General features: G+C 42.9%; 3 protein-coding genes across 3 annotated transcripts; 2 read left to right on the forward strand and 1 right to left on the reverse strand.

Annotated features, from left to right (window-relative positions):
- The first annotated feature begins 23,822 nt into the window (after nucleotides 1–23,822).
- Nucleotides 23,823–62,653, forward strand: LOC133044312 (uncharacterized). The gene is made up of 22 exons (XM_061125705.1): nucleotides 23,823–23,916; nucleotides 26,100–26,183; nucleotides 27,252–27,323; nucleotides 28,530–28,625; nucleotides 29,138–29,221; nucleotides 30,307–30,378; nucleotides 31,589–31,687; nucleotides 32,221–32,304; nucleotides 33,392–33,463; nucleotides 34,669–34,767; nucleotides 35,263–35,346; nucleotides 36,438–36,509; nucleotides 37,717–37,815; nucleotides 38,292–38,375; nucleotides 39,462–39,533; nucleotides 40,747–40,845; nucleotides 41,341–41,424; nucleotides 42,674–42,745; nucleotides 43,952–44,050; nucleotides 45,271–45,466; nucleotides 47,646–47,732; nucleotides 62,407–62,653. The coding sequence occupies exons 1-22, from the start codon at nucleotides 23,823–23,825 to the stop codon at nucleotides 62,651–62,653; spliced, it is 2,151 nt and encodes a 716-aa protein (XP_060981688.1).
- Nucleotides 62,654–64,049: 1,396 nt separating this feature from the next.
- On the forward strand, nucleotides 64,050–75,502 carry LOC133044313 (trophoblast Kunitz domain protein 1-like). The gene is made up of 6 exons (XM_061125706.1): nucleotides 64,050–64,143; nucleotides 66,546–66,629; nucleotides 67,834–67,893; nucleotides 69,263–69,346; nucleotides 71,551–71,746; nucleotides 75,322–75,502. The coding sequence occupies exons 1-6, from the start codon at nucleotides 64,050–64,052 to the stop codon at nucleotides 75,500–75,502; spliced, it is 699 nt and encodes a 232-aa protein (XP_060981689.1).
- A 27,232-nt stretch (nucleotides 75,503–102,734) lies between these two features.
- Nucleotides 102,735–111,236, reverse strand: LOC133044314 (trophoblast Kunitz domain protein 1-like). Its single transcript, XM_061125707.1, has 5 exons — nucleotides 111,143–111,236; nucleotides 109,040–109,123; nucleotides 107,852–107,911; nucleotides 106,543–106,617; nucleotides 102,735–102,934 (listed from the first exon to the last, which is right to left on the reverse strand). The coding sequence occupies exons 1-5, from the start codon at nucleotides 111,234–111,236 to the stop codon at nucleotides 102,735–102,737; spliced, it is 513 nt and encodes a 170-aa protein (XP_060981690.1).
- Nucleotides 111,237–144,179: the final 32,943 nt, after the last annotated feature.

A 144,179-nucleotide genomic window follows, 5' to 3' on the forward strand; every position in this document is an offset into this window, starting at 1 on the left:
TGTCCAAGACTTTGGGACCCCATGGACTGCAGCACGCCAGGCCTCCCTGTCCATCACCACCTCCTGGAGCTTGCTCAAACTCATCACCATTGAGTCGGTGATGCCATCCAACCATCTTATCTTCTGTTGTCCCCTTCACCTCCCACATTCAATTTTTCCCAGCATCAGGGTTTTTTCCAAGGAGTTAGTTCTTCACATCAGGTGGCCAAAGTATTGGAGTTTCAGTTTCAGCACCTGTACTTCCAATGAACACCCAGGACTGATTTCATTTAGGATTGACTGATTGGATCTCCTTGCAGTCCAAGGGACTCTCAAGAGTCTTCTCCAACACCACAGTTCAAAAGCACCAATTCTTCGGTGTGCAACTTTCTTTATACTCCAACTCTCAAATCCATACATGACTAGTGAGAAAACCATAGCTTTGACTAGGTGGACCTTTGTTGGCAAAGTAATGTTTGTGCTTTTCAGTATGCTGTCTCTGTTGGTCATAGCTTTTCTTCCAAGGAGCAAGCCACTTTTAATTTCATGACTGCCATCACCATCTGCAGTGTTTTGGAGCCCCCCAAAATAAAGCCTCTCACTGTTTCCATTGTTTCCCCATCTACTTGACATGAAGTGATGTGACTGGATGCCATGATCTTAGTTTTCTGAATGTTGAGTTTTAAGGCAACTTTTTCACTCTCCTCTTTCACTTTCATCAAGAGGCTCTTTAGTTCTTCTGTTGTTCCATGTCCAGTTCTAACCGTTGCTTCTTGACCTGCACACAGATTTCTCAGGAGGCAGGTCATGTGGTCTGCTATTCCCATATCTTGAAGAATTTTCCACAGTTTGCTGTGATCCACACAGTCAAAGGCTTTGATGTAGTCAATAATGCATATGTAGATGTTTTTCTGGTACACTCTTGCTTTTTTGATGATCCAATGAATGTTGGCCATTTGATCTATGGTTCCTCTGCCTTTTCTAAATCCAGTTTGAATATCTGGAAGTTCACGGTTCACTGTTGAAGCCTGTCTTGGAGAATATTGAGCATTACTTTGCTAGTTTGTGAGATGAGTGCAATAGTGCCCTAGTTTGAACATTCTTTGGCATTGCCCTTCTTTGGGATTTGAATGAAAGCTGATCTTTTCCAGTCGTGTGGCCCCTGCTGAGTTTTCCAAATTGGCTGCTATCTTGAGTGCAGCACTTTCACAGCATTATATTTTAGGATTTGAACTAACTCAACTGGAATTCCATTTAACTTTTTTTCATAGTAATGCTTCCTAAGGCCCACTTGACTTCTCATTCCAAGATGTTGACTCTAATCCAGTGATCACACCCTTGTGGTTATCTTGGTCTTGAAAATCTTTTTTTGTATAATTCTGCAGTGTATTGTTGCCACCACTTCTTAATATCTTCTGCTTCTGTTAGGTCCATACCATTTCTGACCTTTATTCTGCCCATCTTTGCATGAAATATTCCCTTGGGATTTCAGATCTTCTTGAAGAGATCTCTAGTCTTTCCCTTTCTATTGTTTTCCTCTATTTCTTTGCATTGATCCCTGAGAAAGGCTTTCTTATCTCTCCTTGCTGTTCTTTGGAACTCTGCATTCAAATGGGTATATTTTTCCTTTTCTCCTTTGCCTTTAGCTTCTCTTTTCTCAGCTATTTGTAAGGCCTCCTCAGACAACCATTTTGCCTCTTTGCATTTCTTTTTCTTGGGGATGATCTTGATCCCTGCCTCCTCTACAATGCCACGAATCTCTGTCCATAGTTCTTCAGGCACTCTTGTATCACATCTAATCCCTTGAATCTATTTCTCACTTCCACTGTATAATCATAAGGGATTTGATTTAGGTCATACCTGAATGGTCTAGTGGTTTTCCCTACTTTCTTCAATTTAAGTCTGAATTTTACAATAGTCTTTAGACTCCAGAAAAAGCTTGAAGGAAAAAAATTATCTCTTTAAGAATTCGTGCCCTAAGGAAATAACTCCACCTATACCTTTAAACCAGAGCTCTCTGAATCACTTATCTAGACCATCTCTGATTCCTGAAACCAAAAGGGAAGTAAAAAGGGAACAAAGCCTTTTAAAATCTTATTCTGTCATTGTTTACAACTAGTGAGTTTTGTATTGTGGTATTTGATTCATAACTAAGTTTGGAAAACAAAGCAATAGGATCTCTTGTGCCTGTTTGGATATATGTATGTTTGTGTGTCTCTGTTTTTGGATACTGTTTGGATTGCTGAGATCAGTATACAAATGAGCTCAATCTAATTGTCCTTTATAAGCACTTCCAAGCCAAATAGTTCTAAATAGAAGAGAAATTAACCTAAAACAACTTCAGGTTCATGTGAACTGAATTCAGTATTAAATATCTGATATTAATGTCTGTTGATCTAGCTAATATAGACATGTCTTAGAGTAATTAACATTAAGTAGAATATTTTCATTGTATCTAGGTTTAATATTAGTTCAATATTATTATATCTGTTACAAGTTTGTCAACAAGGATATTACCTCAAGTGAAGAAACGTCAAAAAAATATAAATGAGATATGAGCTTTTAGATAAAGTCTATTAAGAATCATTATGCTTTAGGAAAGTCTGTCTCAAATAATCTCTCCAGACTGGGGTAACTTGAATTTCTAAGTGTTGTGCTAAACTAAGGGTTGAAAGTCTCCTGAATAGCTAGGTCATTTCCAAATAAAATAAGATTTTAGAACATTTATAACTGAACACTAATCTCCTCTTAGAGAGAAATAAAGAGAATTGGGACTAAAAATGAATGATATTTGGTGCCATCCTAAAATGTACTCTCTAAGAAAGCAAAGGTTTTAAAAATTATCACTGGTATTTATGCTCACTAATCTATAAAACATTCAGAAAACTAAGATCATGGCATCTGGTCCCATCATTTCATGGGAAATAGATGGGGAAACAGTGGAAACAGTGTCAGACTTTATTTTTTGAGCTCCAAAATCACTGCAAATGGTGACTGCAGCCATGAAATTAAAAGATGCTTACTCCTTGGAAGGAAAGTTATGACCAACATAGATAGTATATTGAAAAGCAGAGACATTATTTTGCCAACAAAGGTCCGTCTAGTCAAGGCTATGGTTTTTCCAGTAGTCATGTGTGGATGTGAGAGTTGGACTGTGAAGAAAGCTGAGTGTCGAAAAATTGATGCTTTTGAACTGTGGTGTTGGAGAAGAGTCTTGAGAGTCCCTTGGACTGCAGGGAGATCCAACCAGTCCATCCTCAAGGAGTTCAGTCCTGGGTGTTCATTGGAAGGACTGATGCTGAAGCTGAAACTCCAGTACTTTGGCCACCTCATGCGAAGAGTTGACTTATTGGAAAAGACCCTGATGCTGGGAGGGATTGGAGGCAGGAGGAGAAGGGGACGACAGAGGATAAGATGGCTGGATGGCATCACCGACTCTATGGACATGAGTTTGGGTAAACTCTGGGAGCTGGTGATGGACAGGGAGACCTGGCGTGCTGCGATTCATGGGGTCACAAAGAGTCGGACATGACTGAGCGACTGAAATGAACTGAACTGAACTGAATCTATAAAATGTTGCCGGGCCTGCTGGCAAAATGAACAGGTCGAGGACGCAATCACCAGAGCACCTGAGAAATAAAAGACTAGGAAAGATGGGGTTGAGAGGGACGGAGTCAGCTTGTGACTGATTCCGACGACTTTATTGAGGGGTAACATACATATATATACTAACAGGATTCACCAAATTTTAGATCAAAGACTTGTATACGTGCAGAACTGCAGACACTAGTTTTAGCTCAGGAGTTTTATCTTAACTCCAGCAGAGCATGGCACCAGCGTCTTACAATCAGGTAAAGACTACCTAGACATAAGCCATTCACAGGAGCCCGATAATCTTATCAGAGTCAGGAAAATGGGCAAATGGTGGCTGCAGCGATTTCCTTGAGGGAGGTGAGAAAGGCCAATTTGCACTTTAACAAATCAGGGGTGGCGGGACAGAGAGGGACCTCTTGATCTCTCTCAGGGCCGAGAAGGGGCCTGAGCAGTCAGGCCGGCTCCCCGCAAAATGTTAATATAAAAGTCAGATAATCGTATCTGACTGAGTGTTCTAAAGCTTTTTGATATTTGTTGAAAAAACGTCCTAAATTATCCTAATAATGACCTTGATGCCTAGCTAACTTTAGGATGATTCAGAGGGCCCCCGAAATATCCGAGAGATATTACATTAATTAGGTTCATTTTGTTACAGAGTGACATGGGAATTATTGTCAAGTGAGTAATAAGTCTCATGTTATACTGTATGGTAAATGTTACTAATATAGGTATCCTAAAAACTGTATGGAGTTCTTAAAATTCTGATATGATTGGGTAAAATATTATTAGGCATAATTCTAGTTACTATCTCAAAATATTGTTATAGTACTAACTTTCACAAAAATGCTTCCTCTTCAAGAAGATGTATAGAAAGGACTTTTGGATAAATAACAGTTTCTGAACTGAGTAAGAATTCTAATGGAAAACCTGATGGCTTCACAAAGGTTAACAAAAGAACTGAATGAACTGGTGATATGCTTATAACTTTTATGGTTTTTATTCTGAAAAATAACTGATTTGAATCTGTGTTTTCCAGGTGTAAGGTAAAAACCTTCCCTTCAAACTAATTCTGAGAGTAATTTGGTAAAATTATATTTTATAAACAAATTGAAACATTTATCTTCTCTATCTGAGCCCTACAGAGATTGGAAGCTGTTTGTTTCTAGTAGTTTTATTAGATAAGTTAGGAAGGTTATCTCACTCACAGGTGCAGACATCTCAAGGAATTCTGGAGACCTTGAGAAGGGAGGAATTCACTCAGATCTGTTAGGCAAAATATGTGATAAGCCTTTGGTGAGACTTTCCTAGCCCTGAGAGGTTTTATTTTAAAAGTTCAGTCTTAAAAAAAAAAGTAAAAGTTCAGTCTTAGACTCTATAAAAATTTCAGCAAAGCAAAAAGTCTGTCTTAATTATGGTTATATAAATTACCAGACCAAGTCTATTGAGGCCAGATGTATATCACAAACAAGTCTTAATTTGGTTCGATTTGGTAATAATGGTGATGATTTTAGGGAGAAAAAGATGTTTCAATGAATGTTAAATCCCAGTTTGTTAATGGAGGTCTGTGTCTACTAAAACTCATTTCCTGGACAATTCTTAGCTATTATTAATGCAAAATTTAATTGAATTATTAAAAAACACTGTAGGTTTGTTTCTGAAGCTTATCTCAATAATCTTCCTTTGGATGAAGATCAGATGCCTCATGCATGACCTTCCACCAAGACTGGAAAAAGATAGAATTTAAGAAACTGTCTCCAACCTGGATGGCAGGACCTTTCTATCAGGTACTCTTAACTAGCTCATGCCCAGTGAAATTGAAGGGATATTGACTCTTGGGTTATATCCCACTTCCAAAGACCCCCAAGCTGGACTGGTCTATAAAGAGGCCTGCTGACCTCAAACTCACCTTAAAACAATCCACAAACAGAGGAAACTGTACTACACTAGGATGAGAAGACGAGATCAAATGTAGACAGCTTGCCCAAGATGCTGGACCTGATTCGTGTGATAAATTATAATGTTTTCTTGATTCCTTGGACCTGTGCCTATCAATCAAATGTTTTCTATTATGGACACGATTCTATGCTAGTTTAAAACTCATTGCAGTGTTGGGTTGTGACCAATTACCTGTGTCTAGTATTTCTGGGTTACCATGGTGGATTTCTGTCCTTTGGGGTCTGACTGGGTACCCCTAGGAAATTTATTTTAGATAAGTGTTCAGTCCTGTTCTGTCTATTCATGATATTACTAGTTGGGATCCTCTTACCTGGTCAATTAATAATACCTGTTCTGATGCTGGCCATAGATTCAAGTTTTCTTTTAGGATCGTTCAAACTCATTCAGAGCGACAAGCTAGCTCTCAATTAAAAAACAAAACCTAACCTCTCATCTTTAAAAGGAAAACCCCCACAGTTATGTGATGGATCTATATGGCTAACACCAGACTATGGTCATTTAGGAGAAGGCAATGGCAACCCACTCCAGTACTCTTGCCTGGAAAATCTCATGGACGGAGGAACCTGGTAGGCTGCAGTCCATGGGGTGGCTGAGCGACTTCACTTTCACTTTTACTTTCATGCATTGGAGAAGGAAATGGCAACCCACTCCAGTGTTCTTGCCTGGAGAATCCCAGGGATGGTGGAGCCTGGTGGACTGCCATCTATGGGGTCGCACAGAGTCGGACATGACTGAAGCGACTTAGCAGCAGCAGCAGCAGCATGGTCATTTAAGTTTAAAAGCTCCTCTATGTTGGGGTCAATTAAATCATAGTAAAAATGATCAACCTCATAATATTATGAGACAAGGTTCGGTGCTTTATGAACTATGCCTATTATTACCCTTAGAAAGAGTGATTGGTATGGAACTCAGTGGATTTGTGGCACTAATTTATGGACTTGACATCTACAGGGATGGATACAAATGTGTAGCCTGGATTTCCATGAATTTAAGGTCATACATATTAACAAATTAGAGGTCATTGCAACCAATCTACCATTGGTATGATCCCAATGGGCCAAAGATCTGTGTTCTACCGGTATGACCATTTAGCAGCTTGTGTGTGTGTACATGCCTTCAATGGGGTTGGAGGACGTAACTGGCCATATTGAGCCTTAGCAACTTTCATAAGCATTAAATGACAGTAACCAGGCTATTAGCCTACTGAATTCTGAAATCTCTGTGATGAGAAAGGCAGTGCTACACAACTGCGAAGTCTTTGACACCTTACAGAATCTCAAGGAGATATCTGTGTTCTGATTCAAAGTGAATGCTCTATTTTCATGCCTGATAAATCCTTAAATGTAATACATTTGATGAACCACATGAAAAATCAGATTTCTGCTTTAAATGACCCATTACCTAGTCTTGATGACCTTTAAGAAAAAAAAAAACTGGTTTGGTGTGGGAGGCACATGGCTAAAATATTTACTTTTAATTCCACTAGTGTTATTAACTATACTCCTTGTATTTTGCCTGTTTCAAAGATCACTGCTTCTTGTATTGCCAAGGGTATGACAGCCTCCAACGAAAATAATGATGACTAGACTTAAAGCAGTTGATCAAAGGTATATCTTGCTAAATGATTAATGATTGTGATAGTGTAACTCTAAATATGGGAAGTTGCAACGAAGGAAATACTTTTCTGGGCCATAAGAGAAGACAGGTGTCCAGAGATCTTTGACTATGAAGACCTACTCCAGCAATAGCACATTGAGTGGCCTATCAGCAAAAACCTTCCTCATAACTGAACGAGACTTCCCAGCAACACGAGACAAAATGGTCATGAAGTGCCCCCCAAAGTATGGTCGGATTGATGACCAGAGAGGGGCTGTGCCAACTACAAATTGGCACTTACCAAGGGCATTGGCAATAAGTGAACAACAAAGGCATTTGCCATACACCTCTACTGAGATTGAGCCCCATGCTGCTTGCTATAACTGTTCACCTTCAACAAACCCAGAGGGAGTTCAGGGTGGAGTGAGGCACACTTGGGCTCCAAAATCACTGCAGATGGTGACTGCAGCCATGAAGTGAAAGGACACTTGCTCCTTGGAAGAAAAGCTATGACTGACCTAGACAGCATATTAAAAAGCAGAGACATTACTTTGCCAACAAAGGCCCATCTAGTCAAAGCTATGGTTTTTCCAGTAGTCATGTATGGATGTGAGAGTTGGACCATAAAGAAAGCTGAGCACTGAAGAATTGATGGTTTTGAACTGTGGTGTTGGAGAATACTTTTGAGAATGTCTTGGACTACAAGGAGATCAAACCAGTCAATCTTAAAAGAAATCAGTCCTGAATATTCACTGGAAGGTCTGATTTTGAAGCTGAAACTCCAATAGTTTGGCCACCTGATGCGAAGAACTGACTCCTTGGAAAAGACCCTGATGCTGGGAAAGATTGAAGGTGAGAGGAGAAGGGGATGACAGACGATGAGAAGGACTGATGGCATCACTGACTCAATGGAGATGAGTTTGAGCAAGCTCCGGGAGTTGGTGATAGACAGGGAAGCCTGGCATGCTGCAGTCCAAGGGGTTGCAAAGAGTCAGACAGGACAGTGACTGAAGGGAACTGAACTGAAGCACTCTGTGCTCCAGGGAATCTGGTGAGACAGGTCTTTAGATAGCTGGGTGTTTTTAGGAACAGAATTCATGATCTCAATCCTTACATCTCCTCATATCTAGAGCACTAAATCCCTTCATCAGATCCTCATGACTAACAAAAAACCATTTTGTAAAATGAGCACTTTATGGTATTGAACTCCTCCTTCACTAAAACCTTATATATAGACCTTCCTCCACTGTCGCTTTGGAGCAGTCTCTCAGAACTATCTGAGATGCTGCCTCCCAGGCTGCAGTCTTTGTTTTGCCCCAAATAAAACTTAATTCACAACTCTCAAGTTATAGATCTTTTATAGGCGACAGCAGCAAGCAGAGCATAGGGACAGGGGGAGGGGCTGGGGAAAGAGCTGGAGCTCAGATGTGTACACATTCCTCAAAACTGTCCAAAGTGACTGTTTTCCTCGCTGCTTCTCAGGGGAAATGACTGCAATATCCTTGGGAACTGTGGATTCAGCATGTCTTCCAGGAGCCAACTTGATGAAAGGTCAGCCCTAGAAGCACCATCCTGGTAATCTGAGCTTACTCTCATGCTCCCCTTTCTTAGATGGTAAGAGTAAGTCAGCACCCCACAGAGCAGGTTGGTAGTGCTACTGAGTCCCCCACCTTGACTTCAAAAATTCGCTTCCATTGTGATCGTGAGAGCACTGTGGTTGCTCGTTTCTAGGAAGGTCTAGGTCCTGTCCAAATATACAGTGTCCAGGAGTGGGGCTTCAGAGATTCAGTCAGCAAGTTCCTCTCCTTTTGCAGAGGCCATGGGAACTGGGCTCCCCCGAGAAACTGAAGTCCAAGGGGAACCCAGTCAGGGCTGAGCTCTGGCTGCTTGTGATAATATTCAGCCTTTCCCTCTTGCTTCTCAACCCTACCTTCCTCAGCAGAAATATGCCTGTCTCCTCTCTCCCATACGACTACTTGCTTTACTTCTGTCTCATCCAGATGGCTGTAAGCACCATGAGAGCAAGACTTCCCTTTTATCTAGAACTATTCACAGTTCCAGGCACATAGGTTACAGTCCATAAATATTGATGTAAGGATGGAAACAATGCAGGAGAAAATCTTCTCATGACTGCAGTGAGAGTAGAGCCTGGGATGTGAATTCCTGATTCTTGCCTCAGTCTACCTTGTCTCTGCATCCCAATCTTCATCCTCCACCCCACTAGCACTTCGAAAGCCTTTGGAATTTGGCCGCCTGGATGCTGCCAGAGATTCTGGGACCACCTCCTATTCTTGTGAATATGATGTGACACTCATGATGTCATGTCCAAAATCTTTGATGCTTCTTCTGTGTTAATATAAAATAGATTTGCCTTACTCAAAACAGTAAAGGAAGTGTTTTCCTAAGTTTGGTCATCAGTAACACTCAGTTATTGAACATGGAAATGGGGTCATTTACTCCCCATTTTATCCATTTGGTCACAGGTAAAAGTTAGTGAAGACCACGTGGCTGGCATAAATTGAGGACAGTCTTGAGTGCTCAACCTGTGGGATCTGCCCCAACTACATGGATTTCTTATCAGTCATCAATTGACTGGGGGACGCACAGTGGGTGTCTGGGAAATTGATTGAATATCATAGAGACACCACATATTTGTGTTTGGATAAACCCAGGCTCACTCTGCCCTGTGAATTGGGGGCTTAGGTTGCCTTGGGTACAAGGTAGTAATGAAAGTAGGACACTGGCTCCAGAAACACTTGCAAGTAAGTTGTATTTTCCGAATTCCTGGTAGAATCAGATATTGTATCAGATGTGTTTTGACATCATAGGAACCTGTCCTGGCTCTACCACACACATGCTCTGTTTCCTGGGGAAAGTTATCTGCAATTTCCTCATCTGAAGAGGGGAAAAATGTTCCTTGCATTGTTTGAACAGAGTACCAGTCATGAATATAAAGAATGTATGCCCTGCCACCATACGGTCTACAGCATTTGGGAGTTCATCTCCCTGACAAGGTATTGAAACTACGACTCCTTCATTGGAAGGAGATTCTTAACCACTGGATGATCTCAGAAATCTGGCAGATATTTTAAGGCTTATCTATGGCATTATACCAATCTTTCTTAAAAAGCTTTATGAGGAGATACACATTTGTACATGAGTACTATATCATGTAATCCCTAGCAACATTCATAATTCTGTCCCAGAAAGGAGGTTTTCAAATGGTCTTTCCAACCTGACCATCCTTCACAATTCTATCATTCTCTACTGCAAATAAACTGGTGGTTCTCATTGTTGTCCTTGTTCGGAGCTGTGATGACAATCGTCATAACTGATCCATAGCCCCTCTCATTCCAGCAGCTTCTAAGCCTGCCTTCTGCCTGGAGCCAAAATTAACAGGTGGCTGCAATACCATGATGACCAGGTACTCCTACAACACCCAGACTGGACTGTGCAAGCAGTTTGTGTATGGTGGCTGCGAAGGGAATGAAAGTAACTTTGAAAAGTTAGAGGACTGCATAAAGACCTGCTCTCAAGAGGCAGGGTCCCTGTGGTAAGACAGGGGGCAGGGCACCGTGGGAGGGGAAGGGCTGGGGAAAGAGGTGGAGCTCAGGGGGCCACACGCCATTCACCCTGCACGGTGTCCTCCCCCTCGCTGCTGCCAGGAGGGGAGGCTGCAGTATCCTGTGAAACCCACACTGAGCGAGGTCTCCAGGGAGAGGATGGCAGAAGGTCAGCCCCTGATGCTTCTTTGTGATCATCTCAGCCTGATCACATGTTCCCCTTTCTCAAGTGGAACACTGATCAGCCATGGTACAAGGCAGGTCTGCAGTGCTCCTGAGCACCACACCTAGGCTTGGAAAAATCACTTCTTTCTTGTTGGCCATTCGAGTCATGGGGACTACAGTTCCATAGTTTTTTGAAAACACAATATCTGTCAAGATGACGGGTGTCCAGGTCTGGGGCTACGATGATGTCACTCAACAAGTTCCTTTCTTTTTGCAGAGGACATGTGAAGAGTGGCTCCTGGAAACTCTGAAGTCTGATGAGGACTCTCGCAGGGCTGGGCTGTGGCTGAGTCTGAACCTCTTCAGTCTCCTCACAGTCCTTCTCTCACTTACCCTCCTCAGCAGAGCCTGCCTATTTCCTTTCCTCTATTGGCCAGCATGTCTAATTCTGTCTTATCCAGCTGGCTGTCAGCACCAGGACAGCATGTCTTCCATTTACCCCTAGCACTTTGCACAGCTTCTAGATGAATGAGATAGTTTATAATTACTTGAGGAAGGAAGGAAGGAATGTAGGAGCACATTCCTCAGGACCAGATTAACTACCAGGCTGCAGTGTAACACAGGGTTTTTGTTTTAACTCCCATCATCACGGCATCCTCACCTTTATCACCCTTCCAAACTCCTCTACTTTCCTTGTGGGTGTCCAAGGTGGAATTTCCAGCATCCAGTTCTCAGCATCAGTCATGAGAGAAGAGATTTTTTTACAAAAGCTCCTTGACTGCACAATGATGTTGCAAGTTTCATTTCTGTAGCTTCGAACTCTTTGGGTTATATTTAAATAAATGTATATTAAAAATTCAACTGACTTGAGTAGAGTCTGTTGTTTGTAATTACAAACCTTAATCAACAGGATCCTTGGAAATGGTGGCCCTTCTCATTGTGCTGCAGACAGTGGGTCCCTCCCCTTTCCCTTTCCAGAGACTGTACCCTACTGGGTATAGGAAGCAAACCCATTATATCATCATGGACTGCTTAATAGCAACACAAGTTACACAGAAACCTGGGATCTACACACATCAACATGGCAGTTTTCTTCCTTACTTCTAAGTTCAGTCAAACACGGGGGCAGGTTACACTCCAGACTCAGGGAAGAATGGGTTGGAGACACAGTTGTCCACTCTTCTAAGAAATCCGATTCCCTGAAGTCATAGGTAGGGAGGGGGCTATTTACTTCAGTTAAAAAATTACAACTACCATTGAGTATCCCCGGCTCTTTGTTAGCGTTTTGCCTACATTTTCGGATTAATCATACTAAGAATCCTTCAAGGGAGGAAATGGAGGCATAGAAATGGCACTTAGCTGCTTTATTCATTGCCTGACATGGCAGGTCCTCGCTCTCCCAAGCAGAGGGACTTTGATGAGGCTTTCCTGCTCTGCTTCTGGGAAGATTTAGAATGGAGGCAAATTTGGAAACAGACAGGATCTGTTTCACCCCTGATTAAAGTTTGGCATGGAGACCACAAAAGTATTAGTATTTGATTAAATGAGAACAGACAGGATGTTGGTGCTCTGTTTCATATCTTTCCAGTCTTGGGAAAATTCTCAACATCTCTGAGATTTTTTTTTTTCTTTAGTATAAAATAAGAATAAGGCTTGTACTTGTTCATATTTCCAGCCAGAAACTACTAAAATATTCCACTTTACCTCCTTGCTTTCCTTTTCTTTGGAATAGTTTTGTTTTCTGCCTTCCATACAATATTACAGACCTCCATGCAAAGGTCTTCCGGCACACTGTTTACAAGTTCTAATCCCTTGATTCTATTTGTTACCTTTACTACATATTCACAGTGGATTGGCTTTATGTCATAGCTGGTTGACCTAGTAGTTCCCACCATTCTTTAGTTTAAGCCTGAATTTTGCTATGAGAACCTGATGATCTAAGCCACAGTTAGCTCCCGGTCTTGTTTTTACTGACTCTACACAGTTTTTCCATCTCTGCTACAAAGAATGCAACCAATATGATTTAGGTATTGACCATTTGGTGAGGTTCATGTGAAAGTCGTCTTTTGTGTTGTTGATAAAGGGTATTTGCTATGATCAGTACATTCTTGGCCGAATTCAGTGTGACTTTGCCTAGCTTTGTTTTGTTCTCCAAGGCCAAACTTGCCAGTTACTCCAGGTATCTCTTGACTTCCTACTTTTGTATTCCAATATTCAATGATGAGTAGAACATATTTTTTTGGTGTTCTAGGAGGTCTTCTAGGTCTTCACAGAAATGATCAACATCCTCTTCTTCAGCATCGGTAGTAGGGGGATAAACTTGAATTACTGTGATGTTGAATGGCTTGCCATGGAAACAAACTGAGAATATGCTGTCATTTTTGAGGTTGCTACTAAGTACTTCATTTCAGACTGTTTTCTTGATTATGAGGGTTACTCCATTTCTTCGATGGGATTCTTGCCCACAGTAAGTTCAGTTCAGTTCAGTTCATTCTCTCAGTCATGTCTGACTCTTTGCGACCCCATGAATCACAGCACTCCAGGCCTCCCTGTCCATCACCAACTCCTGGAGTTTACTCAAACTCATGCCCATCGAGTCGGTGATGCCATCCAGCCATCTCATCCTCTGTTGTCCCCTTCTCCTCCTGCCCCCAATCCCTCCCAGCATCAGGGTCTTTTCCATTGAGTCAACTCTTCGCATGAGGTGGCCAGAGTACTGGAGTTTCAGCTTCAGCATCAGTCCTTCCAATGAACACCCAGGACTGATCTCCTTTAGAATGGACTGGTTGGATCTCCCTGCAGTCCAAGGGACTCTCAAGAGTCTTCTCCAACACCACAGTTCAAAAGCATCAATTTTTCGGTGCTCAGCTTTCTTCACAGTCCAACTCTCACATCCATACATGACTACTGGAAAAACCATAACCTTGACCAGATGGACCTTTGTTGGCAAAGTAATGTCTCTGCTTTTTAATATGCTATCTAGGTTGGTCATAACTTTCTTTCCAAGGAGTAAGCATCTTTTAATTTCATGGCTGCAGTCACCATTTGCAGTGATTTTGGAGCCCAGAAAAATACAGTCTGACAGTAGTAGATCATCTGAATTAAATTCACCCATTCCCGCCCATTTATGTTCACTGATTCCTAAGATGCTGATGTTTATTGTTACCAATCCTGCTATGCCACGCGTGAGATAAGTGCAATTGTATGCTAGTTTGAACATTCTTTGGCATTGCCTGTCTTTGGGAATGGAATGAAAACTGACCTTTTCCAGACGTGTGGCCACTGCCATGTTTTCCAAATTGGCTGGCATATTGAGTGTAGCACTTTCACAGCATCATCTTTTAGGATTTGAAATAGCTTAACTGGAATTCCATTGTCTCCACTAGCTTTATTCATAGTGATGCTTCCTAAGGCCCACTTGACCTCACATTATAGGATGTCTGTTCTAGGTGAGTGATCATACCATTGTGGTTCTCTGGGTCATGAAGATCTTTGTTGTACAGTTCTTCTGTGTATTCTTGCCACTTCTTCTTAATATCTTCTGCTTCTGTTAGGTCCATACCATTTCTGGCCTTTAATGTGCCCATCTTTGCATGAAATGGCCCCTTGGTATTTCTAATTTTCTTGAAGAGATCTCTAGTCTTTCCCATTCTATTGTTTTCCTCTATTTCTTTGCACTGATCACCAAGGAAGTCTTTCTTGTCATTCCTTGCTATTCTTTGAAACTCTGCATTCAAATGGGTAAATCTTTCATTTCTCCTTTCTCTTCACTTCTCTCCTTTTTTCAACTATTTGTAAGGCCTCCTCAGAAAACCATTTTGCCTTTTTCAATTTCATTTTTTGGGGATGGTCTTGATCACTCCCTCCTGTACAATAGCTCTTCAGGCATTCTATCAGATTTAATCCCTTGAATCTATTTGTCACTTCCACTATATAATTGTTAGGGCTTTGGTTTAGATCATACCTGAATGGTCTAGTGCTTTCCCTACTTTCTTCAATTGAAGTCAGAATTTGGCAATAAGGAGTTCATGAACTGAGCCACAGTCCTGGTCTTGTTTTTGCTGACTGTGTAGAGTTTCTTCAACTTTGGCTGCAAATAACATAATCAATCTGATTTTGGTATTTACCATCTGGTGATGTCTATGTGTAGTGTCTTCTCTTGTGCTGCCACAGAGGGTGTTTGTGACCACCATAACACCAAAGCTCATTTAAGTGTCAGTTATCTTATTATTTCAAAGGACTTTGAGTTTGCAGCGATAAGAATATATGTCTATGGCCTCTAACGATTCAGAACAGCCACAGGACATGAGCAACATGATATGTTACAAGTGAAGAAGCGGGTAACTTCCCACCCCAGATCACATAGTTAGGAAACGGCAGAACTGAGACTCAGACTGAGTTCCTCTTTTCCAAAAAACCACTAGGTGAGTGTCCAGAGTTGTGCTGGGGGTATATGGGTGGTAGGTAGTCTGCAAAGTCTCTGATCCACTCTAGCCCCTGAGGTCCCCTCTGGCAGGTAGCTCTCCTCTTGGTGAAACCAGGTGAGGGGCAGTGTGTGGTCACGCTCTAGAGATGTGTTTATGTCTCTACTTCCATTCTGCTCACTCCCTTTACTTTATTTCTACCCAGAATATCAGGGTTTGTACCACATATGAGCTGCTCTTCCCCAGCTCAACATCTCTTTGAACCAGTGCCAGAAAAGAGCTTGTGTGTTTCAGTAGAGATGCTGCAACAGTGGTTGCAGGAAGCTTACCTGTGTCATACCTGTCTTCTGAAGTAGGTGGAGCTAATGTGAGAGGGGGAGCATTGACAGGTAGATATGAAGTCTCCTCATGAGAGTGTAAAGGAGGACCTGGGCTAACACACTGCTGGTCACCTAGCAGTCTTTGATCAGCTCTCATCAACTCATGGACCATCCATCATGTGCCATGCACTGCTCTAGGTGCTGGAATGCCCCTTGAGTGACTATACTGGACAAAATTCCACACATAGAATCAAATTCTGCTTTCTCACAAGACCACAGACAGAGTGAAGCTTGAAAATCATACTTCCTGGGCATCCTTGCCAAAACAGACAGAAGCAGGAGAGAGGAGCCTGGTGGTCTACAGTGCATGGGGTCTCAAAGAGTCAGATCAGACTGAGTAACTGAGCAGACACACACATACAGGCAGAAGCAGGACAATGGAAGGTGATGAGATTATACATTGCTCATGGATGACCCCAAATCCTCCATTTCCACACTGCCCTCTTCTCCTTTGTTCTTACACTCCAGCTATGCATAAACAGATCTGTAGGTATCCTTCTTTCCAAAGATGTCATACTTCAAGTCCAAAAACATGAGCCTGCTCTGACTTTCTGCAGCCCTTCTCTTCCTCCCGGGGACACTTCTGGTCGGCATTCTGGGAGGTGAAGCCAGCAACTGAGTCTGGGGTATGTCCCAGCTCACCTCTCCTCTGAAGACTGGAGAGAAAGGAGGTGAGTGAATGGAAGGGGCAGGAAGAGGGGTATGGAGGATGATGCCAGCCCTCTCTGGATTTCTTCTGGGAAGTGAGCAGTTGAACTCCAGGGACATTCCTTGATTCTCCAAAAGTATCAATATGTGTTCTGCTTTTAATAAAATTATTCCACCTCATTTTACAAAATGATGAACTTCATCTCTGAGACTGTCTATTCCTGGTCTCTTTCTTGTCCCTAAACCCCACTATAAAACAGTAAAAAGATCCATATTTGATCCTCATCCTGGTTCATGCCCCAGGACTCCGGAAACTCTTGGAATTTATTGTCTTACTTTGAGCACTGAAGTATCAGAACTTAGATAGTATCTATGTGCAGCTGGACTCCAGAAATGCTGTCAGATGATTAGGGGGTTAGAATTTTCAGTCCCCGTGGGGAGAAGAGAACAGATTATAAGTTCCAACAATGGCCAAAGATTCAATCAAACTGAACACATCAAACCATCAATTAAAATCTATGAACCCTGGATTCAGAAAGCTTCAGAGGGTTGATAACATCAAGGGTTTGTAAGGGAGGAGTGTCTGGAGATGGTGTAGATGCTTGGCAGTTCCTACTCCCTCTTTGCTTTATGCTTCTCCTCTCTTCTGCTCTCTCAGAGTTTCATGGTTTATAATAACTGGGGACCAGAAGTAAAGGGTCCCCAGTTCTGTGAGTGGTTCTGATAACTTGTTCAACATGGGAATTGGGTCAAGAAATTTCTGAGTTGACAGCCAGTTGGTCACATGTGTAAATGACCCCAAGACCTGTGATCAAAACTTGAAGGGTGGGCTATGCTCAAGAATGGAATCCTTACCCTATATGGTCTGGATCACTTCTGCACACTTAGTGTCAGAAGTGAATTTACTCCTGAATGCCCAGTGGTTGTGGAGGAACTGGTTGTTGTTGGCACAGACCCCACATTTTTGGTGAAAGGGACAATACCCAGACTTACTCTTTTCCTCTGTTTGTATCTAGGGATGAGGCTCAGGGACAGGGGACTATATTATGTTGAACAGAGCACTCAGAACCCCTCAGTAGTTTTCTGCATTTTCAGAATTCCTAGCAGAATCAGGGACTTGATAAAATGGGTTGTGACAGATTGTGTCTTGTCCTCATCCTACCACCTACATGCTCGGTGTCCTGGGATAGTCCCACCTACAGCTTTTTCATGAGAGCAGGGTCACCATGTTTCTAGAGATTTTTCAAAGGATTACTAGTCATGAGGACAAAGAATTTACACCTCTGTGGCCAGTGGCTTCATTTTCCCCCAAAGCATTTTCATGTGAAAGACTTGTTGACCTACCTACATTTATTTCTCCATGACATGTGCAAAAGAACATATGTGTCAAATAATGATCATTTCTTTGTGAGGAAATTCATCAGAGACTTGAGTGACAGCAGGGGGTTTTCAGTTCAGAGGCAACTGTAGGCAGAGCAAGAAATGAAGTACATTGTTGAGTTTGCTCTTGGGGCAGAGACTGCTTTTCCCAGGCTGGTATGATCTTAGTAAAGACTCAATGCCCCTCTCTATGCTCACCTATCAGACTATATTTTATTTTCCTATAATGATATAGATGACAGGTGCATTCATAATTATATAAATAGGCCTCATCATCATAGAGACTAATAGGAATTTTACTCTGTTAACTCTCTACAATGATGGTGCACTTTGCATGAGAATGAAATAGAAGAGTCATTTACTTGATAATTATTTATCAAAATATATCCTTTTGACTCTGAGAGCATAGTTTTTTGAGTAGGGAAACAGCTCTAAACAAAATACAGTAAATAATATATACATTAAGGAGGGAAACATACAATGAAGACTGGGGAATACCCTATGACAGATATGATGAGTGTTGAGAAGAAGGGGTGTAGGGAATTAGGAGGGTGGTAAGGGTCAGGGAAATACTCTGTGATAAGGAAGCTTTGGGCAGAGCCAAGCAAAAAAGTACCTGAGTGTTAGAGCAGCAGTCAGGACCAGGGTAGCTGAGGCTGAGAGGGTTGAGGGGAAGGGGAGTGGAAGGGATGAGTCCCGAGGCCCTGGGGACAAGTCAGGAAGAGGCTTGTAGAATTTTAAGAATCAGAATTTGATTCTCAGAAAGCTAGGTGGTCACTGAGGGACTGGTCATGGGAGCCATGGGATATGATTCACTTTGAAACAGGATTCTTGTGGCTGTAGCGTGGAGAGTGGCCTTTAAGGGGTAAAGGGCAGAGACAGAGGCCCCTGGGCAGGCTGCTGCATTTTCCAGGTGAGCCATGATGAAGTGTGTATCCATATTGTTGCCTGGATTGATCTCAGTTCATTAGAATAACATGAATAATTTGCTGTATTGAGACTTCTATGGAGGCTTCATCACAGATCAGGATTCATTAAATCTTTAGCCATTTGTGATGTATTCACCCTTGAAACTCTCAACTCTCCATGAGTTTTGGGGTCAGGGAAAAGCAGAAGGTGAGAATTAAAATATACCTATCACTGACTTATGTTGATGTTTGACAGAGAATAACAAAATTCTGTAAAGCAATTATCCTACAAATAAAAAAATGTATAAATTAAAAGAAAATAAGCAAAAAACTCAACAAGCAAATCAGGTGTTAGTTACCCAGGCAACAAACCTCCATTCTAAGGTTAGATATAGGTTTTGCTAGTGACATCCCTCACATCATGAAAGACTCCTTTGTGTTCTGTCATTTCCTAGGAAATCCAATCATTTTAGAAGCTCTTTTCCAGGAATGGTTAAAAGACGAATTAATACTTCTTATATAAGTCAAAGTATCAGTATACCCACAATATTCCTTGATTCGAGTGCCCATGATATGAACAGTGTGGGAGATTTGCTTCCATGCCTTCCTCCATTAAATCATGATGCCTTCACACTTTCTTCTTTATACTGGAAGCTTTCAGCTATATACATGTACAGATGTTAGTATTATAAACTCATGGACCATTGTCTAGCTCCAGTCATGATCAACACTTGGAGAATATTCTTAATATGTTTCTTTTGTTTTTGCTCTATTAGCAGCTAATCAGTGGCAACATGCCAATTCATGTGTAAATATCAGTAATGATATGCAATTATTTACACTATTACCCTGTTGATTAGAAGCCTAAAACCAAGAATAATAATATCTTACAAAACAGGATATGAAACGGCCTTTTCACATGCACCACAACCAGTCTCTAATGCATACAAACTGGTATTTTCTGTATTTACCTTTTAAACCCAGCTGTGATAACCATCCTCCTATTTCACTGAGATCCTCCCACCCCTACAGCCCTGTGGGCTGACATGTGCCTGGAGCCTCCATACACAGGTCCCTGCAAGGCCAAACTAACCAGACACAGCTACAATGCCAAGTCCAGTTTCTGGGATTTTTGTATATGGTGGCTAAAATGTTAAGAAAAAAGATTACAAAGGGGGCCAGGTTGTGTTAAGACCCCTGTGAACCAAAAAAAAAAAAAAAAAAGACCCCTGTGGGTGCTATCCTATCCTGGATAAGATAGCAGGTATAGAATGGGGAGAGGGGAAGGACTGTGAAAAGAGGTGGAGTTCAGGAGGATACACACTCCTCAAAATAGCCCACAGTGACTATTTTCCTTGCTGTCTCCCGGGAGAAGTGGCTGTAGTATCCTTAGAAACCATGGGCTGAGCATGTCCTCCAGGGGCCAACTTGGCAAAAAGTCAGCCCTAGAAGCACCATCCTGATAATGTGAGCTTTCTCTCATGCTCCCCTTTCTGAGGTGGGGAGAGTGATTCAGCCAGGCCACAGGACAGGTCTGTAGTTCTACCCCCACCTCAGCTCAAAAATTCACTTCCTTTTTGGTGGTCATTGTGATATTGAGAGCACTGTGGTTACTCATTTCCAGGATGCTTTAAGGTCGTGTCCAGGTACACAGTGTCCAGGTCTGAGGCTTCAGAGATTCAGTCAGCAAGTTCCTCTCCTTTTGCAGAGGCCATGGGAACTGGGTTCCCCTGAGAAGCTGAAGTCCAAGGAGGACACAGTCAGGGCTGCTTGTGTTAATATTCAACCTTTCCCTCTTGCTTCTCAACCCTACATCCTCAGCACAAATCTGCCTCTTTCCTCTCTCCCGTACTTGACTACTTGCTTTACACCTGCCTCATCCAGTTGGCTCTAAGCACCATGAGAGTAGGACTTTCCAAAGAACTTTGCACAGCTCCAGGCACATAGGAGAGTCCAAAAATATTTAAATGAGGATGCAAACAATGCAGAAGAAAAGCTGCTCATGACTGTAGTGAAAGTAGAGTCTGGGATGTGAATTCATGATTCTTGCTGTGATCGTCTTCCTCACTGCATCCTCAACTTCATCCACAACCCCACCAGTGCTTCGAGAGCCTTGGAATGTGGCTGCCTGAATGCCCCTAGAGAGGCTGGCATAACCTCCTATTCTTGTAAATACGATGTGACTCTCATGAAGTTACATCCAGGATATTTGATGCATCATCTGTGTTAATATCAAATAGATATGAATGGGTTGTGTTCATTTGCTTGTGTATTAATGAAATTGAAATATCTGGAAACACAGGAAAAACAGGCAAGTGTCTTCCTCCTGATTTTCCTCTGTTTGTCTTCCTGAAAGTCACTTTTCCATAGCTGAGGTTCAGTATCTTCATCTCTAAAAAAGGAATAATGATACTTAATTCCTAAGATTGTTAAAGAAGAGCAAGGTATCTTTTTATCAACACTTACTGTGAGACCACATCACAGGTAACAATTTTAAATGCCCTCCTGGACAGGTGAGTAATGTAAATGGAAGTATTCCAAGTGGGTGTGGAGGCAGGTGGACAATTAGGAATGGCAGGGATTATGGAAGCTGGAAAGAATGGTCCATTCCTAAGAAAAGCTCTTCTTAGCTTAGTTCATGGTTTTCAAAGTGTGGTCCCTTGAGTAGAACCCTCAGCGCCTTGGGAACATTGTTGATGCAGCTAGTCAGGTCCCAACCTGTGCTACTGAATCAAAAATCTGCAGATGAAGATCTGAAATCTGTGGTTGACCAAAGACTAAGGGATTCTGATGCTCACTCGCATTTGAGACCCTTGGTCCTTGTTAAATACCAGGACTGTGGGGCCAGTTTGTTTCCTTGTCCTGCATTGGTAGAAAAATTTTATATGAAATGTCCCACTGTGAAATCTTATAAATGCCTAAAATTGTAAAATGAACTCTAGTTAACGACACATATATTTTAGCCAGAGGTGCATCCTAAGGATACATCCCTTTTAATCTTGAACATAATCTGGAAAAACATACTACAGTGTTCAAAACATCAGGTGCTCTTTTATCATGTAGCAAGAAAGTAATCACCTATTATGCAGATATGAAAATACCTTTCCAACGGCACAGCATCTCAAATATCTAAACATCTTCTGTCTGCCCCAGGTGCATTCCATCCATTTGAAGATGTGGCCTTATTACCATGGAATTGAAGATTCACATCATTCAGATGGAGATACTGAGGAACAGAAGCAGAGATATGACCTGAGGTCCCAGAGGGTTGGCATTGCTTGTCTTCCTCCAGTATACAGCGACTATTTGTTCCTGTTCTTCAGTTTCTCTGAAGAGGCCTGCAGGGACCAGGGAGGTTTCTAAATAATGACAACTCATCCATAAGCAGGGAGGGGGGAACTGGAGTGAGAACTGGCCCATTATGAGGCTTGTGGACCCGGGGGACCTCAAATTAGGATCAGAGTGAGGAAGACCAGGAGAGGAGGGCTTTGGGAGAGAAAGACAGACTGACGAGAGACAAGAAGGGATAAAAGAGAAGTTTTTTGAGGGGAGGATCTCAGCTACTCCCTGGTCTCAGATGCAGAGATTGACTCAGAAAGAAGGGCAGGGCCAGAGCACCTCCTGAATGTGAATCCTTATTTTACCTTCTGCAGGTTGTGTGACCTGAGCAAGTGGCGTTACCTCTGCGCCTCTGCTTTCTACTTGACACAATGGGATGAGAATCCCAGATGTTGTAGGATTGAAATGAGGCTAAAGGAAACCATGCATGTGGAAAGTCTCAGAGAGAGTAGGCCCTCGACACACAGTGGCTTGTTTTGTGAGTCACCCTGCTGCACATGTGTATAAGCCAGCTTGGTATTGAGAGCTCCCACCATTCTCAACGGTGCTCTATGTTTGTAACCACAAGTGATAAACAAGAGTGAGTGACGGGATGGTGGGTGTGACATGTGCTCTCTAATTTACAGCTGCAATGCAGCAGAGGGCATGCGCACAGACTCTGATTCAGATTGCTGGGTCCAAATCCTCTCTCTACAAGTTATGGTCTAAGCAAATTACTTTATTTCTTTACATCTCAGGTCCCTCCTCAGTAACATGAGGCTATGTTAACAGTTTCTGCCCCTTTCTTTAAAGACTTTTTAGGAATAGATGAACTACATATTTCACGTGTCTAGGATAATGCCTGTTACAATAAAGAATTGAAGTTTTGCCTGGAGAAATTACTCATTACTCTTTTTATTACTACTAGAAAGGACTTTGCCTTCTAGGGAGAAGGAATATATGCCTGTTGCATCCATTGCTTCCATGGCAACCACATGGGTGCACAGCACGTGTTTCATGTGACTCCTGAAGACACAGGGTTCTGAGAGATTTAAATCCTCAGGCAAAAGGGAGGAAAATGAAGAGCTGGTACCCAAACTGAAGTCCTATGGCCCCATTGACAGAGAGAGAGAGGGCAGGAGGAATTGGGTGGCTAAGGTGGTCTTCTGAGGTTGCCTGATGTTCACTCAAGGAGACCGCTCTCCTGCTGGTGAAACCAGGTGATGATGATTGTTGGTCATGCTGTGGAGGCAGATTCAGCTCCCTGTTTCCCCTCAGCCGCCCCTCCCACTTACTCGTTTTTTGATGCATAAACAGGGTTATAGCCCAGGACAACATCACCTTCACCAGCTAAGTCCCTTGCGGGCCAATGTCTGCTAAAGTGCAAGTGTCCATCCACCAGAGAAGCTGTGGCAATGGTTGTAGGAAGGTGACCTGTGTCACACTTGTCGTCTGAGGTGGGGGAGGGGGGTCAGGGCATTGGGGTCCAGGTGAGATGACACCTGCAGGTGGCTGAAGTGGAGGACCTGTTTAACACAACGCTGTTCACTTATCTGTTCTCTGATCTATTCTCATCCACCTACTTATCATTCATCACATGCCAGGCACTGCTGTAGGGGCTGGGATGCTCCCTGACTGTCCATACAGGACACACTGCATCTCTCTGATCACAATCTGTGTTTACATGAGACCCACAGGCATGAAGTGAGAAGTGGTGTTACTGGGCACTTGAGCCCTGCAGACAGAAGCAGGAGGCATGGTTAGGTAGGGAGATTATGCAATAAACAGGACTGACCCAGCTCCTCCCCTTACCCACTCCCCTCCTCATCACCTGATCCCACCCCTCAGCCAGGATATTAAAGCTCAGTGCATCCCCAGCATCCTCAGGAGCCCTCCTGCAAGGCCACCAAGATGAGACGGCTCTGCCTCTCTGCAGCCCTTCTCTTCCTCCTGGTTATCCTGGTGGACAGCACCCCGCTGAATATACACCATATCCAGGATGAAGGTAGGTCCAGCCTCACCTCTCTTCTACATCTTCTGGGAAAATGATAGAAGTCCATGGAAGGGGACGGGGCAGGTGAGGAGTGGGTATTGCCAAGCATCTCTGGATTTCTGCTGTCATGTTGGTCAGGATTACTGTCTGTTTCTTTGGTTTTGAAAGCATTGGTCTTCCTCCCTATGGAAGGGTATTCTCTAGTTCTGCAGTCTACTCTCTGGTGTGGTGTGTGGGCCTCTTCTGGAAGTGGCTCCTTTGTTGCAGGGCAAGGGCTCTAGGAATTGGGCTCATAAGTTGCAGTTTACATTCTTAGTTCCCGCAAGGCATGTGGCATCTTCCCAATCTGGGAAAGAACCCATGTCCCCTGCAGTAGCATGTGCATTCTTATCTAGTGGACCATCAGGGAAGACTTAAGTTGCCAAGGTTTAACTCCACTGATATCTTGACTCTCATGAAGATATATATTACAATTTTATTATATATATATATAACTCTACCAGATCAGGGTCCCCGTTTTGGAGACTCTCTATTCCTGTTCTCTGCCATGTCCCTGAACCTAACTGTAGTGTAGTAATAAAAGTAAATAAAGTGAAAGTTGCTCAGTTGGGTGCAGCTATTTGCGACTCCATGAACTGTATAGTCCATGGAATTCTCCAGGCTGGAATCCTGGAATGGGATCCCTTTGCCTTCTCCAGGGATCTTCCCAACACAGATATTGAATCTACAATGCAGGAGCATTGCAGGTGGTTTCTTTACCAGCTGAGCCACCAGGAAACCCCTACATAGTAATAGAAAACTTCAAATTTGTACCGACTCTTAGTTAATCGCCTAGATCTCCTAAAACTGTTGGGGTTTCCTACCGTTAGATGTTATGAGATGAGTCAGAAGAGGCAACTCAAGGTAACCTCAAGATGTGGTTGATATCCAAAAATCACAAGCATGCCTTTACTGTTTACAATTTTCAACAACTGTCATTCCAGCACCTCTGAGGAGAAGGGAGGGAACTGAAAGTGAGATCAATCACCAGTGGCTGATAATACAACCAATATGCCTGTTTAGTGAACCCTAGGAAGAAATACATAAGAACTGGGCTCAGAGAGCTTGTGGGTTGGTGAATACAGGAAGCTGTTGTGAGGGCGCTGTGCTCACTAAGGCACAGAGGCTGGGCACACCTCCCTCCTTCTTTGCCTGCATATCTCTTCCATTTTTCTGCCTTCAGTTCTATTTTGGGAATGTAACCAATGGTTTCCAAAGTTCACCCCCCAGTTCTATTGAGTTGTTGAATTTGAAGATGGGGTCATGGACCCACAATCCCCCCTTTTACTTATTTGGTCACAAGGATGATTGACTCAGGACCTCATGGCTGCCATCTGAACTGAATAGTCTTGAGCCCTCAACCTGCAGAATCTGCAGTAGCTCCATTGAGGACTTGTTGCACACCCAGTGGGTGTCTGGGGAATTGGGTGCTGTTGGTAGAGACACCACACATTTGGTATCAGAGAAAAACCCAGGACCACTCTCCCCTGTGATTTGGGGCTCAGGTGATGCTCCAAAAAGGGAGAGCAATGAAAGTACACATTGCAACCAGAAACTGATCTCAGTTGTCTGTATTTTCAGAGTTCTTGGGAGAATCAGGGAGTGTATCAAATGGATTGTAACATGCTAGTATCTTGTCCTGGCCCTATGACCCCCTGGAACAAGTCATCTGCAATTTTCTCATCAGAACAGGGGATACATGTTACATGGGTTTTTTTTAACAGATTACCATTCATATATATGAGGAAGTGAATCACATTTCATGCTGAATTTCCTGCATTTTACACCAATATGTGTTAATCTAAAATAAATCTGAAAAAATTTCCTTTACTACTTCTTTTGGGCAAGAAAGAATATTAACATGTCAAATAGTGAGTGTTCTTCTATCATGAAAAATAATCAGAAAGACCTGGAATAAATGTGCTGCAGGGAATGTAAGAAAAAGACCTGTGTATGTTGAGCACTGGGACCAAGGCTGAGACAATATTATGAAAGTGTCCAGGCCCTTGCCCATGTCCCCTTTTGACTATTGTTTATTATCCACATTTGTTCTTTACCTTGTCCAGTGTTGACTACTATTTTATTTGCATATTTGATCCTTACTTGGTTCATGTCCCAGGCTTCCTGAAAATGTTGGAATTTACTGTTGTTCATAGGTGTGGAGACAAGCCATGGAAGGGGACCTGAGAAGCGTTCAGTAATAGATGTGGTTACAAGCATCATCGACGGTGTGGCTACAGGTGAGAACTTTCTGTAGCTCTGGGGAGGGAAGAGGGCACTGAGATTGAGAACAGGCACCACTGGCCAATGATTCGATCACAATGCCTATTTAATGAAACCTCAATAAGAATCCATAAATATGCATTTCAGGGAGCATTTGGGGTGGTAATACATGATGTGATGTGAGGGTCCTATGTTTTCTAGGGCGTGGAGGATCCCCACACCTCCACTTCCACTTTGCCCTGCACATCTCACTCATTTCGCTGTGCCTAGATTTATCCTTTATGATAATGTGATATCCCTATGTGAGTGGCCTTACTGAGTATGGTCATCAGTTTTACTGAGTTATTGAACATGAAGTGGGGTAATGGAACTTCCCACTTTTAGACACTTTGTCAAATCAGGAGTGACTTGGGATAATGTGGCTGGCATCTGAACTGAGGACAGTTTTGAACCCTCAACTTACATCATCTATACTAACTCCCTGGATTTGCTGTCAGAGTTAAATTGCCTTGTTGGACACTCAGTGGGTGTTTGGAGGAATTGCATGTTGTTTCTAGAGACACCACAGACTTGGTGTCAGGGAAACCCAGACTCAGTCTTCCTGTTCTTTGGGAGCTCAGGTGAGTCCTGGGGACAGGGGAGTAATGAGAGTAGGTCACTGCACCAAGAAGCACTCAGCATTAATCGGCATTTTCAGAGTTCCAGGCAGAAGAAGATAGTACATCAAGTGTTGTGACAGGGAAGTATCTTGTTCAGACTCTATCACCCTCATGATGTCTCAGTCAGGCCATCTATAGTCCTCATCTAAACAGCAGATAAGTGGTAAATGAGTTCTTTTAACATTACCAGTCATAAAACTAAACAGCTTTTCACATTTCACGACCAAGTTTGGTCATTTTCCGCCAGAGTATATTCATGAAAAGATTTCTCTACCTGCTCCCTTGGGACCAAGGCTGGCACAATATTAAAATTCTCCTGGCCTTTTCCTTTGTCCACTTTTGCCTATGATTTTATTTTCCATATTTGAAACTTGTCCGGGTTCATGGTTCAATATTTCTGAAAATTTGAAATCTTTTCTTTCATAGGTACCAAGATTGTCGAAAAGGGAGCCAGTATACTCACGGGATTGGCTGAAATAATCAATAGAGCAATTAAAGGTTTGAACTTCCTGCACCTCTGGGGAGGGAGGAGGGCATAGAGATGGAGATCAGTCACCTCTGGCTGGCAATACAATAGTTATGCCTATTGAGTGAAACCTCAATAAAAACCCATTAATATTGGTTCAGAGAGGTTATAAGGGGGGAACAAATGGTCCTGAGGTGAGGGTGCTCTGCTCAGGAAGGCATGGATGCCCCACCTTCCTCCACTCCTCCCATGCCCTAGAGATCTCCTCCTTTTCACTGTTTCTGAGTTTTTTCCTGGACATTAATTTGAGAACAGTGATTAAGAGTTTTCCTGAAATTGATCACTTGTTCCATTGAGTTTTTGAGCATGGAGGTGAAGAAATGGAAATTTCGAGTTTTGGTCACTTAGTCAGAAGCATGATAATGCGAGAGCACATGGCTGGCATCTGAAGTCAGGACAGTCTTGATACCTGAACCTATGGCGTTGGCACTAACTCCACAGATATGGTATCAGAACTGAATGGACAGTGCGTGGCCTGTTGAGTGTTGGGAATTGGATGGTTGGTAGAAAAAATGTATTTGGCATTAAGAGAAAATGCAGACTCACCCTCTCCTTTGATTTGTGGTCTCAGGTGAGGCTTGGGGAGATGTGAGTAGTGAAAGTAAGCACCTGGACCAGGAAAATGTCACCAATTCTCTATATTGTTAAGTTCCTAGTCAATCAATAGTGTATCAAATGGAATGTGACATGAGAATACCATATCCTGACCAGTCCACCCACATGATTGTGTCCTGGTGCAAGTCATCTGCAGTTTCCTCATCTGAGCAGGGGGAAACATGTACATGAGTTCTTAGAACAGATGATGAGTTATGAACAGAAGGACTTTACTCATGTCTCAGGACCAGATTTGTCCATTTTCTACCACAAAGTGTTGATCTGAAAAAAATTCTCTACCTGCATGCTTTGGCCAAGTAAAAATATTTCTTTATCAAATAATATTTATTCCTATATTATTGAGAGTTATCCAAAGATATCCAGAGGAGGACAATTGCAGGGAAAGCAAGAAACATGATCCTTGTGGCATATTCTGTGGGAGCAAGGCTGATACAATATAACGAAAGTCTCCAGGCCCTTTCCCTTGTTGTCTTTTCACTATCATTATCTTATCCATGTTTGATCCTTTTCCTGTTTCATGGACCAGGCCTCCTGAAACTCTTCAAATTTCCTCTCTTTCATAGGTCAGGTGATGATTTCCAGAATACAATTCGATAACCATACACTAGAGGAATTGCCAACACTCAACGTTGAATACTCAACACTCACTGAGAATAAAGGTTTGTAGTTTTTGCACCTCGGGGAAGACGGAAGGGCACTGAGATTCTGATCAATGACCAGTGATTCAATCAATAAGCCTATTTCTTAATTTATGCACCTATTTATGCACCTCACAGTGCATAAATATTTCATGGTAAATTTTGTGCATGTTCCGCCAAGATGTGTTAATCTAAATAATTTTTTAACTATTTACTTTAGGCAGGAAAGAATATTTAGGTGTCAAGTAATGACTATTCTTCTTTCATGAACACTAATTAGAAAAACCCGTGATGAATGTTCTCGAGGGAATGTAAGAAAAAGCCCTATGTAGGATGACTCCTGATACCAAAACTGAGACATTATTAGGGAAGTTTCCTGGCCCTTTCCGATGTCCTCTTGTGACTAGTATTTCTTGACCATATTTGTTCCCTCCCTTGCCTAGTGTTGACTACTATTTTATTTGCATATTTGATCCTTACTTGGTTCATGTCCCAGGCTTCCTGAAAATGTTGGAATTTACTGTCTTTCATAGGTGTGGAGACAAGCCATAGAAGGGGACCTGAGAAGCGTTCAGTAATAGATGTGGTTACAAGTATCATCGATGGTGTGGCTACAGGTGTGAACTTTCTGCTACTCTGGGGAGGAAAGAGGGCACTGAGATTGAGAACAGGCACCACTGGCCAATGATTCAATCAAAATGCCTGTTTAGTGAAACCTCAATAAGAATCCCTAAATATGTGATTCAGAGAGCATTTTGGGTGGTAACATACATAGGTGATGTGAGGGTCCTATGTTTTCTAGGGCGTGGAGGATCCCCACCCTCCACTTCCACTTTGCCCTGCATTTTTAACTCATTTTGCTGTGTCTAGATTTATACTTTATGATAACATGATATCCCTATGTGAGTGGTCTTACTGAGTATGGTCATCATTTACTGAGTTATTGAACAAGGAGTGGGGTAATGGAACTTCCCAGTTATAAACACTTTGAAAATCAGGAGTGACTCGGGATAACATAGCTGGCATCTGAACTGAGGACAGTTCTGAACCCTCAACTTACATAATCTATACTAACTCCCTGGATTTGCTCTCAGAATTAAATTGACCTGTTAGACACCCAGTGGGTGTTTGGAGGAATTGCATGTTGTTTCAAGAGACACCACTGGTTTGGTGTCAGGGAAACCCAGACTCACTCTCCCTGTGCTTTGGGAGCTCAGGTGAGTCCCGGGGACAGGGGAATAATGAAAGTAGGACACTGCACCCGGACACTCTCAGCATTTATAGATATGTTCAGAGTTCCTGACAGAAGAGGATAGTATATCCAGTGGGTTTTGACAGGGAAGTATCTTGTTCGGTCCATATCACCCTCATGCTATATGACCTCAGGCTAGTCATCTATAGACCTCATCTGAACAGTAAAGAAGTGCTAAATGAGTTCCGTGAATGTTTACCAGTCATAAAACTAAACAGCTTATTCTCATTTCATGGCAAAGTTTGGTCATTTTCCACCAGGGTATATTCATGAAAAAATTTCTCTACTTGTTTCCTTGGGCTCTTGGGACCAAGGCTGTTATAATAATAGCAAATTCTCCGTGTCTTTTTTTTTGTCCACTTTTGCCTATGATTTTATTTTTCATATTTGAAACTTGTCCTGGTTCATGGTCTAATATTTCTGAAAATTTTGAAATCTTTTCTTTCATAGGTACCAAGATTGTCAAAAAGGGAGCCAGTATACTAACAGGATTGGCTGAAATAATCAGTAAAGCAATTAAAGGTTTGAACTTTCTGCACCTATGGGGAGAGGAGGGCACTGAGACAGAGATCAGTCACCTCTAGCTGACAATTCAATACTTATGCCTATTGAGTGAAACCTCAGTAAAAATCCATAAATATTGGCTCAGAGAGCTTGTGAGGGAGGCGCAAATGGTCCTGAGGTGAGGGTGTTTTGCTCAGGAGGGCATGGAAGCCCCCCTCACCTCCACTCCTCCTGTGTCCTAAAGATCTCCTCCATTTCACTGTTTCTGATTTTATCCTGTACCTTAATGTGAGGAGAGTGAGTAAGAGGTTTCCTTAGTTTGGCAGCTGGTTTGATTGAGTATTTGAGCATGGAGTTGGGGTCATGGAAAGCTCAACTTTCAGTCTCTTGGTCAGAAGCATGAAACACTAGACCACATGGCTGGCATCTGAAGTCAGGACAGTCTTGATAACTCAACCTGTGGCATCGGCACTAACTCCACAGATATGGTATCAGATGTCATTTTTCAGTGGTCTGCCCCTTGGCTGTTGGGCATTGGATAGTTGTTGGAAAAACCAGGCATTTGGTATCAGGAAAAAATCCAGACTCACCCTCCCCTGTGATTTGAGGGCTCACGTGCGGCGTGGGGAGAGGTGAGTAGAAAAAGTGAGACTGAGGACCTGGAAACTCTCACCAGTTTTCTTTATTTTCGAGTTCCTAGACAATCAATAGTGTATCAAATGTGTTGTGACATGGCAGTATCTAGTCCTGACCAGGACACACAGGTCTGTATCCTGGGGCAAGTCATCTGCAGTTTCCCCATTAGAACAGGGAAACATGCTCCATGAGTTCTTCGAATAGATAAAGAGTTATGAATGGAAAGGCTTTATTCACGTGTCACAACCAGATTTGTCCATTTTCCACCACAATGTGTTGATCTGAAAAAAATTTCTCTACGTACCTACTTGCTTTGGCCAAGTTAAAATATTTATTTATCATATATTGTTTATTCCTGTATTACTAAAATAATAAAAAGAGATTAAACCACGCAGGGGCACAAAGCAGAGAAACAAGAAAGGCTAGCCCTTGTGGGGTAGCCTGTGGGAGCAAGGCTGATGCAGTATAACGAAAGTCTCCAGGCCCTTTCCCTTGTTGTATTTTGACTGCTATTATCTTATCCATGTTTGATCCTTTTCCTGTTTCATGGATCAGGCCTCCTGAAACTCTTCAAATTTCCTCTCTTTCATAGGTCAGGTGATGATTTCCAGAATACAATTCGATAACCATACACTGGAGGAATTGCCAAAACTCAGTATTGAATACTCAACAATCAGTGAGGATAATACAGGTTTGTAGTTTCTGTACCTTGGGAAAGAGGGAAGGACACTGAGATCTGATCAATGACCATTCATTCAATCAATAAGCCTATTTCTTGAAACCTCAACATTGCTTAAATATTTCATGGTGAATTTTGTGCATGTCTGCCAAGATGTGTTAATCTAAAAACATGTCTTAAAATAAATAAATAAAAAATAAAATAAAAACACGCCTTTAACCTCTCACTTTGGGTAAGAAAGAATATTTAGATGTCAAATAAGGAGGATTCCTCTTTCATGAAAAGTAATTAGAAAAATGTGGGTTAAATGTTCTGCAGGGAATGTAAGAAAGAGTCCTGTGTAGGATGACTCCTGATACCAAAGCTAAGACATTATTAGGAAAGTTTCCAGGCCCTTTCCCATGTCCTTTTTTGACTATTATTTATTATACATATTTGTCCCTTCCCTTGTCCAGTGTTGGCTACTATTTTATTTGCATATTTGATCCTTACTTGGTTCATGTCCCAGGCTTCCTGAAACTGTTGGAATTTACTGTCTTTCATAGGTGTGGAGACAAGCCATAGAAGGGGACTTGAAAAACGTTCAGTAATAGATGTGGTTACAAGTATCATCGACGGTGTGGCTACAGGTGAGAACTTTCTGCAGCTCTGGGGAGGGAAGAGGGCACTGAGATTGAGAACAGGCACCACTGGCCTATGATTCAATCAAATGCCTATTTAATGAAACCTTAATAAGAATCCATGAATGTGGGCATTCAGGGAGCATTTGGGATGGTAACAAAAGCGGTGATGTGAGGGTCCTGTGTTCTCTAGGGCATGGAGGATTCCCCACACCTCCACTTCCACTTTGCCCTGCAGTCTCACTAATTTCGCTGTGCCTAGATTTATCCTTCATGAAAACATGACGTCCGTATGGGAGTGGTCTTCCTGAGTATGGTCATTAGATTCACTGAGTTATTGAACATGGAGTGGGGTAATGGAACTTCCCAGTTTTAGACACTTTGCCAAATCAGAAGTGACTCGGGATAACATGGCTGGCGTCTGAACTGAGGACAGTTCTGAACCCTCAACTTACATAATCTATACTAACTCCCTGGATTTCCTGTCAGAATTAAATTGCCTTGTTGGGCACTCAGTGGGTGTTTGGAGGAATTGCATGTTGTTTCTAGAGACACCACAGATTTGGTGTCAGGGAAACCCAGACTCAATCTCCCTGAGCTTTAGGAGCTCAGGTGAGTCCTGGGGACAGGGGAGTAATGAAAGTAGGACACTGCACCCAGAAGCTCTCAGCAGTTATTGATATTTTCAGAGTTCCTGACAGAAGAGGATAGTATATCCAGTGGGTTTTGACAGGAAATACCCTGTTTGGAACCTGTCACCCTCATGCTATGTGTCCTCAGGCAAGTCATCTATAGTCCTCATCTGAACCGTAGAGAAGTGCTAAATGAGTTCTTTGAAAATTTAGCAATCATAAAACTAAACAGTTTATTCTCATTTCATGGCAAAGTTTGGTCATTTTCGACCAGGGTATAATCATGAAAAGATTTCTCTACCTGCTCCCTTGGGCTCTTGGGACTAAGGCTGTTATAATATTAGCAAAGTTTCCAGGTTTTTTCTTTTGTCCACTTTTGCCTGTTGTTTTATTTTCTATATTTGAAACTAGTCCTGGTTCATTGTCAAATATTCCTGAAAATTTTGAAATCTTTTCTTTCCTAGGTACCAAGATTGTCAAAAAGGGAGTCAGTATACTAACAGGATTGGCTGAAATAATCAATAAAGCAATTAAAGGTTTGAATTTTCTGCACCTATGGGGAGAGAGGAGGGCACTGAGACTGAGATCAGTATGCCTATTGAGTGAATGCTTATGCCTATTGAGTGAAAACTCTGTAAAAATCCATAAATAATGGCTCAGAGAGTTTATGAGGGGGGGAACAAATGGTCCTGAGGTGAGGGTGCTCTGCTCAGGAGGGCATGGACGCTCCACCTTCCTCCACTCCTCCCGTGCCCTAGAGATCCTCCATTTCACTGTTTCTGATTTTATCCTGTACCGTCATGTGAGGACAGTGAGTAAGAGGTCTCCTGAGTTTGGTTGCTGGTTCGATTGAATGTTTGAGCATGAAGTTGGGGTCATGGAAAGTTCAACTTCCAGTCTCTTGATCAGAAGCATGATAACGCAAGACCACATGGCTGGCATCTGAAGTTAGGGCAGTCTTGATAACTCAACCTGTGGCATCGGCACTAACTCCACAGATATGGTCTCAGATGTCAACTGACAGTGGTCTGCCCCTTGGCTGTTGGGCATTGGATGGTTGGTGAAAATCCATGTATTTGATGTCAGGAAAAACCCAGATTCTCCCATCCCTGTGATTTGAGGCCTCACGTGAGGCCTGGGGAGAGGTGAGTATAGAAAATGAGATCCAGGACCTGGAAACTCTCAGCAGTTTTCTGTATTTTTGAGTTCCTAGCCAATCAATAGTGTATCAAATGGGTTGTGACATGGCAGTATCTAGTAGTGACCAGGCCAAACACAGGCTTGTACGTGGGGGAAAGTCATTTGCAGTTTCCTCATCTGAACAGGGGAAACATGTTCCATGAGTTCTTGGAATAGATGATGAGTCATGAGTAGAAAGACTCTATTCACCTGTCATGATGAGATTTGTCCATTTTCCACCACAATGTGTTAATCTGAGAATATTTCTGTACTTACCTTTTTCCTTTGCCCAAGTGAAAATATTTATTTATCAAATAATGTTTATTCGTGTATTACTAAAATAATCAAAAGATGTAGAACCACGCAGAAGTGCAAAGAGGGGAACAAGAAACACAGCCCTTGTGGGGTAGCCTGTGGGAGCAAGGCTGATACAGTTTAAGGAAAGTCTCCAGGCCCTTTCCCTTGTTGTCTTTTGACTGTCATTTTCTTATCCATGTTTGATCCTTTTCCTGTTTCATGGACCAGGCCTCCTGAAACTCTTGAAATTTATTCTCTTTCATAGGTCAGGTGATGATTTCCAGAATACAATTCGATAATCATACACTAGAGGAATTGCCAAAACTCAATATTGAATATTCAACACTCAGTGAGGACAATACAGGTTTGTATTTTCTGCATCTCAGGAAAGAGGGAATGGCACTAAGATTCTGATCAATGACCAATGATTCAATCAATAAGCCTATTTCTTGAAACCTCAACAGGGCATAAATATTTCATTGTGAATTTTGTGCATGTTCCCCCAAGATGTGCTAATCTAAAAACATGTCTTTAACCTCTTACTTTGTGCAAGAAAGAATATTTAGGTGTCAAATAATGAGGATTCCTCTTTCATGAAAAATAATTAAAAAATGTGGGTTGATGTTCTGCCGGGAATGTAGCAAAGAGCCCTTATAGAGTGACTCTTGATTCCAGAGCTAAGACATTATTAGGAAAGTTTCCATGTCCTTGCCCATGTCCCCTTTTGACTATCATTTTATTATCTGTATTTCTTCCTTCCCTTTTTCGGTGTTGACTACTATTTTATTTGCATATCTGATCCTTACTTAGTTCGTGTCCCAGGCTTCCTGAAAATGTTGGAATTTACTGTTGTTCATAGGTGTGGAGACAAGCCATAGAAGAGGACTTGAGAAGCGTTCAGTAATAGATGTGGTTACAAGTATCATCGATGGTGTGGCTACAGGTGTGAACTTTCTGCAATTCTGGGGCGAGGAGAGGGCACTGAGATTGATAAACAGGCACCACTGGGCTATGATTCAATCACAATCCCTGTTTAATGAAACCTTAGTAAGAATCCATGAATGTGGGCATTCAGAGAGCATTTGGGGTGGTAACACATGGCCGTGATGTGAGGGTCCTGTGTTCTCCAGGGCATGGAGGCTCCCCACACCTCCACTTCCCCTTTGCCCTGCACATCTAACATTTCACTGTGTCTAGCTTTATCCTTATTGATAACGTGACATCTCCATGTTAGTGGTCTTCCTGAGATCATCATCAGATTTACTGAGGTATCGAACATGGAGTGGGGTAATTGGACTTCTCATTTTTAGAATTTGTCAAATCAGGAGTGACTTGGGTTAACATGGCTGGTATCTGAACTGAGGACAGTTATGAGCCCTCAACTTGTGCAATCTATACTAACCCCCTGGATTTGCTGTAAGAATTAAATTGCCTTGTTAGACACCCAGGGGGTATTTGGAGGAATTGCATGTTGTTTCTAGAGACACCACAGATGTGGTGTCAGGGAAACCCAGACTCACTCTTCCTGAGCTTTGGGAGCTCAGGTGAGTCCTGGGGAAAGGGGAGTAATGAAAGTAGGACACTGCACCCGGACGCTCTCAGCATTTATCGATATTTTCAGAGTTTTTGACAGGCGAGGATCGTATATCAAGTGGGTTTTGACAGGGAAGTATTTTGTTCAGACTCTATCACCCTCGTGCCATGTGTCCTCAGACAAGGCATCTATAGTCCTCATCTGAACAGTAGATCAGTGCTAAATGAGTTCTTTAAACATTTAGCAGTCACAAAACTAAACAGCTTATTCTCATTTTGTGGCCAAATTTGCTCATTTTCCACCAGGGTATATTAATGAAAAGTTTTTTTCTACCTGCTTCCTTGGGCTCCTGGGATGAAGGCTGGGACAACATTATCAAATTCTCCAAGCCTTTTCCTTGGCCCACTTTTGCCTATGATCTTATTTTCCATATTTGTAACTTGTACTGGTTCATGGTCCAATATACCTGAAAATTTGAAATCTTTTCTTTTCCTTCATAGGTACCAAGATTGTCCAAAAGGGAGCCAGTATACTAACAGGATTGGCTGAAATAATCAGTAAAGCAATTAAAGGTTTGAATTTTCTGCACCTATGGGGAGAGAGGAGGGCACTGAGACTGAGATCAGTCACCACTGGTTGACAATTCAATGCTTCTGCCTATTGAGTGAAAGCTCAGTAAAAATCTGTAAATATTGGCTCAGAGAGTTTGTGAGGGGGGAGCAAATGTTCCTGAGGTGAAGGTGCTCTGCTCAGGAGGGCATGGACATTCTGCCTATCTTCACTCCTCCCATGCCCTAAAGATCTCCTCCATTTCACTGTTTCTGATTTTATCCTGTACCTTAATGTGAGGAGAGGTTTCCTTAATTTGGTCACTGGTTCAATTGAGTTTTTGAGCATGGAGTTGGGGTCATGGAAAGTTCAACTTTCAGTCTCTTGGTCAGAAGCATGATAACGTGAGACCACATGGCTGGCATCTGAAGTTAGGGCAGTCTTGATAACTCAACCTGTGGCATCGGCACTAACTCCACAAATATGGTATCAGATGTGAACTGACAGTGGTCTGCCCCTTGGCTGTTAGGCATTGTATGGTTGGTGAAAAAAGCATGTATTTGGTATCAGGAAAAAAACCCAGATTCACCCTTCCCTGTGACTTGAAGCCTCATGTGAGGCCTTGGGAGAAGTGAGTAGAGAAAGTGAGACCCAGGAACTGGAAACTCTAACCAGTTTTCTGTATTTTCGAGTTTCTAGCCAATCAATAGTGTATTAAATGGGTTGTGACATGGCAGTATCTAGTTCTGACAAGGCCACGCAGGCCTGTATCCTGGGGCAAGTTATCTGCAGTTTCCTCGTCTGAACAGGGGAAACACGTTCCATGAGTTCTTCAAATAGATGACGAGTTATGAATGGAAAAACTTTGTTCATGAATCATGGCCAGATTTGTCCATTTTCCACCACAAAGTGTTGATCTGAAAAAATTTCTCTACTTACATACTTGCTGTGGCCATGTTAAAATATTTCTTTATCAAATAATCTTTATTCCTGTATTATTAAAATAATTTAAAAAAAGAGGTTGAACCACGCTGGAGTGCAAGGCAGGGAAACAAGAAACACGGCTTTTGTGGGGTAGCCTGTGGGAGCAAGGCTGATACAGTATAACAAAAGTCTCCAGGCCCTTTCCCTTGTTGTCTTTTGACTGCTATTATCTTATCCATGTTTGATCCTTTTCCTGTTTCATGGACCAGGCCTCCTGAAACTCTTGAAATTTCCTCTCTTTCATAGGTCAGGTGATGATTTCCAGAATACAGTTCGATAACCATACACTAGAGGAATTGCCAAAACTCAGTATTGAATACTCAACACTCAGTGAGGATAATACAGGTTTGTAGATTATGCACCTCGGGAATCACGGAAGGGCACTGAGATTCTGATCAATGACCAATGATTCAATCAATAAGCCTATTTTTTGAAACTTCAACAGGGCATAAATATTTCATTGTGAATTTTGTGCATGTTCCCCCAAGATGTGTTAATCTAAAAACATGTCTTTAACCTCTTTCTTTGGGCAAGAAAGAATATTTAGGTGTCAAGTAATGAGATTCCTCTTTCATGAAAAATAATTAGAAAATTTGGGTTGAATGTTCTGCCCTGTCTTGGATGACTCCTGATACCAAAGCTGAGACATTATTAGGAACGTTTCCAGGCCCTTTCCCATGTCCCCTTTTGACTATTGTTTATTATCCATATTTGTTTCCTCCCTTGTCCAGTGTTGACTACTATTTTATTTGCATATTTGATCCTTACTTGGTTCATGTCCCAGGCTTCCTGAAACTGTTGGAATTTACTGTTGTTCATAGGTGTGGAGACAAGCCATAGAAGGGGACCTGAGAAGCGTTCAGTAATAGATGTGGTTACAAGTATCATCGATGGTGTGGCTACAGGTGTGAACTTTCTGCTAATCTGGGGAGGGAAGAGGGCCCTGAGATTGAGAACAGGCACCACTGGATAATGATTCAATCAAAATGCCTATTTAACGAAGCCTCAGTAAGAATCCATGAGTGTGCGCATTCAGGGAGCATTTGCGGTGGTAACGCACGGCTATGATGTGAGGAATCCATGTTCTCTAGGGCATGGAGGCTCCTCACACCTCAGCTTCCACTTTGCCCTGAACATCTCACTCATTTCGCTGTGCCCAGATATATCCTTTTTGATAATGTGACATTCCGATCTGAATAGTCTTCTTGAGTACGGTCGTCGGATTTACTGAGCTATAGAACATGGAGTGGGGTAATGTGACTTCCCAGTTTTAAACACTTTGTCAAATCAGGGGTGCCTCGGAATAGCATGGTTGGCATCTGAACTGAGGACAGTTCTGAGCCCTCAACTTACACAATCTATAATAACTCCCTGGATTTGCTGTCAGAATTAAATTGCCATGTTGGGCACTCGGTGGCTGTTTGGAGGAATGGCATGTTGTTTCTAGAGACCACAGATTTGGTGTCAGGGAAACCCAGACTCACTCTCCCTGAGCTTTGGGAGCTCAGGTGAGTCCTGGGGACAGGGGAGTAATGAAAGTAGGACACTGCACCAAGAAGCTCTCAGCACTTATCGATATGTTCAGAGTTCCTGACAGAAGAGGATAGTACATCAAGAGGGTTTTGGCAGGGAAATATCTTGTTGGACCCTGTCATCCTCATGCCATGTGTCCTCAGGCAAGTCATCTATAGTCCTCACCTTAACAGTAGATCAGTGCTAAATGAGTTCTTTGAAAATTTGGCAGCAATAAAACTAAACCGATTTTTCTCATTTCATGACCAAGTTTGCTCATTTTCCACCAGGATAGATTCATGAAAAGATTTCTCTACCTGCTTCCTTGGGCTCCTGGGACCAAGTCCAGTACAATATTAGCCAATTCTCCAAGCCTTTTCCTTTGTCCACTTTTGTCTATAATTTATTTTCTATATTTGAAACCTGCCTTGGTTCATGGTCTAATATTCCTGAATATTTTGAAATCTTTTCTTTCATAGGTACCAAGATTGTCAAAAAGGGAGTCAGTATACTAACAGGATTGGCTGAAATAATCAATAAAGCAATTAAAGGTTTGAATTTTCTGCACCTATGGGGAGAGAGGAGAGCACTGAGACTAAGATCAGTAACCACTGGCTGACAATTCAATGCTTATGCGTGTTGAGTGAAAGCTCAGTAAAAATCCATAAATATTGGCTCAGAGAGTTTATGAGGGGGGAATAAATGGTCCTGAGGTGAGGGTGCTCTGTTCAGGAGGGCATGGAAGCCCCGCTCACCTCCACTCCTCCTGTGCCCTAAAGATCTCCTCCATTTCACTGTTTCTGATTTTATCCTGTACCTTAATGTGAGGAGAGTGAGTAAGAGGTTTCCTTAGTTTGGTCGCTGGTTCGATTGAGTTTTTGAGCATGGAGTTGGGGTCATGGAAAGTTCAACTTTCAGTGTCTTGGTCAGAATCATGATAATGCAGACCACATGGCTGGCATCTGAAGTCAGGGCAGTCTTGATATCTCAACCTGTGGCATCAGCATTAACTCCACAAATATGGTATCAGATGTCAATTGACCTTGGTCTGCCCCTTGGCTGTTGGGCATTGTATGTTTGGTGAAAAAAGCATGTATTTGGTGTCAGGAAAAAAACCCAGACTCACCCATCCCTGTGATTTGAGGCCTCATGTAAGGCCAGGGGAGAGGTGAGTATAGAAAATGAAACCAAGGACCTGGAAACTCTCACCAGTTTTCTGTATTTTTGAGTTTCTAGCCAATCAATAGTGTACCCAATGGGTTGTGACATGGTAGTATCTACTTCTGACCAGGCTACACACAGGCCTGTATCCTAGGGCAAGTCATCTGCAGTTCCCTCATCTGAACAGGGGAAACATATTCCATGAGTTCTTTGACTAGATGAAGAGTTATGAATGGAAAGACTTTGTTCACGAATCATGGCCAGGTTTGTCCATTTTCCACCACAAACTGTTGATCTGAAAAAATTTCTCTACTTACCTACTTACTTTGGCCCAGTTAAAATATTTCTTTATCAAATAATGTTTATTCCTGTGTTACTAAAACCATCAAAAGACACTGAACCACACAGAAGTGAAAGCAGGGAAACAAGAAACACAGCCCTTGTGGGGTGGCCTGTGAGAGCAAGGCTCATACAGTATAACAAAAGTCTCCAGGCCCTTTCCCTTGTTGTCTTTTGACTGTCATTTTCTTATCCATGTTTGATCCTTTTCCTGTTTCATGGACCAGGCCTCCTGAAACTCTTGAAATTTCCTCTCTTTCATAGGTCAGGTGATGATTTCCAGAATACAGTTCGATAACCATACACTAGAGGAATTGCCAAAACTCAGTATTGAATACTCAACACTCAGTGAGGATAATACAGGTTTGTAGATTATGCACCTCGGGAATCACGGAAGGGCACTGAGATTCTGATCAATGACCAATGATTCAATCAATAAGCCTATTTTTTGAAACTTCAACAGGGCATAAGTATTTCAATGTGAATTTTGTGCATGTTCCCCCAAGATGTGTTAATCCAAAAACATGTCTTTAACCTCTTTCTTTGGGCAAGAAAGAATATTTAGGTGTCAAATAATGAGGATTGCTCTTTCATGAAAAATAATTTAAAAACATGGGTTGATGTTCTGCCGGGAATGTAACAAAGAGCCCTTATAGAATGACTCTTGATTCCGAAGCTGAGACACTATTAGGAAAGTTTCCATGTCCTTGCCCATGTCCCCTTTTGACTATCATTTTATTATCCATATTTCTTCCTTCCCTTTTTCAGTGTTGACTACTATTTTATTTGCATATCTGATCCTTACTTGGTTCATGTCCCAGGCTTCCTGAAACTGTTGGAATTTACTGTTGTTCATAGGTGTGGAGACAAGCCATAGAAGGGGACTTGAGAAGCGTTCAGTAATAGATGTGGTTACAAGTATCATCGATGGTGTGGCTACAGGTATGAACTTTCTGCAACTCTGGGGAGAGGAGAGAGCACTGAGATTGAGAAAAGGAACCACTGGCCTATGATTCAATCATAATGCCTGTTTAATGAAACCTCAATAAGAATCCATGAATGTGGGCATTCAGAGAGCGTTTGGTGTGGTAACACATGGCTGTGATGTGAGGTCCTGTGTTCTCTAGGGCATGGAGGCTCCCCACACATCCACTTCCACTTTGCCCTGCACCTCTCACTCATTTTACTCTGCTTAGATTTATCCTTCATGAAACATGACATCCCTATTGTGAGTGGTATTCCTGAGTATGGTCATCAGATTTACTGAGTTATTGAACATGGAGTGGGGTAATGGAACTTGCCAGTTTTAGACACTTTGTCAAATCCAGAGTGACTCAGGATAACATGACTGGCTTCTGAACTGAGGACAGTTCTGAGCCCTCAACTTACACAATCTGTACTAACTCCCTGGATTTGCTGTCAAGAGTTAAATTGCCATGTTGGACAGCCAGTGGGTGTTTGGAGGAAGGCATGCTGTTTATGCTGCTGCTGCTAAGTCGCTTCAGTCGTGTCTGGCACGTGTGACCCCATAGATGGCAGCCCACCGGGCTCCTCTGTACCTGGGATTCTCCAGGCAAGAACACTGGAGTGGGTTGCCGTTTCCTTCTCCAAATGGCGTGCTGTTTCTAGAGACCACATATTGGTGTCAGAGAAACCCAGAGTCACTCTCCCTGTGCTTTGGGAGCTCAAGTGAGTCCTGGAGGCAGGGGAGTAATGAAAGCAGGACACTGTACCCAGAAGCTCTCAGCATTTATCGATATTTTCAGAGTTCCTGACAGAAGGGAAGAGTATATCAAGTGGGTTTTGACAGGGAAGTATCTTGTTCAAACTCTATCACCCTCATGCCATGTGTCCTCAGGCAAGTCATCTGTAGTCCTCATCTGAACAGTAGATCAGTGCTAAATGAGTTCTTTGAAAATCTAGCAATCAAAAAACTAAACAGCTTATTCTCATTTCATGGCCAAATTTGCTCATTTTCCACCAGGGTATATTCATGAACTGAACTGATATTCATGAAAAGATTTCTTTACCTGCTTCCTTGGGCTCCTGGGACCAAGGCTTGTACAATATTAATGAATTCTCCCAGCCTTTTCCTTTGTCCACTTTTGCCTATGATTTTACTTTCCATATTTGAAACTTGTCCTGGTTCATGGTCCAATACTCCTGAAAATTTTGATATCTTTTCTTATAGGTACCAAGATCGTCAAAAAGGGAGCCAGTATACTAACAGGATTGGCTGAAATAATCAGTAAAGCAATTAAAGGTTTGAATTTTCTGCACCTATGGGGAGATAGGAGGGCACTGAGACTGAGATTAGTCACCACTGGTTGACAATTCAATACGTATGCCTACTGAGTGAAAGTTCAGTAAAAATCCATAAATAATGGCTCAGAGAGCTTGTGAAGGGAGAGCAAATGGTCCTGAGGTGAGGGTGCTGGGCTCAACATAGGATGGAAGCCCCGCTCACCTCCACTCCTCTTGTGCCCTAAAGATCTCCTCCATTTCACTGTTTCTGATTTTATCCTGACCTTAAAGTGAGGATGGTGAGTAAGAGAATTCCTGAGTTTGGCGGCTGGTTCGATTGAGTTTTTGAGCATGGAGTTGGGGTCATGGGAAGTACAATTTTCAGACTCTTGGTCAGAAGTATAATAAGGCAAGACCACATGGCTGGCATCTGAAGTCAGGGCAGTGTTGATAACTCAACCTGTGGCATCGGCACTAACTCCACAGATATGGTATCAGAAGTCAATTGACAGTGTTCTGCCCCTTGGCTGTGATTTGGATGGTTGGTGGAAAAACCATGTGTTTGGTGTCAGGAGAATCCCAGACCCACCCTCCCCTGTGATTTGAGGGCTCACGCAAGGCTTGGGGAGAGGTGAATAGAGGAAGTAAGACCCTGGACCTGGAAGCTCTCACCAGTTCTGTTTTTTCAAGTTCCTAGCCAATCAATAGTGTATCAAATGGGTTGTGACATGGCTGTGTCTTGTCCTGACTAGGCCACCCACAGGCTTGTATGATGGGGCAAGTCATCTGCACTTTCGTCTGAACAGGGGAAACATATTCCCTGAGTTCTTCAAATAGATGATGAGTTATGAATGGAAAGACTTTGTTCACATGTCATGGCCAGATTTGTCCGTTTTCTACCATAATGTGTTCCTCTGAAAAAATGTTCTCTACCTACCTACTTGCTTTGGCCAAGTAAAAATATTTCTTTATCAAATAATGTTTATTCTGTATTATTAAAGTTAATCAAAAGACTTTGAGCCACGGAACAGGGAAACTTCAGGGAAACCAGAAACAGAGCCCTTGTGTGGTAGGATGTGGGACCATGGCTGAGACAATTTTACAAAAGTCTCCAGGCCCTTTCCCTTGTTGTCTTTCGACTATTTCTATCTTGTCCATGTTTGATCTATTTCTTATTTCATGAAGCAGGCCTCCTAAAACTCTTGAAATGTACTCTCTTTCATAGGTCAGGTGATGATTTCTGGAATACAATTTGATAACCATACACTAGAGGAATACCAAACACTCAAGATTGAATACTCAACACTCAATGAGGAGAATAAAGGTTTGTAGTTTCTGCACCTTGGGGAAGAGTGAAGGACACAGAGATTCAGATCAGTCACCAATGACCAATGATTCAATCAGTATGCCTATTTCTTGAAACCTCAACAGTGCATAAACACATAGGTTCAGAGAGTTTTCAGGGTGGTGAATAAGATTGTGAGGGTGCCGTGCTCACAAGGGAATGGAAGCTCCACGCACACAGTCCCTCCTCTTTGCCCTACACGTCTCCTCCATTTCACTGTTTGTGAATGTTTCATGTATATTCATCTGAGAACAACAAGTAAGTGTTTTCCTCAGTTTGGTCAGTTATTGAACATGGAGGTGAGGTCATGGACTTCCCCATTTTATCCACTTGGTCACAAGCAAAAGTAAGTGGGAACCATGTGTCTGGCACTAAACTGAGGACAGTCCTGTGTGCTCAGCCTGTGGGGTCTGCACTAATTGCTTGAATTTCATATCAGATGTCAATTGAATGGGGGACGCCCAGTGGGTGTTGGGGAATTGGTTGATGGTAGAGACATCACAGGTTTGTGTGAGGAGAAACCCAGGCTTACTCTGACCCGTGACTGGGGGCTATTGTTACCTTGGGTACAAGGAAGTGATGAACGTAGGACACTGACTCCAGATACTCTTACAAGTGAACTGTATTTTCCGAATTCCTGGTAGAATCAGGTATTGTATCAGATGAGTTGTGACATCATAGCAATTTGTCCTGACTCTACCACCCACATGTTCTGTTCCTGGGGAAAGTTATCTGCAGTTTCTTCATCTGCAGAGGGGAAATATGTTACATGGATTCTTTGAACAGGTTACCAATCATGAATATAAAGAATTTATGCCCTGCTACCTTAGTGTTTACAGCATTTGAGAGTATAGTTTCCTGACAAGGGATTGAACCTATGACTCCAATATTGGAAGCCAAATTCTTAACCACTGGACAACCTCGGAAGTCTTACAGCTATTCAAAGGCATTATACCAAACTTCCTTAAAAGACTTCATGAGAAGATATATGTTTGTACATGATTACAATATCAGGTCACCCCTAGCAACATTCATAATTCTGTCCCAGAAAGGAGGTTTTCAAATGGTCTTTTCAATCTTGCATTCCTCCACAGCCTTAACATTCTCTATGGCAAACAAACTGGGGGTTCTCGTTGTTGTCCTTGTATGGAGCTGTGATGAGCATCCTCATAACTGGGCCATTGCCCCTCTCATTCCAGCAGCTTCTATGCCTGCCTTCTGCCTGGAGCCTAAAGTAACAGGTAGCTGCAATACCATGATGACCAGGTACTTCTACAATGCCCAGACTGGCCTCTGTGAGCAGTTTGTGTATGGAGGCTGTGAAGGAAATGCAAACAACTTCGAAAAATTAGAGGACTGCATAAAGACCTGCTCTCAAGAGGCAGGGTCCCTATGGTAAGACAGGGGGCAGGGCACAGGAGGAGGGGAAGGACTGGGGAAAGAGGCGGAGCTCAGGGGGCCGCACACCATTCACCCTGCACAGTGTCCTCCCCCTCGCTGCTGCCAGGAGGGGAGGCTGCAGTGTCCTGTGAAACCCACACTGAGCGAGGTCTCCAGGGAGAGGATGGCAGAAGGTCAGCCCCTGATGCCTCTTTGTGGTCCTCTCAGCCTGATCACATGCTCCCCTTTCTCAGTTGGGAACAGCGATTCAGCCACCCTCCAGGGCAGGTCTGCAGTGCTTCTGGGTGCCCTACGTAGTCTTGGAAAATTCACTTCCTTCTTGTTCATGATTCAGGAATGTGGTTCCAAATTTTTTTGAAAATATGGATTCTATTAAGTTGACCATTGTCCATGTCTGGGGCTACACTGAAGGCACTCAACAAGTTCCTTTCTTTTTGCAGAGGACACGCGAAGAGTGGATTCAGGAACTCTGAAGTCTGAGGAGGACCCCTGCCGGGCTGGGCTGTGGCTGCATCTGAACCTCTTCAGTCTCCTCACAGTCCTTCTCAGCCCTACCCTCCTTTACAGAGTCTGCCCATTTCCTTTCCTCTGTTGGTCAACATGTCTAATTCTGTCTCTACCAGCTGGTTCTCAGCACCATGAGAGCATGTCTTCCCTTTACCCCTAGCACTTCCCACAGTTCCTGATACCAATGAGACAGTTTATAGTTATTTGAGGAAAGAAGGAAGGAAAGAAGGCACGCTCCTCATGACCAGAGTAACTGCAGAGCCTGCTGTGTAACACATGATTTTTGTTTTCACCTCCATCCTCAAGGCATCCTCACCGTCATCCCCCTGCCCACCATCACTGCTCTCCTTGTACGTGGCCAAGGTGGAATTTCCAGCATCCAGTTCTCAACATCAGTAATGAGAGAAGAGTTTGGTTTAAAAAAGCCCCCTTTCCACACAGTGATGTTGCAATTTTCATTTCTGTAGCTTCAAACACTATGGTTTATATTTCAGTAAATGTATATTCAAAATTAAACTGACTGCAGTGGAGTCTGTTGTTTATAATTACAAACCTTAACAAATAGTGTCCATGGAAATGGTGGTCCTCCTAACTGTTCTGTAGACAGTGGGCACCTCCCAATCCCCTTTCCAGACACTGTGCCCTATCGGGTATAGGAAGCAAACCCATTATACCATCATCAACTCCCTAATAGCATCGCAAGTACAGATAACCCTGTGAGATACACACATCAACTTGACAACCTTTCCTTGTTACTTTTAATCTCAGTCAAACTGGGGAGCCAGTTGTCCTCCTGACTCTCAGAAGGAGAATGGGTATGAGACTGAGTTGTCCACTTCTCTAAGAAATCTGATTCCCTGAGGTCACATGTGGGGAGGAGGCGTCATACTTCAGCTAAAGAAAGGTCAACTACTGTTTAGTATCCCTGGCTCTGTGTTAGCATTTTGCCTACATTTTCCCATTAATCATGCTAAGAATCCATCAAGGGAGGAAATGGAGGTGTAGAGATGGCACTTAGCTGCTGAATGCAGTCCCTAACATGACAGGTCCTTGCTCTCCCAAGCAGAGGGACTTTGATGATGCTTTCCTGCTCTGCTTCTGGGAAGATTTAGAATGAAGGCAACTTTGGAAACAGACAGGATCTGTTTCACCACAGATTAGTAAAGTTTGTCATGGAGACCTCCGCAAGTAGTAGTATTAGTGTTTGAATAAATGAGAACCCACAGGGTGTTGGTGCTGTTTTTCATATCTCTCCAGTCTTGGGCAAATTCTCAACATCTCTGAGCTTTGCTTTCTTTAGTATAAATAATGATAAGACTGGTATTTTTCAATGTTTCCAGCCTGGGACCACTGAAATACTCCGCTTTGTCTTCCTGCTTTTCTTTTTCTTTGGAATAGTTTTGTTTGTTGTCTCCTGTACAGTATTACAGACCTCTGAACATACATCTTCAGGCACACTGTTTACAAGTTCTAATCCCTTGAATCTATTTGTTGCCTCTACTATATATTCACAGTGGATTGGATTTAAGTCATACTTGGTTGGCCTAGTAGTTTTCTGGCTTTCTTTAGTTTAAGCCTAAATTTTGTTAGAAGATTCTGATGATCGGAGCCACAGTCAGTTTCAGGTCTTGTTTTTACTAACTCTACACAGTTTCTCCATCTTCAGCTACAAAGAACGAAACCAGTTTGATTTCAGTGCTGACCATTTGTTGATGTCCATGTGTAAAATTGTCTCTAGTGTTGTTGAAAAAGGGTATTGGCTATGACCATGCATTCTCTTGGCAGAATTCAGTTAGTTGCCTTGTTTCATTTTGTTCTCCAAGGCTAAGCTTTCCTGTTACTCCAAGTATCTCTTGACTTCCTACTTTTGAATTCCAATCTCCAATGATGAATAGAACATTTTTGTTGTTGTTGTTAGTTGTCAGAGTTCTTCTATGTCTTCACAGAACTGATCAATTTCAGTTTCTTCAGCATCAGTGGTAGGGGGATAGACTTGAATTACTGTGATGTTGAATGGCTTGCCTTGGAAACAAACCGAGAACATGCTGTCATTTTTGAAGTTGTACTCAAGTACTGCATTTCAGACTCTTGCTGATTATGAGGGCCACTCCCTCCAAAGTTAACTGCAGGCAGAGCAAAATGCAGTATTTCCTTGAGTTTGCTTGGGGGGTCAAGACTGCTTTTTCCATGCTGGTACAATGTTAGTCAAGACTCAATGCTCTTTCTCTTGTGCCCCTATCAGACTATATTTTATTTCCCTATAATGATATCGATGACAGTTACATGCATAATTATATAGACAGGGCTCATCATCATAGAGACTCACAGGAATTTTACTTCATCCACTCTCTTCAATGATGGGGCACTTAGCATGAGTATTAAATAAGAGAGTCATTTACTTAGAAATATTTATCAAAATTTATCCTTTTGGTTCTGAGAGCATAGTTTCTTGAGTAGGGAAACAGCTGTAAACAAAATACAGTAAAAAAAATATATATATATATCCTTCTAGAAGGGAGACAGACAATAAAAATGGGAAAATCCTATGCCAGGTCTTGATGAGAGTTGTGAAGAAAGGGAGTGATGGGGATTCAGAAGGTAGTAGAGGGTCAGGGAAACTCTCTGTGATAAAGAGGCATTGAGCAGAGTCTGTCAAAAAATGTGCTTAGTGTGTTTGAGAGACAGACAGGACCAGGGTGACTGGAGCCAAGTGGACTGAAGAGGGGTAAAGTGGAAGGGGACCAGACAGAGCGGCTATGGGGACAGATCATGGAGAGCCTTTTAGAACTTTAAGAATCAGGATCTGACTCTCAGAAAACCAGAGTCACTGAGGGATTGGTCATGGGGGCCATAGGCTAGGATTCACTTTGAAACAGGATCCTGCAGCTGCAGCTGAAGAATGGCCTCTAAGAGGCAAAAGGCAGAGACAGAGGCCCCTGGGCAGGCTGCTGCAGTGGTCCAGTGAGCCACGATGGAGTGTGTACCCATATTGTTCCCTGGGCCGATCTCAGTTTACTAGAAAAGCATGAATAATTTACTCTGTTGAGGTTTCAGTGGAGGCTTCATCACAATCATGATTCATTAAATCTTTAGCCATTTGTGATGGACTCGCTCTCCAAACCCTCTCCTTTCTTTGAGGTGTGGGGGCAGGGAAAAGTAGAAGATAGGACTCAAAACTCCTTCCTTAAATAATTAAAAATTACTTCCTTCTTGGTGGTCATTGTGATCCTGAGAGCACTGTGGTTGCTCATTTCCAGGACGGTTTAGGTCCTGTCCAGGTACATAGTGTCCAGGTCTGGGGCTTCAGAGATTCAATCAGCAAGTTCCTCTCCTTTTGCAGAGGCCATGGGAACTAGGCTCCCTGAGAGGTTGAAGTCCAAGGAGTACCCAATCAGGGCTGAGCTCTGGCTGCTTCTGATAGTATTCAGCCTTTCCCTCTTGCTTCTCAACACTACCTTCCTCAGCAGAAATCTGCCTCTTTCCTCTCTCCCATACGACTCCTTGCTTTACTCCTGTCTCATCCAGTTGGCTCTAAGCACCATGAGAGCAAGACTTCCCTTTATCCCTAGAGCCATGCACAGTTCCAGGCACAAAGGTTACAGTCCATAAATATAGAAGTAAGTATGGGAACAATGCAGGAGAAAAGCGTCTCATGACTGCAGTGAAAGTAGAGCCTGGGATGTGAATTCACGATTCTTGCAAATCTTCTTTGTCTCTACATCCCAACCTTCATCCTCCACCCACCAGCACTTCGAGAGCCTTGGGAACGTGGCTGCCTGGATGCTGCCAGAAAGGCTGGGACCCCCTCATATTCTCGTAAATGTGATTGACATTCATGAAGTCATGTCCAAAATCTTTGATGCATCATCTGTGTTAACATCAAATAGATTTGCATGGGTGGTGTTTGTATGCTTGTGTATTAGTGACGTTGACTAACAGGAGACACTTGACTAACAGGCAAGTGTCTTCCTCCTGATTTTCAGCAGTTTGTCTTTCCAGCAAGTCACTTTTCCGTCCCTGTAGTTCGGCATCCTCATCTCAAAAAAGAATACTACTACTTAGGTGATAAGATTGTTAAAGAAGAATAAGCTATGTCTTTTTCAATACTTACTGTGAGCTCACATGACAGGTCACAATTTTAAATGCACTCCAGGCCATGTGAGTAATATAAATGGAAGCATGGGAACCATAAAGAATGGTGGTGATTATGGAAACTGGAGAGAATGCTCCCCTCCTGAGAATAGAACCGCTCTCTTCGGTTTACTGTATGGTTTTCAAAGTGTGGTCCTTTGAGCAGCACCCTCAGCACCTGGGGAACCTCGTTAAGGCAGCTACTCAGGCCCCACTCTATGCTCCTGAACCAAAACTCTGGGGATGAAGATCTAAAATCTGTGTCTGACCAAATGGCTAAGGGATTCTGATGCTTATGCAAGTATTAGACCTTTGGCCCTTGTTAAATTACAGGACTGTGATGCCAGTAAGTTAACTTTTTCCAGCATTCATATAAATTTTTTATATGAAATTTCCCATTGTGAAATTGTATAAATGTTTAAAATGGTAAAATAATACTCTGTGGGTTCACCATACATATATTCCAGCCAGTTTTGCAATCTCTGGTTTATGCTTTTCTGTTTAATCCTGATGATAATCTTTAAGAAACATACTATGTGGTCCAAACATTGAGGTGCTGTTTTATCATGTCGTGAGAAAATGGTCACTTATTACTTGAATATGAATGTACCTCTCAGAGGGCACAGCACCTCAAATATCTAAATATCTTCTGTCTTCCCCAAGATCATTCCATCCATTTGAAGATGCAGCCTTAGATAGCATGGAATCCTAGATTGTCTTTTTTTCAGAAGGAGAAACCGAGAAAAAAAGAAACACAGATATGATCTGGGATTCCAGAGGTTTAGATCACTTGTCTGCATCCAGAAGTCAGCTATAGTTTTGTTCCTGTCCTGTAATTTCTGTAAAGAAGCCTGCAGGGGCCAGGAATGTTTCTAATTAGAGACCACACTTCCAAGAGCAGGGAGGGGCAAGGGGGAGGGAGAACTGGCCCATCAGGGGGCTCATGGATCTTGAGGTCTCTAACTTGGACCAAAGTGAAGAGGGGAACATGAGAGGGGGACACTGAGAGAAAAAGACAGATGAGAGAGGAGGGGGAGAAAAGAGGAGTTTCTGATATTAAGGGGAGTCTCTGCTACTCCTTGGTCTCAGATGCATAGACTGAGGCAGGAAGAGGAGAAGCACAAGAGGGCCTTCTGAACTAGAATCCTTGTACCATCTGCAGGTTTGTGTCCTGGGCAAGTGGCTTTACCTCTGAGCCTGTGCTTTCTCCTTGACACAATGGGATGAGTATCCTAGATATTGTAGGATGGACATGAGGCTAAATGAAATCATGCATGTGAAATGTCTCAAGAGACAGCAGATCCTCCACTCACAGTGGCTTGTTTGGTGAGTTACAGGCTATTGATGCCCGACTGTCCTGGGGCAGCTCGGTATTGAGAGCTCCTGCCCTTCTCCAGGGAAAGGGTGTCTGTGCAGGAACGCAGCCCCCCGTGTCCTCTCAGCTCATCACCCAGCTCTGAGCCTGCTTGACATTTGGCTGGACTTGCTCCTGGGGCTTCTGGGCACTGAGCCCAGCTCCCTCCTCCTTGATCCTGGAGTGGAGCACAGGGTGTGTGTGTGTGTGTGTGTCTGTGTCTGTGTCTGTGTGCACGCGCGTGTGTGCACATGAGTGGAAAATGCTTGTCTGAGTGCAGATGAGTTGGAGGGAGGCTAGGGCTATGTGATTGTAACTGGGAGTGAATATACAGGACTGAGTGAAGGGACTGTGGGTGTGTCACCCCTCACACCTCCCCTGTAGATAACAGCTATCAATGCATCAGAGTGCATATGCACAAACTCTGCAGCCAGATCCCTGGGTTAAAAACCTCTCTCTCCACTCGATGACTGTAACCAACTTACTTTATTTTGTGTAGCTCAGGTTCCTCCTCTGTAACATGAGGACTTATCAATACTTCCTCATCCCCTCATTTAGGGTTTTTGAGAATTAAATCTGTAAATATGTGTCAAGTGCTAGGATAATGACTGATATATAAAAGAAATTACCTTTTATCTGTTGTGATTACTCATTATTATTATTAATACTACAAAGGACTCTGACTTCTCAGGGAGAAGGAACATGTCTGTTGTGTCCATTGCTTCCATAGCAACCCGGTGATGTGGGCAGTGCTGACCTCACCCGACACCTGAAGACAGGAGGACTCTGGGAGATTTCCATCTGCAGACACAAAGATAGGAAAAGGCAGAGCTGGTCATAAAAAGGAGGCCATGTGACCCCAAAACCACTGCGGGAGAGAGGAGGAGGAAGTGGGCGGTTGTGGGCAATCTTCCAAGGTCCCCTGAAGTCCACTCAGGCAGACAGCTCTCCTGTTTGTGAAACCAGGTGAAGAACGGCAGATGGTCAGGCTGTGGAGACGTGTGCAGCTCCCTCCTACCCCTCTGCCCCCTTCCCTTACTCCTTATTTGAAACAGAAAACAGGGTTACTGCCCCAGCAGGACATCACTTTCCTAGGTAAGTTCCTGCAGGGAACAGCCAGGTAAAGAGCAAGTCTCCATCCAGTAGAGACGCTGTAGCAATGGATGCAGGAAGGTGTCTGTTTCACACTGGTCTTCTGAGCGAGGTGAGGGTGGTGGGGGCAGAGGGTGGTGGTAATTCATGCCCAGACGTGATGACCCCAACAAGGGACTAAAAAGGAGGACCTGAGCTCATACACTGCTGTTCACTTATTCGACCTGTGGTTTGCTCTTTTGCCCTCACTGATTGTCCATCACTTGCCATGCACTGGTCTAGGTGCTAGGATCCTCCCTGAGTGACCATATTGGACAAAGTTCCACCTGTACAACTACAAAACATGTTTCCATGAGACCCACAGCAAAGTCAAGTTTAAGAAGCATTGATACTGGACACTTTACCCCAGCAGGCTGAAGCAGGACAATGGATAGTGAGGTGGGCACACACTGTGCAATACTGACCCCAGGCCCTTCTCTTCCTCACTCCCCTCCTTGTGTCTCTTCCAGGCACTGAACTGGGGTGTGAGAAGCTCAGTCAGCTGCCATCTTTCCTCAGGAGCCCTCCTGCAAGGTCATGACGATAAGCCAGCTCTGCTTTTTGGCAACCCTTCTCACCCTCCTGGGCACCCCTACGGCCGGTATACCAGGGTGTGAAACTAGCAACCAAGCCCAGGGCAAGCCCAGGTTCATCTCTCCTCTCTGGAGGTGGGGGATGACGGGAGTCCATGGAAGGGGTTGGATTGTTTGGGTGGGGTGAGTGCTGCCAACCATCTCTGGATTTCTCCTGGGAAGTGGACAGTTTAACTCCATGAACAGTTTTTTACTCTTAAAAGATATTATTATGTGTTCTGTTTTTTAAACAAAAGTATCCCATCTAACTCTAGCAGATGAGGGACCCCATCACTGAAACTCTTCCTTCCTGGACACAACCTTCTTTTTTTTTTAATTTTTTTTCCCTTTATTTATTTATTTTTTCAGTGGGTTTTGTCATACATTGATATGAATCAGCCATAGATTTACACGTATTCCCCATCCCGATCCCCCCTTCCACCTCCCTCTCCACCCGATTCCTCTGGGTCTTCCCAGTGCACCAGGCCCGAGCACTTGTCTCATGCATCCCACCTGGGCTGGTGATCTGTTTCACCATAGATAATATACATGCTGTTCTTTCGAAACATCCCACCCTCACCTTCTCCCACAGAGTTCAAAATTCTGTTCTGTACTTCTGTGTCTCTTTTTCTGTTTTGCATATAGGGTTGTCGTTACCATCTTTCTAAATTCCATATATATGTGTTAGTATGCTGTAATGGTCTTTATCTTTCTGGCTTACTTCACTCTGTATAATGGGCTCCAGTTTCATCCATCTCATTAGAACTGGTTCAAATGAATTCTTTTTAATGGCTGAGTAATATTCCATGGTGTATATGTACCACAGCTTCCTTATCCATTCGTCTGCTGATGGGTGGACACAACCTTCTGTGTACACACTCAGTGTAGTGTAATCACAAGATCCACTTTTGTTCTCTGTCCTCTTTCATGCCCAGGCTTCCTGAGACTCTTGGAAATTACTGTCTCTCTGTAAGTCATGAAATAAGTCTAGGAAGGAAACCTAGATAGCGTCTGGATGGGACTGGACTCTAGAACATGCCATCAGGTGCTTAGAGGGTTAGAACTATCAACTTCCAGCCCCTCTGGGAAGAGGAGAGGATACTGATACTGACTGCAGTCACCAATGGCCAATGATTCTGTCAACTTGTCTACCTCCAACCCTCAATTAAAACCCTGAATACTGGGTTCAGAGAGCCTCAGGGGAAGCAAACATTTCAAGAGATTGCAAGAGGGAAAAGTCCTGAGAGGGCTTGGAAGTTCGGCACCCCCAAGTCCCCATTTGCCCTACACATCTACATTTCTTTATGCTTTATTATAACTGGGGACAGTAAGTAAAGGGCTTTCCTGAGTTCTCTGAGTGATTCTAATAAGTTATTGAATGTGGAAAGTGGGTCATGTCACCTCTGAGTTTATAGCTCACTGGTCATTTGTGTAAACAACCACAGAAATGGAGCCCTCACCCTGTGTGGTCTGGGTCGCCTCTAGGGGTTTAGTGTCAGAAGTGACTTGACTCCTGGAATTTCAGTGGGTATTGTGGAACTGGTTGCTGTTGTCAGAGACCCTGCATATTTCGAGTCTGGGAAAAAATCCCAGACTCACTCTTCTCTCCCATTTGTGTCTGGTGTGAGGGTCAGGGGCTCTGGGACTATATTATGTGGGGCAGAGCACTCAGAACCCCTTTCCAGTTCTCTGCATTATCAGAATTCCTGGCAGAATCAGGTACTTGATTAAGTGGATTGTGACAGAACAGTGTCTTGTCCTGATCCTGCCACTCACATGCTGTGTGTTGTGGGGCAAGTCATCTATCATTACCTCATCTGAACAGGGAGACCAGGTTATGTGAGTTTTTTTGAAAGGATTACCAGTCGTGAGTATAAAAGTTTGCAAATTCATGGACAATGATGTCCATTTTCCACCAAAATGTTTTAGTCTCAAACACTTGTCTATCTACATTTTCTCACCACCCATTCAAAAGAAATTTATGTGTCAAATTATTATCATTTCTCTGTTATGAAATTAATCAAAACTTTGAGAGACAGTTGAACTTCATCCCTCCAGAGGCAACTGCAGTAAGAGCAAGAAATGCAGTACTTCCTAGAGTTTGCTCAAGGTGCAAAGACTGTTCTTTCCAGGTTGGTACAATATTAATCAACGCAAGGTGCTTCACCCTGCTGTCCTGTCAGACTACTATTTCATTATCCTATCAGGCTATAGGATGTTAGAGGAGACTCAAAATTATATAGACAAGCCTCATTATCAAATAGACTAACAGAAATTTTATTATATCCCGTCTCTTTAATAACTATGCACTTGACTTGAGTGTGAAATGGAAGATTCATTTACTTGAAAAATATTTATCAAGTATTTGTGCTTTTTTCCCTAGAAGGCATATTTATTGATGTAGGGAACCAGCTGTAAACAAAATAAAGTAAAATAATATGCCTTCTAAGAGGCTGACAGTGAAGACAGGGGAAAATCCTATGGCAGATGGTGATGAATGCCATGAAGTAAGAGCGTGATGGGATATCAGGAGGTTTAGAGGGTCAGGGATACACTCTGTAGTAAGAAGGCCTTGAGCAGAGGCTGCCAAGAATGAGCCTGGTGTGTTTTCCCAGCAGCCCAGACCAGGGTGGCTGGAGCTGAGTGGGTGAGGGAAGGGGAGTGGAAGGGGATGAGGCAGAGATGCCATGGGGGCAGGTCATGAGGAGCCTTGTAAGACTTTATAAAAATCCAAATTTGACTCCGAGAGATCTGGGGAGTCACTGAGGGATTGGTCATGGAAGCCATGTGATAGGACTCAAGTTTTAAGAGGATCCCTGAGTCTGCAGAGTGGAGAGTGGCTCCTCGGAAATAAGAGCAGAGACAGAGGCCCCCGGGCAGGCTGCTGCAGTGGTCCAGTGAGCCATGGTGGAGTGTGTACCTGTGTGGTTCCTAGGGTAGATCGCAGTTCTTTAGAACATGAATGATTTGCCCTGTTAAGGTTTCTGTGGAGTCTTCATCAAAAATCATGAATCATTAAATCTTTAGGCATTTGTGTTGGATTCACCCCCCACCCCTCTCCCCTCTCTGAGTTGTGGGCGCAGGGAAGGGGAAAGGTGGAAATGAAAATCCCCACTCCCTAATCAAGTGTTGGTTATCCAGGCAACCAACCTCCTTTTGGGGTTAGGTTGAGTTTTTCCTAGTCACCTCCCTCACATGATAAAAGACTCCCTGTCGCTGTCATCTCTCAGGAAATTGTAATGGTTTTAAGAGCTCTGTGCCATGAATGGGAAACAGAGCAAATTAGTATTTCTTATATAGTCGTAGTATCAATATTCTTTCAATATTCCATTATTCCAGTGCCCATGATGTAATCAAAATGAATTCTCTGGTGGCTTTTCTTCCACGCATTTTTTTCCCAGTACAGCATGATGCTGTCAGACTTTTTTTAAAAAACTCTTTATTTTTTATTGGAGTATAGTTGATTAACAATATCGTGATAGTTTCAGGTGGACAGCAAAGAGACTCAGCCATATATACATGTATCCATTTTTCTCCAAACTCCCCTCCCACCCAGACTGCCACATAGCACTGTGCAGAGTTCTATGAATAACCAACAAGGACCTTCTATACAGTAGGTCCTTGTTGGTTATTCACCTTCACACTTTCTTTTTTTAATGGTGAAAAGTTTGAACCACACACATGTACAGAAAATAGTATTGCAAACCCACAGACCATTGTCCAGCTCTAATCATTATCAACACGTGGAGAATATTCTTGATGCACATCCTCCATGTTTGTTCTTTTGGAGCTACTCAGTGGCATTTATGCCAATTAATCTATATATATTCCCCAATGATATGTAATTACCTACAGTACTACCCTGTCAGTGTGACACCTAATAACACTGGTAATAATGCCCTGGACAGAGAACATCAAATGGCCTTTTCACATTCACACCCATGCACCCCTACCATCTTTACTGGAAACAAACTGGTGTCTCAGCTGTTCACTTTGTAGACTGAACTGTGATGGCCGTCCTCCTTATTTGACTGAGATCCTCCCATCCCTGCAGCCCTGTGGTTGCAGCAGTACCTTCTGGAACCTGGGTCCCTGACTGTTGCCACTCCTTCTGTAGCCTAAACTGCTGGAATATTCCTCCTTTTCTTGATCAATATGATTTACCACACATGAAGTCATGTCCAGCATTCAATTCATCATCTGTGTTAGCATTGGGTTGCTTTGCTTGAGTTTTGTTTTTGTGTTAGTAATACTGAAAGAATTGGATCCTATGACTAACACTTTATGTAAATGTCTTCCTTCTGATTTTCAGCAGTTTCGCTTCCAGCAAGAAACTTTTCCTTAGGTGAATTTCATTTCTTCGTCTCTAAAATAGGAATGTGTGTGTGTGCTCAGTTGCTAGGAGATGTGTGACTCTGCTACCTCATGGACTGTAGCCAGCCAGGTTCCTCTGTTCATGGGATTTTCCAGGCAAGAATACTGGTGTGGGTTGCCATTTCCTCCTCCAGGGAGTCTTTTGGACACATGGATCAAACCAGAGTCTTCTGTGTCTCCTGCATTGGCTGGTGGATTCTTTACCACTGAGCCACTTGGGAAGCCCCAAAATAGGAATAATGATACTTAACTCATAAGGTTGATAAATAAGAACAAGTTACCTTTTCTTGGAGTGTGAATTCAAGTGGCTCTTAGGAAGCATTACTATGAACTAAGCTAGTGGAGGTGATGGAATTCCGGCTAAACTGTTTAAATCCTAAAAGATTATGCTATTAAAGAGCTACACTCAATATGTCAGCAAATTTGGAAAACTCTACAGTGGCCACAGAACTGGAAAAGGTCAATTTGCATCCCAACCACAAAGAAGGGAAATGCCAAAGAACATTCAAATGACCATACATTGTGCTCATTTCACATGCTAGCAAGGTAACGCTCAAAATCTTTCAAACTTGGCTTTAGCAATACGTGAACTGAGAACTTCCTGATGTACAAGTTGGATTTAGAAAAGGAAGAGGAACCAGAGATCAAATTACAAATATCCTTTGGATTATATAAAAAGCAAGAGATTTCCAGAAAAACATCTATCTACTACCGCTTCCTTGACAATGCTAAAGTCTTCAACTGTATGGATCACAGGAAACTGTGGAAAACACTTCACATATCTCTTGAGACACCTGTATGCAAGAAGCTGCAGTAAGAACCAGACATTGACTAACAGACTGGTGCAAAATTGGGAAAGACTGTATATTGTCACTCTCCTTACTTAACTTACATGCAGAGTACATCATGCGAAATGCTGGGCTGAATGAATCACAAGCTGGAATTAAGATTCCTCAGAGAAATATCAACAACCTCAGATATGCAGATGATACCACTCTAAGGCAGAAAACGAAGAGGAACCAATGAGCCTCTTGATGAGGGTGAAAGAGGAATATGAAAAATCTGGCTTAAAACTCAACATTCAGAGAACTAAGACGATGACATCTGGTCCCATCACTTCATGGCAAATAAATGGGGAAAAAATGGAAACAGTAATAGACTTTATTCTCTTGAGCTCCAAAATCAATGCAGACAGTGACTGCAGCCATGGAATTAAAAGACACTTGCTCCTTGGAAGAAAATCTATGGCAAACCAAGAAAGCATATTAAAAACCAGAGACATCACTTTGCCAACAATGGTCATATAGTCAAAGCTATGACTATTTTTTCCAGTAGTCCTGTATGGATGTGAGAGTTGGACCATAAAGAAGGCTGAGTGCCAAAGAATTGAGGCTTTCGAGTTGCGGTGCTGGAGAAGACTCTTCAGAGTCCCTTGAACAGCAAGGAAATCAAACCAGTCAATGATAAAGGAAATCGACCCTGAATACACATTGGAAGGACTAATGCTGAAGCTGAAATTACAATACTTTGGCCACCTGATTCGAAGAGCTGACTCATTGGAAAAGACCCTGATGCTGGGAAAGATTGAGGGCAGGAGAAGATGGGGGCGACAGAGGATGAGATGGTTGGATGGCGTCATTGTTTCAATGAACATGAGTTTGAGCAAATTCCTGGAGACAGAGAAGGACAGGGAAGCCTGGAATGCTGCAGTCCATGGGGTCCCAAAGAGTGGAACATGACTTAGCAACTGAACAACAGCAAACTTCTCCTGAGGGCATCTGTGGTGGCTCAGGGGTGAAGGCCTGCCTGCCAGTGCAGAAGAGCAGGTTAGATCCCTGGATTGGGGAGATCTCCTGGAGAAGGAAATGGCAATCCACTGCAGTATTCTTGCCTGGGAAATCCCACAGACAGAGGAGCCTGGATGCCTACAGTCCATGGGGTCACAAAGAGTCAGACAGGACTTAGGGGCTAAACAGCAACAACAATGGGATAATGGCTTGGTATTATTGAAAAGAGATTTGCTTAAGTGACTCGCTATGCTGCTGTGTGGTCTTTGGCAAGTCATTTCATCTCCTGGAAACACAGATTCTTTTTTTGTAAAAGAGGATGATGGTGTCCGCATTAAGAAATCCCCAGACTGGGTTACTTTTGAGAATCATGTTGATTACTCACTAGTGTGCTTTGAACACCACAGAACAAGGCAAATTGTCTAGAATCAAGTAGAGTTTTAGTCTCCTTGGCTCCTGCTGCTCTTTAAATGTGCTGTCAACTATAGTAAATAAAGGAACAAACAGGATTGAAGTTCACCATCAGGAAGTTCCCCGAGTGTCATAGCGGTCACGGAATCTCTTCCAAACAGGTCTCCTTCTTTCTTAGGGGTAACTGAAAGCCTTCTTGCTTCAGTGAGTAAACTTACCCCGGTCCAGCCCTTTTTCCACCCCACCTTGCCATTATTTGACTCTGATCAAAAGAGTTAAGTGCTAACTGTCATCATTACCCATTATTATTATTATTATTTCAAAGGATTTTGACTTTGCTGGGAAAAGAATATATGTCTATGGAGGCCATAGACACTGCTTTCAAAACAGCCCCACAGTGTCAGCAGAATGATCTCATGTAACAAATGAAGATGAGGGAAATTTCAGGCCACAGATCACATAGTTAGGAAAAGGCAGAACTGGGACACAAACCTAGTCCTCTGACCCAAAAACCACAGGTGTCTAGACCAGAGTTGTGGGGGAGAAGGGTTTCAGATGGCTGCAGCAAAACCTCTCTGGATTTCTTCTGGTAAATTAGGCATTTTTAATGCAGGGACATTTCTTGATCTCAAAAGGTATAATTATGTGTTTAGTGTAAAAAAAAAAAACAAACAAACTATGAAATCCTACCTGACTCTATCAAATCAGGGACCTCATAACTGAGATCCTATTCCTTGTACCTACTCTAGCATCATAACATGTTGCAAATTTGATCCCTGTCTCCATTCATGCCCTGGGATCCCTGAAACACTTGGAATTTTCTGTATATTCAAAATCATGAGATGAGTGAAGGACGGGACCTGAGATAGTGTCTGGATGGGACTGGACTCCAGAACACACCATCAGGTAATTAGAAGGTTGAAACTATTAACCCCCATTCCCTCTGGGAATAGGAGAGGGGACTGATACTGAGTTTAGTCACCAGTGGCCAAAGATTCAATCAACTTTCCTACCTCCAACCCTCAATTAAAATACATGAACCTTTGGTTCAGAGAGCTTCAGAAGAGGTGATCCCATCAAGAGATTGAGGACAGGGAGAAACCTAAGAGGGCCTGGAGGCTGAGCATCTCCAACTCTCCATTTATCCTACACTTCTCCTCCATTTGGCTTTCTCTGAGTTTTATGCTTTATAATAACGTGGGGCAGTAAGTAAAGGGCTTTTCTGAGTTCTGTGAGGGTTTCTAATAAATAATTAAATATGGCAGATGGGTCATGGAACCTCTGAATTTATAACCAGTTGGTCACACATGTAAGTGATGGCAGGACTTTTATCAACACTTGAAAGTATGGCAGTCCTCAGGGACCAAGCCCTCCCTTGTGAGATCTGGGTCACCTCTGTGGATTTAGTGTCAGAAGTGAATTAACTCCTAGATGCCCAGTGGGTTTGGGAGAACTGGGTACTGTTGGTGGAGACCCTGCATGTTTGGAATCAGGGACAAATCTCAAACTGACTCTTTTCTACCATTTCTGTCTACTATGAGGGTCAGGGCTCTGTAATTATATTATGTGGGGCAGAGCACTCAGAACCCCTTCCCAGTTCTCTGCATTGTCAGAATAATTGGCAGAATAAGGTATTGATTAAACAGGTTGTGATTTATCCTGATCCTAACACTCAAATGCTTTGTGTCCTGGGGCAAGTCATCTGCAGTTTCCTCACCTGAACATGGGGACTCAGTTACATGAGTTTTTTGGAAAGGATCACCATTCATGAGTACAAAGAGTTTACACATTTGTGGTCAATGGTGTCCATTTTCCACCAGAATGTTTTACTCCAAAAGACTTGTATACCTACATCTCTTCACCCCTCTAAAAAAACTTATATGTCAAATCATGATCATTTCTGTTATGAAATTCATCAGAACACTGAGTGGCAAATGAGCTTCTGCCCTGCAGAGGCAAGTGCAGGGAGAGCAGAAAATTTCTGATATAAGTCACAGTGTCAATATTGCCTCAATATTCCATTATTCCAGCGCCCATGATGTAACTAAAGTGAACACACTGGTGGCTCTTCTTCCATGTGTTTCTCTAGTACAGCATAATGCCTTCCCACTTTTTCTTTTAATTGTTTATTTTGCGTTGGAGTATAGTTGATTAACAATATCGTGATAGTTTCAGGAGGTCAGCAAAGGGACTCGGCCATACATATACATGTATCCATTCTCCCCAAAGCTCTCCTACCATCCAGGATGCCACACAGCACTGAGAGGCTTTGCATGTGCTATACAATAGGTCTTGTTGGTTATCCACCTTCACACTTTATTTTGTAATGGTGAAAAGTTTCTACCACACACATCCAGAAAATAGTATCATAAACCCACAGGCCATTGTCCAGCTCTAATCATTATCAACATGTGGAGAATAGTCCTAATACGCATCCTCCATTTTTGTTTTTTGGAGCTAGTCAGTGGCATTATGCCAATTAGTCTATAGATATTCAGCAACAATATGTAATTATTTGCAGCATTATCCTGTCTCTGTGATGCCTAACAACATTGGTAATAATGCCCTGGACAGGAGGATATCAAAGGGCCTTTTCACATTCACACCCCTGCACCCCTACCACCTCTATTGCAAACAAACTGGTGGTTTCATTTGTTCACTTTATAGACCAAACAGTGATGACCATCCTCTATTTGACCAAGATCCTCCCACCTTTACAGCCCTGTGGCCTGACTTCTGCCTGCAGTCTCCACACACAGATCCCTGCAAGGCTAAAATAAGCAGATACATCTATCACACCAAGTATGGGATCTTCGAGGCCTTTGTATTTGGCAGCTTCAAAGCAAAGAAGAACAATGTCAAGATGGAGGAAGACCATCCTGACCCACAGTGGTGCTATCAGGGCCTGGCCTAAGACAGGAGGCAGCACCATAGAGGGGGAGAGGATGGGCTGCAGTCCATGGGGTCTCAGAGAGTGGGACATGACTGAGCAACTAAACACCAGCACCACCCCTCACACGTGCGCCGTACTTTACAGCTTGCAATGCAGCAGAGTGCCTGTGCAGACTCTTAAAGTCAGACCTTTGGGTCCAATCCTCTCTCTACAAGTTATGAGCTAAGGAAATTACTTTATTTCTTGTTATCTCAGGTACTTCGTAGGTAACATGAGGACATATCAACAGTTTCTCCCCTTTTCTTTAAAGATTTTTGAGGATTGGATGAATTATATGTGTCAGGTGCTTAGCATAATGCCGGCCACAATGAAGAATTTAAGTTTTACCTGGAGTAATTACTCATTACTGTTATTACTAACACTGCAAAGGACATTGACTTCTCAAAGAGAAGGAATATATGCCTGTTGCATCCATCGATTCCACAGCAACCACATGATGTGGGCAGCACGGATCTCACGTGATACCTGAAGACACGGGATTCTAGGAGATTTAAATCCTCAGGGACAAAGTTAGGAAAATGCAGAGATGGCCCCCACACTGAGGTTATGTGATCCCAAAACCACTGAGGGAGAGAACAGGAGTAAGGGGGTGACTCCAAGTGATCATCCAAGGTCCCCTGAGGTCCACTTAGGCAGGCAGCTTTCCTGTTTGTGAAACTACGTGAGGGGCAGCTATTGGTTATGCTGTGGAGACATGTTCAGCTCACCGATTCCCCTCCGCCCCCTCCCCCTATTGCCTTTTCAATGCATAAACAGGCTTATACGCCAGAGCGAAATCACCTTCTCCAGCTAAGTTCCTGCCCGGACCAATGCCTGGTGAAGGGCAAATGTCCATCCAGTGGAGAAGCTGGGGCAGTGGTTGTAGGAAGGTGACCTGTGTCACACCTGTCATCTGAGGTAGGTAAGGGGGGTCAGGGCATTGAGGCCCAGATGTGATGACACCTGCATGAGGCTGAAAAGGAGGACCTGGGCTAACATACTACTTTTCACTCATATGTCTTGTGATTTGCTCTCATCCACCCACTGACCATACACTGTGTGCCATGCACTATTGTAGGTGCTGGGATGCTCCCTGAGGGATCATATTGGACAAAACTGCATCTGTCTGATCACTATCTGTATTTACATGAGACCATAGCCATAGTCAGATCTGAGAACTGCTGTTACTGGACATTTGGCCCCTGCAGACAGAAGCAGGAGGCATGCCTTGGAGGGAGATTTTGCAATAAACAAGACTGACCCAGCTCCTCCCCTTTCCCACTCCCCTCGTCATTGCCTGATCCCACCCCTCAGCCAGGATATTAAAAGCTCAGTCCATCCCCAGCATCCTCAGGAGCCCTCCTGCAAGGCCACAAAGATGAGCCAGATCTGCCTCTCCACAGCCCTACTCTTCCTCCTGGTTATCCTGGTGGACAGCACCGCGGTGTATGAACACCATACCCAAGATCAAGGTAGGTCCGGACTCACCTCTCCTCTACAGGTTCTGGGGAAATGATGGTGTTATGCCCAATGTCCGAATCCCCGAGCGGGAAGAGAGAAGGCCTCCAAGACAATGCAACTCGCAGGAAGGGAAGTTTATTACTGACTCGAACCAGGACTCTCCGCCTGCAACCAACGCAGTGGTGCGGGTCAGAGAGCCTCGAGCCCAAGCTGTTACACAAATTTATAGGGTGAGAAGCGGATTGGTTACACGTTTGCAAAGCAATTTCATTGGTCAATACTTTCCCGCGCGCGCGACTTTCCTGGGGGTTTCCGCCCCGTTCCTAATTTCCTAATTGGCAAACATCGGTGAAAGCTAATTGGTCCTAATTGGCAAACAGTGGTCATTGTTAAGGAAAGCTACCTGATAGTAGGAAGGCCTACTCCTAATCTAAGTTGCGTTGCTTCTGCTCGCCTCACAATGGAAGTCCATGGAAGGGGGAGGGCAGGTGTGAGGTGGGTGCTGCCAACCCTCTCTGGATTTCTCCTGTCACATTGGCCAGGAATTTTGTTTGTCTGGTTGGTTTTGGCAGCATTGACCTTCCTCCCTATGCGAGAATATTCTGTAGTTACAGGGTTACTTTCTCATTACGGTGTGTGGGCTTCTCATCATGGTGGTTTCTCTTGTTGCAGATCAGGGGCTCTAGGCATCTGGGCTCAGTAGTTGCAGTTCACCTGCTTAGTTGCCCCCAAGGCATGTGGAATCTTCCCAAATCAGGAATCAAACTCATGTCCCCTGAATTGGTAGACCAATTCTTATCTCCTGGACCACCAGGGAAGTCTGAATTTGCAAACTTTTATCTCCATTGACATCACAAGTCTCATGAGGATATATATTAAAATCTTATATTAAATATGCATATATACCACCCAAGTCTACCAGATCAGGGACCCCATTTCTAAGACTCTCTATTCCTTGTCCCTGCCTTGTCCCTGAACCTCACTGTGGTGTAGTATTAAAAAGCTGCATAATTTATCCTTCTCTTGGTTAATGGTCCAGGTCTCCTAAAACTCTTGGAATTTACTGACTTTATAGGCAGAGTAAAAAATGTGACTCAAGGTAACCTCAAGATGCAGCTGATCTCCAAGAAACCTCAAATATCCATTTTGAGGTTACAGTTTTCACCACCTCTCTCATGCTAGCACCTCTGAGCACAGGGGAGGGAACCGAGAGTGACATCAATCACCAATGGCAGATGATTCAACCAATACGCCTGTTTAGTGAACCCTAGAAAGAAATACATAATTACTGGTCTCAGAGGGCTTGTGGATTGGTGAATACAGGTAGATGACATGAGGGTGCTCTGCTCACTAGAGCACAGAGTCTGGGCACACCGCCCTCCCTCTTTGCCATATACATTTCCTCCATTCTACTTGCTTGAGTTATATTTTGTATATTAATTTGGGGATAGTTAGCAAGGCACTTTCCAAAATTTAGCAGGCAGTTCTATGGCACTGTTGAATTTGAAAGTGAGGTCATGGATACCCCGATTTTACCTATTTGATCACAAGCATGAGTGACTCTGAACCTCTTGGCTGGCATCTGAACTGAGGATGGTCTTGAGCCCTCAACCTGCAGAATCTGCAGTAACTCCACAGATTTCAAATTAGAAGTAACTGATTTGCTGGACACCCAGTGGGTGTTTGGGAAACTGGTTGCTGTAGGTTAAGATACCACATATTTGTTGTCAGAGAAAAACCCTGATTCACTGTGATTTGAGGATTCAGGTGATGTTCTGAAAGCAGGAGTAATGAAAGTAGGACATTGCACCCAGAAACTCTTCTCGGTTATCTGAATTTTCAAAATTCCTAGTAGAATCAGGTAGTGTATCAAATGGGTTGCAACATGATAGTATCTTGTTCTGGCCCTACCACCCACATGCCATGTGGGTAAGTCATCTGCAATTTTCTCATTTGAAGAGGGGTACATGTTGTATGGGGTTTTGAACAGATTACCAGTTATGAATATAAAGAGCTGATTCACATTTCATGGTGAATTTTGTGCATTTTCCACCAAGATGTGTTCATCTGGTGGAATCTCTACCTACTTGCTCTGGGCAAGAAAGATATTTAGGTTCAAATAATGGTTATTCCTCTATTATGAAAAACAACCAGAAGGCCTGGTGAATAAGCAGAGTCACTGCGTAGAAAACAAGAAACACAGCCCCGTGTCGGTTTGCCCCTAGGACCAAGGCTGATACAATGTTAGTAAAGTCTCCAGGACCTTGCCTTTGTCCTCTTTTGACTATTATTTCATTATACATATTTGTCCTATCCCTTGTTCACTTCTATTATTTTATTATGCATATCTGATCCTTATCCTAGTGCATGGACCAGGCCTCCTGAAACTCCTGGAATTTACTGTCTTTCATAGGTCTGGAGACAAGCCATAGAAGGAGACTTGAGAAGCGTTCACTGATAGATTTGGTTTCAGTTTTCATCGATGCTGTGGCTACAGGTTTGAACTTTTTGAACCTCTGGGGAGAGGAGAGGGCACTGAGATTGAGAACAGTCGCCACTGGCCAATGATTCAGTCACTATATCTGTTTAGTGAAACCTCAATACAAATCCATGAATATGGGCATTCAGGGAGCTTTTTGGGTGGCAACACACGGTGGTGATTTGAGGGCCCTGTGTTCTCTAGGGTGTGGAGACTCCCCACACCTACACTTCCACTTTGCCTTGCACATCTCACTCATTTTGCTGTGCCTAGATTTATCCTTTATAATAATGTGAGATCTTTGTTTGAGTGGCCTTCCTGAATTTGGTCATCAGATTTACTGAGTTATTGAACATGGAGTTGGGTAATGAAACTTCTGTGTTTTAGATACTTTATCAAATCACTACCACTTCGTTGTCATCTGGACTGAGGAAAGCTTTGAGCCCTCAACACGCAGAATCTGTGCTAACTCCTTCAGTTCATATCAGAAGTAAATTGACTTGTTGTACACTTAGTGGGTGTTTGGGGTATTGGATTTCTTTCTGGAGACACCACATATTTGGTGTCAGAGTAACCCAGACTCACTCTCCCTGTGCTTTGGGAGTTGGTAAGAGTCTTGGGAAGGGGAGTAATGAAAATAGCATACTGCACCCAGAAACTCTCACAAATTATTGATATTTTCAGAGTTCCTGGCAGAATAGTGTAGTATATCAAATGAGTTGAGACAGGGAAATTTCTTGTGCCAACCCTGCCACCCATATGCTGTGTGTTCTGGGACAAGTCATCTACAGTGTCCTCATCTGAATAGCAGGTACATGCTACATGGATTCTTTGACCATATTACCAGACATAAATATAAAGAGTTTATTTGCATGCCATGGCCAATTTGGTCATTTTCCATCACAATATGTACATTTGAAAAAATTCCTCTACCTACTTCCCTGGGACCAGAAAGTATATTTATGTGTCAAATAATGATTATCCCTCTATTATAAAAATTAATCAGAAAGACCTGGGACCCCTGAGCAGAGTAACTGCAGGGAGAGCATGAAACATAGCCCTTGCGTAACTGGTTCATGAGACCAATGTTGATACAATATTAGCAAAATCTCCAGGCCTTTTCCCTTGTCCACTTTTGACTATCATTTCATATCCATGTTTGATCCTTTCCTGGTTCATGATCCAAGACTCCTGAAAATGTTGCAATTTTTGTCTTTTATAGTTGCCGAGCTTTTTAAAGGAATGGGATTCGATGAAATAAAAGGATTGGCTCAAACAATGAGTAAAGGTTTGAACTTTCTTTACCTGTGGGGATAAGGGAGGGCACTGAGATTGAGATTGGTCACCACTGGCCAATGATTTAATAAATATGTCTGTTTAGTGAAACCTCAATAAAAAATCCTTCAATATACCTGTGGCGGATTCATGTCAATGTATGGCAAAACCAATACAATACTGTAAAGTAATTAGCCTCCAATTAAAATAAATAAATTTATATTAAAAAATAAATAAAATAAAAATATATAACATAAACGAAAAAACAAAACAAAACAAAGATCCATCAATATAGGCTCAGAGAGCTTATGAGGTAGAAGCCAGTGGTGATGTGAGGTTGTTGTGCTCACCAGGTTGTGGAGGCTCCGCCCACCTCCTCTCCTCCTTTGCCCTAAACATCTCCTCCATTTCATGGTTCCTGAGTTTTATCCCGTACATTAACCTTAGAACAGTAAGAGTCTTCCTGAGTTCGTTTGCCTGTTCTGTTGTTATTGAGCATTGAGGTGAGGTCATGGAAACTCCCACTTTTAGTCACTTGGTCAAGAGCATGAGTGACTCGAGAACATACGGCTGACATCTGAAGTCAGGACAATATTGATGCCCCAACCTGTGGCGTCAGCACTAACTCCACAGATACGGTATCAAAAGTCAGGTGACTGTGGTTCACCCACTGGGTATTGGGAATCAGATGGTGTTTGTGGAGAAACCACGTATTTCTTGTAAGGAAAAAAACAGACTCACCCTCCCCTGTGATTTGACGGCTCACATGAGGCTTGGGGAGAGGTGAGTAGTGAAAGTGGGACACTACTCCCAGAAACTCTTACCAGTTATCTGTATTTTCAAGTTCCTAGCAAATCAGTAGCGTATCAAATGGGTTGTAACCTGACCGTGTCTTGTCCTGATGAGTCCACCCACATGCTTGTGTGCTGGGGCAAGTCATTTGCAGTTTCCTCATCTGAACAGGGAAAACATGTTACATGAGTTCTTTGAACAGATGACGAGTCATGAATACAAAGTTTATTCTCTTTTGATGGCCAGATTTTTCCATTTTCCACCACAATATGTTGATCTGAAAAGCATTTCTCTACCTACTTGCTTTGGGCAAATAAAAATATTCACTTATCAAGCAATGATATTCCTCTATTATTAAAAACTAATTAAAAGATGTGGAACCATGGAGGAAAGCAACTTCAGGGAGAGCAAGAAACAGCCCTTGTATAGTGGGCTGTGGGACCAAAGCTGGTACAATATCACAAAAGTCTCCAGGCCCTTTCCCTTGTCCTTTTTTGACTGTTATTTTCTTATCCATGTTGATCCTTTCCCTGTTTCATGGACCAGGCCTCCTGGAAACTCTTGTAATTTACTCTCTTTCATAGGTCAGATGATGATTTCTGGAAGGCAACTGGAGAACCATACAGTAGAGGTGTTCCCAACACAAGTGCTCAAAGAAGAGAATAAAGGTTTGTAGTTTCTGCACCTCTGGGGAAAGGAAAGGTCACTGAGAGTGACAGCAATCGCCAATGGCTAATGATCCAACCACTATGCATGTTTAGTGAAATCTAGAAAGAAATACATAAATGCTGGGGTCAGGAAGCTTGTGGGTTGGTGAATACTGGAAGATAATGGAAGGGTGTCCTGCTTACTAGGGGACAGAGGCTGGGCACACATCCACCCCCACTTATCCTACACATCTCCTCCACTTTACTGCCTTGAATTATATTTTGTATATCAATCTGGGAAGAGTAAGCAAGGTTTTCCTAAGTTTAGCTGCAGATTCTATTTAGTTGTTGAATTTGAAGGTGGGACATGGATTCCCCGACTTTAGCCATTTGGTCACAAGCATGAGTGACTCGGGACCTCGTGGCTAGCATCTGAACTGAGGACAGTCTTGAGCCCGTAACCTGCAGAATCTGCAGTAACTCCACGAATTTCAAATCAGAAGTAAATGGACTAGCTGGACACCCAATGAGTGTTCGGGAAATTGGTTTGTGTTTGTAGGGACAGCACATATTTGTTGTCTGGGAAAAACCCAGACTCATTCTCCCTTGTGATTCAGGGGCTCAGAGATGCTCTAAAAAGGGGGAGCAATGACAGTAGGACATTGCATCCAGAAACTGTTCTCAGTTATCTATTTTTCCAGATTTCCTGGCAGAATCAGGTAGCGTATCAGATGAGTTGTAATTTGAGAGTATCTTGTCCTGGCCCTGCCACTCACATGCCATGTCCTGGGGCAAGACGTCTGCAGTTTTCTCATCTGAACAGGGGATGCATGTTACATGGGTTTTTGAAGAGATTACCAGTCATGAATGTAAAGATTTGAATCACATTTCATGGTGAATTTTGGGCATTTTCCACCAAGAAGTTTAATCTGGAAACAATTTCTCTAGCTACTTGTTTTGAGTAAAAAAGTATATTTAGGTGCCATATAATGATTATTGATACTTCCCAGGTGGCATTAGTGGTAAAGAACACACCTGCCAATGAGGGAGACCTGGGTTCAATCCCTGGGTCAGGAAGATCCCCTGGAGAAGGGCACGGAAACCCACTCCAGCATTCTTGCCTGGAGAATCCCATGGATAGGGGAGCCTGGTAGGCTACAGTCCACGGAGTCGCAAAGAGTAGGAAATGGCTGAGTGAATTCACTTTCAGTTTTCACTTTTCTGGGCTCATGAGGGTCTTCCAAACTCATCAATTTCACATGCCAAAAGACACTTTTATTGTTTTCATCACATCACAAATACTAAGATTTTTAGGAACAGTGTCAGGAAAAAGATGAAAAAACAAATACGTACATTTCTTCTTACAATCACAGTATCAATAGTATCAATATTCAATTTATAGAATCCCTGTGAGGTAACCAGAGTAAACACAGAGGTATGTTTTCTTCATGCCTTTTTCCATTATAGCACAATTCCTTCAAAGTTTTTATTAGTGATTAATTTTATTAATGATTTTATTAAAATTTTATTAATAACCATACAGATAAGTGCAGAGAATATTAATAGTATTATAAAACTCAGGCATCCAGACCCAGTAATTATTGACACGTAAGGAATATTTCTTACCTGTGACCTGTTTATGTTGTAGAGTTGTGGGGTGTTTTTTTTTTTTTTTTTTTTTTAGCATTTCTGTATTTATTGGGGTGAGTTAGTTAGTGGCAGACCCCAGGTTCAGTAGTTATGGCATACCAACTTAGTGCCTACAGTATTTGGGGTTTAATTTTCTGACAATGGATTGAACCCAGAATTCCTTTCTTGGAAGGCAGATTCTCAACCACTGGACCACCAGGGAAGCCTTATAGAAGTTTTAAGGCTAATCAAAGGCATTATCCCAATTTTGCTTGGTACTTCATGAGAAAGTATACATTTGTACATGAATACTGTATCCAGGAGATGGTGAAGGATAGGGAAGCCTGGCTTCAGTCCATGGGGCCGCAAAGAGTCCAACACAACTGAGCGAATGAACAACTGCAACTGTATCATGTCACGCTTAGCAACAGTCATAATTATGTTCCAGAAAGAGGTTTTCAAATGGGCTTTTCAATTTGACCATCCCCCACAACCCTAACATTCTCTATTCCAAACAAACTGGTGGTTCTAGTTGTTGACCTCTTAAAAAGCTGTGATGACCATCCTCATAACTGATGATTCCCCTCTCATTCCAGCAGATTCTAAGCCTGCCTTCTGCCTGGAGCCTAAATTAACAGGTCACGGCAAGGCCTCGAGGCCCAGGTACTTCTACAATGCTGAGACTGGTCACTGTGAGCCGTTTACATATGGCGACCTCGGAGGGAACAAAAACAACTTTGTAACAGAAGAGGAGTGCATGAAGACCTGCGGTCAGGAGGCAGGGTCCCTGTGGTAAGACAGGGGGCAGGGCACCGTGGGAGGGGAAGGGCTGGGGAAAGAGGTGGAGCTCAGGGGGCCACACACCATTCACCCTGCACAGTGTCCTCCTCCTCGCTGCTGCCAGGAAAAGAGGCTGCAGTGTCCTGTGAAACCCACACTGAGCAAGGTCTCCAGGGAGAGAATGGCAGAAGGTCAACCCCAGATGCCTCTTTGTGGTCATCTCAGCCTGATCACATGCTCCCCTTTCTCAGTTGGGAACACTGACTCAGCCACCCTTCAGGGCAGGTCTGCAGTGGTCCTGAGCACCCCACCCAGGCTTGGAAAATCCACTTCCATCTTGTTCGTGATTCGGGTAGTGGGACCATAGTTCCGTATTTTTTGGAAAGTATAGGATCTGTCAAGATGACAGGCTTCCACGTCTGGGCCTACAATGCTGGCACTCAGCAAGTTCTTTTTTTCTGTTTTTTTTTTTTTTTTTTGCAGAGAACATGCAAAAAGGTCCCCAGGAACCCTGAAGTCTGAGGAGGACCCCTGCAGGGCTGGGTTTTGGCTGCTTCTGAAACTGCTCAGTCTCCTCGCAGTTCTCTCTTCTACCCTCATCAGCCAGACATGTCCATTTCATTTCCTCCATGGGTCTACATATCTTAATTCTGTCTCATCCAGTTGGCTGTCAGCACCATGAGAACATGTCTTCCCTTTATCCCTAGCACTTAGCACGGTTCCTGGCTAAGGAGACAGTTCATAATTATTTGAGGAAGGAAGGAAGGGATGCAGAAACACATTTCCCATGACCAGAGTAACTACAGAGCCAGCGGTTTTATGATAGGATTTTTGTTTTAATGCCCCTCCTCACAGCATCCTCACCTTCAACCCCCTCCCCACCATCATTGCTCTCCTTGTGCGTGGCCAATGTGGAATTTCCAGCCTCCAGTTTTCAGCATCAGTCATGAAAGAAGAGTTTGGGATAAAGAGGCTCCTTGACCCCACAATGCTGCTGCATATTCTTTTCTGTGGCTTCATCCACTGTGGCTTATATTTCAATAAATGCATATTCAAAATTAAACTGACTGAAGTTTGCAACTACAAACCTTAACCAATAGAGTCCATGGAAATGGTGGTCCTTCTCACTGTTGTGCAGAGTAGTGGGCACCTCCTGTTTCCCAGTCCACAGACTGTGCACTACTAGGTATAGGAAGCAAATCCATCATAGAATCATCGACCTCTCAGTAGGCCCCCCAAGCTACACAAAACCTGGGAGACAAACACCTCTACATGACAGCTTTTATTCCTTTCTTCTAAGTTCAGTCAAATTTGGGGGCAAGTTGTCCTACGGGGCTCCCAGAAGAAGAATGGGCTTTAGGCTCTATTGTCCACTTTTCTAAGGAATCTGATACCCCGAGGTGACTTGTGGGGAGGAGGCTTCTTAGTTCAGTTAAAGAAGAGCAACTACCCTTTAGTGCCCCAGGCTCTGCGTTAGCTGCATTTTGACTGCATTATTCTATTAACCATCCTAAGAGTTCTTCAAGAGAGGAAATGGAGGCATAGCGATGCCACTTAGCTGCTGCATTCGTTTCCTAACATGGCAACTTCCCCCGCTCAAGTAGAGGCACGTTGATGATGTTTTTCTTCTCTGTGTCAGAGAAGATGTAGGACTGAGGCACTTTGGGAAAACAGAGTATCTGTTTCATGACAGATGAGTAAAGTGAGCCATGGAGACCACAGTAGGCACAGTATCGCAGTAAACAAGAACACAGATGGTGTTGATGCTGTTACTCCCATGTAGTCTTGGGCAATTTCTCAGCATCTCTGAGCTCTCTTTTCTTTAGTTATAAATAAGGATATAAGGATAGATAACAATCTTACTTGCTAATATTTCTAGCCAGAGACCAGTAGAAACACCACATTCCTAGTTTAACGCCCATTCCTAGTTGAACTCTGTTGGGTTTATTACTCACAGCAGCAAGGAACAGGAATCATCTTGGAACAATACGCTGTATTCAGACAACGTTAGAAAGAGCTTACAGGATGTGGGCTGTGTTAGGTGATTTGGGGGAATTTGGTTTCAGGAATTTGGCTTTGCTCTGGATGTTGGAAATGCTCCCAAAACTGTGTCGCAGGAGTAGAACAGACAATCAAAAATGGCTCGGCAAGGTAGTCTTGACTTCTACAGAAGGGCACGCTATAGAGGAAGGTCTGGGAGCTAGCACACAAAGCTGGAAGTCCCTTCAGTTTTTATTCCTAAAACACAGGTTCCCTCCTCCGACTCCTCATAGGCTGAGAGTCACAGAGTTACAATCTTTCTCGATGTTGCCTAAATTTTTGATTGGACGACTTATAGTAACTATTTCCCTCACCCTTTTAGTTCTTTGCGCATGTCCAGGCTAAAGCCCGCAAAATTAGTGTGCCAGGACAAAGCCTGCGGAATTAGCCCGCCAAAACGTTCTTGTGAGGACGGAGAGTCAGGAAGTGAAAAGAACAAAGGATTGCCAACTAGCCACCATTTTAGGCTATATACCTTTCTGTTCAACTATTCTAAGAATGAATCGCTTCTTTATTTCTTATAAATTCTCCTTTGATAGGAAAAATCATATCTTTCTTACATGGATGAAGGCTGTGAAGAAGTGGGACAGATCTCTAAATGGTTATCTTGATTTTAACTCTAATAAGGGGAGACTCGATAGAGGTGAGAGCTGTACTTGATCAAGAAGTAGCAATCATTCAAGATAGGAAGGTGCTTGGTCATACTGGTGCTTTGTGTAATTTAGCTCCTTTTGTCAGTGCTCAAACATGGTAATGAAAATCTTATTTTAGTCTAGATCTTTCACAAACGCAGAATGGCCTCATCTGGTGTTGAAATTTTGTGAAATATTTATGTTGAGCAGAAGAACATAGGACCATTGTGGTACCAGCTCAGGTCTTGACACTCAGAGGTTGCTTTTATCTTTCTCTATCAATCTCATAATGTCTGATAAGAATAAAAAAGTTGTATTTGTTAAATTCTTTGTCCACATCCTGGCAGAATAACCATTTAATGACTGTCAGAGTTGATAGAAGTAATGGTAATACTATAAATATATGATAATTTTTATTAATAGCTATTAGTTTATAGCAGCTTCATGAAATGACTTGGTATTAATGACAGATTAGCTTCAGTAACTCGCTATGTTGTTGTGTGATCTTGGGCAAGTCACTTCACCTCTCTGAGTCATAGATTCTTTCTTTGTGAAACAGAATGATGGCGTTTGTCTTAAGCACTAAACAGGTTTGGGTACTTTTGAGAACCATGTTGACTTCACTGCTAAAGTGCAAACCCCTGGACTGTAGCCCTCCAGGCTCCTCTGCCCGTGGAATTTTCCAGGCAACAATACTGGAGTGGGTTGCCATTTCTGTCTCCAGGGGATCTTCCTGATTTCTGTCTTGAGTTTTAAAAGGCTTTGAGGCTAAGAAAGCCTTGAAAACCCTCACCTCTGAGATTGGCCCTGTGCGGTCAGAGAGAGGGGATGGGGTGGGGTGGGTTGAGATGAGGGGAAGCAGCCGGTCCCGCCTTACTGTCCCCTCCTGATGCCCAGCTTCTGAGTCTCCCACAGCTCGAGCTATTTCGTGAGGCTCTATTTGGAGTCCCTGCTGGTGAGCCTGCCCACGCCGGACTTCAGTATACCCTACAACGTCATCTGCCTCACATGCATGGTGGTGGTCTTGTGCCATGGCTCTTCCTACAACCTATTCTCCCACACCTTCCATATCAGAGAGCTGAGAAAGGTGGCCTGACCAAGTGGCTGGCCAACCTCATCCAACAAACCTGAAGCATCTCCCCTCCCCCTATCCCTGAGACTTAGAGCTGTGCTGTTCAGGACAGTAGTCATGAGTCTGACATGACATTTGAATTTAAATTAATTTAAACTGAAAGTGCATTTCCTCAGGTGTACTCACCACATTTCAAGTGCTCAGTAGCCATACGTGATTAGTGGCTACTATACTGGGCATCATGGGGACAAATGTTCCCACCACTGCAGAAAGTTCTGTTGGAGAGCACTGGCCTGGGTAAGAGGATTTGCTAAAATATTCGTACCACTGTGTGGTAGATGGAGATTACTGGTTGTGGAATAAAAAGTATCTAATTCCTTGATTCTTTATCTCCTGTCCTTGAGGCCTGGGGAGAGTTGGGGCCTAGGGAGAGTTTGGCAGGTACCTGAACTGGATCTCCTACCTGATCCCCTCCCCCACCAAAAAAACAACCAACCAGTCAACCAAAGGTCCCTGCTTCCTCCCACCCCTGCCAGAAATTCCTTCTCATCTCCTGCTTCCCTCCTCCCCCAGCAACCTCCTCTGACTGGTTCCCAGAACTCCCTGGGTTTGACAAGGAGTGTTTATGTCAACATCTCCACGGCCATGAAAGTGAATCATCCTGTGCCTTTTAGGAGCCCCTGAGAGCCAGTCCCCTATCACCAGGGGTCGCTCTGGAGAGATGCTGGAGACACAGAAGAACTTTGGGTGAGCATTTTCCAACCAGATGCTGCATTGCAGCCATTTGGGGCTCTTGTGAAATAATGCAGGTTCCTGGGATCCAGACTCTGTGAATTCAGTCAGTTTGGGTGGAGCCAGGCCTTTCAGTTTTTATGTTTTTATCTGACTCTTTGAGATCTTGGATTCTGGGTGGTCTTCAGACCACCCACAGGCTTTGAATCCCTTGGATTGAAGCCTGCCCCTGCCCACGTCCTAGCTATATAACCTCAGATTCCTGTGAAACAAGTCCTCTGGCAAATGTCTGCCCTGCCCCCATCTTCGTAATCTTCCTCTGGCACATTTGTCACGTGTGTACATTACTTGTGGCCCGCCCCTCCCTCCCTTACTTTTCCCATCCTAGTCTTTTTGTGAATTACCCGGTAAACAGAATGCCTTGCTCCACTAATCACCACGCTCCTCTCTACTGCCAGGTTTACTCTATTTACGAAAGCAGGTGACATGTTGCTTCCTCCAGGAAGGCTTCCTTGACACAAGGTTCTGTAGGTGCCCCTCCCCTCCCTGGACAGCTTTCATATTCCTTGTCTCCCTGGTTGTTACTGTCCTTTAACTTCCATTAGACTAGGAGCTTCTTGGAGGCACAGGGGCTGTCCTCCACCTGAATGCGTCTGCACTCAGGACAAGTTGTCAGTGCTCAGTCAACAAATGTAATTGTAAAAAAAAAAAAAACAAAGACAAATGTAATTGTATGAGTGGGTGTGGGCTACTGTGGCTTGGGGCCTGGGTTCTAGAGGTAGGATGAGTAAGGTGAGGGGCTCTCTAGAAACCCCAGCAGTATGAGTGCAGGGTCTTTAATCCAGTGCATGCATGTACAACTAACAGAGATGGGGCTGTTCAGGTTACCTCTGAAGGTTTTCCAAGAGCTTCAAGTAATGTGTATGCATGTGTAGGACAAGAGGTGGCATGAGTAAGCTAGTCCAGACCATGGGCAAAAGCAACTGGGTCAAGATGCTTTTACTCAAGTTTACTTCCAAGCAGTAAACACACCATATGTGACATAAGAATGCAGGTGAGTATGGGATTTCCCAGGTGAGTATGGGACATCTTAGCCACTAGTGGTCCAGTGGCTAAGACTCTGACCTCCCAGTGCAAGAGACTTGCAGAGAACTAAGGTTCAATCCCTGGTCAGAGAACTAAGATCCCAGAGCAGCCAAAACAAACAACTAAATGAAATGAACCAATAAATAAATTAAAAGAATGTACATTTTTATATAGGCTACAACATGGTTGAAACTTGAGGACAAGATGCTATGTGAAACAAGCCAGTCACAAAAGGACAAGTGCTGTATGCTTCCATGTATTATGAGGTTTCTGAAGTAGTTAAACTCAGAGACAGAAATTAGAGTGGTGGCACCCAGGGATTGCAGTTAGGGAGAAAGAGGAGTTAATTTTTAATGGGTGCAAAGTTTCAGGTTGGGAAGGTGAAGAAGTTCTGGAGGTGAGTGATGCTCATGGTAGCACAACAATGTGTGTTTATGTGATGCCACTAAATGGTACACTTAGAAATGGTTAAAATGGTGAATTTCATGTAGTATATGTGTTGTGTGTGCTCAGTTGTGTCTGACTATTTTCCACCCCATGGATTTAGCCTGCCAGGTTCCTCTATCCAAGGGGTTTTCCAGGCAAGAACACTTGAGCGGGTTGCCTCTTCCTCCTCCAGGGGATCTTCTGGACTCAAGAATTGAACCCACATCTCGGACCTTCATTGGCAGGTAGATTCTTTACCACTGCGACACCTGGGAAGCCACATGTTGCGTATATTTTACCACAATTTTTAAAATATGTAAAAAATTTTTTCTAGTATTCCTCTGGGTGGAGAGGAGAAAACCAAGATTCCCTGAATTTGTACCCTCTCCACACTCCTCCAGGCCATGGTTCCTGCTGGACAGGAAGAACATTCTGGCTCATCATGTAGCCCTGGATAAGAAAGAGCAGCAGGCCAGGATCCAGGGACAGACATCCAAGGTCCCCAAATTTCCATTCAGTCTGGCTTCCTTGAGGACCCCCTGGTGAAAGGGAAACTGGTGTCCTTTGTCCTGTCTTCATTCTAGGAACAGAGGACAGTGAGGGCCTGGAGGGCTGGGCGTGGGGTGATGTAGGTTTGATCACCCCTGTGACTGTGAGCAATTTTTGAGGACAAAATCTTCCCAGGGTCCTTGTAGGAAGGTTTCAGGCCACATCAACTTTGAACACTTTATTGACCCAGTCCTGGAGGGATATAGGATGGGTTCAAAACGGCCTTTGAGCTGAAAGAGCAGCCAAGCCAGCTTTTGGTCAATGCAGGTGTCATCGTCAGCAGGTCTTGTCCTTGGTCTCTGTGATGGAGATGACAGTCAGCTCCCTTCTTGGCTGGCCCGTTGGCATCCTAGAGCCAGAGCTATCAAGCTGGACTCCTTATCCAACCCCTTCAACATCCACCAGCCTGGGGACCTCCTCACTTCTATCACGTCCCACCATGATCATTGCTACAACCACGTTCATCACCTCTGCCAACAGGATCACCCCTAAAGGTTACATTTCTCTCTTCACCTCTGCCAGCCCCACTACATATTTTATTTATTTATTTTTATTTATTTGGTTGCACTGAGTCTTAGTTGTGCCATTGGCTATCTTTTAGTTGTAGCATGAGGAATCTGGTTCCCTGATCTGGGATCAAATCCAGGCCCCCCACATTGGGAGGGTGGAATCTTAGCCAATGAGCCACCAGGGAAGACCCCTCACCACGTATTTCAAGAGGGCTTGCTACAATAACCAATCTTCCTTTTATCTTTACTATCCGAGTCACCATCCACCAAAGCCTTGCTGTCTACACCTCCAACACCTTCATTATCACACCCCAGCACTCAGTGACAGGTATCTCATTCCTCTTATTCTCAGCGTCACCAACTCCCATATTAACATAATCTCCTGCATCACCTTAAGCATCCTCACACACCTTCACACCCAGCTCTTCCTTCACACCCAGCGTCCTATCACCTCCATTACTCTTCCTGTGTCTATCAGAGGGTTCATGAGGGGGTTGAAAAACCATCAAACACACTTCTGTGGCCTCAAAATTCTTGTAATTGCCCTGACAACCACCATAAATAAAGGGCTCACACACATTGGATGTAGAGGTATAGAAGTATCAGAACAAAGAAGCTTTGCCTGGGACTCTGACTGGGGGGAAGCTGGCACATGGCAGGGGTGGTTCGAAACAAGTCCTGGGAAGCCTCTTATTGAAGACTGTCTGCAAGGGTAAGAAAGAACAGAATGGTCACTGATGTGTCCTGTTGATGAACTGATCAACACTTTTTCCCCAGCACCTACTCTACACCAGGCACCCTTCTAGGTGTTTGCTATACTTGCCATTAGTTAAACAACCAAACGGAGAGGGTATTACTGTCTCCATTTCACAAATGTAGAAACCGAGGCTTGGAGAGGTTTGGGAATCTTCCCCAAATCATAAAGCCTGTAAGTTGAGAGAGCCTTGGGGTTTAAACCCAGATCCAATTTCAAATCCCAAGTGCTGTAGCCTACGGCCTCTCATAACTTGACATCAAGATGTTGGTTGGAGCTTTGTTTATAATGGGAAAAATTTCTAATTTGGAAAAAATGCAAATGTTCACCAACAGGGGATCAGCAGACCATTATGCAGTCACTAAAAAGCATAGAATTAATGATATACAGCAACATGGAGAGAGGCACTTACCTTTTGTTGAATAAAAAAGAACAAATTGCAAATTAAGACACCTGGTGTGTTCCTATGGCTATAAAATATACATATAAGCCCATAGAATGATGACATGAAGGTTATTCCTCAATATAATTACAGCAGTTATCTCTGAGTGGTAGAATTTCAAATGATTTTTATTTTCTAAAATTCTTTTTAGTGTCAGTTGATTGACAGTGAGCAAGTGTCAGTTTTCACTACTTTTCATTATTTTCATTATTTCATATTAAATAATCTTTAATATCATGGGTAATCAGCAAATACAGAAACTGGCCTCTTTTACTGAATCACTTGTGATTTTAACTCCTTTCACATCTGGCTCTGGTTTTCAAACACAGTGATTTATCAAACATGCACGCACACACACACACACAAACACACACACACACATACCCTCCCTCAACCATCTGCCTTGAACACTCAGGACCTCAGTGTATCTTTTTATGGATATAGCACATAGCACTTTGAGAATGACACTTTCCCTAACAAGGACAGCATTCCTCAAACTTATAAGCACATGGGTCAACTCAACTCCACCAAACCATTTTGTGAACCCACAATGAGAGTGACCTTGACCATGCTGGATTTCCTGGGAGAAGCTTAACCTGGAATAGGGAAAAGGCATTGTAGAAAGGAACTTGAGACCTTCTATTTAGGCAGCAAATTCTCAATCTTGGTTAGAACATTAGAACCTCTTGAGGGCCTTAAAAAAAGTCCTGATGTCCAGGCTTTGTCCCAGACCCATTAAATCAGAATTTTTGAATGTGGGACCCAGAGAGACCATAGGGAACTTGCGTGTGCAGCCAAGTTTGAGAAGCTGGCCTCCTGTTCAAAACACCATCAATATTTCTTTTCTTGCTTAAGAATTCTAGGGTGTAGGATTCTGGCGAACAGGATTGTAGGGGACCCACTTTTTAAACTTCACACATTTGCATATAGTTTGTCTTTTTTAAACAAACATATGTCTTGCTTTTTTTTTATGTCTTGCTTTTTAAGAAAAATTAAAATTTGGTGATGTCAAAGAGACATCTGGGAGGTCTGGCCCCAGATTTTTCTGAGACTGGATGCTGACCACAGGGAACCTTTTCCCATGTCTAGGTCCTTGTTTTCTCTTGAGGTGGAAGTGACCAGATGGCTGGTTGGACCCAATACTCCCCTACCAGGCTATGATGAGGGACCCTGTGTCCAGTACCTCAGCTCACCTGAGGCCTCTCCTGAGCTTGCCAAGCCCACCGGGCAGAGGGTGAGGCAAAGGGCAAGTAGGCACCTGAGCTTCATAGTGTGAGTAGCCTCATGTTCTGGGGTGAGGCTGGGAGGCTGGAACTTATAGCTGCTGCTGAAAGAGAAGGCATCCTGTTCCCCAGGGTTAAGGGAAGTATTGTGCTTTTCATTACTTGGAATAAGAAGCACCCTGGGCCAGAGGTGTTGGCTGCAAGAACTGGACTTCTTACCTGGAGGCAGTGCCAATGTCCTTGGATGGATTCTTCCTGGCCATTGGGCAAGTCCTCTAGGATGGTGCTTCTGTACCATCTGGAATGTGTTCTCCAGCCTCATCTACTGCAGACTTGAGTCCCTCTGACCTTGCACTAAAAAGGGATCTTTGGAGACCTCAGCTTCCCTGTCTGTAAAACAGGTGGGCTGGACCATGTTGTCCCTGAAAGCCCAGCACAGCTCTTTTCCATTCTCCATTATTGGTTCCCATCCAGAGCCTCCCAGCTAGTGTCTCAACATGCCAAGAGAGAGAACACAGCTCTTTGTTCTTTGGCTTATTTATTTCACTTTGGGATAATGAGTTTATTGTTTCATATGTATCATCATGGGCTTCCCAGATGGTGCTAGTGGTAAAGAACCTGTCTGCCAATGCAGTAGACATAAGAGAACTGGGTTCCATCCCTGGGTCAGGAAGATCCCCTGGAGGAGGGCATAGCAGCCCACTCCAGTATTCTTGCCTGAAGAATCCCATGGACAGAGGAGCCTGGAAGGCTATGATCCATAGGGTCTCAGAGAGTTGGACACAACTAAAGCAACTTAGCACAACATACGTCATCATATTTATTTCTAAAAGTTCAAGCTATAGTGAATATGAATAGCATAAGCAAAAGGCAAAATCACTCCCCCCAAAATCTACCATAGTGCTATGCAACAGAAAAATAATGCAAGCCACAAAGAGACTTTTAAATTTTCTAGTACCAGCATTTTTAGGGGGCTGTGCTGCACATGGAATTACTTCATTCCTCATCCAATGATCTAATCCCGGGCCTCCAGGGCAGTGAAAGCACTGAGTCTTAACCACTGGACTGACAGGAAATTCCTAGCATCATTTTTTTTTTATAGTAGCAATATTTTAAAGAGTAAAAAGAAAGAGATAAAACTAGCTTTTATAATAGTTTATTTAACCCAAGACAGAGAATGAAAATGGTTGGATGATGTTTGGATGGCATCATCTACTCAATGGACATGAGTCTGAGCAAACTTCACGAGATGGTGAAGGACAGGGAAGCCAGACATGCTGCAGTCCATGGAGTCACAAAGAGTCAGACACTACTGAGTGACTGAAGAACAACTCAGTAAATCCAAAATAGGACAATTTCAACATATAATCAACATGTAATAAAGAGTAATATTATTTTTATTTTTCTTTCTATTGTCTGGAATCTCAGTGTATTTTGCACTTAGGGTACAGTCACATTTCCTGTGCTCAGTAAGCACCTGTGGCTGATGGCTACCATGGTGGACAGTCAGATTCCACCACATGAAGTCAGTGTCTTTACAAGGTATCCTCATAAACATTTTGTTAGGTAGATAAAGCAATTCTACAAACACAAAGGGTTTATAGGTGTTATTTTCCCTTAGTTTTTGCATATTGCCTTTATACTCGATGTGCAATTTTTAAAAAAGTTTTATCTTGTTTGGGTTATAGCTGATTAACAAAGTTGTAATAGTCACAGGTGAACAGTGAAGGGACTCAGCCATATGTGAACATGTATCCATTTTCTCCCTAACTCCCCCTTCTGTTAGGGGAAGCACACTGATTGAAACCGCCCACCGTGGCCAGGCACCATAGTAACCATTTGCATGAGTTGTTTTATGGCAGGAGATCCTGATAAGGAATACGGAACTAATAGGCCACCACCAGCCGGAAGAGTTTGGGGAAGAGTTCGGGAAAGATCGAGAAGAGACACTACCTGTCCGTCCACTTCCCAGAATCACTCTTGCTAGCATCCATCTTGGCTGAGCGATGCGTGCGCCACCAGGAAAGACTCTGAATTAGAATGATTGGCCAAAGACCACCCGGAAACTAATCCCATCACCATAAAACCCAAGACTGCGAGCCACACGGCAGAGCAGTTCTCCTGGGTTCCCTTACCTACTGCTCTCCACCCGGGTGCCCTTTCCCAATAAAATCTCTTGCTTTGTCAACATGTGTCTCCTCGGACAATTCATTTCCGAGTGTTAGACAAGAGCCCAGTTTCGGGCCCTGGAAGGGGTCCCCCTTCCTGCAACACTTCCAGCCAGGTTGTTCAGGGACAATTCAACGGGATAAAAAACTCTTGATCAGATTTTTTTCCCCCAGAACAACTGTGGACCTTGACTGAATCCTTCCATGGACTGTCCCCATTAAGTGGCCAGGATGCTTTTCTGCCTTAGAGATGACTTTTTCCCTACCTGAAAGACTAAACAAAGACCTCTTTGTTTATTCTTGAGATAACATATTTGGGGATCATTCTGTATCTTTTTTTTTTTTTTTTTGGTACTGAAATATGGAATGCTTTTTCAATCTACATATTTTTAAAGGGAAATTTTCTTATACTGATTTCATTGACCAGAAAGTTGCCTGGGTTTTTCTGTAACATCTTATGAGACTTTTTGGCCAAACCAATACTCTATCTTGATATAAGTTTTCTTTTCCATTTGAGTTTTCTATATGAGAAACCAGTTATGTTAGATTGGCTTCACATGTGGTTCAGTAGCTGTTAAAAGCCTCATCATTGGAAATAGAGAAATTTAAATTCCAGCTTTGCTGTTCATGATCTGTGTGACCCAGATAAATGATTTAACCTCTATGGATGTAATTTCTATTTGGGAGTAACAAGAGAAACTGTTGCTGAAAACCCGGCCTCCGTTCACCTGCACCAAGCAGAAAACACAGAGACAGAGCCTTGCAGAAGTAGAAAGGAGCAGCTTTATTACTTTGCCAGGCACAGCAGGCCAACACTCAAACAGTGCCCCACCCCGCTTCCTGGGAAGTAGGAAGGGGTCTTACAGTTTCTGGCTACAAAATAGGGCTGAAGATAAGTTGTGGAGCTGATGTAGTCTTGCATTCTTCTTTTCTCTTGGAGACAGTGAGATTGTTAGGCGGTTCTGGAACTGGTTCTGATTGTCTCAAAATTATCATTCTGAGACCTTCTTTCAGGATGAAGAATGCTCACAAAGGGCTAGTGTTAGGGAGTGTTGTCCTGGAGAAGTAAACATCAGGTGCATAATACAATTGTAGCTAGAGGGCGATCATTTTCAGCATGCAATTAAGTAAGAAAGAGAGGTGGGTAAACACCAACTGTAGGAGCTGAGTTGAATGGGTGGAAAGAAAAAGGGTCTAATAAGGACAAACATAATGAGGGGGCTTCAAATAGTTTGTGCGATAGCACAACTATTAGTGCTTAGAATCCCTAAGACCACCGTAGACTAAAAAAAAATTCACAGTCTCAAAGTTGAGAGTTATGTTTTATCCAGTGGGATTTTTTTAAGACTTTAAGCCCAGGAGGCAGCATCTCAGGTAACCCTGAGAGAATTGCTATGAGGAGGCAAGGAGGGAGTCAGGTTATACAGAACTTTTGCAACAAAGAGCAGGTAGTCTGAATGTCAAAGGATTATTGTAAATTAAAGAAAACCAAGTATCCCAAATTAAGGAATTTAGCACTTTTCTCTGTGTGGAAAGATGCAAGAATCTGGGCTCACTGAAATCGTTCCTTTGATACACGTCTCATCTCCTAGGGGCCAGTGTTCTGTGTTTTTACATCCTGAGTTTCATCAGGGCTCAACTTAGGGAGTGGCTGCTGTCTGTTATCTGTTTAGATGGAGAGTATTGTTTCCTTACTGAGTTCCCTCAGGGCTCACCATTTCACATTCCAGTGGTGGATGACTGTGACATCCTTTGTTTGCTGATATGGTAGGAAATATTCCATTTCTCAACACTCAGGTTTAATTCATTAAAGGACTCACAGGACACAAAGGTGTTTTTTTATACTTGAGTTAATAGCAAATGGATGCAGAGTAGAATCAATAAAGAGAGAAAGTGCAAGGGATGAACCTGGAAGCACACAGGCCCATACTTTTGTTTGTTGGGTTCCCTCAACCAAAAATTCCTTGGTGTTGCCAAGGAATAGAGAAGCTCACTCCTGTCTGGGAGTTTTTACTGTGCTCTGGCACATGGGCATACATTGCCTGTGCCCTAGACCTCAGGGAAGTCCCAGACCCCAGAAGAAAAGAGGCATTTCCCACATTAAAAATGATTAAGGGAAAAAAAAAAGTGACTGAAAAAGATAGTTCAAACTTTTCTTAACACTTCATTAAGTGGGCAGTCTGATCATTTACAAAAACAGAATTATTTTTCAGTTTGCTGACATGGCACCTTGGACAACTTGAGTCTAGATATTTATTTCAACACAGGCATGAGATAGGATCCAGAAGTTCCTACTGGGAGTTGGGTGTCATACTGATGATCATAGGAGGACCCCTGAATCTTTGAGCATCTATCACCCAGAGGCACAGAGCAGAGCATTTTCTATTCACTCTGTCAAGTGCATTCACAGGATCCCAAAGTAATGGGCTTGAATTTGTAACTGGAAGAGTTAATTTTGAATTTATGCTGAATCTGCTTCTGTGACTTTAACCCTCATCCTGCAGATTTGTTGTTATTGTAGGCATACGTGATGGCCTGCCTCAGGGTGATAACCTGAGTCACCCACCTGTGAAAGGCTGTAAGGAGAAGAAACTAAACACTCCCCTGCCTGAGGCTTGTCATTCTAGGGAACGTTTGCAAGGATTGAATAGTTTTTTGCTCTCTTTTCCTCACCTCCTCCCTTTTCTCTGATCCATAAGAAAACCTGGCAACGAGGCCCTGTGCATGCTGACTCTTATTGACTGTAGCCCACCAGACTCCTCTGTCTGGATGGGATTCTCCAGGCAAAAATACTGGAGTGGGTTGCCATGCCCTCCTCCAGGGGATCTTCCCTACCCAGAGACTGAAACTGCATTTCATGTGGCTCCTGCATTTCAGGCAGATACTTTACCGCTGAGCCACAGGGAAGTTCTAACAAGGACCCTCAGTACAGTTGAGTCACTCAGTCACGTCCGACTTTTTGCCACCCAGTGGACTACAGCACACCAGACCTCCCTGACCATCACCAACTCCCCGAGCTTACTCAAACTCATGTCCATTAAGTCGGTGATGCCACCCAACCTTCTCATCCTCTGTCGTTCCCCTCTCCTCTTGCCTTCAATCTTCCCAACATCAGGGTCATTTCAAATGAGTCAGCTCTTCACATCAGGTGGCCAAAGTATTGGAGTTTCAGCTTCAACATAAGTCCTTACAATGAACATTCAGGACTCATCTGCTTTAGGATGGACTGGTTGGATCTCCTTGCAGTCCAAGGGACTCTCAAGAGTCTTCTCCAACACCACAGTTCAAAAGCATCAATTCTTCAGCACTCAGCTTTCTCTATAGTCCAACTCTCACATCCATACATGACTAATGGAAAAACCATATCCTTGACTAGACTGACCTTTGTTGGCAAAGTAATGTCTCTGCTTTTTAATATGCTGTCTAGGTTGGTTATAACTTTTCTTCCAAGAAGTAAGCATCTTTTTATTTCATGGCTGCCATCACCATCTGCAGTGATTTTGGAGCCCAAAACATAAAGTCAGCCACTGTTTCCACTGTTTCTCCATCTAGTTGCCATGAAGTGATGAGACCAGATGCCATGATCCTTGTTTTCTGAATGTTGAGCTTTAAGCCAACTTTTCCACTCTCCTCTTTCACTTTCATCAAGAGGCTCTTTACATTTTCTTCACTTTCTGTCATAAGCGTGGTGTCATCTGCATATCTGAGGTTGTTGATATTTCTCCCAGCAATCTTGATTCCAGCTTGTGCTACCTCCAGCCCAGAGTTTCTTATGATGTACTCTGCATACAAGTTAAATAAGCAGGATGACAATATACAGCCTTGACGTACTCCTTTCCTGATTGGACCCAGTCTGTTGTTCCACGTCCAGTTCCAACTGTTGCTTCCTGACCTGCATACAGGTTTCTTAAGAGGCAGGTCAGGTGGTCTGGTATTCTCATCTCTTTCAGAATTTTCCACAGTTTATTGTGATCCACACAGTCAAAGTCTTTGACATAGTCATTAAAGCAGAAATAGATGTTTTTCTGGAACTCTCTTGCTTTTTTGATGATCCAGCGGATGTTGGTAATTTGATCTCTGGTTCCTCTGCCTTTTCTAAATCCAGCTAGAACATCTGGAATCTCACGGGTCACATACTATTGATGCCCGGCTTGGAGAATTTTGAGCATTACTTTGTAAGTGTGTGAGATGAGTGCAATTATGCTGTAGTTTGAGCATTCTTTGGCATTGCCTTTATTAGGAATTGGAATGTAAACAGACCTTTTCCATTCCTGTGGTCACTGTTGAGTTTTCCAAAATTTGCTGGCATACTGAGTGCAAAACTTCCACAGCATCATCTTTTAGGATTTGAAATAGCTCAGCTGGAATTCCATCACCTCCACTAGTTTTGTTCGTAGTGATGCTTCCTAAGGCCCACTTGACTTCACATTCCAGGATGTCTAGCTCTAGGTGTGTGATGACACCATCCAGATTATCTGGGATAAAAGATACATATCAAGAATACTGTCCATATGTTGATCGTGATTGGAGCTGGACAATGGTCCACAGGTTTATAATACTATTTTTTGTACATGTGTTTGGTTGAAAGCTTCCACTATTAAAAAGAAAGTGTGAAGCCATCATGATTTAATGAAGAAAGGAATGGAAGAAAACTCATTATTGTGTTCAGTTTGTTTAGGTCATGGGCACAGGAATAAAGGAATATTGAGGGAATACTGATACTGTGACCTATCTGTGAAAATGAAAGTCACTCAGTCGTATCTGACTCTTTCCAACCCCATGGACTATACAGTCCATGGAATTCTCCAGGCCAGAATACTGGAATGGGTAGCCATTTCCTTCTCCAGGGGATCTTCCCAACCCAGGGATCAAACCCAGGTCTTCCACACTGCAGGTGAATTTTTTACCAGCTGAGCCACCAGAAGCCATAAGAAATACTAATTTAGTATTCTTCCTGTTCCTGTACCATGGCTCCTAAAACCATTGGATTTCCTAGAGATAACAGCACCAAGGGAGTCTTTTACCATGTGAGTGAGGTGACAAGCAAAGCCTTAATCTAACCTTAGAATGGATGTTGGTTGTCTGGATAACCAACACCTGATTAGGGGGATGGAGTTTTAACTTCCACCTTTGCCTTTTCCCTGCCCACATACCTCAAGGAAAGGTCAGAGTTTGAAAGGTAAATCCATCACAAATGCCTAAAGATTTAATGAATTGTGATTTGTGTAGAAGTCTCCACAGAATCTCAACAGAGCATGTTATCCATGGTATTCTAAGGAACTGAGATCAATCCAGGCAAAAATATGGGTATACCCCATCATGGCTCACTTGGACCATTGCAGCAGCTTGGGCAGAGGCCTCTGACTCTGCCCTTCGGCCCCTAGAGACCACTCTCCACACCGCAGCTGCAAGAATCCTGTTTCAAAGTGAATTCTATCCGACCAATTCCTCATTGCCTGAGAGTCAGATTCTAATATTTAAAGTTTTACAAAGCTTTTCATGATCTGTCCCCGTGGCCTCTCTGTCTCATCCCTTTCCATTCTCCTCCCCCAAACCCACTCAACTCCAGTCACTCTGGTTCTGTCTGCTGCTCAATCACACTAGGCACAATTTTGGGAGCCTTTACTCAAGGCCTGCTTATCACAGAACACTTCCCTGGCCCTTGCTGGACTCCTTATCCCCATCAGTCTCTTTCTTCACAACACTCATCATGACCTGGTATAGGATTTTCCCTTGTCTTTATTGTGTGTCTCCCTTCTAGAAGGATATTATTTTATTATATGCGTGTGTGTGTGTGTGTATATATATATATATATATATATATATATATATATATATATATTACAGCTGTTTCCCTACCAAAAACACTATGCTCTCAGAACCAAAAGGATACATTTTGATAAATATTTCTAAGTAAATGACTCTATTTCATACTCATGATAAGCGCCTTGTCATTGAAGAGAGTGGATATAGTAAAATTCTTTTTAGTCTCTATGATGATGAGACCAGTCTATAAAATTATCAGTGTAACTATCATTAAAGGAAAATGAAATATAGTCTTATAGGGGAGTAAGAGGAAGGGCATTGTGTCTTGACTAATATCATAGCAGCCTGGAAAAAACAGTCTTGGCCCCACAAGCAAACTCAAGGAAGTAATGCCTTTCTTGTTCAACCTGCAGTTGCCTCTGGAGGAAAGATGCTCAGGTGCCACTCAACTTTCTGATTAATTTCATAAAAGAGAAATGATCATTATTTGACACATATATATTTTTGGAAGGGTCATGAGGAAATGTAGGTATGTCGACAAGTCTTTCAAACTAAAACATTTGGTGGAAAACAGACGTCCCTGACCACAAATGTGTGAATTCTTTGTACTCATGACTGGTAATTCTTTCAGAAAACTCTAAAAACATGGACTTCCTGCTCTCATGAAAAAAATTGGAGATGGAACTATCCCAGGACACAAAGCATGTAGGTAATAGGATCAAGACAAGACAAACACAGTCTGTCACAATCAATTTAAATAAGTACCCGATTCTGCCAGGAATTCTGAAAATGCCAAGAAGTGGTCAGGGTTTATTTCTTTTTTAATTGGAGGCTAATTACTTTACAATATTGTAGTAGTTTTTGCCATACATTGACGTGAATTAGCCATGGTGTACATGTGTTCCCCATCCTGAATCCTCCTCCTAACTGTCTCCCTATCCCATCCCTCAGGGTCATCCCAATGCAATGGCCCTGAGCGCCCTGTCTAATGCATTGAACCTGGACTGGCAATCTATTTCACATATGGTAATATACATGTTTCAATGCTATTCTCTCAAATAATCTCACCCTTGCCTTCTCCCACAGAGTCCAAAAATCTGTTCTTTACATCTGTGTTTCTTTTGCTGTCTCACATATAGGGTCATCATTATCATCTTTCTAAATTCCATATATATGCATTAATATACTGTATTGGTGGCTTTCATTTAACTTGCTTCACTCTGTATAATAGACTCCAGTTTCATCCACCTCACTAGAACTGATTCAAATGCGTTCTTTTTAATAGCTGAGTATATGTACCACAGCTTTCTTATCCATTCTTCTGCCAATGGGTATCTAGATTGCTTCCATATCCTAACTATTGTAAACAGTGCTCTGATGAACACTGGGTAGACGTGTCACTTTCAACTCTGGTTTCCTCAGTGTGTTTGCCCAGCAGTGGGATTGCTGGGTTGTATGGCAGTTCTATTTCCAGTTTTTTAAGGAATCTTTGCACTGTTCTCCATAGTGGCTGTACAAGTTTGCATTCCCACCAACAGTGTAAGAGGGTTCCCTTTCCTCCGCACCCTTTCCAGCATTTATTGTTTGTAAACTTTTTGAAAGCAGCCATTCTGACTGACATGAGGTGGTACCTCATTGTGGTTTTGATTGCAATTCTCTGATAATGAGTGATGTTGAGCATTTTTTCATGTGTTTGTTAGCCATTTGTATGACTTCTGTGAAGAAATGTCTGTTTAGGTCTTTGGCCCATTTTTTGATTGGGTCATTTATTTTTCTGGTATTGAGCTGCATGTATTGCTTGTATATTTTTGAAATTAATTCTTTGTCAGTTGCTTCGTTTATTATTATTTTCTTCAATTCTGAAGGCTGTCTTTTCGCCTTTCTTATAGTTTCATTTGTTGTGCAAAAGCTTTTAAGTTTAATTAGGTCCAATTTGGTCCAATTATGTCCAAATAAAAGCTTTTGCTTTTATTTCCATTTCTCTGGAGTGTTGGTCATAGAGGATCCTGCTGTGATTTATGTCAGAGAGGGTTTTGCCTATGTTTTCCTCTAGGAGTTTTATGATTTATGGTCTTACATTTAGACCTTTAGTCCATTTTGAGCTTATTTTTGTGTATGGTGTTAGAAAGTGTTCTAGTTTCCTTCTTTTACAAGTGGTTGACCAGTTTTCCCAGCATCAGTTTATAAAGAGATTGTCTTTTCTCCGTTGTATATTCTTGCCTCCTTTGTCAAACTTAAGGTGTCCATCAGTTCAGTTCAGTTCAGTCGCTCAGTCATGTCTGACTCTTTGCGACCCCATGAATCACAGCACTCCAGGCCTCCCTGTCCATCACCAACTCCCGGAGTTTACTCAAACTCATGTCCATCAGGTCGATGATACCATCCAGCCATCTCATCCTCTGTCGTCCCCTTCTCCTCCTGCCCCCAATCCCTCCCAGCATCAGGGTCTTTTCCAATGAGTCAACTTCTTCACATGAGGTGGCCAAAGTACTGGAGTTTCAGCTTTAGCATCAGTGCTTTCAGTGAATACTCAGGCTTGATCTCCTTTAGGATGGACTGGTTGGATCTCCCTGCAGTCCAAGGGACTCTCAAGAGTCTTTGCCAACACCACAATTCAAAAGCATCAATTTTTTGGTGCTCAGCTTTCTTCACAGTCCAACTCTCACATCCATACATGACCACTGGAAAAACCATACGTCCATAGGTGCCTGGAAGTATCTCCAGGCTTTCTATTTTGTTCCATGGATTTATATTTCTGTCTTTGTGCCAGTACCATACTGTCTTGATGACTGTAGCTTTGCAATATAGTTGGAGGTCAGGCAGGTTGATTCCGTTCCATTCTTCTTTCTCTAGATTGCTTTGGCTGTTCAAGGTTTTTTGCATTTCCATACAAATTGTGAAATCATTTGTTCTAGTTCTCTGAAAAATCTCGTTGGTAGCTTCATAGTGTTTGCATTGAATCTATAGTTTGGTTTGCGTAGTATACTCATTTTCACTATATTTATTCTTCCGATCCATGAACATGGTCTATTTCTCCGTCTATTTGTGTCTCCTTTGATTTCTTTCATCAGTGTTTTATGGTTTTCTACATATAGGTCTTTTGTTTCTTTAGGTAGATTTATTCCTAAGTATTTTATTCTTTTCATTGCAATGGTGAATGAAATTGTTTCCTTAATTTCTCTTTCTGTTTTCTCATTGTTAGTGTATAGGAATGCAAAAGACTTCTGTGTGTTAATTTTCTATCTTGCATATTTACTATATTCATTGATTAGCTCTAGTAATTTTCTGATGGTGTCTTTAGGGTTTTCTATGCAGAGGATCATGTCATCTGCAAACAGTGAGAGTTTTACTTTTTTTCCAATCTGGATTCATTTCTTTTTCTTCTCTGATTGCTGTGGCTAAAACTACCAAAACTATGTTGAATAGTAGTAGTGAGAGTGGGCACCCTTGTCTCGTTCCTGACTTTAGGGGAAATGCTTTCAATTTTTTACCATTGAGGATCATGTCTGCTGTGGGTTTATCATATATGGCTTTTATTATGTTGAGGTATGTTCCCTCTATGCCTGCTTTCTGGAGGGTTTTCATAATAAATGGATATTGAATTTTGTCAAATGCTTTCTCTGCATCTATTGAGATAATCATATGGTTTTTATCTTTCAATTTGTTAATGTGGTGTATCACGTTGATTGGTTTGCCAATATTGAAGAATTCTTGCATCCCTGGGATAAAGCCCAGTTGATCATGATGTATGATCTTTTTAAATGTTGGATTCTGTTTGCTAGAATTTTGTTAAGGATTTTTGCATCTATATTCATCAGTTATATTGGCCTGTAGTTTTCTTTTTCTTTTCTTTTCTTTTTTTTTTTTTTTTTGCGGCATCTTTGTATGATTTTGGTATTATGGTGATGGTGGCCTCATAGAATGCATTTGGCAGGTTATCTTCCTCTGCAATATTCTGGAAGGATTTGAGTAGGACAGGAGTTAGCTCTTCTCTGAATTTTTGGTAAAATTCAGCTATGATTCCATCTGGTCCTGGGCTTTTGTTTGCTGGAAGATTTTTTTTATCCCAGTTTTGATTTTGGTGCTTGTGATGGGTCTGTTAAGATTTTCTATTTCTTCCTGGTTCAGTGTTGGAAGGTTATACTTTTCTAAGAATTCATCCATTTCTTCCAAGTTGTCCATTTTATCGGCATATAGTTCCTGACAGTAGTCTCTTATGATCCTTTGTATGTCTGTGTTGTCTGTTGTGATTTTTCCATTTTCATTTCTAATTTGGTTGATTTGATTCTTCTCCCTTTTTTTCTTGATGAGTCTGCCTAATGGTGTGTCTATTTTATTTACCTTCTCAAGAACCGGCTTTTAGTTTTGTTGATTTTTGCTATAGTCTCCTTTATTTCTTTTTCATTTATTTCTGCTCTAATTTTTATGATTTCTTTCCTTCTACTAACCCTGTTGCTGCTGCTGCTGCTAAGTCAATTCAGTCGTGTCCGATTCTGTGCGACCCCACAGATGGCAGCCCACCAGGCTCCTCCATCCCCGGGATTCTCCAGGCAAGAACACTGGAGTGGGTTGCCATTTCCTTCTCCATAGGGTTCCTCATTTCTTCTTTTTCTAGTTGCTTTAGTTGTAATTAGGTTATGCATTTGATTTTTCTCTTCTTCCTTGAGGTAAGCTTGGATTGCCATGACCCTTCCCCTTAGCACTACTTTTACTGAATCCCATAGGTTTAGGGTCCTCATGTTTTCATTTTCATTCATTTCTATGGATATTTTTATTTCTTTTCTGATTTCTTTTGTAATTTGTTGGTTATTCAGAAGCATGTTTTTTATCCTCCATATGTTTGTATTTTTAATAATTTTTTTCCTTAGTTGATATCTAATCCTACTGCATTGTGATCAGAAAAGATGCTTGAAATTATTTCATTTTTTTTTTAAATTTACTAAGGCTAGATCTATGGCCCAGGATATGATCTGTCCTGGAGAATGTCCCATGTGCACTTGAGAAAATGGTGAAAGTCATTATTTTGGAGTGAAATAGTCCTATAGATATCAATTAGGTCTAACTGGTCCATTGTATCATGTAAAGTTTGTGTTTCCTTGTTCATTTTCTGTTAAGTTGATCTATCCATAGGTGTGCATGGGGTATTAAGGTCTCCCACTATTATTGTGTTACTGTTAATTTCCCCTTTCATACTTCTTAGCATTTGCCTTACATATTGTGGTGCTTCTATGTTGGGTGCATATATATTTATAATTGCTATATCTTCTTCTTGGAATTATCCTTTGATCATTTTGTAGTTTCCTTCTTTGTCTCTTTTCATGGGCTTTATTTCAAAGTCTATTTTATCTGATATGAGTATGGCTACTCCTGCTCTTGGTTTGTCTCCATTTGCATGAAACAGCATTTTCCAGCCCTTCACTTTCAGTCTGTATGTGTCCCTTGTTTGGAGGTGGGTCTCTTGTAGACAACATATATAGGAGTCTTGTTTTTATATCCATTCAGTCAGTCTTTATCTTTTGGTGGGGGCATTCAATCCATTTACATTTAAGGCAATTATTGATAAGTATGATCCTGTTGCCATTAACTTGGTTGTTTTGGGTTTGAGTTTATAAATGTTTTCTGTGTTTCCTGTCTAGAGAAGATCCTTTAGTATTTGTTGAAGAGTGGTTTGTTGGTGCTGAATTCTCTCAGCTTTTGCTTGTCTGTAAAGCTTTTGATTTCTCCTTCATACTTGAATGAGATCCTTAGTGGGTATAGTATACTAGGATGTAGATTTTTCTCTTTCATCATTTTAAGTATGTCCTGCCATTCCCTTCTAACCTGAAGAGTTTCTATTGAAAGATCAGCTGTTATCCTTATGGGAATCCCCTTGTGTGTTATTTGTTGTTTTTGTTTTGCTGCTTTTAATATTTGCTCTTTGTGTTTGATCTTCATTAATTTGATTAATATGTGTCTTGGGATGTTTCAGCTTGGGTGTAACCTGTTTGGGACTCTCTCAATTTGTTGGACTTGGGTGGCTATTTCCTTCCTAATTTTAGGGAAGTTTTCAACTATTATATCCTCAAGTATTTTCTCATGCTCTTTCTTTTTGTCTTCTTCTTCTGGGACTCCTATGATTGGAATGTTGGCATGTTTAACTTTGTCCCAGAGGTCTCTGAGGTTGTCCTCATTTCTTTTAATTCATTTTTCTTTTTTCCTTTCTGCTTCCTTTATTTCCACCTTCTACATTCCACCTCACTTATCCTATCTTCTACCTCAGTTATTATAATGTTGGTTCCCTCAGAGCAGTTTTTATCTCATTTATTGCATTATTCATTATTGATTGACTCTTTTTTATTTCTTCTAGGTCCTTGTTAAACATTTCTTCCATCTTCTCAATCCTTATCTCTAGTCTATATATATATATATATATATATATGTAGCTCCACTTTATTTTCAAGATTTTGGATCATCTTTCCTATCATTATTCTGAATCCTTTTTTCAGGTAGACTCCCTATCTCCTCCTCTTTTGTTTGGTTTGGTTATCATGTTCCTTTACCTGCTGAATATTTCTCTGCCTTCTCATTTTGTTTAGATGGCTGTGTTTAGGGTGGCCTTTCTGTATGCTGGAAGTTTGTGGTTCATCTTTATTGTGGAGGTTGCTCCCTGTGGGTCGGGTTGGACGAATGCCTTGTCAAGATTTCCTGGATAGCGAGGCTTGTGTTGGTGTTCTGGTGGGTGGAGCTGGATCTCTTCTCTCTGGAGTGCAATGCAGTGTCCAGTAGTGAGTTTTGAGATGTCAATGGATTTTGTGTAACTTTGGGTAGCCTGTATTTTAAGGCACAGGGTTATGTTCCTGCGTTTCTGGAGAATTAGCAACGTGTGTATTGTTCTGGAACATGTTGACTCTTGGGTGGAGCTTGATTTCAGTGTAGATATGAAGGCTTTTGCATGAGATCTTGTCAATTAATGTTCCCTGGAGTCAGGAGTTTTCTGGGGTTCTCAAGTTTTGAATGTAAGCTTCCTGCCTCAGGCTTTTAGTTTTATTCTTACAATAGCCTCAGTACGTCTCCATCCATACAACACAGATGATAAAACATCTAGGTTAATAGTGAAAAAATTCTCCACAGTGAGGGACACCCAGAGAGGTTCACAGAGTTACATGGAGAAGAGAGAAGGGAGCAAGGAGAGAGAGTTGAGCAGGAGGACAAGAGAGGGACTCAAAAGGGGAGAGACCAATCTAGCCAGTAATCAGTTCTTAAGTGTTCTCCACAGCCCACAACACCTAGATAGATTCATGGAGTTCAGTAGAGAAGAGAAGGGGGAGGGAAGAGATAGAGGTGACCTGGGGGATAAACGGGAGAGTCAAAAGGGGAGAGAGCAATCAAGCCAGTAATCACACCCCTAAGTAAAAATGGGTACTGAAGATTAGATTCTTAACAGTAGAAAATTGATAACAAATACCAAAAAGTAGAGATTAAAAATCTAGAGTAGAGGTTAGACTCTCAAAAATGCAGTATTACAAATACAAAACAAAATAAAAAATACAAAAAAAAATCAATCACAAAAATTATAAACTATATATACATATATGAAATTTGCTCTAAAAATAGGGTCTTTTTTTTTGCAAGGTAGTAGGACATGAATTTGAGTAAACTCCGGGAGTTTGTGATGGACAGGGAGGCCTGGTGTGCTGTGATTCATGGGGTCACAAAGAGTCGGACATGACTGAGTGACTGAACTGAACTGAACTGAACTGAGTAGGCTATAAAAGGGAAAATTAAAGGAGTAACAAAATACTTAAAAATAAAAATTCTTTTTTAAATTAAAAAAATGATCATAGTGAAAATAAATCTAGGAATTTCTCTGGAGCTGTAGAGAGCAGTGTGGGGTCAGTTCAGTTTCAGATAGTTCCCTGTTCCAGCTTACACTTCTTCTCAAGGTCTATGCACCCCTTCCAATGCTTAGTTAATGCTAACTGCAGGGTTTTAATCTGTTACACCTGTCACTTCCAAAACGGTTGCCTCTTCTTTGTTTATTTCGGCTTCCTCTGTTTGCAAGTCTCTTCAGTGTCTAATTTCTGCCCTGACACAAGGGCAAAGGTGGTCACTATTTAGGCTCACTTGTTCAGTTGTGCTGTGGAGAGGGAAGAACACTGCAGACAAATATCACTGATGTGTATGGGGAGTGCTTGCAGTGTATGGACCACACTGGGTTTGCCCCAGTTAACGGCACATGTGCTTTCCCGGTCTACACTGCTCAGGCTCCAGGTTGTTCTGCAGGGGAACTGTCCAAAGCGCACCCTGGGTTTTGTGCACTTCCCAGGTCTAAGTTGCTCAGGTTCATGTTCTCGGGTACGCCACAGATGCACAGACTCAGTTGGGCATGCGTTTTATGCCCTTCCCAGGCCTAAGGAACTCAGGCGACCAGGTGCTTGGTGAGCACACTGGGTGGGTTGTGTGTCTTAATCACCTCCCCAGTCCAGCCTCTTGATTTCCCAGGTGCACTGCAAAGCACCATCTCAGATGTGCCCTGGGTCTCCTCTGGGGAGCTGATATCTGACTGCGACCCTCCTGGCAGATGTCAACCGTCCAGGATCCCAGGAAGACTTGGTTAGCAACTGAGAGCCTGCTCACAGTTAGGTGGAGGATGCCATCTCTGGGGCCGAGATGGCCCCTTTCCTTCTGACTCTGGCTATTGCCCGCCTGCCTCTCTGCCTCTGGCAGGGGGTTGGGCTGGTCCATACCCAGTTAGCTCTCCTTTAGTATCCGCTCAATCTTTGTTCTGTGAGTGAGCCAGGCTCCGCCTTAGGTTAGCGCTTTTCACGGGAAATTTCTCTCTCTCTCTCTTTCTCTCTTTCTCTGGCTATCCCGAAGTCTTGGTTGGGATCACATTAGCTCCCTTATATTGTCCTCAGGCCATTCAGGCTTGGTTTTTAGCCTAAGCATGCAACTCGCACCTCCCTGCTCAGCCCCCGCTCGCTGGAGGCAGACGCAAGCATCTGGGTTACTTCTCCCCTGGGGACTTGCTGTTAGCCGTGTATTCTGTGTGTGTGTGTGTTTCTCCTTCCAGATATGTTGCCCTCTGAAATTACAAAACTCCCCCACAGACCCTCTGATGAGAGGGTTTCCTGGTAGTTTGGAAACTTAACCTCCTGCACGACTCCCTCCCCGGGATGGGTCTGCATACCTAACACTTTTGTCTCTCTTTTTGTCTCTTATATTTTGTCCAACCTCCTTTTGAAGAGAGTGGGCTGCCTTTCTGGGTGCCTGGTGTCCTCTGCCAGCATTCAAAAGTTGTTTTGTGAAAGTTGCTCAGCAGTAAAATGACCTTTTGATGAATTTGTGCAGGAGAAAGTGGTTTTGATTCCTATTCCTCTGCCATCTTAGGACTGCCACACCCCCGTGGTGAGGGGTTTTGAGTACTTTGCTCAACATAATATAGTCCCCAGTGTCTGAGGCCCAGACACAAATGGTAGAAAAGAGAGAATCTGAGTTTGTCCCAGACACCAAATATGTGGGATCTCTGCCAACAGGAACCAGTTCCCCCACACTGACTGGGCATCCAGAAGTCAATTCACTTCTGATGGTAAATCCTCAGAGATGACCCTGAACCCACAGGGTGAAGGCTCAATCTCTGAGAACTGCCCACAATTTAAGAGTTGATCTTGAGCCCTGGGGTCACGTATACTTGTAAACAACTGGCTATAATTTCTGAGATCCTTTGACTCACCTCCCATGTTGAACATCAGAACCACTCACTGAATTCAGATAAGCCCTTTACATACTATTGACAGTCATTATCAATGATAAAACTCAGGGACAGCAAAATGGAGGAGAAGCATAAGGCAAAGAGGGAGTAGGAAATGCTGAGCCTCCATGCCATCTCAAGACATGCCTCCCTTACAAGCCCTTAATGTTATCACCTCCCTTGAAGCTCTCTGATTCTAGTGTTGGTGGGTTTCAATTGAGGGTTGGATGGAGGCAAATTGATGGAATCTTTGGCCATTGTTAATGGAACTCAGTATCAGTACTCACTCCTCTCCCCAGAGTAACTGGGGACTGATCACTTAACCCTCTAATCATCTGATGGCATGTTCTGGATCCAGGTGCACACAGACACTATCTAAGACCTCATCCTCCACTGATCTCATTACTTAGAGCAGGACAATAAAATCTAAGAGTTTAGGGCATGAACTGGGGCAAGTATCAAATATGGATCTCTTTACTATTCTAACGTGGTTTTTAGGGACGGGGTAGAGTCTAGCAATAGACAGTGACAGAGATGAAGTTCATGATTTTGTAAAATGAGGTGGGAGATTTTTATTAAAAGCAGAACACATAATGACACTTTTTGAGAGTCAAGAAATGTCCCTGGAGTTCAACTGCTCACTTTCCAGAAGAAATCCAAAGAGGGCTAGCAGCATCCACCATACGCCTCTTCCTGCCTCTTCCATGGACTCACCTCCTTTCCCTCCAGTCTGTAGAGGACAGGTGAGCTGGGACTTACTCTGAGCCTGGTTGCATGTTTCACCTCCAGGGATGGTGCCCAGCATGGTGCCAAGGAGAATGAGCAGGGCTGCAGAGGAGCAGAGTCTGTTCATATTTGTGACCTTGCAGAAGGACGTCTATGGAAAGACAGATGCTGAGAGATCAGCTCATATCCAAGCAGATGGGTAAGAACAGCTGAGAAGGAGGGGAGTGAGGAAATGGAGGATCTGGGGTCAGTCATGTACAACAAACATGTAATCTTGCCAGCTTCCATTGTCCTGCTTCTGCCTGTGTGTGCATGTCTGCTGAGTCACTCAGTCTGCTCTGACTCTGAGATTCCCATGGACTATAGTCCACCAAGCTCCTATGTCCTGTTTCTCTTTGGTGGGGCCAAATGCCAAGTACCCTGATTCTCAAACTTGACTCTGTGGTCTTGTGAAAGCACAGAATGTGATTCTATGGGTGGAATTTTGTCCAATATGGTTACACAAAGAGCATCCCAGCACCTAGAGCAGCACATGGCATTGGATGGTCAGTGAGTGGGTGAGAGCAGATCAAATGACAAGTAAGTAAACAGTAGTGTGTTCACTTAGGTCCTTCTTTACAGACTCATGCAGGTGTCATCACACTTGGGTGTCAATTCCCCCTCTCTTACATTAACCCCACCTACTTCAGAAGACAGGTATGACACAGGTAAGCTACCAGAAATCATTGTGGCAGCCTCTCTACTGGACAGACCCCAGCTCTTTACATGGCAATGGCCCAGGCAGATGTTGAGCTGGGGGAAGAGCATCTCCATCTGGGACACAAACCCTGATATTCTGGGTAGAAAAAAAGTAAGGGGAATGGGCAAAAGGGAGGAAGAGACAAGCAATGTCTCCAGAGCTGACCACACACTGCCCCTCACCTGGTTTCACCAACAGGAGAGTTGCCTTCCTGAGTGGACCTCAGGGACCTTGGAAATCACTTGCAACACTACCCCACCATAACTGTGGACTCTGCACTAGGGGTTCTTAGAACAGACGACCCAGTTGGAGTCCCAGTTCTTTCTTTTGCTAACTCTGTGATCTGGAGCCTTATTTTATAACTAAAGAAAGCAAAGCTCAGAGATGTTGAGAATTTGCGATTTGAGATTTGAGATTTCAAGGAATGGAGTAAGAGCACCAGCACCCTGCGTGCTCTCGTTCATTTAAATACCCTACTTGCTGAGGTCCCCAAGTCAAACTTCACAGATCTGAATTGAAACAGATACTGTCTGTTCTCCAGATGCATCCATCCTAAATCTTTCTAGAAGCACAGCAGGGTAATGTCATCAAAGTCCCTTTACTTGGGAGAGTGGGGACCTGCCATCTTACAAAATGAATAAAGGAGATAAGTGCCATCTCTATGAGGCCATTCTCTTCCTTGAAGGATTCTAAGCATGATTAATAAAATAATACAGGCAAAATGCTTACACAGAGACTGGAATACTAAATGGTAATTGCCCTTCTTTAACTAAAGTAAGAAGTCCCTCCCCACCTGTTACTTCAGGGAATCATATTCCTTAGAAAAGTGGACAACTGAGCCTCATGCCTATTCCTGAGGGTCCAGGAGGACAGCCTGCCCCCAAATTTGACTGAACTTAGAAGAAAGAAATGAAAGCTCATGTGGAGATTTGTTTCTCCCAGGTTTCTGTGTAGCTTGGAGTGGCTATTAAGAGGTCAGTGATGCTGTGATGGGTTTGCTTCCAATACCTGGTAGGGACAGTCTCTGGACAGTGAACCGGGAGGTGCCCACTGTCTGCAGAACAGTGAGAAAGACCAATATTCCCATGGACCCTCTTGGTTAAGGTTTGCAGTTTCATGCAAAAGACTCCAGTTTACTTTAGAATATACATTTATTGAAATGCATTATTGAATTATGTATTAAAATGCATTATTATTGAAATATAAGCCAGTGTTTGAAGCTACGGAAAGGAAAATTCCAACATCATTGTAGGATCAAGAAGCTTCTTCATCACATACCCTTCTCCCATTACTGATTCTGAGAACTGGATGCGAGAAACTCCACATTCGGCACTCACAAAGAGAGCAGTGATCGTGGGGAGGGGGATGAAGGTGAGGATGTAGTGAGGATATGGTTTAAGACAAAAATCCTGCGTCAAACTGCAGGCTCTATAGTTACTCTGGTCGTGACGAATGTGCTTCTACATTTCTTCCTTTCTTCCTCCAATAATTAGGAACTGTCTCCTTGGTGCTAGCAGCTGAGCTCAGTGCTAGGAATAAAGGGAAGATGTTCTCATGGTGCTGAGAGCCAGCTGGGTGAGACAGATTTAGACATGTTGACCAATAGAAGAAAGGAATTATACAGGTTCTGCTGAGGAAGGTAGGGGAGAGAAGGACTGTGAGAGACTGAACAGTTTCAGAAGCAGCCATGGCCCAGCCCTGCAGGGGTCCTCCTCGGACGTCACATTTTCTGGGAACCATTCTTCACATGTCCTCTGCAAAAAGAAAGCAACTTGTGGAGTGTCATCATTGTAGCCCAGATGTGGACACCCATCATCTTGACAGAGCCTAGAGTTTCCAAAAATATGAAACCATAGTCCTCATGCCCTGAATGGCAAACAAGAAGGAAGTAAGTTTTCCATGCCAAGGTGGGGTGCTCAGGAGCCCTGCAGACCTGCCCTGGAGAGTGGTTGATTCAGTATTCATATCTAAGATGGAGGAGCATGTGATTAGGCTCAGATTGTCATAAAAGGCATCTCGCTTTGACCTGCCAAGCTGACTCCTGGAGAACTTGCTCAGTGTGTGGTTTCATAGGACACTGCCCCCTCTTCTCCTGGGAAGCATTAAGGAGGAAGACACTGTGCAGGTTTGACTGGTGAGTGGTCCCCTGAGCTCCACCTCCTTCCCCAGTCCATCCCCTCCCCCTGTGCCCAGCCCCCTGTCTTTTTTTTTTTTTTTAATTATTATTTTATTATTTTTTTTTCCAGTGGGTTTTGTCATACATTGATATGAATCAGCCATGGATTTACATGTATTCCCAATCCCAATCCCCCCTCCCACCTCCCTCTCCACCCGATTCCTCTGGGTCTTCCCAGTGCACCAGGCCGGAGCACTTGTCTCGTGCATCCCACCTGCCAGCCCCCTGTCTTACCACAGGGATACTGTCACTGGATAGCAGGTCACTATGCAGTCTGATAACGTCTGGAAGTTGTTCTTGTTCCCTTCGCAGCCGCCATATACAAACGGCTCGCAGTACCCGGTCTTGGCATTGTAGAAGTACCTGGTCATCTGGTCCTTGCAGGGACCCTTTAACTCAAGCTCCAGGCAGAATTCAGGCTTAGAAGCTGCTGGGAAAGGAGGGGCAATGGCTCAGTTATGAGGACGGTCATCATAGCTCGTACAAGGACAACAGCTAGAACTGCCAGTTTGTTTGCAATAGAGAATGCTAGGTTTTGGAGGATGGTCAGATGGAAAAGGCCATTTGAAAACCTTCTTTCTGGGACAGAATTAGGAATGTTGCTAGGGGTGACATGATATATTAACCATGTACACTTCTATACCCCCTCATGAGTATTTTAACAAAAATTGGTATAATGCCTTTGCTTAGCCTCAAAAACTTCTAAAGAACTTCCCTGGTGGGCAACTGGTTAAGAATCTGCCTTACAATGCAGGAGTCCAGGGTCCAATCCCTTTATAAGAGAATTAAAGTCCCACATCCTGAGGGACATCTAAGTCAGCAGGCCACAACTACTGAGCCTGTGGCCTGCAACTAACACCAAAAGCAACAAATAAATGTTAAAAAAAAAAGAAATACACAACTCTATAGCGACAAAAAGAGGTCACAGGTGAAAATCATTCCCTATATGTCAATAAATACTGGGTCTGGGTACCTGGGTTTTATAATATTGTTCTCTGCGCCTTTGTATATGATAAAAAACTTTCCACTGTAAATAAAAAATGTGAAGGAATCATGTTATAATGGAAAAGGGCCTGAAGGAAACATACCAGTGTGTTTACTTCTGATCCCTCAGGAGGACTGAATAAATTGAATGTTGAACTATCAACATGTTGATACTGTGATTATAAGAAGAAATAGATGTGTTTTGTTTTTGTTTTTTGATCCTTTTTCTGACATTGAGTTCCTAAACATCTTGGTATTTCTAATGTGATGAGAACAATAAAAGTGTCTTCTGGTATGTGAAGACAGTATTTTGGAAAGACACTTGTAAACCAGAACGGGTTATTTCACAGGAAAGGACTGTCTACAGGGCGGTGGGCACTTTCATTCCCACCCTCCACTGTGGTCTTCTATCCACCACCTCTCTGCCTTCCCTCAACCTCTGGGAGGATAATGGAGCTGTCTGCTGAACAATCTCCAATGGATAATGATTTAATGCATCATGGCTAGGTAATTAAGCCTCCATAGAAACTTCAACAGAGCAAGACATTCATTTTATTGGAGAGACCTGGGATCCATCCAGGGAACAACATAGGTCACACTCCATGTGGACCACTGCGGCAGCCTGCTCACTGGGCACTGAGCCTCTGTCTCTGCTCTTTGCCCCCTAGAGGACACTCTGTGCACTACAGCCTCAGAGATCTTATTGAGCCCTATCCCATTGTTCCCAAGACCACCTCCTCAGTGACTTCCCTTTTCTCTGAGAATCAAACTCTGATTCTCATAAAGGCCCACAAGGCTCCTCACGACCTGCCCCTATGACATCTCTGCCTCATCCCCTTCCGTTCCCCTTCCCTCCACCCACTCAGCCCCAGCCAGCCAGGTCCCAGCTGCTGCTCAAACAGACCAGGCACGTTACTTCTGCAGCCTCTACTCAATGCCTCCTTATCACAGAAGGTTTCTCTGAAACTGTGGAGAAGAAGCACAGCATCCGTTCTGCACACCACCCTCTACCTTCTAAAAACTTATAACCTACCATAGGATTTCTCCTCCTTGCTATTGTTTGTCTCCCTACTACAAGGCAAGCTATATTACCATATTTTTTCACAGCTCTTTCTCTACCCCAAGAACAATGCATTGTAGGGACATAATAACTCCCATTGTCATTCTCTCCACAAGTGTACAGTCATCAAATAGAATGTATATAATTGATTTTCTTTTAGTAAAAAATGGGGCACATCTACACAATGGTCAATCTCCCTCTAACATTCAGTCTCCTTACAGGATAGTGAAATAGTCTGTATGGGTTATCATTAATCACAAAACTTCTCTGAAACCAAATATTTATGGATTCTTATGGAGGTTTTCAATAAATAGCCATATTGACTGAGTTAGTGGCCATTGCTGATTGATCTCAATCTCAGAGTCTTCCTTCCTCCTCAGAGGTGCTGGCAAGAAAGTGGTGAAATTTCCAACCTCTAAATGGGTGTTTAAGTTTTTGGAGGACCAGCCCAGACCTGAAGATTTCCTGGGTTGCTTTCCCTGAGTGGTCTCATGACTTAACAAAGAAAGGAAATTCCAAGAGTTTCAGGAGGCCTTGGCAATGAAGCAGGACAAGGATAAATATGGATCAAATATAGGATTAATAAAATAATAGTCAAAAGAGGACAAGTGAAAGGGCCTAGAGACTTTGCTTGTATTGTCTTAACCTAGATCCCATGAGACAAAGACTGTGTTTCTTGTGTTCCTGCAGTTTCCCTGCTCAGTGATCCTGTGTCTGTCTGCTTATTTTAATCATAGAGGAATAACCATTACTTGACATATTAATATTATCTCTTGACCAAAGGAGGTCAAGGATCATGTTCTTCAGATTAACACACTGGTGGATAATGGACAAAACACAGAGCATAGGGGTGGTAGAGTCAGGAAAAGATACTATCATGTCATAACCCATCTGATACAATACCTGATTCTACCAGGAATTCTAAAAATACCATTTACTTGTATGAGTTTCTGGATGCAGTGTCCTACTTTCATTACTTCCCTGTCCGTAAACCTCACCTAAGCTCCCAAATCACAGCAGAGAGTGAGTTTGGGTATCCTTTGACACCAAATATGTGTTATCTGGACCAACATCAGCCAATTCCCCAAACCACTCCTGGGTGTCCCCTAGTCACTTAACATGTGAAATGAAATCCGTGCAGTTGGTACAGATCCCACCCACTGAGGGATCACAACTGTCCTCACTTTAGTACCAACCGTGTGGTCCAAAGTTACTTATGCTTGTGACCAAATGGCTAAAATTTGGAGGTTCCATGACCACATCTCCATGTTCAGTAACTGAATGGAACTGACAACCAAACTAAGGAAAACCCTTATTGACTATTCTCAGATTAAGTAAGTAACTAAGTGTTAGTCGCTCAGTCGTGCCCGACTTTTTGCGACCCCATGGACTGCAGCCACCAGGCTCTTTTCCAGACAAGGATACTGGAGTGGGTTGTCATTTCCTTCTCCAGGGGATCTTCCCAACCCTGGGATTGAACCCGAGTCTCCTGTACTGCAGGCAGAGTCTTTACCGACTGAGCTACAAGGGAAGCCCATTTTCAGATTAATAGAAATGAAAATTCACAAAGAGTGAAATGGAGGAGATGTGTAGGACGAAGGGGGACTGTGGGTTGGCAGAGCCTTCATGCCCTAGTGAGCACAGCACTCTCACATCATGTATTTGTATTCACCACCAAAAAACTCTCTAAATCCCAATATTGATGCAGGTTTGAGGTTCTAAAGTGAAGAAGATCTAAAGAACCACTTGATGAAAGTAAAAGAGGAGAGTGAAAAAGTCAGCTCCGGTAGATGGTGATGGCCAGGAAGGCCTGGCGTGCTGCAGTCCATGGGGTCGCAAAGAGTTAGAAATGACTGAGTGACTGAACTAAACTGACTGAACTGAGGTTTCAATAAACAGGCTTATTGATTGAATCATTGGCCATTGGTGATTGATCTCAATCTCAGTGACCTTCCCTCTCACCAGAGGTGCAGAAAATACAAAACCTTTCTTACCATGTTTGAGTATTTGTGTTGGGAACTCCTCGACTGTATGGTTCTCAAGCTGTGTTCCAGAAATCATCAACTGACCTATGAAAGAGAGTAAATTGCAAGAGTTTTAGGAGGCCTGGTCCATGAAACAGGGAAACGATCAAATATGAACAGGAAAATGACAGTCAAAAAGGACATGGGAAGGAGCCTGGAGACTTTAGTAATATTGTCTCAGGCTTGGTCCCACAGCCTACCACACAGGGGCTGTGTTTCCTGCTTTCCCTGCAGTTGCTCTCCGCAGTGGCTCCATATCTTTCAATTAGTTTTCATAATAGAGAAATAATCATTATTTGATAAAGAAATAGTTTTATTTGTCCAAAACAAATAGGTAGAGAAAGTTTTTTCAGATTGACACATTGTGGTGGAAAATGGACAAATCTGTTTATGAAATGGGGATAAACTGTTTATATTCACGACTCATCATCAGTTCAAAGAACTCATGTAAGAAATTTCCCCTATTCAGATGAGGAAACTGCAGATGACTTGCTCTGTGACACAAGCGTGTGGGTGGTGGGATCAGGACAAGACACTGTCATATCACACCCCATTGATACACTATTGATTCTGCTAGGAGCTTGAAAATATAGATAACTGGTAAGAGTTTCTGGGTGCAGTGTCCTATTCTCACTACTCACCTTCCGAAGCCTCATGTGAGCCCTCAAATCACAAGGCATGGTGAGTCTGGGGGTTTTTTCTGACTGCAAAGATATGGTTTCTGCACCAACCCCATCCAATTCCCGATACCCAGTGGGCACCCCACTGTCAATTGACTTCTGATACCATATCTTTGGATTAGTGCCCATGCCACAGGTTGAGGTATCAAGACTCTCCTGACTTCAGATGCCAGTCGTGTGGTTCGAGTCACTCACACTTCTGACCAAGTAACTAAAAGTGGTAGTCTCCATGACCCCACCTCCAAGCTCAATATCTCAATCAAACCGGCGACTGAACTCAGGAAAACCTATACTTACTGCCCTCAGATTAATATACAGGAGAAAACTCAGAAACAGTGGAATGGAAGAGACATGGAGGGCAAAGAAAGAGTGGAGGTGTGGTGAGCATTCATGCCCCAGAGAGCACAGCACCCTCACATCACCACCATTGGTTCCCATCCATAAGCTCTCTGAATGCCAGAATTTATGGAGTTTTATTTTTATTTTTTAACCTTTACTGAGGTTTCCTTCAATAGGGATATTGATTGAATCTTTGGGCAGTGATGACTGATCTCAACCTCAGTGCCCTCCCTTCCCCCTAAGGTGAAGAAGTCTCAAACCTTGAATTCCATTACTGATTATGTCAGCCAATCCTTTTAGTCCATGAAATATCTTGGTACCTATGAAAGACAAAAATGCCAAAATTTTCAGAGTCTTGGACCATGAACCAAGACAAAGATAAAATATGGATAATAAAATGATAGTGAAACATGGACAAAAGAAAAGGCCTGGATACTCTGATCGTTTTTCCCAGGTTGTTCTGATTAATTTTTATGAGAGAAATAATCATTATTTGACACATAATTATTCTCTCTGGCCCCAAAAAAGTAGGTAGAGAAATTATTTCAAATGAACATATCCACAGGAAAATAACCAAATTTGGCCATGAAGGTGAATAAACTTCTTATATTTATGGCCAGTAATATGTTCAAAGAATCCATGTAGCAGGTATCTGTTGTTCAGATGAGGAAGCTCTAGATGACTTGCCCCAGGACACACAGCATGTGTGTGGCAGGTCAGAACAAGATAAGGTCATGGCACAACCCATTTGATATACTATCCTATTCTGCCAGGAACTCTGAAAATACAGATAATTTCTGAGAGCTTCTGAGTGCAGTGTCATACTTGTTATATTCCCTGTCCCCAGAACTCACCTGAGCTCCCAAAGCACGCAGAGGGTGAGTTTGGGTTTCCCTGACACCAAATATGTGGTGTCTCTAGCAACAACATCCAATTCCCCAAACACCCACTGGGTGTCTGCAAGTCTATTTTATTCCAACAGAAAATCCGGGGAGTTAGTACAGATTCTGCATGTCGAGGGCTCAAAACTTTCCTCAATTCTGATGACAGTGAAGTGGTTGTGATTTGACAAAGTAGCTAAAACTTGGAGGTAACATTACCGTACTCCATGTTCAATAATTCAATAAAACTGATGACCAAACTCAGGAACCCCACTCAAACACAGCTCTCATGTTATTATTAAGGATAAATCTAAGCACAGCAAAAATGAGTGAGACATGCAGGGCAAAGTGGAAGTGGAGTTGTGAGGAGCCTTCATGTCCTAGAGAACACTGGACCCTCACATCACTGTTGTGTGATACCACCTCAAAAGCTCCCTGAATGCCCATATTTATGGATTTTCATTGAGGTTTCACTAAACAGGCATGTTGATTGAATCATTGACCAGTGGTGACTGTTCTTGATCCCAGCGCCCTCCCCTCTCCCCAGAGGTGGAAAGAAATTCAAACCTTTAACCACACCGTCGATGACATTTCTAATCACATCTATTATTGACCGCTTCTCAGGTGCCCTTCTATGGTTTGTCTCCAGACCTATGAAAGACAGTAGATTTCAGGAGTTTCAGGAGACTGGGCTCATGAAACAGGACAAGCATCAAATATGCATAATTAAGTAATGGTCAACAGTGGACAAGGAAGGGGACAATATGGATAATAAAATAATAGTCAAAAGAGGACAAAGGAAAGGGCCTGGAGATTTTTCTAATATTGTATCAGCCTTGGTCCCAGGGGCAAACCCACACTGGGCTCTGTGTGTTTCTTGTTTTTTTCTGCAGTGGATCTGCTGCTCACTCATCCCAGGTTTTTCTGGTCATATTCACAATAGAGGAATGATTGCTATTTGACACCTAAATATACTTTCTCACCCAGAGCAAGTAGATAGAGAAATCGTTTTCAGATGAACACATCTTGGTAGAAAATGCACAAAATTCACCATGAAATGTGATTCAACTCTTTATATTCATGACTGGTTTCTGTTCAAAAATCCATGTAACATGTATCCCCTGTTCCAATGAGAAAATAGCAGATGACTTGCCTGAGGACATGTAGGTATTTGGGTCAGGACAAGACACTGTCACATTACAACCCATTTGATACACTACCTCATTCTGCCAGGAACTCTGAAAATACAGATAACTGAGAACAGTTTCTGGGTGCAAGGTCCTACTTTCATGAATCCCCTCTTTTGGAGCATCACCTGAGCCCCTGAATCACAGGGGAGAGTGAGTCTGAGTTTGACTCTGACAACAAATATGTGGTCCTTTAAGAGCAACCGAGTCCCCAAACACTCATTGGGTGTCTAGCAAGTCAATTAACTTCTGATTAGAAGTCTGTGGAGTTAGTGCAGATTCTGCAGGTTGAGGACTCAAGACCGTCCTCAATTCAGCTGCCAGCCCTGAGGTCCCAAGTTGCTCATGCTTGTGATCAAACGGCTAAAATCAGGATGTCCATGACCCACCTTCAAAATCAACGGCTCAATACAATTGGTGGCTGAACTTAGGAAAAACACTTGCTTACACTTCCCAGGTAACTATACAAAATGTTACTCAAGGCAGTAAAATGGAAGAGATGTGTATGCAGAGTGGGAGGGAGGGGTGCCCAGCCTCTGTGCCCTAGTGAGCACAGCACCCTCACATCAGCTTCCTGTTTTCAAAAACACACAAGCTCTCTGAGCCCAGTTTAATGTATTTCTTCCCAGGGTTCACTAAACAGCCATAGTGGTTGGATCATCAGCCACGGGTGATTGATCTCACTCTCAGGTCCCTCCCCTCTCCACAGAGGTGCTGGAATGAGACATGGTGAAAACTGGAACCATGAAATGGATGTTTGAAGGTTCTTGGAGACCAGCCCCATCCTGAAGGTACCTTGAGTCTCCTCTTGTGACTCATCTTATAACCTATAAAGTCAGTAAATCCCAAGTTTTAGGAGGCCTGGGCTATTAACCAAAACAAGGATCAAATATGCAGCTTTTTGTTACTACACTACAGCAAGGTTCACGGACAAGGCAGGGACCACGAATAGAGTCTCAGAAATGGGCCCTGATCTGGTAGAGTTAGGTGAGATAGATATATACTTAATATAAAATTTTGAAGATATTCTCATGAGCATCATGATATTAGCTGAGTTAAAAGTTTCCAATGTAAGACTTCCCTGGTGGTACAGTAGATAAGAATCCACATACTAATGTGGGGGGGCGGGGGGGACATGGGTTCTATCCCTGGTTGGGAGGATCCACATATCTTGGGGCAACTAAGCAGGTGATCTGCAACTACTGAGCCCAGATGCCTAGCGTCCCTACTCTGCAACAAGAGACGCCATCCCTACGAGAAGCCCACACACCACAAACAGAGAGTAGCCCTGGTAACTAGGGAATACCCTCGCATAGTCAGGAAGACCAATATGCCAAAGCCAAAGAAACAAACATCCTGCCCAATGTGACAGGAGAAATCCAGAGAAGACTGGTAGCAGTGTGGTCACAACTGGCCCTCAGCCCTTCCATGGATTTCCATCATTTCCCTCCAGTCTGTACAGGAGAGGTGAATGCAGACCTACCTTGGTCCTGGGTATGGTGTTCATACACCGGGGTGCTGTCCACCAGGATAACCAGGAGGAAGAGAAGGGCTGCAGAGAGACAGAGCCGGTTCATATTTGTGGTCTTGCAGGAGGGCTCCTGAGGATGCTGGGGATGGACAGACTGAGCTTTTAATATCCTGGCTGGGGGTGGGATCAGAGGATGAGGAAGGGAGTGAGGCATGGGAGGAGCTGGGTCAGTCCTGTTTATTGTGAAATCTCCCTGCTAACCATGCCTTCTGTCTGCAGGGGCCAAGTCTGAGATCTAGTCTGAGAACAGCAATTATCAGGCTTGATTATGCCTGTGGGTCTAATGTTAGCACAGACTATGATCAGACAGATGGAGTTTGTCCAATATGGACATTCAGAGAGCATCTGAGCACCTGGAGCCGTGCGTGGCACATACATGATGGACGGTCAGTGAGGGGATGAGAGTGGATCGAAGGACACATAGGTGAATAGCAGTGTGTTAGCCCAGGTCCTCCTTTTCAGCCTTGTGATACTTTCATCACATCTGGGCCTCAATACCCTGTCCCCCCTCACCTACCTCAGATGACAGGGGTGACACAGGACAGCTTCCTGCAACCATTGCCATAGCTTCTCCACTGGATGGACACTTGCTCTTTTTCAGGCATTGGTCCAGGGAGAAACTGAGCTGGAGAAGGTTAGGCCATCCTGGAGTATAACCTTCATTATGCATTGAAAAACGAGTAAGGGGAGGGGGCCGAAGGGAAGCAGGGAAGTGAATACCTCTCCACCACTTGACCAGTTGCTATCCCTCACCTGGTGTTGCAAACAGAAGTGCTGCCTGCATGAGTGGACTTCAGGGGACCTTGGAAGACTGCCTATGGCCACCTTCTTCCTCCTGCTCTCCCTCATTGGTGATGGGGCCATAGGACCTCAATTAGGGTACCAGCTCTGTGTATTCCTAACTTTGTGCCTGAGGATTTAAATCTCCCAGAACCTCATGTGTTCAGGTGTCATGTGAGATCCGTGCTTCCCACATCATGTGGCTGCCGTGGAAGCAATGGAGGCAACTGGCATGTATTCCTTCTCTGGAGAAGTCAAAGTTCTTTGTAGTAGTAATTATAGCAGTAATGAATAATTACATCAGGAAAAACTTAAATTCCTCATTTTGGCAGGCATTATCCTAAGCACCTAACACATAAAACTCATCAAATCCTCAAAAATTTTTAAAGAAAGGGGAGAAACTGTTGATATTTCCTCATGTGACTGAGGAGGTACCTGAGATAACAGGAGATAAAGTAATTTACTTAGATCATAGCTGGTAGAGAGAGGATTGGGGCCCAGGGATCTGACTTCAGAGTCTGTGCGTATGCACTCTGCTGCATGGGAAGCTGTAAACCAGAGTGTACACGTCAAGGGTGACACACCCACAGACCCTTCCCTCATCCTTGTGTGTTTACTTGTCGTTAAAACCACGTAGCACACTTTAGAAGGGCTGTATGTCTTATACCGAGTTACCCCAGGACAGAAGGACATCAGTAGCCAGTTACACACAAAATAGCCAGTGTGAGGGGAGGGTCTGCTCTCTCCTGAGATGTTTCACATGAATGATTTCATTTAGCCTCAGATGAACCAACAACATCTGTATCCTCAATCCCATTGTGTCAAGGAGAAAGCCGTGGCTCAAGAGGTGAAGCCACTTGCTCAGGACACACAACCTGCAGATCGTAAAATGATTAATAGACTTTAGTTCAAGAGGCCCTCTGGCCCTTCCCCTCTTCCTGCCTCAATCTGTCCACCTGAGACCAGGGAGCAGCAGAGACTCCCTCTAAGAGCACAAACTCCTCTTATCCCACCCACCTCTCTCATCTGTTTGTCTTTCTCAACCAGTGTCCTCCTGTCCTAACCTGTCTTCACTTTGGCCCAGGTGGGAGCACACCCCTCCAGTCTCCTAGAACAGCTTCCTGATGGGCCGATCCTCTCTCCACAACCCCCTTCCCTGTGTCATGTATAACTAAGATCTCTGATTAGGAAGCTTTCTGTTCCTGGGGCATCTTTAGAGAAATCACAAGACAGGAAAATCACAGGGTTTATATCTGGATAAATTAGAGAACACAAAACTCTGATATCAGGTCCTATCTCTCTGCTCAGTCATATCATGTTCAGTAATTACCTCTAAAAAATGAGAAATTTGAATTCCATGATATCTAGTGCCACATCCTGAAAGGATGGAAAGTATCCTGGGCATGCAAAAGATGTTTAGATTTTTCTGAGGCTTTGTCTAGTGAGCATCATTTATATTCAAAGCATGTGGTCAATTTCAGGCTAATGGATAAAACAGCACCTGGCTTTTGGAAATAAGTAGTTTACTTTCTTACAGTGGTGTTGTGAATACTATTTTTGTTAGAATTATTTTCAGGCTTAAAAGGGAAAACACTAAGCAGAGATTGCAAATCTGGCTAACATCTAAGTATTAACCCACACAGCACCACTTACAATTTTGAAACATTTCCAGGATTTAACAGTGGGAGATTTTATAAAAAATGAACTTCTTACATTGTTGGAAAAAGTAAGTGATCTGACAACACAGTCCTGCCATTTAACAAGAACCCTCTTCTGTCCATGGGATCCTTCAGGCAAGAATACTGGAGTGGACACACATTCCCTTCTCCAGGTGATCTTCCCAATGCTGGGATCAAACTCTGGTCCTCTGCATTGCAGGCAGATTCTTCACCATATGAGCCACTAGGGGGCAGTGAGTCTCAACTCTGAGTGAGCTTCAGAACTCATTAGACATTTGTTGAAACAGATCTGAGCCCTCCACTGTCTGAGGTTTGATTTGGTAAGACATGGTTGGGACCTGAGTATCTGCATCTACCGGGTTTCAGGACTGAGGGTGCTGCTCAAGGGACCATGTTCTGAAAGCCGTGAGCCAAGCTAAGGAGAGCTGCTCTCTTCTCAGGAGGGGAGCGTTCTCTCCAGTTTCCATAACCCCGCCGTTCCTTATTGTCCCTCCAGCCTCCACCCCCACTCTAAATATGTCCAGCTATATTACTCACCTGCTCCAGGGGCATTTAACATTGTGACCTATGGGATGGGCTCACAGTAAGTATTCAGGAAAAGGTGTTAGTTTATTTTTAGCCACTACGTCATGCACGTGATCACCGTGGGTCTGGGACAGACCTCCCTGATCTTGACACTGTTATTCTTTGCTTTGCAGCTGCCAAATACAAACGTCTTCAAGAACCCAGACCCGACCTTGTAGAGGTATCTGATTATTTTGGCCTTGCAGGGACCCGTGTATGGAGATAGCAGGCAGAAGTCAGGTCACAGGGCTGCAGAGATGGGAGGATCTTGGTCAAATAGGAAGGTGATCATCACTGTTTGGTCTACCAGGTGAACAACTGAAACCACCAGTTTGTTTGCAGTAGAGATGGTAGGCATGCAGAGGGATGAGTGTGAAAAGGCCCTTGGTATCCTTCTGTCCAGGGCATTATTACCAATGTCATTAGGTGTCACACTGACAGGATAATACTGTAAGTAATTATGTATTGTTACTGAATATCTATAGATTTATTGACATTATTCCACTGATTTACTCCAACAGAACAAAAAGGGAGGATACTTATTATGAATATTCTCCATATGTTGAGAATGATTGGAGCTGGACTATGGCGTGTGAGTTTATAATACTATTTTCTGGACATATGTGTGGTGGAAACATGTCACCATTGGAAAAGAAAGTGTGACATTGGATAACCAACAGTAGAGCACATGGAACACTGCTCAGTGTTATGTGGCAGTCTGGATGGGAGGAGAGTTCGGGAGAGAATGAATACATTTATATATGTGGCTGAGTTGCTTTGCTGACCTCCCGAAACTATCACAATAATGTTAACCGACTATGTTGTTAGTCACTCAGTTGTGTCCGAGTCCTTGTGACCCCATGTACTCCAGCCCACCAGGTTAATGGAATTCTCCAGGTAAGAATACTGGAGAGGGTTGCTATTTCCTTCTCCAGTCATGGCTGCTAATCCTTTAAAAAAACTCATGTAACCTGGCCAATTGTTCACTTGAGGACACTGCAAAATGACTTGCCCCAGGACACAAAATGTTTGAGTGTTAGGATCAGAACAAGTCACAACCCATTTAATCAAGTAACTTTTTCTCCAGGAATTCTGAAACTGCAGAGAACGGGGAAGGTGTTCTGAGTGCTCTGTTCAACATAATATCGTCCTGTCACTGAGCCTCACCCCAGACACAAATGGTAGAAAAGAGTGAGTGTGGGGTTTTTTGGTTTTTTTTTTTCATTTATTTTTATTAGTTGGAGGCTAATTACTTTACAATATTGTAGTGGTTTTTGTCATACATTGACATGAATCAGCCATGGATTTACATGCATTCCTCATCCCGATTCCCCAAGTCTGGGTTTTGTCCCTGACACCAAGAGTGTGGATCTCTGCCAGTAGCAACCAGTTCTTCACACCCACTGGGCATTCAAGAGTCAATTTACTTCTGACACTAAATCCACAGAGGTGACCCAGACACCACAAGATGAGGGCTCCATCCCTGAGGATGGCTCACACTCTCAAGTGTTAATCACAATTTCTACTTTCACTTACATGTGTGACCGACTGGCTATAAATTCGCAGGTTCCATGACCCACGTCCCATGTTCAATAACTTATTACAAATATTCAGAGAACTCAGGAAAGTCATTTACTTACTGTCTCCAGCTATTATAAAACATTAAAACTCAGGAACAGTGTAATGGAGGAGAGGCATCAGGTAAATGGGGAGTTGGGGGGTGCCAAGCCTCCAAGACCTCTCAGGACTCTCCCCCCTCTCAATCCCTTGATGTTATCACCTTCCCTGAGGCTCTCTGAACCCAGCATTCATGGGTTTTAATTGAAGGTGGAGGCAGCCAAGTTGATAAAATCATTGGCCATTGGTGATTAAACTCAGTATCAATACTCCTTCCTGTCCTCAGAGGGACCGAGGGGTGATAGCTTTAACTCTATAAGCAGCTGATGGAAAATTCTGGAGTTCAGTCCCATCCAGGCTCTATCTCAGGTCCCATCCTTCACTCATTTCATGATTTATAAAAAATGCATAAAATCCCGAGACTTTCAGGTTGCCTGGAGCATGAACAGAGACAGGGATCAAATATGGATCTTCTTATGACACTACAGTAGGATCAGGGACAAGGCAGTGACTAGGAATAGTGTATCAGTTATGAGGTCCCTGATCTGGTAGTGTCAGGTCAGGCACTGATTTTCCATAACTAAACATATAACGTGACCATCTGAGAGTCAAGAAATGTCCCTGGAGTTAAAACTGCCCAATTTACCAGAAGAAATCCAGAGAGGGTTTGCTGTAGCCACTTGCAACCCCCTTCTCTCTCCCTCCAACTCTGGTCTCGCCACCCGTGGTTTTGGGATCAGAGGACCTCAGTTTGTGTCCCAGTTCAGCCTTTTCTTAACTATGTGATTTGTGGCCTGAAATTTCCCTCATCTTCATTTGTTACATGAGATCATGCTGCTGACATCCTGAGCAGTTTTGAAAGCAGTGTCTATGGCCTCCATAGACATATATTCTCTTCCCGGCAAAGTCAAAGTCCTTTGAAATGATAATAATAATGGGTAATGATGATAGTTAACACTCTTTTGACCAGAGAGTCAAATAATGGCAAGGTGGGATGGAGAAAGGCCTGGACCTGGGTGAGGTCACTCACTGAAGCAAGAGGGCTTTTGCTTACCTCTGAGGAAGAAGGAGACATATTTAGAGGAGAGACTGTGACTTCACTCTGGCACTCGATGAACTTCCTGATGCTGAACTTCTTTTACAGAAGGTGAAACTACAACATCCAGTCCTATTTATTCCTTGTAGTTTCTACCGTTGACAGCACATTTAAAGAGCAGTCAGGAGCCAAGGAAACTAAAACTCTATGTGCTTCTAGACAATTTGCCTTGTTCTGTGGTGTTCAAAGCATGTTAGGTTTCTCAAAAGGAAACAAAGCTGGGGATTTTTAATGCCCACACGGTCATCCTCTTTTATAAAGAATGATTCTGTGTTTCTGAGAGTTGAAATGTCTTGCCCAAGTCTACACAGCAGCATAGTGAGTTGCTTAAGACAATCTCTTTTCACTAATAAATAGTCATTTTCCCATTGTTGTTGTTCAGTCCCTAAGTTCTGTCTGACTCTTTTGTGACCCATGGACTGTAGCCCTCCAGGCTCCACTGCCCATGGGATTTCCCAGGCAAGAATACTGGAGTGGATTAGGATTTCCTTCTCCAGGGCATCTTCCCAAACTAAGTATCTACTCTGTTCTCCTGCACTGGCAGAAGAACTCTTACCACTGAGCTACTAGGGATGCCATCAGGAAAAGTTTGTTGTTGTTCAGGTGCTAAGTTGTGTCCAATTCTTTCAGACCCCATGGATGGCAGATGCCAGTCTTCCCTGTCCTTCACTATCTTTCAGAATCTGCTCAAACTCATGTTCATTGAGTCAATGATGCCATCCAACCATCTCATCCTCTGTCACCCCATCTCCTCTTGCTTTCAGTCTTTCCCAGCATTAGTGTCTTTTCCAATGAGTCAGCTCTTTGCATCATGTGACCAACATATTGGAGCTTCAGCTTCAGCCTTGGTCCTTCCAATAAATATTCACTGTTGATTTTCTTTAGGATGACTGATTTGATGTCCTTGTCAACCACAGGACTCTCAAGTGTCTTCTCCAGCACCACAATTTGAAAACATCAATAGGGGGTTTAGCCTCCTTTATGGTCCAGCTCTCACATGCCTACATGAATACTATTTAAAACCATAACTCTGACTATATGGACATTTTTTTAAATGATATTTTGTTTACAGTATTTTCCCTACACCAAGAAAGATGCCTTCTGGAAAAAAAAACATAAGTATTTATTAAATATTTTTCTTTAAATGAATCTCCCATTTCATACTCATGGCAAGTGCACAGTTATTAAAGAGACTGGATAAAATAAAATCCCTGTTAATCTATTTGATTTTTTTTCCATTTATTTTTATTAGTTGGAGGCTAATTACTTTACAATATTGTAGTGGTTTTTGCCATACATTGACATGAATCAGCCATGGATTTACATGTATTCCCCATCCTGATCCCCCCTCCCACCTCCCTCTCCATCCCATCCCTCTGGGTCTTCCCAATGCACCAGCCCTGAGCACTTGTCTCATGCATCCAACCTGGGCTGGTGATCTGCTTCACCCTTGATAGTATACTTGTATCAATGCTGTTCTCTCAGGACATCCCACCCTCACCTTCTCCCACAGAGTCTAAAAGTCTGTTCTGTACATCTGTGTCTCTTTTTCTGTTTTGCATATAGGGTTATCATTATCATCTTTTTAAATTACATATATATGTGTTAGTATACTGTATTGGTCTTTATCTTTCTGGCTTACTTCACTCTGCATAATGGGCTCCAGTTTCTTCCATCACATTAGAACTGATTCAAATGAATTCTTTTTTAATGGCTGAGTAATATTCCATGGTGTATATGTACCACAGCTTCCTTATCCATTCGTCTGCTGATGGGCATCTAGGTTGCTTCCATGCCCTGGCTATTATAAACAGTGCTGCAGGTACATGTGTCTCTTTCAGATCTGGTTTCCTTGGTGTGTATGCCCAGGAGTGGGATTGCTGGGTCATATGGCAGTTCTATTTCCAGTTTTTTAAGGAATCTCCACACTGTTATCCATAGTGGCTGTACTAGTTTGCATTCCCACCAACAGTGTAAGAGGGTTCCCTTTTCTCCACACCCTCTCCAGCATTTATTACTTGTAGACTTTTGGATAGCAGCCATTCTGACTGGCATGTAATGGTACCACATTGAGGTTTTTTTTTTTTTAATTTTTTTTTTATTATTATTATTTTTTTTTTTCCAGTGGGTTTTGTCATACATTGATATGAATCAGCCATGGATTTACATGTATTCCCAATCCCAGTCCCCCCTCCCACCTCCCTCTCCACCCGATTCCTCTGGGTCTTCCCAGTGCACCAGGCCGGAGCACTTGTCTTGTGCATCCCACCTGGGCTGGTGATCTGTTTCACCATAGATAGTATACATGCTGTTCTTTTGAAATATCCCACCCTCACATTCTCCCACAAAGTTCAAAAGTCTGTTCTGTATTTCTGTGTCTCTTTTTCTGTTCTGCATATAGGGTTATCGTTATCACCTTTCTAAATTCCATATACATGTGTCAGTATGCTGTAATGTTCTTTATCTTTCTGGCTTACTTCACTCTGTATAAGGGGCTCCAGCTTCATCCATCTCATTAGGACTGGTTCAAATGAATTCTTTTTAATGGCTGAGTAATATTCCATGGTGTATATGTACCACAGCTTCCTTATCCATTCATCTGCTGATGGGCATCTAGGTTGCTTCCATGTCCTGGCTATTATAAACAGTGCTGCGATGAACATTGGGGTGCACGTGTCTCTTTCAGATCTGGTTTCCTCGGTGTGTATGCCTAGAAGTGGGATTGCTGGGTCATATGGCAGTTCTATTTCCAGTTTTTTAAGAAATCTCCACACTGTTTTCCATAGCGGCTGTACTAGTTTGCATTCCCACCAACAGTGTAAGAGGGTTCCCTTTTCTCCACACCCTCTCCAGCATTTATTGCTTGTAGACTTTTGGATAGCAGCCATCCTGACTGGCGTGTAATGGTACCTCATTGTGGTTTTGATTTGCATTTCTCTGATAATGAGTGATGTTGAGCATCTTTTCATGTGTTTGTTAGCCATCTGTATGTCTTCTTTGGAGAAATGTCTGTTTAGTTCTTTGGCCCATTTTTTGATTGGGTCATTTATTTTTCTGGAATTGAGCTGCAGGAGTTGCTTGTATATTTTTGAGATTAATCCTTTGTCTGTTTCTTCATTTGCTATTATTTTCTCCCAATCTGAGGGCTGTCTTTTCACCTTACTTATAGTTTCCTTTGTAGTGCAAAAGCTTTTAAGTTTCATTAGGTCCCATTTGTTTATTTTTGCTTTTATTTCCAATATTCTGGGAGGTGGGTCATAGAGGATCTTGCTGTGATTTATGTCGGAGAGTGTTTTGCCTATGTTCTCCTCTAGGAGTTTTATAGCTTCTGGTCTTACATTTAGATCTTTAATCCATTTTGAGTTTATTTTTGTGTATGGTGTTAGAAAGTGTTCTAGTTTCATTCTTTTACAAGTGGTTGACCAATTTTCCCAGCACCACTTGTTAAAGAGTTTGTCTTTTTTCCACTGTATATTCTTGCCTCCTTTGTCGAAGATAAGGTGTCCGTAGGTATGTGGATTTATCTCGGACTTTCTATTCTGTTCCATTGATCTATATTTCTGTCTTTGTGCCAGTACCATACTGTCTTGATGACTGTGGCTTTGTAGTATAGTCTGAAGGCAGGCAGGTTGATTCCTCGCATTCCATACTCATGCCAAGTGCACAATTATTGAAGAGACTGGATATAATAAAATCCCTGTTAATCTATTTGATAATGAGGCCTGTCTATATAATTCTGAGTCTCCCCTAACACCCTGTATCCTGATAGGATAATGAAGTAATACCCAAACAGGACAGCAAAGTGAATCACCTTCACTTAACTAATATTGTACCATCTGGATAGAATAGCCTGCTGTCTTGAACAAACTCCCAGAAGTACTGTATTTCCTGTTCTTCTTACAGTTGCCTCTGGAGGGAAGATCAACTGACTCTCAGCATTCTCATTAATTTCATAACAGAGAAATGACTATATTTGACAGATAAATTTTTTAGAGGGGTGATGAGGAGATGTAGGCAAAGGAGTCTTTTTGACTAAACCAAATTGGTAGAAAATGGACACCTTTGATGACAAATGTGTAAAGTGTTATACTAATGACTGATAAGCTTTCAAATAGCTCCTGTAACCTGGTCTCTGTGCTCATGTAAGGAAAATGCAGATGATTTGCCCCAGGACACACAGCATGTGGGTGGTGGGATCAGGACAAGACACCATCCTGTCACAACCCATTTAATCAAGTACCTGATTCTGCCAGATATTCTGAAAATGCAGAGAACAGGAGTGGGTTTCTGAGTGCTTGGCCCCACATAGTATAGTTCCAGGGCCCTGACCCTCACTCCAGAGACAAATGGTAGACAAGAGTGAGTCTGGGTTTTTTTCCCTGACTCAAAATATGTGAGTTCTCTACCAACAGCAACCAGTTCTCAGGAGTAAATTGACTCTGACTCTAAATCCATAGAGGTGACCCAGACCACAGACATTGAGGGCTTGGTCCTTAGGTCAGCCCACACTTCAAGTGTCCAACACAAGTCCTTCTGTCCCTTACACCTGGGATCAACTGGCTATAAACTCAGAGGTGTCGTGACCGAACTGCCATATTCAGAAACTTATTGGAACCACTCACTGAAGTCAGGAAAGCCTTTTACTTACTGTCCCCAGTTGTTTTAAAGCAAAAAACACAGGGACTGAGAAATAGTAGGGCAAATGGGTAGTTAGGGCTGCTGAGCTTCCAAACTCTCTCAGGACTCTCTTCCCATCACAATCTCTTGATGCCTCACTTCCCCTGAGGCTCTCTGATGAAGTATTTATGGATTTTAATTGAAGATTAGAGGTAGGCAATTTGATAGAATCATTTGCCATTGGTGACTGAACTCTGTATCAGTGGCCTCTTCTCTCCCCAGAGGGACTGGGAGTTGATAGTTCTAACCCTCTAAGCACCTGATGGCATGTTCTGAAGTCCAGTCCCATCCAGACGCTATCTAGGTTTCTACCTTAGACTCATATCATGTCTTACAGATAGACAGTAATTTCCAAGAGTCTCAGGAAGCCGGGGCATGAACGAGGACAGAGAACAAAGGTGGATCTTGTGATTACACTAAACTGAGGTGTACACAGAAGGTTGTGTCCAGGAAGGAAGAGTTTCAGTGATGGGGTCCCTCATCTGCTAGAGTTAGTTGAGATACTTTTGATTAAAAGCTGAACACATAGTAATATCTTTTGAGAGTCAAAAATTGTTCAAGGTGTTAAACTGCCCACTTCCCAGAAACTACCCAGAGATGGTTGGCAGCACTCACCCCACCCAAGCAACCCAACCCCTTCCATGTACTCCTGTCATCCCCCACCTCCAGAGAGGAGAGATGAGCCTGGACTTGCCCTGGACCTGGTTGCTAGTTTCACACCCTGGTATACCGGCCACAAGCATGTCCAGGAGGGTGAGATGGGTTGCCAAAAAGCAGAGCTGGCTTATCTTCATGGCCTTGCAGGAGGGCTCCTGAGGAAAGATGGCAGCTGACTGAGCTTCTCACAGTGCCCCAGTTCAGTGCCTGGAAGAGACACAAGGAGGGGAGTGAAGAAGAGAAGGGCTTGGGGTCAGTATTGTACAGTGTGTGCTCACCTCACTATCCATTGTCCTGCTTCAGCCTGCTGGGGTAAAGTGTCCAGTATCAATGCTTCTTAAACTTGACTTTGCTTGTGGGTCTCATGGAAACATGTTTTGTAGTTCTACGGGTGGAATTTAGTCCCATATGGTCACTCAGGGAGGATCCTAGAACCTAAAGCAGTGCATGGCATGTGAAGGACAATCAGTGAGTGGATGAGAGCAAATCACGGGGTGAATAAGTGAACAGCAGTGTATGAGCTCAGGTCCTCCTTTTCAGCCTCCTGTGTTGTCATCATGTCTGGGCATCAATTACCAACCCCCACCCTCCACTCCCTCGCCACCCTCACCTAGCTCAGAAGTCCAGTGTGACACACACATATTCCCGCAACCATTGCCATAGCTTCTCTACTGGATGGAAACCTGCTCTTTACCTGGCTGGTCCCTACAGGAACTTAGCTAGGAAGCTGATGTCCTGCTGGGGCAGCAACCCTGTTTCCTGTTTTGAATAAGGTGTAAGGGAAGGGGGCAGAGGGGAAGGAGGGAGCTGAACAGGTCTCCACAGCCTGACCACCTGCTGTTCTTCACCTGGTTTCACAAACAAGAGAGCTGTCTGCCTGAGTAGACTTCAGGGGACCTTGGAAGATTGCCCACAACCACCCACTTCCTCCTCTTCTCCCCCCCAGTGGTTTTGGGGTCACATGGGCTCCTTTTTATGACAATCTCTGCCTTTTACCATCTTTGTGTCTGCAGATGGAAACCTCCCAAAGTCCTTCTGTCTTCAGGTGTCAGGTGAGTTCAGCACTGCCCACATCACGGGGTTGCTATGGAAGCAACGGACACAACAGACATATGTTCCTTCTCCCTGAGAAGTCAGAGTCCTTTGTAATATTAATAATAATAGTATGAGTAATCACAACAGATAAAATGTGAATTATTCTGTATGTCATTCATTATCCAAGCACTTGACATATATTTACAGATTTAATTCTCAAAAACCTTAAATTAGGGGATGAGGTAGCATTGATAATTCCTCATGTTATAGAGGAGGAACCTGAGCTACACAAATAAAGTAAGTTGGTTACCGTCATCGAGTGGGGAGAGAGATTTCGAACCCAAGGATCTGGCTGCAGAGTTTGGCCACATGCACTCTGCTGCACTGATAGCTGTTATCTACAGGGGAGGTGTGAGGGGTGACACACCTACAGCCCCTTCACTCACTCCTGTATATTCACTCCCAGTTGCAATCATATAGCACTAGCCTCCCTCCAACTCAACTATGCTTAGATAAGTGTTTACATTCACACACACACACGCAACACAGAGACACAAAGTGTGCTCCACTCCAGCTCAAGGAGAAGGGAGCTGGGTTCCTTGCCGAGAAGCCCCAGGTGCAAGTCCAGCCAAATGTCCAGCAGGCACAGAGCTGGGTGATGAGCTGCAGAAGACCTGAGGGGCTGCCTTCCTGGCACAAACACCCTTTCTTTTGAGAAGGGCAGGAGCTGTCAATACTGAGCTGCCCCAGGACAGAAGGGCATCAGAGGCTTGTAATTCAAATCACAAGGGATGGGGAATACATGTAAATCCATGGCTGATTCATGTCAATGTATGGCAAAAACCACTATAATATTGTAAAGTAATTAGCCTCCAACTAATAAAAATAAATGGAAAAAATAAATAAATAAATATAACAGATAAAAAAAATCACAACCCACTGTGAGTGTCTACTCTCTCATGGACATTCCACATGTGTCACTTTATTTAGCCTCATGTCACTGTTACAAAATCTGAGATTCTCATCCCATTGTGTCAAGGAGAAAACAGAATCTCAGAGGTAAAACCACTTGCTCAGGAAACACAAATTGCAGATGGTAGAATGAGGATTCTAGTTCAGGAGGCTTTCTGGCCCTGTCCATATTTCTGCCTCAATCTATCCACCTGAGGCCAGGGAGCAGCAGAGACTCCCCCTAATAGCAGAAACTCCTCTTTTCCCCCCTCTTCTCTCATCTGTCTTTTCCCCCCCAAGTCCTCCTCTCCTTGTCCTCCTCTAGTCTAAGTCAGAGGCTCCCAGATCCACAAGCTACCTGATGGGCCAGTTCTCCCTCCAGCTCCCCTGTCCCTGCTCATGTGTAAAGGTGGGCTCTAAATCCCTTGCATTCCTATACACTAACAATGAAAAATCAGGAAGAGAAATTAAGGAAACAATCCCATTCACCATGGCAACAAAAAGAATAAAATGCTTAGGAATAAATTTACCCAAAGAAAAAAAGACATGTATAGAGGAAACTAGAAAACACTGATGAAAGAAATCCTAGATGACACAAATAGATAGAGATATATACAACGCTCTTGGATTGGAAAAAGCAATACAGTGAAAATGAGTGTACTACCCAAAGCAATCTATAGATTCCACACAATCCCTATCAAACTACCAATGGTATTTTTCACAGAACTAGAACAAATAATTTCACAATTTGTATGGAAATACAAAGGACCCCAAATAAACCTTCCTTACTTCAGACTGTACTACAAAGCTATACTTGAAAAGACCCTGATGCTGGGAAAGATTGAGGGCAGGAGGAGAAGGGGACGACAGAGGATGAGATAGTTGGATGGCATCACCGACGAAATGGACATGGGTTTTGGTGGACTCCGGAAGTTGGTAATGGACAGGGAGGCCTGGCGTGCTGTGGTTTGTGGGGTTGCAAAGAGTCAGACACGACTGAGTGACTTAACTGTACTGAACAAAACTACAGTCATCAAAACAGTAATGCACTGGCAGAAAGACACAAATATAGATCAATGGAACAAAATAGAAAGTCCAGAGATAAATCCACACATCTACAGACAACTTATCTTTGAGAAAGGAAGCAAAAATATACGGTGGAGAAAAGACAGTGACTTCAACAAGTGGTACTGGGGAAATTTGTTGACTACATGTAAAAGAATGAAACTAGTACACTTTCTAACACCATACACAAAAATAAACTCCAAATGAAATAAAGATCTAAATGTAAGGCCGGAAACTATAAGACTCTTGGAGGAAAACATAGGCAGAACACTCTCCAACGTAAATCACAGCAAGATCCTCAATGACCCACCTCCCTGAATAATGGAAATAAAAATGAAAATAAACAAATGAGACCTAATTAAGCTTAAAAGCTTTTGCACATAAAAAAAAATAAAAAAATAAAAATAAATAAAAAAATTTAAAAAAAGTTTTTGCACAATGAAGGAAACTATAAGCACAGTGAAAAGACAGCCCTCAGAATGGGAGAAAATAATAGTAAATGTTTTGAAACAGCTGACAAAGAATTAATCTCCAAAATATACATGCAGCTCATGCAGCTCAACACCAGAAAACAAACAACCAATCAAAAAGTGAGCAAAAGGCCTAAACAGACATTTCTCCAAAGAAGACATACATACGGCTAATAAGCACATGAAGAGACGTTCAACCTCACTCATTACTAGAGAAATGCAAATCAAAACCAAAATGAGGTGTCATTTCACACCATTCAGAACGGCCATCATCAAAAAGTCTACAAACAATAAGAGACACATGTACCCCAATGTCCATTGCAGCACTACTTACAATAACTAGGACATGGAAGCAACCTAGATGTCCGTTGGCAGATGAATGATTAAGGAAGTTGTGGTACATATACACAATGGAATATTAAGCAGCTATGAAAAGGAGAGCATTTGAGTCAGTTCTAATGAGGTGGATGGTCTTAATCCCTGTCTCCTGTACAATGTTACAAACCTCCATCCATAGTTCATCAGGCACTCAGTCTATCAGATCTAGTCCCTTAAATCTATTTCTCACTTCCACTGTATAATCATAAGGGATTTGATTTAGGCCATTCCTGGATGGTCTAGAGGGGACTGAAGGGAAGCAGGGAACTGAATACCTCTCCACCGCATGACCAATTGCTGTCCCTCTCCTGGTGTTGCAAACAGAAGTGCTGCCTGTATGAATGGACTTCAGGGGATCTTGGAAGACTGCCTATAGCCACCTTCATCCTCCTGCTCTCCATCATTGTTGATAGGGCCACAGGACCTCAGTGAGGGTACTAGCTCCGTGTATTCCTAACTTTCTGCCTGAGGATTTAAATCTCCCAGAACCTCATGTGTTCAGGTGTCATGTGAGATCCGTGCTTTCCATATTATGCCATGGTAGCAATGGAGGCAACTGGTATGTATTCCTTCTCTGGAGATGTCAAAGTCCTTTGTAGTAGTAATAATAGCAGTAATGAGTAATTACTTCAGGTAAAACTCAAATTCCTCATTGTAGCAGGCATTATCCTAAGCACCTAACACATAAAACTCATCAAATCCTCGACAATTTTTAAAGAAAGTGGAGAAACTATTGATATTTCCTCATGTGACCGAGGAGGTACATGCAATAACAGGAAATAAAGTAATTTTTTTAGATCATAGCTTGTAGAGAGAGGATTGGGAAGAGGGATCTGACTTCAGAGTCTGTGCAGATGCACTCTGCTGCATTGCAAGCTGTAAACTCAAATACACACATCAGGGGTGAGACAGCCAGAGTGCCTTCACTCATCCTAGTATGTTTACTTGCAGTTTAAACCACATCACATACTTGAGAAGGGCAGGAACTCTTAACACCGAGTTACCCGAGGATAGAGGGACATCAGTAGCCAGTTATACACAAAATTCCCACTGTGAGGGTAGGGTCTGCTCTCTCCTGAGATATTTCACATGATTGGTTTCATTTAGCCTCAGATGAATCCAACAACATCTGGATCCTTATCTCATTGTGTCAAGGAGAAAGCCGAGGCTCAGAGCAGTAAAGCCACTTGCTAAAGACACACAACCTGCAGATGATACAAGTTAATAGACTTTAGTTCAAGAGGCCCCCCCTAGCCCTTCCCCTCTTCCTGCTCAATCTGTCCACCTGAGACCAGGGAGCAGCAGAGGTCCCGCTAAGAGCACAAACTCCTCTTATCCGCCGGTGCCCCCCCCTCCCCTTTCTCATCTGTCTGTCTTTCTCAACCAGTGTTCTCCTGTTCTTTTCTCACTTTTGCCCAGGTTAGAGCAACCCCCTCCCCCAGTCCCCTGAAACAGATGCTTCCTGATGGGCTGATCCTCTCTCCACATCTCCCCTCCCTGTGTCATGTAAAACAGATCTCTGATTAGGAAGCTTCCCCGTTCCTGAGGGCAACTTCAGAGAAATCACAAGACAGGAAAATCACAGGGTTTATATCTGGATAAGCCAGAGGACCCAAAACTCTGAAATCAGGTCATATCTCTTCTCCTCATGCTCAGTTTTTCCCTCTAAAAATTGAGAAATTTGAATTCTATACGATCTAATGCCATATCCTGTAAGGATGGAATGTATCTGGGGCATGCAGAAGATGTTTAGATTTTTCTGAGGCTTTGTCCAGTGAGTATCATTCATATTCAAAGCACGAGGGGTCAATTTCAGTCTAATTGATAAAACAGCACCTGGCTTTTTGGAAATAAGTAGTTTACTTTCTTAAAATGGTGTTGTGAATACTATTTTTGTTAGAATTATTTTCAAGATTAAAAAGGAAAAAAACACAAACCAGAATTGCAAATATGGCTAGCATCCAAGTATTATTAACCCACAGAGTACCATTTACAATTTCAAATCATTTCCGGAATATAGCAGTGGGAGATTTTATTAAAAAAAAAAAAAATGAACTTCTCACATTGTTGGGAAAACTAAGTGATCTGACAACACAGTCTTCCCATTTAACAAGATTAAATGGGATTCTCCAGGCAAGAATACTGGAGTGGACACACATTCCCTTCTCCAGGTGATCTTCCCAATGCTGGGATCAAACTCAGGTCATCTGCACTGCAGGCAGATTCTCTACTATCTGAGCCACCAGGGAGCAGTGGGTCTCAACTCTAAGCAAGTTTCAGAATCCATTAGACATTTGTTGAAACACAGATCTGAGATTTCCACTTTCTGAGGTTTGATTTGGTAAGACATGGTTGGGACCTGAGTATCTGCATCTACAAAGTTTCCAGGACTGAGGGTGCTGCTCAAGGGACCACGTTCTGAAAGCCATAACTAAGCTAAGCAGAGCTGCTCTCTTCTCAGGAGGGCAGCGTTCTCTCCAGTTTCCATAATCCCCACCATTCCTTGTTGTCCGTCCTGCCTCCACCCCCACTCTAAATATGTCCAGCCATATCACTCACCTGCTCCAGGGGCATTTAACATTGTGACCTATGGGATGGGCTCACAGTAAGTGTTCAGGAAAAGTCATGACTTAGCCACTAATTCATGTCCGTGATCACTGTGGGTCTGGGACAGTCATCCCTGATCTTGACATTGCTACTCTTTTCTTTGAAGCTGCCAAATACAAATGTCTCCAAGAACCCAGACCCGGCCTTGTAGAAGTATCTGATTATTTTGGCCTTGCAGGGACCCGTGTATGGAGATAGCAGGCAGAAGTCAGGTCACAGGGCTGCAGAAATGGGAGGATCTTGGTCAAATAGGAAGGTGATTCACTGTTTGGTCTACCAGGTGAACAACAGAAACCACCAGTTTGTTTGCAATGGAGATGGTGGGGTGCAGTGTTGGTAGGGTGAGTGTGAAAAGGCCCTTGGTAACCTTCTGTCCAGGGCATTGATACCAACGTCATTAGGTGTCACACTGACAGGATAATACTGGAAATAACTACATGTTGTTACTGAGTATCTATAGATTTATTGACATTATGCCACTGACTAACTCCAAAAGAACAAAAAGGGAGGATACTTATTATGAATATTCTCCGTATGTTGATAATGATCAGAGCTGGACAATAGCCTGTGAGTTTTAATGCTATTCTCTGGAAGTATGTGTGGTAGAAACATGTCACCATTGGAAAAGAAAGTGTGACATTGGATAACCAACAATAGAGCACATGGAATGCAGCTCAGTGTTATGTGGCAGCTTAGATGGAAAGAGAGTTTGGGGGAGAATGAATACATTTATATATGTGGCTGAGTTGCTTTGCTGACCACCCGAAACTATCACAATGTTAACCGACTATGTTGTTAGTCACTCAGTTGTGTTCGACTCCTTGCGACCCAATGGACTGCAGCCTACCAGGTTCCTCTGTTCATGGCAAGAATACTGGAGTGGGTTGCCATTTCCTTCTCCAGTCATGACTGCTAATCCTTTCAAAAAAAACTCATGTAACCTGGCCAATTGTTCATTTGAGGACACTGCAAATGACTTGCCCCAGGACACAAAATGTTTGAGTGTTAAACGATCAGGACAAGTCACAACCCATTTAATCAAGTAACTATTTCTCCAGGAATTCTGAAACTGCAGAGAACTGGGAAGGGGTTCTGTCTGCTCTGTTCAACATAATACGTTCCCCTGTCCCTGAGCCTCACTCCAGACACAAATGGTAGAAAAGAGTGAGTCTGGGTTTTGTCCCTCACACCAAACATGTGGAATCTCTGTCAGTAGCAACCAGTTCCCCACACCCACTGGGTATTCAAGACTCTACTTACTTCTGACACTAAATCCACAGAGGTGACCCAGACATCACAAGATGAGGGCTCCATCCCTGAGGGATGGCTCACACTCTCAAGTGTTAATCACAATTTCTACTTTCACTTACATGTGTGACCGACTGGCTATAAATTCGCAGGTTCTATAATCCACCTCCCATGTTCAATAACTTATTACAAATATTCAGAGAACTCAGGAAAGTCATTTACTTACTGCCCCCAGGTATTATAAAACATTAAAACTCAGGAACAGCCTAATGGAGGAGAGGCAAATGGGGAGTTGGGGGTGCCAAGCCTCTAAGACCTCTCAGGACTCTCCCTCTTCTCTGTCCCTTGATGTTATCACCTTCCCTGAGGTTCTCTGAACCCAGCATTCACGGGTTTTAATTGAGGGTGGAGGCAGGCAAGTTGATAAAATCATTGGCCCTTGGTGATTAAACTCAGTATCAGCACTCTCTCCTGTCCTCAGAGAGACTGAGGGGTGATAGTTTTAACTCTATAAGCAGCTGATGGAAAATTCTGGAGTCCAGTCCCATCCAGGCTCTATCTCAGGTCCCATCCTTCACTCATTTCATGATTTATAAAAATACATAAAATTCCAAGGCTTTCAGGTTGCCTGGAGCATGAACAGAGACAGGGATCAAATATGGATCTTCTTATGACACTACAGTAGGATCAGGGACAAGGCAGTGACTAGGAATAGTGTATCAGTCATGAGGTCCCTGATCTGGTAGCGTCAGGTCAGGCACTGATTTTCCATAACTAAACATATAACGTGACCATCTGAGAGTCAAGAAATGTCCCTGGAGTTAAAACTGCCCAATTTACCAGAAGAAATCCAGAGAGGGTTTGCTGTAGCCACTTGCAACCCCCTTCTCTCTCCCTCCAACTCTGGTCTCGCCACCTGTGGTTTTGGGATCAGAGGACCTCAGCTTGTGCCCCAGTTCTGCCTTCTCCTATCTGTGTGATCTGGTCCCTGAAATTTCCCTCATCTTCATTTGTTACATGGATCATGCTGCTGACACCCTGGGGCTGTTTTCAAAGCACTGTCTATGGCCTCCATAAACATATATTCTTTTCCCAGCAAAGCTAAAGTCCTTTGAAATGATAATAATAATGGGTAATGATGATAGTTAGCATTTAACTCTTTTGAACAGAGTCAAATAATGGCAAGGTGGGGTGGAGAAAGGCCTGGACCTGGGTGAGGTCACTCACTGAAGCAAGAGGGCTTTTGCTTAACTCTGAGGAAGAAGGAGACATGTTTGGAAGAGACTGTGACTTCATTCTGGCTCTTGAGGAACTTCCTGATGCTGAACTTCTTTTACAGAAGGTGAAACTACAACATCCAATCCTATTTATTCCTTGTAGTTTCTACCATTGACAGCACATTTAAAGAGCAGTCAGGAGCCGAGGAAACTAAAACTCTATGTGCTTCTAGACAATTTGCCTTGTTCTGTGGTGTTCAAAGCATGTTAGGTTTCTCAAAAGGAAACAAAACTGGGGATTTCTTAATGCAGATACCGTCATCCTCTTTTATAAAGAACGAATCTGTGTTTCTGAGAGTCGAAATGTCTTGCCCAAGTCTACACAGCAGCATAGTGAGTTGCTTAAGACAATCTCTTTTCATTAATAAATAGTCATTTTCCCATTGTTGTTGTTCAGTCCCTAAGTTCTGTCTGACTCTTTTGTGACCCATGGACTGTAGCCCTCCAGGCTCCACTGCCCATGGGATTTCCCAGGCAAGAATACTGGAGTAGATTGGGATTTCCTTCTCCAGGGCATCTTCCCAAACTAAGGCATCTTCTCCTGCACTGGCATGAGAACTTTTATCATTGAGCCATGAAGGGTGCCCTCAGGAAAAGTTTGTTGTTGTTAAGTCGCTAAGTTGTGTCCCACTCTTTGGGACCCCATGGAGTGTAGATGCCAGTCTTCCCTGTCCTTCACTATCTCTCAGAATTTGCTGAAACTCATGTTCATTGAGTCAATGATGTCATCCAACCATCTCATCCTCTGTCATCCCCATCTTCTCCTGCTCTCAATCTTTCCCAGTATCGGGGGCTTTTCGAATGAGTCAGCTCTTCACATCAGGTGACCAAAGTATTAGAACTTCCAATTCAGCCTCAGTCTTTCCATGAATATTCACTGTTGATTTTCTGATCTGATGTCCTTGTCTACCACAGGATTCTCAAGTGTCTTCTCCAGCACCACAACTTTAAAACATCAATTTGGGGGGCTCAGCCTCCTTTATGGTACAACTCTCACGTGACTACATGACTACATGACTACTGCTTAAAACCATAACTCTGACTATATGGACCTTATATTTTTTATGATAATTTGTTTACAGTGATTTCCTTACACCAAGAAGATGCCTTCTGGGACAAAAAGCATAAGTATTTGTTAAATATTTTTAAGTAAATGAATCTCCCATTTCATTCTCATGCCAAGTGCACAGTTATTGAAGAGATTGGATATAATAAAATCCCCATTAACCTATTTGATAATGAGGCTTGTCTATATAATTTTGAGTCTCCTTTAACATCCTTTATCCTGATAGGATAATGGAATAATACTCGAACAGGACAGCAAAGTGAATCACCTTCACTTGACTAATAAATATTGTACCATCTGGATAGAACAGCCTGCTGTCTTGAACAAACTCCCAGAAGTATTGCATTTCCTGCACTTCCTACAGTTGCCTCCAGAGGGAAGAGATGAGCTATCCCTCAACATTCTGATTAATTTCATAAGAGATAAATGATCATATTCAACAGATAAATTTTTTAGAGGGGTAGCGAGGAAATGTGGGTAGAGGAGTCTTTTGGACTAAACAATTTGGTACAAAGTGGACACCTTTGACAAAAAATGTGCAACATTTTATAGTAATGACTGGTAATCCTTTCAAAAAGCTCATATAAACTGGTCTCTCTGCTCAGGTAAGGAAAATGCAGATGTCTTGCCCCAGGACACACAGCATGTGGATGGTGGGATCAGGACAAGATGCCATCCTGTCACAACCCATTTAATCAAGTACCTGATTCTGCCAGATATTCTGAAAATGCAGAGAAGAGGAATGGGGTTCTGAGTACTTGGCCCCACATAGTATAGTTCCAGGGCTCTGACCCTCACTCCAGAGACAAATGGTAGACAAGAGTGAGTCCAGGTTTTTTTCACTGACTCAAAATATGTGAGGTTTCTACCAAAAGCAACTAGTTCGCCAATATCCACTGAAATCTCAGGAGCCAATTCACTCTGACTCTAAACCCATAGAGGTGACCCAGACCACAGACACTGGGGGCTCGGTCCTTAGGTCAGTCCACACTTCAAGTGTCCAACAGAAGTCCTTCTGTTACTTACACCTGGGATCAACTGGCTACCAACTCAGAGGTGTCATGACCAAACTTCCACATTCAGAAACTTATTGGAACCACTTACAGAACTCAGGAAAGCCTTTTACTTACTGTCCCCAGTTATTTTAAAGCAAAAAAACCCCTAGGGACAGAAAAGTTGTAGGGCAAATGGGTAGTTAGGGCTGCTGAGCTTCCAAACTCTCTCAGGACTCTCCTCCCCTTACAATCTATTGATGCCTCACTTACCCTGAGGCTCTCTGAACGAAGGATTTATGGGTTTTAATTGAAGATTGGAGGTAGGCAACTTGATAGAATCATTTCCCATTGATTCTAAACTGAACTGTGCATCAGTAGCCTCTCCTCTCCCCAGAGGGACTGAGAGTTGATAGTTCTAACCCTTTAAGCACCCGATGGCATGCTCTGGAGTCCAGTCCCATCCAGACGCTATCTAGGTTTCTATCCTAGACTTATCCCATGACTTACAGATAGACAGTAATTTCCAAGAGTCTCAAGAAGCCTGGACATGAATGAGGACAGAAAACAAATGTGGATCCTGTGATTACACTAAACTGAGGTGTACACAGAAGGTTGTGTCCAGGAAAGAAGAGTTTCAGTGATGGGGTCCCTCATCTGCTAGAGTTAGTTGGGATACTTTTCTTTTAAAGCCAAACACATAGTAATACCTTTTGAGAGTCAAAGGTTTTCATGGAGTTAAAGTGCCCACTTCCCAGAAGAAATCCAGAGTGGTTGGCAGCACTCAACCCATCCAAGCAACCCAACCCCTTCCATGGACTCCCATCATCCCCCACCTCCAGAGAGGAAAGATGAGCCTGGACTTGCCCTGGGCCTGGTTGCTAGTTTCACACCCTGATATACTGGCCACGAGGGTGCACAGCAGGGTGAGAAGGGTTGCCAAAAAGCAGAGCTGGCTTATCTTCATGGCCTTGCAGGAGGGCTCCCGAGGAAAGATGACAGCTGACTGAACTTCTCTCACCCCAGTTCAGTGCCTGGAAGAGACACAAGGAGGGGAGTGAGGAAGAGAAGGGCCTGGGGTCAGTATTGTACAGTGTGTGCTCACCTCACTATCCACTGTCTTGCTTCAGCCTGCTGGGAATAAATGCCCAGTATAAGTACTTCTTAAACTTGACTTTGCTTGTGAATCTCATGGAAACATGTTTTGCAGTTCTACAGGTGGAACTTAGTCTAATATGGTCACTCATGGTGGTTCCTAACACCTAGCATGCATGGCAAGTGATGGACAATCAGTGAGTGGATGAGAGCAAATCACGGGCTGAATAAGTAAACGGCAGTGTATGAGCTCAAGTCCTCCTTTTCAGCCTCCTGTAGGGGTCATCACGTCTGGGTATCAATTGCCACCATCCCCCTGCCCCCAGCACCCTCACCTAGCTCAGAATACCAGAGTGACACAGACACCTTCCCCCAACCATTGCCATAGCTTCTCTACTGGATGGTGACCTGATCTTTACCTTGCTGTTCCCTGCAGGAACTTACCTAGGAAAGTGATGTCCTCCTGGGCCAGCAACCTTGTTTTCTGTTTCAAATAAGAAGTAAGGGAAGGGGGCAAAGGGGAAGGTGGGAGCTGCACATGTCTCCACAGCCTGACCACCTGCCGTCCTTCACCTGGTTTCACAAACAGGAAAGATGCCTGCCTGAGTGGACTTCAGGGGACCTTAGAAGAGTGCCCACAACCACCCACTTCTTCCTCCTCTCTCCCCCAAGGGTCTTCTGGTCACATGACCTCATTTCTATGACCAACTCTGCCTTTTAACATCCTCGTGTCTGCAGATGGAAATCTCCCGTCAGGTGAGGTCAGTGCTGCCCATATGAGGGGTTGCTATGGAAGCAACAGACACAGCAGACATATGTTCCTTCTCCCCGTGAAGTCAGAATCATTTGTAGTATTAATAATAATAGTACAAGCAATCACAACAGATGAAATGTACATTCTTTTATATGTCAGTTATTATCCAAGCACTTGACATATAATTACAGATTTAATTCTCAAAAACTTCAAATTAGTGGAATAGGAAGTATTCATAATTCCTTGTGTTACAGAGGAGGAACCTGTGCACACAAAATAAACTAAGTTGGTTACAGTCATCAAGTAGAGAAAAAGGTTTTGAACCCAGGGATCTGGCTGCAGAGTTTGGGCACATGCACTCTGCTGCATTGATAGCTGTTATCTACAGGGGAGGTGTAAGGGGTGACACACCCACAGTCCCTTCACTCCTGTATATTCACGCCCAGGTGAAATTATGTAGCACTAGCCTCCCTCCAACTCAACTACACTCACTAAAGCATTTCCATTCACACACATACATGCACACACAACACAGAGACACAAAGTGTGTGCCACTCCAGGTCAAGGAGACGGGTGCTGGGTTCCATGCACAGAAGCCCCAGGTGCAAGTCCAGCCTAATGTCAAGCAGACACAGAGCTGGGTGATGAGCTGCAGAAGACCCGTGGGGCTGCCTTCCTGGTACAGACACCCTTTCCCTTGAGAAGGGCAGGAGCTCTCAATACTGAGCTTCCCCAGGACAGAAGGACATCAATAGCCTGTAATTCATATCACAAGGCACTGAGAGTGGAGAATCTATGCTCTCCTGACACATTCCATGTGTGCCACTTGATTTAGCCTCTAGTCATTCTCACAGCATCTGAGATTCTCATCCCGTTGTGTCAAGGAGAAAACAGAGTCTCAGAGGTAAAACTACTTGCTCAGGAAACACAGATTGCAGATGGTAGAATGAGAATTCTAGTTCAGGAGACCTTCTGGCCCTGCCCCTATTTCTGCCTCAATCTATCCACCTGAGGCCATGGAGCAGCAGAGACTCCCCCTAATAGCAGAAACTCCTCTTTTCTCCCCTCTCCTCTTTCATCTGTCTGTCTTTTTCTTCCCATGTCCTCTTCTCCTTGTCCTCCTCCAGTTCAAATCAGAGGCTACCTGATGGGCCAGTTCTCCCTCCATCTCCCCTGTCCCTGGTCATGTGTAAGGGTGGGCTCTAAATCACTTGAATTTCTATACACTAACAATGAAAATTCAGGAAGAGAATTTAAGGAAACAATCCCATTCATCATGGCAACAAAAAGAATAAAACACTTAGAATAAATTTGCCTAAAGAAGAAAAATACCTGTATAGAGAAAACTATAAAACGTTGCTGAAAGAAATCCAAGATGACAAAAATAGATGGAGATATATACCATATTCTTGGATTGGAAGAATCAATATAGTGAAAATGACTTACTATCCAAAGCAATCTATAGATTCAACACAATACTTATCAAAGTTCCAATGGTATTTTTCACAGAACTAAAACAAGTAATTTCACAAATTGTATGGAAACATAAAAGACCCCAAATCAACCTTCCTGACTTCAGACTATACTACAAAGCTACAGTCATCAAAACAGTAATGCACTGGCACAAAGACAAAAATATAATCAATGGAACAAAATAGAAAGCCCAGAGATAAATCCATGCATCTATGGACACCTTATCTTTGACAAAGGAGGCAAAAATATACATTGGAGAAAAGACAGTCTCTTCAACAAGTGGTGCTGGGAAAACTGGTTAACTGCATATGAAAGACTGAAACGGGAACACTTTCTAACACCATACACAGAAACAAACTCAAAATGAATTAAAGACCTAAATGTAAGACCAGAAACTAGAAAACTCTTCAAGGAAAACATAAGCAGAACACTCTCCAACATAAATCACAGCAAGATCCTCTATGACTCAGCTCCCTGAGTAATGGAAATAAAAATGAAAATAAACAAATGGAACCTAATTAAACTTAAAAGCTTTTGCACAATGAAGGAAACTATAAGCAAGGTGAAAAGATAGCCCTCAGAATGGGAGAAAATAATAGTAAATGAAACAGCTGACAAAGAATTAATCTGCAAAATATACAGCCAGCTCATGCAGCTCAACACCAGAAAAATGAACAACCCAATCAAAAAGCGGGCAAAAGGCCTAGACAGACATTTCTCCAAAGAAGACATACAGATGGTTAATAAACACTTGAAGAGATGTTCAACCTCACTCGTTTTTAGAGAAATGCAAATCAAACCACAATGAGGTATCATCACAAACCGGGCAGAAGGACCTTCATCAAAAATCTATAAACAATAACAGACACATGTATCCAAATGTTCATTGTATCACTATTTACAATAGCTAGGACATGGAAGCAACCTAGATGTCCATTGGCAGATGAATGGATAAGGCAGTTGTGGTACATATACACAATGGGGTATTACTCAGATGTAAAAAGGAGTGCATATGAGTCAGTTCTAATGAGGTGGATGAACCTGGAGCTGCTGTACAGAGTGAAGCAAGTCAGAAAGAGGAAGACAAATGCTGTATATTAATATATATATGTGAAATTTAGAAAGACAATACCGACAATCCTACATGCAGGGCAGCATAAGAGACACAATGTAAAGAACAGACCTCTGTACTCAGTGGGAGAAGGCAATGGAGGGATGATTTGAGAGAATAGCATTAAAACATGTACAAGGTCATACGTAAAATATATGACCAGTGCAAACTGATGCATTAAACTGGGCATCAAAAGACAGTGCTCTGGGACAACTCAGGTGGACACATTAGGGAGGGAGGTGGTAAGGGTGTTCAGGATGGGGGAGACACATATATTCCTCTGGCCACTTCGAATTGATGTATGTCAAAAACCAACAAAATATTGTAAAGTAATTACCTCCAATCAAATTAAACATACAAACAAACAAAGAAACCTTCCTGGCTCCTGCAGGTCTCTTTAGAGAAATTACAGAACAGGAACAAAACCGTGATTGCATTCTGAATGAAGACAAGTCATCTAACCCTCTGGGACCCCAGATGATATCTCTGCTTCTGTTCCTCAGTATCTCCTTCTGAAGAATGACAATTTGGTATTTCCTGCTATCTAAGACCATATTCTGAAATGGATGGAATGCACCCAGGGAAGACAGAGATGTTTAGATATTTGAGATGAACATACCTTCTGAGAGGTATGTTCATATCTGAGTAATGGATGACCATTTTCTTACTACATGATGATAAAAGAGCACCTGACTTTTGAGACCACATAGTATATTTGGCACTAGTAGTGAAGAACTAGTCAGTCAATGCAGAAGACATAAGAGACGTGAGTTCAATCCATGGGTCTCAGATTTCATATAAAAAGAATTCTATCAATGCTCCAAAAAGTAAAGACTGGCATCACAGTCCTACAATTTAACAAGGCCATGTGTCTCACACTTGAATGAGCATCAGATCCCTTAGTTATTTGATCAAACACAGATTACAGATCTCTACCACCAGAGTGCTGATTCAGTAGCACAGGGTGGGCCCTGAGTATCTACATCAACAAGGTTGCCAAGGCATAGATGGTGGTGCTCAAGGGAACACACTTCAAAAAGCTAGAACTAAGAAAAGGAGAGCAGCTGTCTTCTCAGGGGGAAAGTGTTCTGTCCAGTTTCCATCATACTCACCATTCCTTATTGTCCCCAGACCTCCACCTCCACCCCAAATACTTCCATTCACATCACTCACTTGTCCTGGAGGGGATTTAAAATTGTGACCTGTGAGTGGGCTCAGAATAATTGTTGATAAAAAGATAGCTTGCTCTTTTTTAACAATCTTATAACTTAAGTATTATTCCTTTTATAGAGGAGAAGATATTGAACTTCAGCTACAGAAAAGTGACTTGATGGAAAAGAAACAGCTGAATATTAGGGGGAAGACACTTGCTTGTTAATCAAGTGTCCCTAGATATTTCAACATCACTAATAAACAAGCATACATACACTGTCCAAGCAAATCTATTTGATAGTAATATAGATGATCCAACAAAGACTTTGGACATGACTTCCTGAGTGTCAATCACATTTATGAGAATAGGAGTTGGGTGTCAGCATTTCCAGCAGCACTCAGGCAGGCCAAGTTCCAAAGGCTCTCGAAGTGCAGGTGGAGTGGAGGATTAAGTTGGGGATGCACTGAAGAAAAAGATTCCAATAAGATTACAACATGTGAATCATGAATTCACATCCCAAGCTCTACAGTCACTGCAGTCAGGAGAAGCTTTTCTCCTGCATTCTTTCCTTCCTTCCTCCAATATTTATGGGCTGTAACTTTTGTGCCAGGAGTTATGCAAATTCTAGGTATAAAGGGAAGACTTGCTCTCATGGTGCTTAGAGCCAACTGGAAGAGACAGAAGAAAAGCAATTAGACCCATACAGGGAAGAGAAAAGGTAGATTTCATTGAGGAGGGTAGTGTTGAAAGTCAGAGGGAAAGGCTAAATATGATCGCAAGCAGCCAGAACTCAGCCCTGACCGTGTGCTCCTTCATCTGATGTGGACTTCAGCATCTCAGGGGAGCCAAGTTCCCATGGCCTCTGCAAAAAGAAAGGAAATTGCAGATTGAATCTCTGAAGCCCCAGACCTTGACAAGGTATACCTGGACAAGACCTAGACTATTCTAGAGGTGAGCAACCATAGTGCTCTCTATGGAGAACTGATTTACCCTTCCCATCTGAGAAATGGGAGCATGAGAGTAATCTCAGATTATCAGGATTGTGCTTCTGGGGGTGATGTATTGCCAATCTTGTCCCTGGGGATGCATGTTCAGTCCATAATTTCAAAGGTCACTGCAGCTATTTCCCCCGGGAGGGAGAAATGAAAATACACACTGCAGGCGATTTTGAGGAGAGTGTGGCCTCCTGAGGTCCATTTCTTTCTCCAGCCCTTCCCCTATCCCATGCCCTGCTTGCTGTCTTACCCAGGACAGGATGGCACCAGCAGGGGTCTTAACACAGCCTGTACCCAGTTGAAGTCTTTTTTTCTTAACATTTTAGCTACCATATACAAAGATCTCTGAGAACCTGGACGTGGCAGTGTACCTGTCTGCTTGTTTCGGCCTTGCCGGGATCCATGTATGGAGGCTCCAGGCAGGAGTCTGGCCACAGAAATCAGGTCTGTAGGGATGAAAGTAATTCACTCAAAAAGGTAGATGGTCATCACAGCTGGGTCAAAAAGTTGAACAATTGAATACACCAGCTTGTTTGCAAGAGCATGGTAGGGGTGCAAAATGGGGATGTGAAAAGATCGTTTGATGCTTTGTAGGGCATTATTTGAATGCAGAGTTCCAAAGAATACCAAGGAGAGATAAGAAAGCCTTCCTCAGCGATCAACGCAAAGAAGTAGAGGAAAACAATAAAATGAGAAAGATTAGAGATCTCTTCAAGAAAATTAGAGATACCAAAGGAACATTTCATGAAATGATGGGCTCAATAAAGGACAGAAATGGTATGGACCCAACAGAAGCAGAAGATATTAAGAAGAGGTGGTAAGAATACACAGAAGAACTGTACAAAAAAGATCTTCACGACCCAGATAATCACGATGGTGTGATCATTCACACTCACCTAGAGCCAGACATCCTGGAATGTGAAGTCAAGTGGGGCTTAGGAAGCATCACTACAAACAAAGCTAGTGGAGGTGATGGAATTTCAGTTGAGCTACTTCAAATCCTAAAAGATGACACTGTGAAAGTGCTGCACTCAATATGCCAGCAAACTGGTAAAACTCTGCAGTGGCCACAGTACTGGAAAAGGTCAGTTTTCATTCCAATCCCAAAGAAAGGCAATGCCAAAGAATGCTCAAACTACCACACAATTGCACTCATCTCACACGCTAGTAAAGGAATGCTCAAAATTCTCCAAGCCAGGCTTCAGCAATACATGAACCGTGAAATTCCAGATTTTCAAGCTGGTTTTAGAAAAGGGAGAGGAACCAGAGATCAAATTGCTAACATCCACTGGATCATCAAAAAAGCAAGAGAGTTCCCAAAAAACATCTATTTCTGCTTTATTGACTATGCCAGAGCCTTTGACTGTGTGGATCACAATAAATTGTGGAAAACTCTGAAAGAGATGGGAATACCAGATCACCTGACCTGCCTCTTGAGAAACCTGTATGCAGGTCAGGATGCAACAGTTAGAACCTGACATGGAACAACAGACTGGTTTTAAAAAGGAAAAGGAGTATGTCAAGGCTGTATATTGTCACCCTGCTTATTTAATTTATATGCCTAGTACATCATGAGAAATGCTGGGCTGGAGGTAGCACAAGCTGGAATCAAGATTGCCAGGAGAAATATCAATAACCTCAGATATGCAGATGACACTACCCTTATGGCAGAAAGTGAAGAAGAACTAAAGAGCCTCTTGATGCAATTAAAAGAGAAGAGTGAAAAAGTTGGCTTGAAGCTCAACATTCAGAAAACTAAGATCATGACATCCTGTCCCATCACTTCATGGCAAATAGATGGGGAAACAGTCGACACAGTGGCTGACTTTATTTTTTGGGGCTCCAAAATCACTGCAGATGGCGATGGCAGTCATGAATTAAAAGATGGTTATTCCTTGGAAGGAAAGTTATGACCAACCTAGACAGTGTATTAACAAGCAGAGACATTACTTTGTCAATAAAGGTTCATCTCGTCAAGGCTATGGTTTTTTCAGTAGTCATGTATGGATGTAAGAGTTGGACTATAAAGAAGGCTGAGCACTGAAAAATTGATGCTTTTGAACTGTGGTGTTGGAGAAGACTCTTGAGAGTCCCTTGGACTGCAAGGAGATCAAACCAGTCCATCCTAAAGGAGATCAGTCCTGGGTGTTCATTGGAAGGACTGAGTTGAAGCTGAAACTCCAATACTTTGGTCACCTGATGCGAAGAGCTGACTCCTTTGAAAAGACCCTGATGCTGGGAAAGACTGAGGGCAGGAGAAGAAGGGGACGACAGAGGGTGAAATGGTTGGATGGCATCACCGATTCAATGGATATGGGTTTGGGAAGAATCCAGGAGTTGGTGATGGACAGGGAGGCCTGGCGAGCTGCAGTTCATGGGCTCACAAAGAGTCGGACACAACTGAGCGACTGAACTGAACTGAACTGAGGGCATTATTATTAATGTTGTTAGGCTTCAGATCAACAGGGTAATACTGTAAATAATTATATATTACTTAATATTTATAGATGAATGGCATGATGCCACTGATTAGCTGCAAACAGAACAAGAATAAAGAATCAGTTCAGTACAGTTCAGTTGCTCATGGTTCCAAATCTTTGTCAGCCCATGGACTGCAGCACACCAGGCTTCCCTGTCCATCACCATCTCAAGAGTCTTCTCCAACTTCACAGTTCAAAAGTATCAATTCTTTGGTGTTCAGCTTTCTTTATACTCCAGTGCTCACATCCATACATGACTACTCGAAAAACCATGGCTTTGACTAGATGGACCTGTGTTGGCAGCGTAATGTCTCTGCTTTTTAACATGCTGTCTAATTTGGACATAACTTTCCTTCCAAGAAGCAAATGTCTTTTAATTTCATGGCTGCAGTCACCATCTGCAATAATTTTGGAGCCCCCCAAAATAGTCTCTCACTCTTTCCACTGTTTCCCCATTTATTTGCCTGAAGTGATGGGACCGGATGTCATGAACTTAGTGTTCTGAATGTTGAGTTTTAAGCCAACTTTTTCACTCTTCTCTTTCACATTCATCAAGAGTCTCAGGTTCTTCTTCGCTTTCTGCCATAAGGGTGCTGTCATCTGCATATCTGATGTTATTGATATCTCTCCTGGCAAACTTGATTCCAGCTTGTGCTTCATCCAGTCTGGCATTTCACATGATGTACTCTGTGTGTAAGTTAAATAACCAGGCTGACAAAATACAACATCGATGTAATTCCCAATTTGGAACCAGTTTGTTGTTTGATGTCCAGTTCTAACTGTTGCTTCTTAACCTGTATATGGATTTTCCAGAGGCAGGTCAGGTGGTCTATCTCTTTCAGAATTTTTCACAGTTTATTGTGATCCACACAGTCAAAGAATTTGGCATAGTCAATGTGGCAGAGATAGATGTTTCTTCTGGAACTCTCTTGCTTTTTCAATGATCTGGCGGATGTTGGCAATTTGATCTCTGGTTCCTTTGCTTTTTCCAAATCCAGCTTGAACATCTTTAAGTTCATGGTTCACGTACTGCTGAAGCCTGGCTTGGAGAATTTTGAGCATTACTTGGCTAGTGTGTGAGATGAGTGCAATTGTGCAGTAATTTGAGCATTCTTTGGCATTGCCTTTCTTAGGGATTCAAGTGAAAACTGACCTTTTCCAATCCTGTGGTCACTGCTGAGTTTTTCCAAAACTTGCTGGCATATTGAGTACAGCACTTTCACAGCATCATCTTTTAGGATTTGAATAGCTCAACTGGAATTCCATCACCTCCACTAGCTTTGCTTGTAGTGATGCTTCCTAAGGCCCTCTTGACTTCACCTTCCAGAATGTCTGCCTCTAGGTATGTGATCACACCATCATTATTATCTGGGATGAAGGATACATATTAAGAATATTCTCCATATGTTGATCATGATTGGAGATGGACAATGATCCAGGGATTTATAAGACTATTTTCTGTACATGTGTTTGCTTGAAAGCTTCCACTATAAAAAGAAGGTATGAAGGCATCATGAGTTAATGGAGAAAGGCATGGAGGAAAACCCATAATTGTGTTCACTTTGTTTAGCTCATGGGCACTGGAATATAGGAATATTGAGGGAATACTGATACTTTGACCTACTTGTAAATGTGACAGTCACTCAGTCGTGTCTGACTCTTTGCAGGCCAGAATACTGGAATGGGTAGCCATTCCCTTCTCCAGGGGATCTTCCCAACCCAGGCATCAAACCCAGGTCTCCCACATTGCAGGCAAATTCTTTACCAGC

The sequence above is a fragment of the Dama dama genome, chromosome 23 (genome assembly GCF_033118175.1).
Source record: "Dama dama isolate Ldn47 chromosome 23, ASM3311817v1, whole genome shotgun sequence".
Classification (NCBI taxonomy): Eukaryota; Metazoa; Chordata; class Mammalia; order Artiodactyla; family Cervidae; genus Dama; species Dama dama.

What these genes read in the sequence shown, in the direction of transcription:
- LOC133044312 (XM_061125705.1), top strand. Translation starts at nt 23,823, where the DNA reads ATGAGACGGCTCTGCCTCTCTGCAGCCCTTCTCTTCCTCCTGGTTATC. An exon ending in ACACCATATCCAGGATGAAG is followed by an intron (nt 23,917 to 26,099) that starts GTAGGTCCAGCC and finishes TGTTGTTCATAG; the next exon opens with GTGTGGAGACAAGCCATGGA. An exon ending in ACTCAGTGAGGACAATACAG is followed by an intron (nt 34,768 to 35,262) that starts GTTTGTATTTTC and finishes TGTTGTTCATAG; the next exon opens with GTGTGGAGACAAGCCATAGA.
- LOC133044313 (XM_061125706.1), top strand. Translation starts at nt 64,050, where the DNA reads ATGAGCCAGATCTGCCTCTCCACAGCCCTACTCTTCCTCCTGGTTATC. An exon ending in AGGATTGGCTCAAACAATGA is followed by an intron (nt 67,894 to 69,262) that starts GTAAAGGTTTGA and finishes TCTCTTTCATAG; the next exon opens with GTCAGATGATGATTTCTGGA. An exon ending in GCTCAAAGAAGAGAATAAAG is followed by an intron (nt 69,347 to 71,550) that starts GTTTGTAGTTTC and finishes CTCTCATTCCAG; the next exon opens with CAGATTCTAAGCCTGCCTTC.
- LOC133044314 (XM_061125707.1), bottom strand. Translation starts at nt 111,236, where the DNA reads ATGAACCGGCTCTGTCTCTCTGCAGCCCTTCTCTTCCTCCTGGTTATC. An exon ending in ACACCATACCCAGGACCAAG is followed by an intron (nt 109,124 to 111,142) that starts GTAGGTCTGCAT and finishes TGTCTTTCATAG; the next exon opens with GTCTGGAGACAAACCATAGA. An exon ending in AATCAGTAATGGAATTCAAG is followed by an intron (nt 106,618 to 107,851) that starts GTTTGAGACTTC and finishes TCTCTTTCATAG; the next exon opens with GTCAGTTGATGATTTCTGGA.